The 141,103-nt window shown below is 31.9% G+C and overlaps 17 protein-coding genes, 1 long non-coding RNA gene and 1 other non-coding gene across 25 annotated transcripts; 10 read left to right on the top strand and 9 right to left on the bottom strand.

Moving 5' to 3' along the window:
* The first annotated feature begins 6,654 nt into the window (after positions 1-6,654).
* On the top strand, positions 6,655-15,233 carry LOC133778659 (uncharacterized). The gene is made up of 21 exons (XM_062218655.1): positions 6,655-7,034; positions 8,428-8,682; positions 8,771-8,895; positions 9,003-9,047; positions 9,384-9,465; positions 9,565-9,633; positions 9,818-9,988; positions 10,085-10,150; positions 11,211-11,279; positions 11,404-11,478; positions 11,640-11,980; positions 12,364-12,497; positions 12,613-12,707; positions 12,779-12,817; positions 12,905-12,964; positions 13,106-13,207; positions 13,324-13,375; positions 13,471-13,529; positions 14,197-14,261; positions 14,349-14,400; positions 14,577-15,233. Exons 1-21 carry the CDS (start codon positions 6,861-6,863, stop codon positions 14,646-14,648), a joined length of 2,202 nt encoding a protein of 733 aa, XP_062074639.1. The 5' UTR covers positions 6,655-6,860; the 3' UTR covers positions 14,649-15,233.
* A 1,239-nt stretch (positions 15,234-16,472) lies between these two features.
* LOC133778658 (uncharacterized) lies at positions 16,473-18,399 on the top strand. The gene is made up of 5 exons (XM_062218654.1): positions 16,473-16,981; positions 17,086-17,165; positions 17,532-17,607; positions 17,847-17,978; positions 18,072-18,399. Exons 1-5 carry the CDS (start codon positions 16,640-16,642, stop codon positions 18,204-18,206), a joined length of 765 nt encoding a protein of 254 aa, XP_062074638.1. The 5' UTR covers positions 16,473-16,639; the 3' UTR covers positions 18,207-18,399.
* An 88-nt stretch (positions 18,400-18,487) lies between these two features.
* Positions 18,488-20,623, bottom strand: LOC133778657 (uncharacterized). The gene is made up of 3 exons (XM_062218652.1): positions 20,108-20,623; positions 19,261-19,594; positions 18,488-18,756 (listed from the first exon to the last, which is right to left on the bottom strand). Exons 1-3 carry the CDS (start codon positions 20,519-20,521, stop codon positions 18,554-18,556), a joined length of 951 nt encoding a protein of 316 aa, XP_062074636.1. The 5' UTR covers positions 20,522-20,623; the 3' UTR covers positions 18,488-18,553.
* A 3,839-nt stretch (positions 20,624-24,462) lies between these two features.
* On the top strand, positions 24,463-27,414 carry LOC133778660 (uncharacterized). The gene is made up of 7 exons (XM_062218656.1): positions 24,463-24,814; positions 24,950-25,096; positions 25,561-25,659; positions 25,771-25,962; positions 26,077-26,196; positions 26,401-26,472; positions 26,980-27,414. Exons 1-7 carry the CDS (start codon positions 24,536-24,538, stop codon positions 27,202-27,204), a joined length of 1,134 nt encoding a protein of 377 aa, XP_062074640.1. The 5' UTR covers positions 24,463-24,535; the 3' UTR covers positions 27,205-27,414.
* A 476-nt stretch (positions 27,415-27,890) lies between these two features.
* On the top strand, positions 27,891-29,139 carry LOC133778661 (uncharacterized). The gene has a single exon (XM_062218657.1). It carries the CDS (start codon positions 27,966-27,968, stop codon positions 29,043-29,045), a length of 1,080 nt encoding a protein of 359 aa, XP_062074641.1. The 5' UTR covers positions 27,891-27,965; the 3' UTR covers positions 29,046-29,139.
* Positions 29,140-33,138: 3,999 nt separating this feature from the next.
* Positions 33,139-34,272, top strand: LOC133834121 (uncharacterized). Its single transcript, XR_009893310.1, has 3 exons — positions 33,139-33,504; positions 33,910-34,024; positions 34,109-34,272. It is a non-coding gene; the product is annotated as an uncharacterized LOC133834121 (long non-coding RNA).
* Positions 34,273-41,639: 7,367 nt separating this feature from the next.
* Positions 41,640-45,570, top strand: LOC133778662 (uncharacterized). Its single transcript, XM_062218658.1, has 8 exons — positions 41,640-42,050; positions 42,710-42,854; positions 42,937-43,105; positions 43,376-43,646; positions 43,786-44,051; positions 44,172-44,387; positions 44,577-44,685; positions 44,846-45,570. Exons 1-8 carry the CDS (start codon positions 41,900-41,902, stop codon positions 44,902-44,904), a joined length of 1,386 nt encoding a protein of 461 aa, XP_062074642.1. The 5' UTR covers positions 41,640-41,899; the 3' UTR covers positions 44,905-45,570.
* Positions 45,571-48,017: 2,447 nt separating this feature from the next.
* LOC133778663 (early nodulin-like protein 8) lies at positions 48,018-48,972 on the top strand. The gene is made up of 2 exons (XM_062218659.1): positions 48,018-48,278; positions 48,414-48,972. The coding sequence occupies exons 1-2, from the start codon at positions 48,074-48,076 to the stop codon at positions 48,806-48,808; spliced, it is 600 nt and encodes a 199-aa protein (XP_062074643.1). The 5' UTR covers positions 48,018-48,073; the 3' UTR covers positions 48,809-48,972.
* A 533-nt stretch (positions 48,973-49,505) lies between these two features.
* On the bottom strand, positions 49,506-53,932 carry LOC133778664 (N6-adenosine-methyltransferase MT-A70-like). The gene is made up of 7 exons (XM_062218660.1): positions 52,546-53,932; positions 51,891-51,989; positions 51,697-51,780; positions 51,233-51,588; positions 50,912-51,128; positions 50,532-50,611; positions 49,506-50,074 (listed from the first exon to the last, which is right to left on the bottom strand). Exons 1-7 carry the CDS (start codon positions 53,761-53,763, stop codon positions 49,786-49,788), a joined length of 2,343 nt encoding a protein of 780 aa, XP_062074644.1. The 5' UTR covers positions 53,764-53,932; the 3' UTR covers positions 49,506-49,785.
* Positions 53,933-60,939: 7,007 nt separating this feature from the next.
* On the bottom strand, positions 60,940-68,564 carry LOC133778666 (oligopeptide transporter 7). 2 transcript variants are annotated; one of them, XM_062218663.1, is made up of 7 exons: positions 68,313-68,564; positions 67,709-68,208; positions 66,980-67,077; positions 63,420-63,989; positions 62,381-62,636; positions 62,123-62,305; positions 60,940-61,645 (listed from the first exon to the last, which is right to left on the bottom strand). In XM_062218663.1, exons 1-7 carry the CDS (start codon positions 68,350-68,352, stop codon positions 61,040-61,042), a joined length of 2,253 nt encoding a protein of 750 aa, XP_062074647.1. In that variant the 5' UTR covers positions 68,353-68,564; the 3' UTR covers positions 60,940-61,039. The 2 variants fall into 2 exon arrangements, with proteins under 2 accessions (XP_062074647.1, XP_062074648.1); XM_062218664.1 differs by lacking the exon at positions 68,313-68,564 and having other exon boundaries at positions 66,980-67,070; positions 67,709-67,842.
* A 3,260-nt stretch (positions 68,565-71,824) lies between these two features.
* On the bottom strand, positions 71,825-76,222 carry LOC133778665 (G-type lectin S-receptor-like serine/threonine-protein kinase At4g27290). 2 transcript variants are annotated; one of them, XM_062218662.1, is made up of 7 exons: positions 74,690-76,222; positions 74,458-74,592; positions 73,970-74,091; positions 73,688-73,898; positions 73,371-73,608; positions 72,434-72,584; positions 71,825-72,355 (listed from the first exon to the last, which is right to left on the bottom strand). In XM_062218662.1, the coding sequence occupies exons 1-7, from the start codon at positions 75,972-75,974 to the stop codon at positions 72,044-72,046; spliced, it is 2,454 nt and encodes an 817-aa protein (XP_062074646.1). In that variant the 5' UTR covers positions 75,975-76,222; the 3' UTR covers positions 71,825-72,043. The 2 variants fall into 2 exon arrangements, with proteins under 2 accessions (XP_062074646.1, XP_062074645.1); XM_062218661.1 differs by having other exon boundaries at positions 74,449-74,592.
* A 1,485-nt stretch (positions 76,223-77,707) lies between these two features.
* LOC133780196 (uncharacterized) lies at positions 77,708-78,355 on the top strand. Its single transcript, XM_062220066.1, has one exon. The coding sequence runs from the start codon at positions 77,708-77,710 to the stop codon at positions 78,353-78,355; it is 648 nt and encodes a 215-aa protein (XP_062076050.1).
* Positions 78,356-83,781: 5,426 nt separating this feature from the next.
* Positions 83,782-85,366, top strand: LOC133778667 (protein yippee-like At4g27745). 4 transcript variants are annotated; one of them, XM_062218666.1, is made up of 4 exons: positions 83,782-83,934; positions 84,341-84,421; positions 84,498-84,666; positions 84,925-85,366. In XM_062218666.1, the coding sequence occupies exons 3-4, from the start codon at positions 84,574-84,576 to the stop codon at positions 85,150-85,152; spliced, it is 321 nt and encodes a 106-aa protein (XP_062074650.1). In that variant the 5' UTR covers positions 83,782-83,934; positions 84,341-84,421; positions 84,498-84,573; the 3' UTR covers positions 85,153-85,366. The 4 variants fall into 4 exon arrangements, with proteins under 4 accessions (XP_062074650.1, XP_062074649.1, XP_062074651.1 ...); XM_062218665.1 differs by having other exon boundaries at positions 84,514-84,666; XM_062218667.1 differs by lacking the exon at positions 84,341-84,421 and having other exon boundaries at positions 83,797-83,934.
* Positions 85,367-85,663: 297 nt separating this feature from the next.
* LOC133778668 (probable serine/threonine-protein kinase WNK10) lies at positions 85,664-89,188 on the bottom strand. The gene is made up of 7 exons (XM_062218669.1): positions 88,570-89,188; positions 88,107-88,144; positions 87,771-87,998; positions 87,468-87,688; positions 87,202-87,359; positions 86,663-87,101; positions 85,664-86,562 (listed from the first exon to the last, which is right to left on the bottom strand). The coding sequence occupies exons 1-7, from the start codon at positions 88,657-88,659 to the stop codon at positions 85,823-85,825; spliced, it is 1,914 nt and encodes a 637-aa protein (XP_062074653.1). The 5' UTR covers positions 88,660-89,188; the 3' UTR covers positions 85,664-85,822.
* Positions 89,189-90,335: 1,147 nt separating this feature from the next.
* On the top strand, positions 90,336-90,409 carry TRNAV-AAC (transfer RNA valine (anticodon AAC)). The gene has a single exon. It is a non-coding gene; the product is annotated as a tRNA-Val (tRNA).
* Positions 90,410-91,762: 1,353 nt separating this feature from the next.
* On the bottom strand, positions 91,763-96,081 carry LOC133778669 (plant UBX domain-containing protein 10). The gene is made up of 4 exons (XM_062218670.1): positions 95,135-96,081; positions 93,308-93,478; positions 92,929-93,132; positions 91,763-92,316 (listed from the first exon to the last, which is right to left on the bottom strand). Exons 1-4 carry the CDS (start codon positions 95,960-95,962, stop codon positions 92,086-92,088), a joined length of 1,434 nt encoding a protein of 477 aa, XP_062074654.1. The 5' UTR covers positions 95,963-96,081; the 3' UTR covers positions 91,763-92,085.
* A 2,703-nt stretch (positions 96,082-98,784) lies between these two features.
* Positions 98,785-102,250, bottom strand: LOC133778670 (uncharacterized). 2 transcript variants are annotated; one of them, XM_062218672.1, is made up of 6 exons: positions 101,894-102,250; positions 101,722-101,794; positions 100,804-100,957; positions 100,187-100,228; positions 99,125-100,007; positions 98,785-98,982 (listed from the first exon to the last, which is right to left on the bottom strand). In XM_062218672.1, exons 1-5 carry the CDS (start codon positions 101,968-101,970, stop codon positions 99,136-99,138), a joined length of 1,218 nt encoding a protein of 405 aa, XP_062074656.1. In that variant the 5' UTR covers positions 101,971-102,250; the 3' UTR covers positions 98,785-98,982; positions 99,125-99,135. The 2 variants fall into 2 exon arrangements, with proteins under 2 accessions (XP_062074656.1, XP_062074655.1); XM_062218671.1 differs by having other exon boundaries at positions 98,785-100,007.
* A 3,837-nt stretch (positions 102,251-106,087) lies between these two features.
* On the bottom strand, positions 106,088-108,305 carry LOC133834122 (aluminum-activated malate transporter 10). The gene is made up of 6 exons (XM_062263624.1): positions 107,882-108,305; positions 107,640-107,780; positions 107,268-107,540; positions 107,088-107,182; positions 106,839-106,982; positions 106,088-106,681 (listed from the first exon to the last, which is right to left on the bottom strand). The coding sequence occupies exons 1-6, from the start codon at positions 108,219-108,221 to the stop codon at positions 106,133-106,135; spliced, it is 1,542 nt and encodes a 513-aa protein (XP_062119608.1). The 5' UTR covers positions 108,222-108,305; the 3' UTR covers positions 106,088-106,132.
* A 20,950-nt stretch (positions 108,306-129,255) lies between these two features.
* Positions 129,256-134,173, bottom strand: LOC133778671 (transcription factor bHLH157). The gene is made up of 10 exons (XM_062218673.1): positions 133,630-134,173; positions 133,080-133,169; positions 132,825-132,933; positions 132,666-132,707; positions 132,459-132,518; positions 130,797-132,359; positions 130,601-130,702; positions 130,339-130,491; positions 130,129-130,254; positions 129,256-130,034 (listed from the first exon to the last, which is right to left on the bottom strand). The coding sequence occupies exons 1-10, from the start codon at positions 133,737-133,739 to the stop codon at positions 129,840-129,842; spliced, it is 2,550 nt and encodes an 849-aa protein (XP_062074657.1). The 5' UTR covers positions 133,740-134,173; the 3' UTR covers positions 129,256-129,839.
* Positions 134,174-141,103: the final 6,930 nt, after the last annotated feature.

Below are 141,103 nucleotides of genomic sequence, written 5' to 3' on the forward strand. Positions count from 1 at the left end.
TTAAATTCTCATACGGTAGACACATTAAATACTTGTATGGAGAAGATGTTTTAGATGCAAAATCCTTTTTGGTTTTGTCTCGTTACATATTGCAAGTAATATACAGTACATCATCATTATTAGTGTGATTTTATTTCTTGATTATTTTAATATTTTCGTATATTATTTTAGGGAAAATTTGTTGTAGAGACTTTAAAAAGAGTTTCATCGGTGGAATTTTTGTATATTCCCGACCTGTTAACAGTTTTCAGAGTGATTTTTTTGTGACCGTGTATATTGTAGTTATTTAGAGCATCTTGTAAATTTTTAGAAAATTTCAAATAACTTACAATGCCGAAAACTAGGTTCAAAACAGGTTGTTGCGCGCGTAACTAATTTTTTTATGCGTGTGGAAAACAATATGTTTGAACTTAGTTTTCGGCATTGTAAATTATTCAAAATTTTCTGAAAATTTTGCAGGATGCTCTAAATAACTACAATATACACGGTCATAAAAAAAATTGCGTCGAAAACTGTTAATGAGTCGGTAACACAAAAAAGCGGTGCTATTTTTGAAGCCCCTACAATAGATCCCCCATTATTTTAAATATGCAACTAAATAGATTTGGAATATTGTTTGTACCTATCGATAATTTTTTTTTTCTAACATGTGAATAAGTTGTAACTCTATTTTTTTTATATGACAGTGTACATTGTACTTATAGGACTTCCCAGAAATTTAAAAAATAAAATAAATAATTTAGGGTGTTGAAATTATGATTCAAATAGCTTGTTGCACGTGTGTCTGTTTTGTTTTTTTAAGCACATGTGAAAAAGATGGTTTATAAGAGTTTTCCTATAATTATAATATATGCTGTAACGTCCTACTACCTTAGAGTCGTTACTAAGTGAGTTAAAAATATGCGTTTAACTTGCTAACCAAGAATTTAGGTCAAAAGTCTAACTAAACTATATTAAAATCACATAATTTGAAAATGTAGCCATTCATTAAAAATTACAAAGCGTTTAACATTTGGGATCCCAAAATATTGTTTATAAACATTTACAACTCAAAATATGATTAAAGTCGACTACACGACAAAATAAAATTTAGTACAAAACATCTCCCAAAAATACCCCTGGCCATGGCAGCCAGGCAGACCAAACATGTACGCTTCGCCTCACGCTCTTCGTACTCATGGTTGGTTGACTTTCCCCTTGCCCTTATCTGCACCACAGAGCACACGTGAGCCGAAGCCCAGCAAGAAAACTCCACACAAATATATAACATATGCATATCAATCACTCAGCATATAACAAATCCGCCAACAGGCTAAACACATACGGCCATGCCGTCCTAGGCGCTTTACCAGACCCTGGGTTCGCGGTCTACACCGTAAGGATATCCCAGGTATCCTTTAGGGTCTCACCCTGGCAACTCACACTCCGCGTGCTAAACGCTGCTCCCGGCCCCTTGCCATTGCCGGCCCTTGCCGTTCTCGGCCTTCACCGTTCCCGGCTCTTGCCGTTCATTCACATATATGCACACATAGCATAATTAAACAAATACTTAAACATGTACTAACATAGTCAATGGGGCTGCGCCCTGCACACAATCATATAGGGTCGTGCCCTGCAACACAACTATGGGGCCTCGCCCTGCTCTACGGGTACAGTAGTTTTCTTACCTGTGTCCCGAGCTTATTGAGCACCGAAATCCTGAGCATAGTCCTCTAACCCGAGCCTCGCTGAAAATCTAGTCACACCACATACATAGCACTCTCGTTACTAAGCAATTCATAATCATTCCTCGGAACCAATCCCGTGCTCTCGGGACCTCCCATTTCCCCACACAAGGTAGTGAAAGCATCCACCGAGCCCCCTGAACCAAAACCCTAAAAACACAAAATCCAGTCTCCTGAAATTGGCCTAGCGCCACAACACAACCCTATAGGGGCCGCGGCACCCAGCAAGCCTCCCCTACCCTGATTCAACCTAGCGTCGCGGCACGGAAAAACAGGGCCGCGACGCTCATACACGAACCCAGAAAACTGGGGTTTTCCCAATATTTTTCCCGAGCCAAATTCTTCCAAATCAATACCAAGGTACACCCAAGTCCCAACGCGACCTAAAACCCCAAATAAATAGTATGACAACTCAGAAACAACAACAACAACAAGCTCAAACACTCAATCAAACCCATAAATTACCTAGTGGTTTAAAACTTTCTAAAACTTAAACCACAACAGCAATTAAACTCCAGAGATGCATGGAACCCTTATCACAAGTAGAAATTCATCCCTGTGCTTCCTTAAAATCCACTTCCAAGCTCAAATCCACTAATCCCAAGCTGAACCTAGCCAAACTTCATCCCAAGAATCCACCAAACAAAACATATATCAGCTCCCAACCTTAACATTTCTCAGCAGAATTCAATCAAGGAACTGAATTAGAACTTACCTTTGAACCTAGATCAGTCTCCCAAATCCTAGCTAAGCCCTTGAACTCCTGAGTTTCTGCCTTATGATCCTCCAAAAATCAACACCTTAGAGAGGGAGAGAGAACCAATTGGGAAAAAGAGAGAGAGAGAGAGAGCTGGGAGTTCCTTCTGTTTGTTCCCTTCTAATTCCTTCTAGATGACCCTAGAACCAGCTGCATTATTTGATCAAAATCCCCTCCTGTACAAAAGGTCCAAAATACCCTTGAGCCTATTTAAATCCTTAAGTGCCTCCAAGGACAATTCAGTCATTTACCATATCCCATTAAGTCCCTGATTATTCCTATAAATTCCTGTTTAATCCCGACACGTCTAAATCATTACTAAATTACTAACTGCTACTCAATAATTCTCGAACACATTATAATATTCCCAAAATACCCCTAGGCTCCTCCCGAGCCGAGTATTAGACCCCGTTGTGACTTTCTAGCTAAACAACTCCCTAGGACCGTCTCGGATCGTGCACCAAAATTATATCACCACTCACACGTGGTATCAATCACAATATATACCAATATTACATTTATGCCCTCAACAGACTAAAATTACAAATATGCCCCTAGCAACCAAATGAGGCCCACATGCATATTTAATTCACCTAAACATGCATTTCTAATCAAATAATCATCAAATTCATATATTAACATAATAAACCACTTATCGCCCTCTAGGCATGCTAATCAAGGCCCTAAGCCTTACTAGCAAATTTGGGACGCTACATATGCCCCATATAAAAAAATTGAGATTATAATGTACCAAAAAAAAAAATCTTTCTCCCAATGAGGGTATGGAAGCGTCTTCATTTGTGGAAGGGCAAGTTACTCTCTGTTGGGGGTAAGGAGATTTTGATAAAGGCGGTGACACTTTCTATACCTTCTTACTTTATGGGTGTCTTTCAGCTTCCAAAGGCTCTTTGCTATGACCTTGAAGCTATGGTTGTTTGATTTTGGTGGGGGTCGACTAAGGAATTACATAAAATGCATTGGAAGCGTTAGGAAGCTCTATGTCTCCCTAAGTTGGAGGGTGGATTGGGCTTTCGGGATTTGGAGGCTTACAATCAAGCATTGGTAGCAAAGCAAGGTTGGAGGATTATTACTCAACCCAATTGTCTCATGGCTCGTGTTCCCAAAGCCAAATACTTCAAAGATGGTGATTTTATGAAGACTCAAGGAAAGAATGGTATGTCTTATATGTGGCGAAGTATCTTGTGGGGAAGAGGCGCTAAAGTTTGGGGTTAGATGGCGGGTGGGAAATGGGGAGTCTATTCACCCATTTACTGATCCATGGTTGCCAAGGTTAACCACCTTTTGTCTTATCACTCCATTAGGAAGTTTGGGCTCGAATTGGAAAGTGGCTGACTTTATTCATGGGAAACAATGGAATGAAAACTTTGTTAAGCAATTGTTTTGGGAGGTGGATTGTGAACATATTCTTAATATACCATTAAGTTGCAGAGATATTAATGATCAGAGGTTGTGGTACTTTGACTCTAAAGGTACTTATACAGTAAGATCGGGATATAAAGCTATCAAGGAGTGTGGTCAAGAACCTTCTTCGTCTAACTCATGCATGGCAACATGGTGGAAGAGGCTATGGCGACTCCATTTACCCTCTAAGATTAAAATTTTATTGTGGAGGGTGTACCATGGGCTTTTTCCTACTGTTCAGGTGCTCCATAAAAAAGGAATCAATGTCAACCTGAGATGTTTTTGATGTGGGGTAGCTACTTAAACAATTAGACATGCCCTCTTTGAATGCCCTTTCTTAGCGGCATGTTGGTAACAATCTTCTTGGGGAGGTAAGTTGGCGGATTGGAATAGGTACATAATTGAAAAGATCATCTCAAAGTGTGTTTTTCAGCTTCCTAAGGAAGAGATTGAGGCATGTGCAAGTATTATTTGGATGATTTGGTTTGAAAGAAACAAGGCTAAGCATGGCGAGAAGGTTCGTGAGCCTAACAAAGTGTGTGAGACAGCTAGGTATTTTGTTTATGAGTTCCATGAGAGTAGAGATTGCATCTTAGTTGATTATCCCTCTGGTAGAGTGGTGCGTCCAGATAACATGAATAAAGATGGAAGTCTCAACACCACCAATGAGGTTAATGACAACAATGAAGTTGGTATAGGCACCTTGGTTGAGGACCGAGCTTATCGACTACCTATGGTGATAGAGGAGGGAGGACAATCTTCTGTTTAGAAACCACCAGACCATTTGCAATTCAAAATGAACGTCGATGCTACAATATGTAATAGTCAAGGGTTGCTTGGCTTTGGGGCGGTGATATGAAATGATAGAGGAGTGACTACACGATTGTTTACCAATCAAATGCGGTCTAACCAACCTCCTTTCATGGTTGAGCTACTAGCGTGCCTAGAAACATTGAAATGGTGCTATCGGGAGAAGCTCATTATCCATTCTTTCGAAAGTGATTGTCTTAATGTTATCCGAGCTTCTGTTGATGAAATTATTGTTGGGAATATCCAACATTTTATGTATCTTTGTCAAGATAGTTCTTGCAACTTTGTTCCTCGTGAGGCGAACAAAGTGACCCACTCATTAGCAAAAGGATGATTATTATCATTTATCTTATGAAGTGATTGAACTATGTATTGCTCATCTTATTGATAAGAATTATTAATCTTTATAGGTAAGATCTCCCTTACGTCTTATATATTATTATTTTCATTTTTCGTTGTAGTAAAACTATTTAGTAATCAAGATTTCCATCCCTCTAAAATAATGAAATAATTATAATTTTTTTTTCTATTACTAGCTACATCAAGTCTATAACTCTATATTAATAATAAAATGATTTGATTCATGATTAATTTACCGTTTTATAGAATATACAAAAGATCTCCTATTTAATTTGCATATCTTTTTCAAATCAAACAATTTTAGTAATAATAAACCAACCCTATTTTCCAATAAGTTTCTAATAGTGCAACAATAATAGTGTTAATTCATATGAATTTTTGTTATTATTTCTATATTCAAACTCCAAAATTGTTAAGAGTGATTCTATTTCAACAATATTATATTCTCGAGATTATATATTACTTGGCCTCATGCCTTTTTGTTTTAATATTCGTCTTAATTATCTCATATCATATACTTTTTACAAAATATATAGATTTATTATTTAATATATTACAAAACAAAATCTTAGTAAAAGAGAAAAAGTAGTATAATATTGGTTATTAAGGGCACCTTTGGAAAACTCTTTTGTATTTTGAACTGAGTGTAATTTATAATAATTATTTAATTTAGTATTTTTGTCCAATAATATAATTACACATTATTTGTGTAATTTGAGATAATTAATGGATCTCAATTATACTATCTAATTCTCATAGCCTAGTGAGAATTGGAGAATGTATTAATTACTATTAATTTTTAAATAATATTTATTACATAATACTATTTTTCTACGTAATTACTTAACTGTTTAGTCAAACATAACAATAGAAATTCATAAATAATTATCATTTGATATATAAATAAATCTTATATTTTAAAATATAATATAATTACTCATATATATTTATACATGACAATTTTTTTATAGAAGCTTCACTTTAAGCTCTACTGGTGGAACTCTCAGTGTTTTTAACCCATTAACAGTTCTCGACGCGATTTTTTTTATGACCGTGTATATTGTAGCTATTTAGAGCATTATGCAAATTTTTTTAAAAAATTCTGAATAATTTACAGTATTAAAAACTAAGTTCAAACATGTTGTTACACTATAAACTATTTAGAATTTTTTTAAAATTTACAAATATTCTAAATAACTATAATATACACGGTTATAAAGAAAAAATTACGCCCAAAACTATTCACACATGAAAGAAGAACCCTCCTTGTCTTCTATATATATATAATTACACATCCTACTAATTAATCAATTGTATATAAACACAAACCCAGCTAGATTAAAAAATTCAAACGGGTCCATTTGAAACCAGACTTGACTTGACGAAACCATATATTAAACTAGATCTTTTTATACCAAATCTACCCCTAAAATCCTAATTAGCAAAACAGATGTACTGAAACAGCGGGCCCCATATTCTTCCCGATTGCGATACCCCTCCACGTGTCAATATCCCGATACCAGAGCAGCACCGGGACACGTCAGCACACTTATTTTATTTTATTTTTAATTTTTTTTGGGTTCATCTCGACTCTACTCGAGCCAGAGCTCCCTTCCTCTCATGGCGGTCAACGATTTGATATAATATCATCATCGAAAACGCTCCGCCAAAAGAACAGTATCCTTACCAGACCACACGCCTTCTCCTGGTGTACGGACTGAGCTAGAGGAGTTCGAGTCCGCCGTCGACGGTGATTTTTTTATTTTTAATTTTTGGTTCCGACCAGTATGGGGAGAACCGGTGCAAATTCGAAGAATTTCTCGGCCAGAAGAGACGATTACCAGCTTCTCGAGGAGGTTGGTTATGGCGCCAGTGCCACTGTTTTTAGAGCGATCTATATTCCGCTCAATGAAGTGGTGGCTATTAAGTGTTTGGATCTCGATCGATGCAATAGCAATCTGGTTAGCTGTCTTCTCTGTTCTGCATCTGCTGTATTCATGTGTAATTATTATTCTTATTATCAATTTTTTTGGGGAAGGATTTTCGATGTGTTTGGTTCAGCTTGTTTTGAGTATGAGTGGATTTTTGTGCTGTGTTGTTTTGGTTTGGGATTGAATCTATGGTCTTCGATTTGGTTATGTGGCCGATCTGTGGTTGGTAGGAGTTTGTTGGTGGTTTTGTGTTGAATTTCTGGAGTGAGATTAGTGTGTGAAGTGAGATCATGGCGTTGGAGAAGCTTTCACTCTGTTTAGTTAATTAGCTCCAGTTTGTACTGGAGGCAGAGACAGATACTCATTGGTTTGGTATGTTTATGTTTTAGATCCCCAGTTGTCATTGCCGAGCTTCTAGGATTTACAGTAAAGCTAGCTAGTCGCTACTTGTATACTTCTAAAAAATTGCAATCTTTGCTCCTTCGCGTGAGTTTAGATTGTCGACTCCCACAATCTTAAATGGGCATCTCAGGAGTTTTGGGATTACTATGCTTTAGTAGGAGAAGGTACTTGGTCTTAAGTCTTGGGGTCTTAACACATCGTCAGGATTTAGAGGGGTTCATTCTGCTGTAGTTGTTCATCTAACATTAATAATACTCAATATCCCCCAAAATTTAATGGAATTATTCCTAGACTCCAATAAGGTGCTGCCTATCTTACTAGATATATGTATATTCTTTTTTTCAATTTGTATTTTTGTGTCAAATTCTCCAATTTGTATTTATGGAAAGTGACTTTAACATAAGTGAGTGTCATGGTTGAAGCTAATACTGTTTATACCTGGGCTATAAGGATTAGTTCTCTCCTTTCAGAGGAAACCCAAGAAACGCTGACAAACGAAGTTATAGATTTGTTTTCATACATACACATTTAATATTTGGCTGATGACTGTGTATTGATCTAAATTTCCAATTATATTTCAAGGGGCTTAATGATGTGTCAAATTCAAGACAATAAGAAATCTTGATGGTGTAGCTGACAGCTTATCATTGTCTCTGTATTCTTCAGCATGTAAAACTACATTTTCAAGAGTATCTTTACTTGTCATAACTTAATTTTCCATTTTGGGTGGTGGAGCAAAGAACTTGATATAGCAGCTTTAGGTGCTCTTGCTGTTGGTAATTTTTCCATCATAAAAATGGACTTTCCTTCATAAAAGACCACTTACACACTTTAGAGTTAGTGTTTTGCTGTATTGAACACTGATTATATTGTTATACTTTCATGTCTTTGATTCATAAACGACATTTGAATTTTTATAACAAAACAAACTATAAATGTAGAATTTGAATACTACTGGTCTGAATCTACATTAGAGCTTATTTTTTTTATTTTATTTTACCGATGTACTGTGTTTTGGCAGGATGACATACGCAGGGAGGCTCAAACAATGAGCTTGATAGATCATCCGAATGTTGTAACAGCTTATTGTTCTTTTGTTGTCGACCGAAACCTTTGGGTGGTCATGCCATTCATGGCAGAGGGTTCTTGTTTGCACCTTATGAAGATTGCATATCCAGATGGGTTTGAGGAGGCAGCTATTGGCTCTATTCTTAAAGAAACCCTTAAGGCTTTGGATTATCTTCATCGGCAAGGACATATCCATCGGGATGTAAAGGTCAGTAGAGACTGGGAGTTTCTCGTTTTTAACATTTTGAAAGATATATCGAGTGACCATTTTTTTTGTTTGAATTTGTTGGCTGCAGGCTGGAAACATACTCCTTGATACCAATGGGATTGTGAAGCTTGCTGACTTTGGTGTTTCAGCTTGCATGTTTGATGCAGGTGATAGACAACGTTCAAGAAATACGTTTGTTGGAACTCCCTGCTGGTATGTAATGTCATTGGGCATTATGTATTTATTTTGGGGATGCTGAACTCTTTTTCTTTTTCTAATTTCCAAATTTTTGAGATTGTTACTCACATTCCCCTTTGCAGGATGGCACCAGAGGTATTGCAACCAGGAAGTGGATATAATTTCAAGTAAGTTGGTTCTTCATTCATAAGCTTGAAAGCAAGTTAAAATGCTGTTGTCTTCTCTCAAAGTAGTTCATTGCAAGCAATTACTAATGAATTGCCGTTTTAGTGAAATGTGTTATAGTTTAGATTCAAGGACATTCTTTACCTATATTGTCTGCTCACTGAGGAGCTAACAAATTGGTCATGTATTTGATAACGTGTTTATGTGTGTGGTAACTGTTCAATATCTCGTTTCATTAAACCGAACTCCGTGCCTTAAACCATTACTTTTGATACTTACATTGAAGAAGGATCATAGAGCCTGATTACTTGATTTTATGGTGCATTATTCTTGTACAGAGCTGATATCTGGTCACTTGGTATTACGGCCCTGGAGTTGGCACATGGTCATGCACCTTTTTCAAAATATCCTCCAATGAAGGTACTTACATCTGCTACACAGGATTCAACAAGAATGAATTTGCAAATGTGGCTTGGCATCATAGAAAAATATAATATGCATCTAACTTTTCTTTCATAGGTTCTACTGATGACCATACAAAATGCCCCTCCTGGACTTGATTATGATCGTGACAAAAAGTTCTCTAAGGTATTGGAATTCTTTCTGAATAGATAACCCTCTTACTCACTCATATATATACGACCTAGGTTCTAAGCATTTGCCACTGTTTTACTTAAGCTGGGCAAAGGTGTCAAATGTGATTATTTCTTTCTTCCCGCATACTTTCTCTTGTAGAATGTATTCTAATTAGAGGATTTCCAGTTGTGACCAGTCTTTTAAAGAAATGGTGGCAATGTGTTTGGTGAAAGATCAAACAAAGAGACCAACGGCAGAGAAATTGTTGAAACACTCATTTTTCAAACAGGCAAAGCCTCCAGAGCTTTCTGTGAAGAAATTGTTTGCTGACTTGCCACCACTTTGGAATCGTGTGAAAGCTCTTCAGGTGGTAGTCCAACTATGGTCATGTATAAATTTAAAGGCCTTCTTGGTTTTACTTGTGCTCTTATGCTTAATTATGGATTTTGTGTAATGCTTGAAGATTAAAGATGCTGCACAACTAGCGCTTAAAAAGATGCCTTCAGCAGAACAAGAGGCATTATCACAGGTTCGTCGCTTCTCTTGACTGATAGCTATTTGTTGCTGAAATTTTTATGTCACCTTTTTAGCATTGTTTTGTGCAATAAATTTGTAGTACAGCGCAAAATGGTACCCTATTAATATAGTTGTTCTAAACTGTCAAATTTTCTTACTGTTTGATTTTGATACCATTATGATATATGTGGGCTTGGTTGGCCAAGCTTCCCACTTTGGGCTTTGACCTTTCCAAAACTTGTTAATGAGCTTATTAAATTCAAAAGCTCAAATATAGGTAAATCCAAACAAAGCATTAAACGAGCTTTTAATTTTTAAATGATCTAACAGTGCTTTTAGAAGCAATGCCAAGCAAGGCCATGATCTAATGCAGAGAAACATGCACTGTTAACTGTGCACCCTGTCACATAAGCTTTAGTATATCTGAGAGTTCTTTTGTTTTGGCTTGATTCAATATTTTTCTTTATTTCTAAATTATGCAAAAACATAAATAATTTAGATTCTAATGATCTGGCGAAGAGTGATTAATTTATTAGAGAATTTAGAAGCACATATAACCTAGAATACCAGAATCAGGAAAGTTGAAAAAGGGAATTTCCAGCTTTGCTCATATGAATCAGGAAAGAAGAAATGATAATCTAACCATACAGAATAAACTGGAAAAGGAAATAGTCTGCCAAATTATGAATTTTCACGTGTTCCATTTAGCACAATTGATCATATTCTTCAATTTCATAAATACGTGTTAATATTTGTGAAAATGATTTGTAATGGCACGATGCAATACTGTCACTGTCACTGTCAGAGTCTTGTTTCTTTTCATACGATGTAGCTAAAATAAGACTTTGTTGCTGAAAAATTAACTCATAGAAAGTTAGCCACCTAAAAGTTTATGATCAGAAAACATAAACTAAATAGCCTTTGCATCCAATTCATAATACAATGACAAGGAACTTGGGAGCATTAATCAGAGATCAGAAATCCATACACTGCTTGACTTTTTAATTAGTTATGTTCTTTTGAAGTTCCATAACTATTTTCTCATAGCTACTCTCATTGTGTTTCTTGGTCAGAGTGAGTATCAACGAGGGGTCAGCGCATGGAATTTTAATCTTGATGATCTAAAAGCTCAAGCATCGATGGTATGCCTACATTTGTTCTAATTTTGAATTGTCAGGATATTTCATTTCATATGGCAATGGTCGTGTTTTAGTTTAAATTCTAACTTGTTAACTTGAAAAATAAACTTTCATTTTAAATTTGTAGGTGCGAGATGATGATGAGGATTTGCAAGAGATGCGAGAAGAAGATGAAAAGTTAAAATCTGTGTATATTGACAAGGTTGTCCTTTTGCTTTTACCTCATGACAGTCTTGCAAATTGTCAAACTTGCTACAATTACACTTATTTTCTTCTCTTTATTTGCAACCACAGTGTTTGTTGTAATTATCCTTGCTATTTAATATCTTAATTGTAACACAGTTATTTTTATCTATTAATCAGGATGCTCCTTATTACCAATCCACACCAGGAAATTTGAGTTCACTCAAAGAACTACCTTACGAAGGACAAACAAGCAGTGGTAGATTAGAGCAGTCTGACAATTCAAACAAAAAAAGCCCGATTCTGGAATCTGATGTACAGGAGTCTAATAGCCTAGAGAAAATTGGATTGAACAAAAATGGATCAAGCATTGAGTTAGCAACATCTACATCAGAAAAAGAAACAGTTGTGAACAAAACTAGAACTCAAACAGTGAAACTTCGCCAAACACATAGTGGTCCACTAATGCCTGGTTCTGTGCTTACTCATTCAGCATCAGAGAGGATACGCAATTCTGAAAGGTTCATCACGAATTACTGTTTTGTGTTTGTTGTGATGTTATTCAATTTTTTTTGGTCTGTCAAAGTGCTTTGTTCCTTCATAGTTGTAATGCATGAACTTGCGATAGAGTTGTCAAAATTAATTAGAAGTACTTGCATTGCATAAACTTGTGATCTCGTCAAAGTTAGTTAGAACCGTGCATGTCTCCCCCACCCTTTCTGCCAAACAAAAAAGAAAAAGAAGAAAGAAAGATGAACTTGTATGATAATTACATTATAAAACCTATATATGATGAAATTATGATTATATGAAGGCAAATCCATGTGTTTGCTGTCTTGTATTCCTTAGGCTAACCTCACTCTCTGTCGATAAATGTCTAATGGTTTGCTAGTTAAATGTCTAGGTGTGAGAATGATAAAGCTCCAAATGAGAAATTTAATAATGAAGTACGGAGAACACCAAGCTTTAGTGGTCCATTGATGCTTCCAAATCGAGCTTCAGCCAATAGTTTATCAGCTCCCATAAAGTCTTCTGGAGGTAAGCAGGTTGTCAGCGTTCTTCAAAGTTCATTATCACTTGTGCTACGTAATGCCTACTGTCATTATCTACTTGGCTCAGAAAGCTTATTGCACCAAGTCTTCTCCTCTAATAGGTTTTAGGGATTCTTTGGATGATAAATCAAAAGCCAATCTGGTGCAGATTAAGGGGCGATTCTCTGTAACTTCAGAAAACTTAGATCTTGTGAAGGTGAGTCTTCCACTCTTAAGAATTGTTTTTTTCTTTTATTTCAGTTTCACTAACTTAAAACTTTGCCCTAGGATATTCCATTAAGTACAGTTCCACGTCGATCTTCACAGGTAGGCAGCCTGCTGTTATTAAATTTTCTGGAATAAATTATACTTAGATTTCTGCTCCTCACTAAATTTTCTGATCTGTCAATCCAGGGATCCCCACTGAGAAAGTCTGCTAGTGTTGGTGATTGGATATTTGATTCCAAACAAGTGGTTTGTGAGCTAATCTCTTGGCCACAATATTTGAATAAGATGATAGGAATAGACAGGCTCACACATTTATTATTAGATAGCGTTGCTAAAAGTAATTGATGACATTATATCTAATAATTTTTTTTCTTTCTTTTTTTTCAGCCTGTCAATCAGTCTCCCAAGGAGTTGAACAACAGCATAGTACCTGCATCACTTCTCATGCCTCACCTTCAGAATCTATTTCAGCAGACTTCAATACAACAGGTACAAGGGCAAAACTAGGAGAGACTTTTTTAGACTGTTGAATTTTTTTTCTCTGAAGTAGACAATTCTAACTTCTACAACTACCGAGTGATTTTTTCTTGATTTCACAATGCCAGGATCTTATCATGAATTTGTTAAACAGCTTGCAACCAACAGAAATGGTAGATGGTGAGTGGAATATCTGCCCTTTTATGATGATAGATGTAATTGTATTAAGCTTTTGGAAAAGTGTGATGTAACTCGTAAGCTGCTTCTGTTTGTAGCTCCTGCTCAAAATGGGAAGTTGCCTCCACTGCCTCGCAGTCCAGAAAACAATGGAATTGTAAGCATTTTTCTTTTATCTTCATACCATTCTTCCCTTTGTCTCGAATTGGACATTCTTTTTGTACTACCTTTTTGTTTGTGGTGATTTCTCTGAGCATCCAAACAAAATGCATATCATATATTTTCAACTTTTTCCCAAACTATTGGACAGGACAGATAAAAGGAGGGGGGGAAAGTATGGAAGCCTTGTTTTTTAGGTTAATTTAATTGAAATTACAGAATATATTCATGGGATGCCCATCGTAAATTTCCTCATCAAAAGCATCCAACGCTTCTCTTCAATATGAAATCTTACAGAATACCAGGCATAGATTCCGAGCACTTACAAAGTACATTGATACGTGCAACTCTATAATGCTAATTATGTTCCTTCAGCTACAGATTCCTTAGTCGGACTCTCTGACTCTGTATTTGGCCAAATTCCTACCACATTGCATATAGAATGTAATTCAAATATTTAGTATATTTTTTTGCCTTGTTGGTTCCAACACCTGTATTATTCTCTTTGGGATGTTTCGGATTCATTCTTAGGGCATCCTAATGTAAGAACAGATGTATATAGAAATACTCATTCCATTCACTTATGCAGTCATTCTTCCTGATAAATGACAAATGTTAGTTTTACACGCCTTCCTTTATTCTCTGTTTGATTATTTGCTCTACAGATTGAAACCGGTGCATCAGATAGAGAGCGTCTACTGCTCATGAAGATCTCAGAACTGCAAGCCCGGTTGGTCACATTTTCATTTGATGCTTAAAATCCCATTTTGTGCAATGGTATTCATCGCTTACGCTGTCTATCTCTCTCGTATTGCAGGATGAACAGCTTGACCGAAGAACTGACTACTGAAAAGTTTAAATTCGTCCAAGTAAGTTGGTTCAAAATCTACTTTCTTTCTTTACTTATTCACTTCAGAAGAGTTAGCTCAAAGATTTTTCATCACCCTACATAGCCGAGCAAACCAAGTCTGGGAATCTTAGAAAATCAAGGGAAAGAGACTATCGTTCGTACACCATTGATTATTTGTTGATTTTTCTTAAACAGTTGCAACAACAGCTAATAGCCGTGTCCAGCGAGGAAGAGAACGGGGACAGAAGAGGAGGGGTGGGCGCTTGAGAGCGGAAATATCTATTACTATTAAGCGAAATCAGCATGTACATCCGGACGAGATCTGCAAATCAAGCAGAAAAAAAAAGTATTTCACATTTTTTTCGCTTGTACGGGGACTGTTTCGGGCTGTTTATATGAGTAGACCCTATGCAAATTTAAACAAAAACAAAACCAAAAAAAAACACAGGATGGAGATGATAATTGGGTCTCTTCTTCAGCTACTTCGGATGGGAGATTAAGCGAAATTACAGGTATTGCCCCCACATGCAGTGTGGTAACTCTCAATCTGAAGGTGAAAAATTTGTTAGTATCTCTGGTAGTGGTAGCCATGAGAAGGGAAAAAGGTTAGAGCCATAAATCATAATATTGGTTTATATTTCCCATAGTTTCGTATATTTATTATGATGTTTCAAACATAGTGTCGATCTATTATTTTTGTCAAAAAGGGATTTATGAGTTTGTATATGATGGCGGTAGATCGTAATGGGACTTAATTCATTTCCTAAAATTTGTGTAAATTCTACTTGTTCTTCACAATATTCTGGTTCTGTATTTCTCTTTTCAATTACCACATGTTTTATTTTGCAAGAATTTTTTTACACTGGCCTATTTATTTTATTTTATGTTTTATTTTAATAGTGCCTTGCAAATGATTTCTTGAGCATCTAACTATATTGAGTTATGCAATTATCTCTAATTTTTGCTGACTGGATAATAGACCTGTATTCCTCTCAAATTGGAGACATATGCTCATTATTATTTTCTTTGGATAAAGTTATGCTATCATTTTTCCAGTGTGAAAAGCTAGCTTTGATCTTTTTTTCACCTTTTTTTAAAAAAAAATGTTCTCATTTGTCTTTTTTATTTGCATGAAAATTAAAATGTGAATTAATCAGAATAAAAAACCTCTAAGTGTTTATGTCACTTGCCATAATTAGAATATTGGTTTTGGTCAACTACAACTACTATGTTTCAAATATCAAACTTGTTTAATACACATAATACATTAGTCAAGTTGTGCTTTCATATGAATGGTTGATTTGATTAGGTGTCTTACCTTTTAAGTAAAAGAAAAGAAATGGAAAATACCAAAATTAAGTCTTCAATATGCAAGCAACAAAAATTATGTAAAAGTAAAGATAAAATAAATTGTTGTTAGCTTATAATTTTAGTGCATTTATGTACTGAGCACGCATTAATATTACAAGTGAATTTTGCAATATTAAATTATTATTATTATTTAGATTTTATATTTGTATTAATGTGGTGCCCAATATTATAAATTTTGACATTATCATAATTTTATGATATAGATCATAATTCGGTCCTCACTTCATTATATAATACACGAGAAATACATATTTTTTTTCACCAATACTATAAACATTTTATTTTATATTATTTTTTTACATTTTAAAATACATATATTTACAGGGTTTATATAATTTTAGATACTTCTATTTTAGCTTGATAATTTGATTCTTCCTCGTCACTATATTTTTCTCACACAACAAAATTGTACTATTTATTAGTTTAATATGAACAAAATTTTAGCAAAGTTATTATTGTTTTTTTTTTTTTTACTAATTTACAAAATTGAATATACGTACAAATTGACCCACTTTCAAAAAAGAAAAAAAATCTAAAAATTGATTCTCAAAAAAGAGAAAAAGAAAAAAATGATTCAATTTTTTATATTTTAATATTTTTTAAAATTATTAGTGAATACATATATCTAGAGTATAAAAGAGAGTGAATTATAAAGATTATTTAGTATTTTTCATATATTTATTATTTATTTATTTATATTAATTAAATTTAAGGAGTTTGTAGTAAAATTAAAATCCAATAATGTATTCTATTCTAGGCTAGGATATAGGAGGAAGTGAGTCTCTGTTCCCGAAAAATGTCGTAGCTGAGTTGAGTTCGGAAGCCATTAAAACCTACCTCAAATTCCTCTTCAATCTCAATATTCACATGTTAAACACACAACACCAATGACCTCCTTCCATCTCCAACCTCTTTCCCCAATCCAAATCCATTGCTCTTCTTCTCTCAAACCACTACTGCCACCGCCACCACCTTCTTCTTCCTTCTTCAGACTCCACCGCCACTACCATTCAGCCCTTCAGCAGAAGCTCAGAAGAGGCGTCTGTAGAGCTGACCTCTCTCACGATGCGCCTTTCGCCGTCGCTATTGGCGCCTCTGTAGTCTCTTCACTGTTTTTTCCGGTCGCCGGACCTCCTGACGGGGATGACGGCGATTCAGCTCTCGATTCCACCGATTCCAGGTTGGCTGTCATGAGCATCATCAGCTTCATTCCCTACTTCAATTGGCTGGTAAAGAATCGGAGAAGAAGAACTTTTCATTTTTGGTTTTATTAATTTGGAAAAGAGAAAGAGTAAAAATACTGAAGATTTGTTCGTTTTTTGATTGAATTTAGAGTTGGGTTTTTGCTTGGCTTGATACTGGTGAGAGACGTTATGCAGTTTACTCGCTAGTTTATTTGGTTCCCTACTTCAGGTACTTAATTTTTACTTAGTTTATGAAGAAATCTTAGTAGTTGTTTTTATATGTAATACCATCTAAATTTCAATAAATACTACTATATTAGTATCACATTCGTTATGGGAGTATTTCAAGTTCGTTATGCTCACAACTCAATTGTAAATTTGTTTCATTGTTCTCTGATTTATGAACATTGCAAACAAGATTCTCTTTTTTCATTTAAGCATCCACCCCATGATTTTTGTTATGGTTTATGTCACTGGAATATGAAGTATGAACTATGAGTTGTGATATTTAGTACATTTGTTTGGTTTTTGATGGTATACGAGTTCAGAGTGAATGAATCTAACTAAGACAAATGATTTTCCCTTGATGAATTAGGTCCAATTTGTCGTTGTCGCCGGAGGAGAGTTGGCTGCCTATTGCTAGCATTATTCTGGGCATTATTCATATCCAGGTACACACTCTTTCAGTTGTTCTCCCTACCTGGTTCAACTAAATGTCAATGGTGAATAGAAGACTATTATAGAATTGCTTGTTATAATCTAGAGCTATACAAAGATAACAAAGAACTTCATCATTGAATGGTTTTCGGTTTGTTATTTCCAGCAATCTTAACACCATAAATATTGTCCTGTTACATGTTAGTTCTTTCTGTTGGTGGTACATGAATCCTTTCTTTATTCTCATCTACAGCTGGAAATGAGTATGAGAAATGGGGATATCCAGGGCTTTCAATTGTTTGGTGAGGCTTCAAAGAGTGTTTCAAAATCATCCGAACAGAACGATTCATCAAATGTTTCTCAACGAACGGGAACTGCTGATGGGGTATGATTACTTGTGTTTCATCATAGGTAGAACTACTTTAAGGTTGTTTATTTCTACGAGTAAGGTCCTTGACTGACATAATTTCAAATTCAGGGCAGGAAAAATGAGCAACAGAATCTTCCATCTTCTAATGAACAATCCAGGAACAAGCTTCGAGGGTGGGAAGTTCCCAGAGACCCCTTACATAATGGTGAAGATAGGGATGAAGATGAAAGAAGGAAACTCTAAACAGTAAGGCTCACATGGTAGAAAGACAGAATATTGAACTTTGAACATTAGGCATATTGTGATTTCAATGATTGCTTTTTCTTGTTTATGTGATTTTGAATAAAATGCAACTTACATCTGCTATTGGATTGAATTTGGTAATGCTGGAAAGTCAGTATAGTAAAGAAAAAAGCTTAAGACTTCTTTTTTTGTTTCTTCTTTAGTCTGTCTTCAATAGACATTTAGCAATATGAAAATTGATTGATATTTTCTTAACAAAATGATATACTGCACCACCAGCAAACAAGGCAAAAACTGTGATTTATTAAACAATAGCCCTATGATGCTATGCATACCTAAGTGGTTCATCACCTATCTTTGGTCCTTGAAATTGATCTTTCGATAGGGAAAGGACTCAAAAGCCTTGCTTTAAAGCAATAGTCCAAACCAACAGCAGCAAAAGCAAAAACAAAAAGGTTCTGAGATACATAAGTTGCACCATCAAATGCATGAGACAAGAGGCTCTCTGTATTCAACTCCAAAGGCTGTCCTGCACTTAGGGCAGCAAGACCTGCATATTCAAACACAAATCAAAAGTGATACTAACACTGACAATTAGTTAAAATGGATCAAAAATCAAATACAAATCTCACAAAGAGATGACCAAACTTAGAAAAGTAAGCTAATCTAATCTAATCTAATCAACCACCTTTAGACAATCTGGATGTACACAAAAAGATCATATATACCAAAATGATGGCAAAAGCCAAAGTCCTCTAAAACAAAACACAGTTGTTCAAAGACACAAAACAAACCAAGAAAACCAAGCCGCACCAGACAATACCCTTGACAAGCATTGTGACTCTTAGCATTACACATACGCATAGGTACATAGGTGTCGTTTGGTTGGAGCGAATGAAAATAGATGAATAGGAATGAGAATATGAGAAGAAATAGAAATGGAATTGAATAAAAATTGAATAGCTATTACACCGAAATGGTAAAAAAATCATTCCATTAGTATGAAATGAACCCCCAAAAGGTTCATGATAACAAAAGGTTTTATGATATGTACCTTTGACAACACCAAAAGCTGCAACAGCCCCTGTCTTGAGATGAACATCATCCAAGTCTCTTCGAATTGTGTATCGAAAGGTAACCCCAAACAGTGCACAACTAGCAAAGGTTATTGCTAGAGGGAGAATCAGCTCTGAAGTAGTGGATACCTGAGTCAAGGAGATTGGTAAGCTTGCAAGAGTGCCAACAATGGCAGCTATAGAAGCTGCTTTCACAGACTCCAATCTCTCTTCATCCTTCCCAATCTCTCCATTCCCACTTTGAGTGAGGGAGCGTTCAGCTTCTTCAACCATGGCTCTTGCCTCTGAGATCTCCTTCTGACAGTCTTCAATCTACAGCGTCCACCATTTTATTGTTAACAAAACACAAATAATCATTTCCCAAACAACAGCAAAAAGGACTAAAATGAAGTAAAAATGCTAACTCACTTTATTACATAGCAAATATCAAAATTCCCAGATGGTAAAACCATATCAAGTTCATAATTCCAATAAAAGTATCAAAAGAAATGTTCACTTTGAACACTAAAAAATCATTTAAACAAACCTCTGAAGCTCTAGTTTCGAGCTGGTTGATGTCTACAGCGTCCACCATTTTATTGTCAGCAAAACACAAATAATCATTTCCCAAACAACACCAAAAAGGACTAAAATGAAGTAAAAAAAATCACTCTAACCAAGCAATGCTAACTCATTTTATTACACAGCAAATATCGAAATTCCCAGATGGTAAAACCATATCATGTTCCTAATCCCAATAAAAGTATCACTCAAAACCACTTATTTCACTTCAATAAAGTAAAAAAAAATGTTCACTTTGAACACTAAAAAATGAGTTAAACAAACCTCTGAAGCTCTAGTTTCGAGCTGGTTGATGTATTTTCTCATATTCTGGGCCTCGAGCTCTTGCTTTTCTAACTCAGCTATCTCCCTCTTAATCGTCTCAACCCTCATCGAAGCCTTCTCCAACCCTTCAAGCATAACCTTGTTCTCTTCTCTGTTCATAAGCTCTTCCACTTGTCCATCCACCACCCCAGCTAATGCATCCTTCAAATTAAAGCTCTTTTTTGGGCTGCCATTACTGCTTCTCACTGTAAAGATCCGATGCTTGGAGGTTGAAGAAGAAGAAAAAGAAGAAGAAGCTTTGTGGGAAAGATTAGCACTGAATGTTAGTGGTGTAGAAAGGTACTTGTCTTGGAGAAGAATAATGGGCTCTGGGCTGTGAAGCCAAGTGGGTTTGATGATGGAGCTGTTGGACATGGCTGTCCAGCTTCTATGGAGCTTTGAACTTTGCAGAGTCTTCTTATCCGGTTTTCTTCTTCTTCTTCTTCTTTCTTCTCTTACCAACCATACAATACAAGTTGTACGAAACCACTTCAAGTATATCTAACTACTGATTTTTCCTTAATCCCAATCCTAATCGTCTGCAATTGATCTCATGATATTCAATCTGCGCTTGCTCGTTTGATTTCCCAAGTCTTTTTGTATCTTTTATTTTATTTTATTTTTTTCATTAGTCAAGATCAGTACTTTTTATTATTATCTTTTTTATTAAAAAAAAAAAAGCAACAACATAAGGTGAACGTTTTTTTTTAAGGAAAAAATTCAGAAAACGACATTATTCCAAGAAAAACCAACCAAATCAAATCTGTAAAACGACATAATTCTTAAAAAACGATATCAATCTTTAAAAATGACATCTTTTAAAAAACGACATTAATCTGGAAAAACGATAACTTTCCAAAAAGAACGACATCAATCTAGAAACACGACATTATGCTTAAAACGACATATTTTCTTGAAAACGACACCAATATGACAAACGACAAATTTCCAAAGAAACGATATTATTATTGAAAAATGACATAGAACATATATATATTTTTTAAAATAACGAATTACTTTTTTTAACTTAATTAAAATATATTTTCTAAATATGTTATTGCTAATACCCGAAAAAAAAATCTTGAAATCTTAAAAATTAAATAAAAAAATATGAGTGCTAGTAACACTAATCTTATATTACATTGCATAAGACAAGTCTAGAAGAAAATTGAAAAAGATAATATTGTCAATTCAATAGTGCATACTACCAAAGTGGATCGATCATTAGTCAACAAAACTTATTGCCTTACAAAACAAAGCTGAGGCATAACTTCAAGGGAGTGTTTGGTATGTGAGTTTAGTTTGGTGGGAATGAGAATGTCAAATCTAATATATGTTTGGTAAATTTATTTTTAATGGCTTTGAGGTTTGTATTTCCAAGTAGGTTCCACGTTTCAGTTCGATTTGAGAAGGGTAATCTTAACATCTTTAAATACTTAAATTTCACATTCTCTTAATATAAACATTATCTAACTCTACTCTCACAAACTCAAACCTCATACCAAACATCCTCTAAAGTATCTCAAACAAGACACACCAAATGGTTCCTCGAGACATTGAAAGAAATTTAGCAAATCTCACAAGAAAAATAAAAAATGAGGCAGATATGAGTGGTTTTACTCTTGTTCTTTGTTATTTTTGGTCTTCTCCAATATATTTCCTTTGGCGCCAACCATTACTCTCATGAAAACTTAGGAGTTGTTTGTTATTAGGACTTCACAGTTTTTCATATTAATAGGAAAGTTGAAGAGGGTAATCTGATAGTCTAGAAATTTGCATCACTGTGTTTGGTTGTGCACAAGAATCTAATCTATGATTTATAAGAATATCATTTTCTGTGTTTGATTGTATATATTAATCTGTCAAGTTTTCATATTTTCATAAAATTAATATAATAATATATTTTATCAAAATAATAAATAATAATATAATTATAAATAACAAATGATATTTTACAAAAGGGTAGGTAACTATTCGGTACCCTGTGTTTTTGCAAAGTATCATTTTGGTACCATCTGTTTTCAATAATACTCATATGGTACCCTGTATTTTAAAATCGTACATATTTGGTACCATAAACTCAAATTTAATTAATAAAATTTTACCAATTTAATCAAATTGCTGTCAATTATGTAAATTACAAATTTAAATTTAATTACATAATTACATATAACTGATGACAGTTTGATCATATTGACAAAATTTTATCTATCAAATCTAAGTTTAGGGTACCAAATATGTATAATTTTAAAATACAGGGTACCATATGAGCATTATTGAAAACAGAGGGTACCAAAATAATACTTTGCAAAAACATAGGGTACCAAATGCATAAATTCCCTTTACAAATTACCAAATTTTCTCTTAAACTATAATTTATAATCAATTTTACTCATTAAATATTTTTTTTAACATAATTAAAAATATATAGTTATTAAATATTATAATCTAGTATAGTTTTTTAAAATACAAAAATACATATATTTATTTTTAATAATATTTAATTTATATTTTAACCTAAAATAATGATATAAATGTTTTACCTATCAATTTATTTAAATGAACAAACATCATTTGTCATTTTATATTTTGATATATATGTATGTATATCCATTTTTTATATTACGCTTCAAAAACAAAATAAGTCATTAATTAAAAAATTATTGGTTTAAGATTTTTTTTCTTTTTTTAAATGAAGTGTTTCACGTAACCACCTATCATGTGGGTTTGACTTATCTAGAATCAGGAAAAGTTAAAACTCTTGGAATACAGTTTCCAGGGTTAGAAAAATTCAAACCCAGTACCAAACATGATAAAGTATTCAAATTCATGTGGGTTTGACTTATCTAGAATCAGGAAAAGTTAAAACTCTTGGAGTACAGTTTCCAGGGTTAGAAAAATTCAAACCCAGTACTAAACATGATAAAGTATTCAAATTCTCATTCTCGTCTCTAGATTATTGTACACCAAACGATCTCTTAAGGCTATTGTACGTTTTTGTAGTTAAATTTAACTACATTTATCCAACATATTGTTAGTTTGTTTAAAGAGTAATTAGTGGCAAAGCCCCCTTATCTTTACATTCTTATACACTTAACCTCCAATTATTATTATTTTTTCACTAGTGAAACCTCAAAATCTATTTTCTGTTAGCAAATCTAAGGTGTCGTCCATTCTAGTCCATTAACTGCCATAGTGGACAATTCACGAGTACACAAGGGTACATGTGACACGTTTTTATTGGTCCACGTTATTTATTTATTTAAATATTATAAAAATGGTTTTTTCTTTCTTTTTTTATTTATTTTTTCTTTTTCTTCTTCTTTTGCTCGAATCTTCTCCCTCTCCCTCTCTCTTATTCTCCTAGATCTTCTTATTCTTTCCTTCCTATTCTTCGTCTTCTTCTTCTTCCCCTTCTTCTTGCAACTTCTCCATTTGCAGGGTTGGGTAGCGAAGGTGGTGGCTCGAAGGTCGCAGGTAGGTTGCGTGGGTGGATTTGCAAAAAAAAAAATAAAGAGGGGAGGAAGAAGAAGAAAACATAGAAAAAATAAATAAAGAGGGGAGGAAGAAGAAGAAAACATAGAAACAAAAAAAGAAGATAGGTATTGTGAGAAAGAGAGAGAGAGAAGTTTGATTTTTTTAATTATTTTTTATCTTAAAATAATTAATAAAGTATGATGTGGACAAATAAGAAATTGCTATATGTGTGTAGATAACATAAAAAATAAATCAAGACCTTATATTTGCTAACAAAACTGTAGATTGAGAGATTTTACTGACGAAAAAAAAAAGAATGGTGGTTAACTGTAAAAAATTATAAAGATAAGACTATTTTGCCGCTAATTACTCTTGTTTAAATAATAATGTTTGTTGTCACTATTCAATATTATTTTGGCTTATGTCTTATTTTGTATATGATCTTTTCCCTAGGAGTAATGTATTTGGATTTTACTTTTGTAGTGAGTTTGCTAACTCTATCAAAGTGTTTTACCTCTCACAAGGATACTCACAAGCCATAGTGGCTAACATTCTACTAAGATTTGTATTAATTCATAAGTATTGTTATTTTACGGGTGTCTAATACACATGAGTTAGGAGATATTTTTATGATTAATTATTAAATTAAATTGTGTAATCCCGATATTATATCACATACTTTCACTTAATATTGGACACTGATGACCCTTATTATTTCTCTTTATTATTAAATCACTTTAACAATTATGTTAGCCATATTAAAAATTCTTAAGAAAAAAACTTAAAATATTTTATTTAGTATTTTCGATAGTAAATTAAATCAAAGGACCTAACTAAATTTATTGGGGGTAGGGCAAAGGGCAAAGGGTTTTTGGGTTTTTGAGTATTTGAATCGAAGAGCAACGGCAAGGAATGCTTGCACTGCTAAGCACCAGTTGCAGAGCCATTAACCACAGACCTCTTCTTCTACCCATTTCCTTTCATACCCACCTCAACCTCAAAGCACCTTCCTTTCTTCCTCTCATGGCTTTCTCAACTGGGTCTCCTTCTCACTCTCCCTCTCCGCAGCTCACGAAGCGGGTTGGTACTCACAACGGGAGCTTTCACTGCGACGAAGCCCTCGGCTGCTTTATGATTCGCCTCACCGATAAGTTCTCCAATGCTGAAATCGTCCGCTCTCGTGATCCTCAGGTTCGTTTTCTTCTTATTTTTCTAGTCATTCTGCTTTCATTTTCTGTTTGGTTATTGGGAAATTTGAAGTGGGGGAAAAGAGTGAGTTTTTGGATTTGGGGAAAAGGGTTTTTCATTTTTGTTTGTGGGTTGCAGGTTTTGGAGAGTCTGGACGCTGTTCTTGATGTTGGGGGTGTTTATGATCCTAGTCAGGATCGTTATGATCATCATCAGAAAGGGTTTCAAGAGGTTTTTGGTCACGGATTTTCTACCAAGCTAAGTAGTGCCGGTCTTGTTTATAAGGTAATAAATCCTTTTGATGCAGTTTGCTAATTTTTAAAGAAGAGAGTTGTAATGGAAAATATTTCAAATTGAAATGAGATTTACTTGAGACAATAGATTAAAGATGATGAGTTTTTTAATTTGACATTATCAGAAATGGAAATTAGCAAAATGGTAATATTTCATTCTTTCACTTGCTCAACATAAGTCTTTTTACTAATTTAGCTTTGTTCTTTTGCAAATGAAATTTATATTTTTTGGTTAGTGACCTTGCATAATCTTACTAATTATGTGGAGGCAACCAATATATGAACAAAGTAGAACGATTTCAATCGTGGACAACGCTTCTCTTATCTATTTTCTCATGACAATCTACTGTTCGTAAAAAAGTGGTATTAGCGTTTGTTGGTATTCTATATGTTTTTAGTTTGTTAATTTGGAGCCATTGGAAGTATCTGAATTTTCTTGTTATTTGCCGTTTGTAGCATTTTGGAAAGGAGATTATAGCCAAGGAGCTTCAAGTTGATGAAGAACACCCAGATGTGTTCAGACTATTTTTGGCAATTTACAAAAGTTTCATGGAGGTACTAATACGATATTTCTAAACTTTTCATTTATGTCTTTCATTGGAGCTTGTTTTAATGTAAATTTTAAACAAGGAGTTGCTATGGAGACTAATACTTTTTTTGTAACAGGCAATTGATGCTGTTGATAATGGCATTAATAAGTACGATACAGATCAGCCTCCACGGTATGTCAATAATACACATCTGTCTTCAAGAGTGGGAAGATTAAATTTGGACTGGATTGATCCTGACCAATCATCCACAAAGGAGAATGAAGCCTTTCATAAAGCAATGGCTCTGGCGGGTGGCGAATTTTTAGATGTGAGGTTTTATGCAGTTCAAAGAGTAAACATCAAAGGGCTCCTGGTTGATTAAAGTATTTTGTTTGTTTATATCTGTTTCTTTTCTTCACATACTTACTTCTGGTTTATGCAGAGTCTTCGGTTTCATGCAAGATCATGGTTGCCGGCAAGATCTATTGTAATGGAGTGCCTTTCCGCAAGATGGGATATTGATCCTAGTGGAGAAATTATGGTTTTGGACCGATTTTGCCCTGTAAGTATACATATTCTTATCTTGCGATTTGGAAGTCTTGTTGAGCAGGATATATATTGTATTCCACAGCGGTAACTTAGTGGCTACTTGGCCTCTTATATCTAGTCTTGTTGAGCAGGATATATTGAACTCATAAACTATATTGCTTTGTACTATTAAAACTGAATTTGGACTTATTTGAGTTGTCCATATGATGAACTACAGTGGAAGCTTCACTTATTCGAGCTTGAGGAGGAGTTGAAGACTAGCCCTTCAATCAAATATGTTCTTTATCAGGTACTCAATTGTCTTCTCCCTTCAAATTCTTTGCCCCTTGAGCTTGCTGCATGCAAATCAATATATTGTCTATAAGTCGGGTTTATACTTTTTTGGACCAATTTGAATTCTTAGATTTGACAAATTACTGTTTGGACCTTATTTTTTGTAAAATAGTTAAAATAGAACTCTAAGCTCAATTTTAATGAATGAAAAATTGAATATAATAACACAGTTTTTAAGTAAAATGATTTTATTTTTGTTTTGAATTATTAGTAAGGTAAATTATTTGTAATTTTAGTTGATAAAACATTGATCAAAATCGGGTTTAAGGTTTTATTTTAAATATTTTTATAAAATATAGGGTCCAAAAAGTAATTTGTCAAAACATTACTGGGTCTAACGCTTCTTAAAATCAGGAGCTCACAGGTTCTTGATATTTGAGAAAATAGTGTTTGTAAAATGGAAAGGCATATGGCTTGAATGAGAGAAAATATGAAATTAATCAAGTACTTGAACAACTTGCAGGACGAGAGGGCCAAACAATGGCGAGTGCAAGCAGTGGCAGTATCTCCCGATAGATTCGAGAGCCGCAAGGCTCTGGCATCGCAATGGCGAGGTCTTAGAGACGAAGAGCTCTCAAAGGCAACAGAAATCCCTGGCTGCGTTTTTGTCCACATGAGTGGCTTCATTGGTGGAAACCAAACATACGATGGTGCTCTGGCCATGGCAAGAGCTAGTTTGAAGCTTTGAAAAGATGATTATGTACCCAAATTCTGTTCCTCATTATCAATTCAATTACTTTTATAGCAGAAACTGTTTACTATATTGTTGTATTGATTAGGTTTTGGGTATTCAAACACAAAGGAAATACCCCAAATCAGTTTTGCTTTTCCTCTTAATTGTATGAACAACATGCTGATCTTTTAGACCTAATCCAAGAATGGTTACAGTTTTCATTCATTCACTCTCAGTCCTTATGTACTTAATTACTGTAATTACTCTCATTTAACTAACAACTCAGATTTGTGGTCCCATCAAGTTCTAAATCAAACTCTTTTTTTCATTATTAGATGATTTTTTTTTTACTATTTTTCTTGTTTATTTCAGTGCCATTTTACATTCATATTTGATAAATCATATAAAAAAAACATTTTTGAAATAATCAAATTTATTTTCATTATTATCAAAATATTTTTATTTTTATAATTAATTAAAAGAGCTGAAATTTTAAAACTTCAATACTATTCTCCTACTTAAATTTTTAATTAATATTTTCTTCTAATATATTAAAAAATATATAAAAAGAATTATTTTTAGAAACTAGAGGGCATAAACTGATAAAGCAATCAAAGAAAGTAGTGAAGTTGTATAATTAATTTAAATTAAGAAATTATATTTGTGTTAGTATTTAAAGGAGGCCTATAAATTTCAGAGCTTTTTACAGTCTTCGCTTCTTCTCAATCCAAACTCAGTTCAGACAAAGATCCTTTCTTTTTCTTGGTCCTACAGCAATGGCGGTCTCATTCACTGCCATCTTTCCCCTCCAGCCTCGTTCGAAATCACCCATCTCTTTCACTCGATCCCCTCTTCCTATCCCTAAACCATTTTCATTCAAAACCCTAAACCCTACCAGTACCAGAACCCCCAAATTCTTGACCAAATCTAAATCTTCCAAACCCATCACCTCCGATCGTTTCCTCTCCGACAATGTCATCTCCGGCTCAGCCTCCACTCTCCCCATCGTCTCTACTCCAACACTCAAATCCCGCCTCCACGCCGGCGAAACTCTCTACGGCATTTTCCTCATGAGTTTCTCTCCTACTCTCGCCGAGATCGCCGGACTCTCCGGCTACGATTTCGTCGTTGTCGACATGGAGCACGGTCCCGGTGGCATCCCCGAAGCTCTGAGCTGCCTCCGTGCCGTCGCCGCCACGCAGACTCCGGCAATCATCCGACTTCCGGAGACCAGCCCCACTTGGGCGAAGAAAGCCCTCGATCTTGGCCCCCAAGGGATTATGTTCCCGATGATCGATTCCCCCAAAGAAGCCAAGAAAGCCGTCTCGTACTGTCGATTCCCGCCGGCCGGGATTCGTGGCACGGCCCACACCGTCGTCAGGGCTTCCGGCTACGGAATAGACGAAGGGTATGCGAGTAATTACGCAGACGAGCTTCTCATCATGTGCCAAGTTGAATCGGAAGACGGAGCGAAGAAGGCAGGAGAAATCGCCGCCGTCGATGGCGTCGATTGCATTCAAATGGGACCGTTGGATCTGAGCGCGAGCATGGGGTATTTGTGGGATCCAGGGCACAAGAAGGTGAGGGAAATGTTGAGAACGGCGGAGAAGGGCGTACTCGAGACCACCGCCACCGCCAAGGGCGGAGCTTTCTTGGCCGGATTTGCTATGCCGCATGATTCGCCGGAGCAGATGAAGTCACGTGGGTATCACATGGTGTCCGGTGCGGTGGACGTTGGGATGTTCCGAAGCGCCGCCGTTGAAGATGTGAGGAGGTTTAAGATGAGTTTGATCGACGACTCTGATGACGAGTTGGACCACGATAAGGATTCTGACGAGAAGTACTGGAGCGAATGAGATTTTCTTTTTTTAATTGTAAAAATTTTCGTCAGGTTTTTGTTTCGAGTATTTTGAGAAAGAAAATAATAATAATAATATCTGTCTGACTGTCTCCTCAGCAGTAAATAGGAAAACCTGAATTAGTTTTTTTTTTTCTCTTTAAAATAATATGAATATTGGCAATTAATGACAAGGTAATGTAAGAAAAAATGTATTTAATTGTTTTTTTTTTTGTTAAATGTATTTAATTGTATGTAAAAATGCTCAATTGAGTTTGGCATAAATCCATAGCATCACAAGTATTTGAGTATGGCAACTTGTTAGAAAACTGAGTTAGAGACCAAATATTCCTAACCATTTTACATAGCAAGACAACAAGTGGTATCAACATTACAGGCCTCTTCTTCTCAAATTCGAACTAACTCCCCAATTCTTGTCGATTTTCGAGCCAAAAAAGTTTCGTATTGGCTGATTCGGGTAGGGAGAAAGAGTTGTGTTTGAGACTTTTGTATTCACTTTTGACCGAATAGTTGTCATCCTTAGAATAGTCTTGAAACACCATAAATACGAAAACAACTGCTAATAAGATTTCCATTCCACTGACCATCTTCAACATTAGGTCGAATTTTAAAGGTGAATGAAGAGGGCGGGTTTTGAAGGTGAATGAACAGAACTTGGGGAGCCATTTGTCATTGAGAATCTTAACGTTGCTTCTCCATCTTGAGCTGGCTAGCACAACCTCGCCACCCCAAATGTGGGATATTACGCCATATAGTATAACTAAAGGAGTTGTTTTTTGGCTTCTAAGAAAGAACCATGTGTGAAGTAGCTTTCCTTGAGTACCCATTATAGTTTTCTAGCTAGGTTTAGCAAGAAGAGCTTGGTTAGATTCTCAAGGTTTCGAAACCGAAGCCATTGTTCATCTTGGCGTAATTTGTCCTAACTCCCCTAGTGAATTTTTCTTTTATTTGTAGAGGAGCCCCACCATAGACAAATAACATAGCATGGAAATCTTCAAGTTTGTTCCACACTTTGTCTTTGATGACTTGGAAATAATCTTTCTTTTATTTTTTTCCAATGAAAATGGGCAACCCTAGTTATTTTGCATGATAGTCCACAAGCTTGATAATAAGGTTGTTTGCTAAGGAAGAGCCAAAATCATAATTTATTGGCACAACTCAAATTAATTTGCTGGCATAAAAGTTTGGAACACTATTACTCCTTAGAATATGTTTGGTTTGGTGGAATTCCCGTGAAAATTACTATTCCTTTGTTTGTTTGGTTTGACTTTTTTATTTTAGTAATTCATTCCAATGAAATTCTTAATTCCTATTCTTGGTGGAGGAATAACAATCCATGTTTATCTCCTTAGAGCACTCGTAATGGTTATTCTACTTTATTTATCAAAATATCTCATTAAAATCTCACTTTTTTATTTTACCTCACATTTTTATAATACACCATACTTCAGATATTCTATATTTTCTTTTATATCATTTAAATATTATATTTATAAATATTATTTAATAGTTAAAGTAAAAAAAAACTCATATTAAAAAGAAAAATAATAATAAAAAATTTGCTAATGGGAGAAAGAAAGGAAAAAAAGGACAAAAAAAAAATATTAAAAAATGTTTACATAGCTAATTTAAGCTTAGCTACATTTAGAATATAATTTATTGGGTTTAGTGCTAAGCTATTATACATATATATTTAAAGAAGCTAATGGATTAGATATTAAGTCATTTAGCTAAAAAAATTTACATTTAGACTATTTTAAAGCAGTTATTGGGACTGCTCTTAATAATTCTTCATTACTATACTTGTTTGTCCATTTTCCCCTTACAAGAAGATAAGATTTTTTTAGCTCAACATATACAATACATATATATATATATATATGTGATAAGTATATATAAACATACATAGGGATATTGGCGGAATAAATATCTATGTTTATGCTTTTGTTATACTTAAATACCTAATTTATTTTTTTGACGTCATAAATAACTAATATCTATTTTTTGTTGCAACATTTACTATGCCAAACTTTATAATTAGGGATATTGGCAGCATAAATACATAAGTTTATGTAATTGTTGTACTTAAATACTTAACTTTTAATATTTGTAGCATAAATAATAAATATTTTCTTATCTAAAACTATATTTTTTTATTATTTATGCTACAAAAATTAAAAGTTAGGTATTTAAGTGCAACAGTCATATAAACTTAGGTATTTATGACGTCATGTTCATATTTAAAAAGTTTGGTATTTTCCACTTAACGGGAAAAAGTAACGGTTACAACAAAAAAATAAACGTTAGTTATTTATGCTGTCAAAAAAATAAGTTATGTATTTAAGTGCAACAAAAATATAAACTTAGGTATTTATGACCTCAATATCCCTATATATAAAGAAAGCCTTAAAAGTATATTAATTCACATACTATTATTAATACTGAATACATTTTGTTTTAAAAGGTGATTTTATTTATTTAAAAATATTTTTTGCTATACATTTAAATCATAAATATTTTTTAAATTTACTTTATATTTTGAATATTTTAAAAAATATAAACAAAAATGTGAAGTAGGGACATTTTTGTCAATTAATCATTGTTTCCAATGTTCATTCCTACAACAAATCAAACATCATAATCAATTTTCATTATCATCCATATTCTATTCCATTACTATTACTATTCTATTCTTCCAAACAAAACGTTATCTTAGTTACATGAAATGAAACATGCTATGTTTGGTAGGAAAGAGGGAGAAGGGGGAATGATAGATAGGTTAGGAAGGATAGAGAGTGTAAGAGCACTCCCAATAGATGTTCTACTTCATCCTTTAAAATATCTCATCAAAACACACATTTTTTTATTTTACCTCTAAGTTTTACATTATATCATACATCAGCTTCTCTATATCATTTAAATATTATATCTTTAAATATATTTTATCACTTAAAGTCAAATAAAATAATTGAAAAAGAAAAAAAGAAATAATAAATATATACTAAATAGAGAGAGAAAGCTTATTAAAAAAAAAATAATATTAAAATATTATATAAATGATATGTAAATATTACGTAAATATAGATGTGGATTAATTGGAGTTTGTGCATAGCTATTATAAATATATGTATAAATGAGCTGATAGAAGATGTTTTTATGAGTTTTCACTACTAGAAATATAGGCTTTTACTTCGTTTTTTACACATAGAATATAAAAAAACTGAAGTAAAAGCCTTTCAATGGGTTTTTACTTCGCTTTTGGGAATGGTAGTATATAAAAAAAAAGGCTATTACTTCGGTTTCTTAAAAAAACGAAGTTAAAATAGAAAATAGACAAGGGCCATGTTTGGTTTGCACACTAAATCGGGGCTTTTTACTTCGGTTTTTATGAAAAAACCGAAGTGAAAAGTGGAGCAACCAAACGCGGCCCTGAAGGCTTTTACTTCGGTTCTTATATAAAAACCGAAATATAAAAGGTACTTTCTACTTCGGTTCTTATACAAAAACCGAAGTAGAAAGTACCCTTTCTACTTCGGTTTTTGTATAAAAACCGAAGTAAAAGAGTTTTAATACCCTTAATATATAGCTCCCACGGCTCATTCGTCTCTCTGAAGCAAAAATCTCAAACGCCAAACCCAGAAAACCTCCATTGTTGTCGTACTCCCACGAGGGTTTCACAAAATATACCATTTTTTATGTTTTTTTTACCATTTGAAACCATTTTTCTTACTTAAAAACAGAAATATTAGTTCTATTTTTATTTTTGAGGAAGAAAATAAAGACTTTGGGTGTGGGTATTTTTAGGGTTCGAAAATGGGTATTATTATTGGACTTTGGCTGGTTTTCTTACATTAAAATAAGTTCTTGAGCTTCAAAAAAGGTATGAATCACTAAATCTTTGTTTGTATGATTTTTTTTTTTTTTTCTATAATATTTTCATATTTTTTTCTTATAAATATAATGTGTTTATTATATATAGTTTTTAGAGTTGCTAATATTGATTTAGAGGTTATTTTGAGCATCAAAAAAGGTTTGTTACCTTAAAACTTTGTTTGTGTTAATTTTTTTATATTACTCCGAATTTAATACTTGTTTTTTAGTATATTTGTGTTATATATTTTTTTTATTTTGTTATTTTATATAATGTTATTAATTATATATATATATATTAGTAAAATTTAAAAATTGTTGTGACTTGCTATTTAAATTTCTAAACATAGCTTCAATAAGTAATGTTGTTGCCAATGTTAGAACTTGAAATGTTTGGATTATTAGTGACATTTGTTTTTTGTTTTCTATAACTAGCTAGCTTGATATGTTGTTTGATGATTATGTAGCTAGTTTAATTAATTATGTAATTGATTTTTATTTATTTTTGTTTAAGCTTTTTAGTAGGGTTGTTGATTTAGTTGCCAATTCGGTATTGATTTTGGGTGACTTCAAGAGTAATATTGGAGGTGAGTAATCTTTAAATTTTATTTATTACTATTGCAATATTTATTTATAAAATTAGAGTTAAATCTTGCATGCTTTACTTTAGTGAAGTAGGTTCTGGGAAATTTGTTGTTGGCGGTGATATAAGGATGGAATTATGTATGTTGATTTTGTGTTTGTTTGTGTTGAATTTATATATAATTATAAAATTGGGATATGCTACAAAAACAAAGGAAACTCTACCAATTTTTATAGATTTTATTAATTGTTTTTCTTTTTCAATTTGCACACTATGTCGATATATTTTGTGTGTTATTTACAGATTTTAAAAATTTTGGAGATGTTAAAATGCAGTTGTTATGCTGCCGAAATTTTGTTAGACTTAGGAAAATTTAATAATTAAACTTCAATTATGTTTGATGTCCTAGAAAAAAGAACTAGGAGTGGAAGATGTAGATGGATATGAAATTTGGATAAGAGCGCGAGAAACGAAGAAGACTCTTGTCGAAGATAATTTGGACAAAAAAAATTGAAGAAAGAGATGTAAGTGTTTTAAAGCAAGGTAAGAAATTTTTTTAAGTGTTGTTACAAGTTACTAATTTAATCTATCGTTGGTTTGTTTCGTAGAATGAACTAAATGACAAAGTTACTAGTAGTCAAATTGTCGCCAAGGATCGGGAGGACATCTTGCCAATCCAACAAGAATAGTTAAGCCGATTGATGACTTAAATTTATTAGTAAGACTATTTTGTTTATACATACCTTTAGTTTTATGTGAATGTATATATAAATGTTTATGTTATTTTACTTAATTACAATTATGTGAATGTATATATGAATGATTAAGTTATTCTACTTAACAATTATGTGAATGTATAAATATTTAATTTTATAAGAATTTTAATTCTAAGTGTATAAATTTTGTGATTTTTATTTATGTTATAAATTAAATGAAAATAAACCAATTTCAATTGTAAAAATATATATAACTATAAATTCATATAATTAGACTATTTAAAATAATTAGGGCAAAAAAAAAGAAAAAAAAAAGAATTGGGTCATTTAAAAATAATTAGAAATAATTATTAAAAAAAATGGGGTGGGGGGTTTCTACTTCGGTTATTATGTAAAAACCGAAGTAGAAACCCCACTTTCTACTTCGCTTTTTACATAATAACCGAAGTAGAAAGTGCCCAACAAGGAAGCATACCCCACTTTCTACTTCGGTTATTATGTAAAAACCGAAGTAGAATCCCCACTTTCTACTTCGCTTTTTACATAATAACCGAAGTAGAAAGCCTATTTTTCACTTCGGTTTTTAACTACTTTTTACTTCGCTCCGAACTACTGCGGTTGCGAATTTTAGCGAAAACCGAAGTAAATCCAGCTTAAAAACCGAAGTAAAAGCCATTTTTTCTTGTTGTGTTTAGCTAAATATTATAGAGAGTGTATTGCAAAATATATCACCAAAACATACATTTTTATAATTTACCTTAAACTTTTACATTATACCATACATCTGCTTTTCTATTTTTTCTCTACATCATTTATATATTATATTTTTTAAAATATTTTATTCATTTTAAGAAATAAAATAATTAAATATAATAGTATCACACTCATATATATACAAAAGTTTATAAAAAAATAATAAAATATTTATAGCTTGATGAATAGTGTTTTACTAAATATAGAGAAATATTATTCATTTAGGTAAAAAAATATAACTTTACATCACCCATTGGAATACTACTTAACCATTTTTTCTTTATATTATAAAGAATAACATATTTTAGCTCATCTATTTGGAGTGCTCTAAGAGAGTGGAATGGATATGAGTACTCTTTTATGTTGTTTGGTAAATTAAGAAGGAAAAAATATTTTTTTTTATCCATTTGTTTGGTATTAGAATAAAAAATTGAAGGATAGAGAGTAATTTGTTTATAAAATTACTATTTTATTTTTAGTATATTATTAATTATATATATTTTTATTTTGCTTTCTAATTTGTTGTTTTACTTATAAAATACATATATTAAAAATTATATGAAAGAAATATACAATATAATTTTTTTTAAGGATGACATAAATTACTTCACAATTTATTAAACAAAACTATTAATTAAATATATTTATTTTAAATATAAAAAATATTAATTTAAATTATATATTGTTTACCGAATTTTTTGGAAACTAGAATTATCAAAGATAAGAATTTTTTTTTTTTTTTTAAAGAGAATCACACAAGATTTTTTACGTGGTTGGGGCGTTAAAGAGCCCTAGGCCACGAGTATATTGTATTAGAGCTTAGAGAGCTTTAGCAATGGAGTTCTCTGTAAGTTTGAGCAGAGTATGTGCTTACAAAAGAAAACTCGGATCCCCTCTACAGTGCATAACTGGCCCTATTTATAGGCAATTGGTTGCATTGGATTTGGGCCGGACTAATTCGGGCCCAATACGGATGTAATTAGGATTGGCTCACTAACGGAGGCTTAATGCAAAGGGTTCTATTAAATGAAATACACTAATCAGGGCCCATTGGGTTGGCTTGAGCATAACCACGTTGTATGACTGACAACAGTACGCAGCTTCAGTTTGGTCCGCGTGGGCTTCTAAGGAGATCCCGGGGACAAGATCCGTCAGAGTAATGACAGTACTGTTTTGAATAACAACAGACATTCCGTATGTAACCCCTTCTGCAGGTTAGTTGAGGAGACAAAACTCTGTGTTTCTCGGGGTGATGTCAGTGTCGAGGACAGTCTATCATACCCAACCCGGACGCCTAATCCAGGTTCATTTACTAACGTCCCGGTCCATTTACCAGGACCCTAGTTCATTTACTAGAGCTAAGGTTTATATGCTATCGTCCCGGTCTATTCTTAGACTTGGAAACACCCTCTTTATTCGCACCCCGGACGACACCTTATACTGGGTCCACAAAGACGAACTATGCCCAAGTCACGATCTCGGCTTCCTCGATGCGGGGATGTCTAGTGGATAATGTTGGACTTGCTGATATTTGGGCAACCAGGATTCATTCCTTCCTCGTTCCTTAGGCTCAGTCTGGGCCTCGGATCCCTTCAGGATAGCCCATGGACCTAGAGTATCGTGCCACATGTGCAGGGAGGAAACGAGTATAACATATATTTATATTCTTTATTTATTTTTTCTGGTTCTTTATGTCTAAAAAGCAAAGTATTCAAGTATTCAATTTATATTTATATATATATATATATATGTAAAGATAGATGTTTTTTTAATAAAAAAAAAGAGAAAGAATGATATTGTGGAGGGTATTTATGACATTTTCAATTTCTTTTTCTTTTTTTCATCTTCAATCCGTCCATTCATAGGGAAATTGTATGTGTTGGGCCATGAGTGATTTCTTATCCCTCCAAATCTCGTTTCTTTTCTCTCTGTTGTGTTGCCAAACAAGTGGAATGATACTCTCATTCTCCTCTGTACTTCCAAAACTGTCCATCCCTTCCCAAATCCTTCCTGCCAAACAGAGTGTTAATGAATATCATTCACTTCATTATTATGTTTGGACAATTTTATTATATGTTACATTATTACTTGTTATAGATTGTTTTACATTTACTTACATTACCTATTTTTATAAGTATAAGGCACCGACTTTGGGAATAATAATAATAATAATAATAATAATAATAATAATAATAATAATGCATTATTAGTGTCAAATCCAAATTCCGGCAATTACTAAAATTTTGTCATTTTTTGGAGAGTTTGTCAACACCAATTAATAAAGTTAGATTTAATTGATGTAACGCATAAGTATATATATATATTCAAGTTTTTTTCTCAATAAAACAAAATAATATAAATATATATGACAATTGGAATTACTCGAATAGGGGCTTGACTTTATGATTTCTTTAGGGTTATCGATTTGTGAACAGTTTTCATCATAATTTTTTTTTATGATTATGTATATTTTGTAAATTTTAAAAAAATTTCAAATAATTTACTATACCGAAAACTAAGTTCAAACATTGTGCTTTCCACACACATAAAAATAATTAGTCATGAGTGTAACATGTTTGAACCTAATTTTTGGTACTGTAAACTATTCAGAATTTTCTAAAAATCGTGTCGATGCTCTAAATAGTTACAATATACATGATCATAAAAAAAATCGCGTTGAAAACCGTTAAAAGATTAAGAACACTAAGAGCGCCACTGGTATAGCTTAAAGTGAAGCCCTTATATAAAAAATTCTATGAATATAAATTTATATATATAAATCTAGCTTTTTTTTTCGGCAATAAATGTTACTAATTCTTGTTGAATTTCTTTCATATTATTTTGTGATTATTTATGGGATTGAGAAATGAGAACAAGTAATAAGTATGATTACTATTGTTTACTTACCCAAGTTTATTTAAGAATAAGAATAAATTATGTTGGTCTCATGTCTTTTTAATTATGAATTGACAAATTTACTCTTCTTTAAAATTAAGTAAAATTGTGAACTTAAGAATATTTTTGTAACTTGAAATTTATGAATTATAATTCCAAGGTGAAGTAAACACATCATTATAAATGTTGTTAGATTTGATTATGATATTTGTAAATTTACTTAAATAACTTGTTTAAATTATAATTCATTAATTTAATTAGAGGTGATTTAATTTATTAATTATTCTGATTACCTACAAATAAATCTACCACATAATTAAAGAGAACATGTAAGTAAATGAACTATAATTTTTATTTTTAAAGTAAGAATATTATCCATTACCACCTTCTTTAATACAAAAATATTATTTATTATTGGAAAAATAATAAATTTAAAGATTATGCCCATCCTTATCTTTTTTATTTTCTCTTTCATATTCTAAAAAAAAGTACATATATATAATTAATATATTTTAAATTTTAATAAATACAAATTTTTATGTCGGTCAAAATAAATTGACTATAATGAATGATCTTTTCATTTCACTATTTGTTTGGTGGATAATCACTAGCAAAATTGCCACCAAACGAGCGATTAAAAAAAAAAAGCTTATTAATTATAATTTCAATTATTTATTAATTGAATTATATACAAGATAATGTGAAAATTATTATTACATTTTCTTTTGACAAAACAATTTATTATTAGATTTGACCATCATTAAATTTGCATAAATTGTCTTTAAAATACAGTAACGTATGGAATCATATCATTTATTGAATTGTAATAACCTTAATATTAAATATTTAGGTGGTGCTAGTTGCACCCAAAAATTAAAGTAGAAAAATATAAAATTAATTATTCTTTCAAATATTAAATTAATGCAAAATTGATTAGGTTGATTTCATTTTACTTTTCTTTAATTTTTTTTTAAAAAAAAAGAAGGAATGAAGAAGGCTTTTCTTTTTATTATCATTTTCCCTTTCTTTCTCCATCTTCTTTCAATTAATTGTTTTTTTAAACTCTTAGTTATGGTTATATGAAATAATATTAATGCATCTAAATAATAATAATAATAATAATTCTATTCACTTTTGGTAAACTCTCACGTTGCGTTTGGAAAGCCATCAGTAATTGGAATTAGGTGTAATTCAGAGTAATTACTTAATTTGGCGCGTTTGTTTGATCATGTAATTATACAATAATTATGTAATTGAGATAATTAACGAGTTCCAATTACACTCTCCAATTCTCATAGCCCCTATGAGAATTTGGTGTAATTACACTGTATAATTGCTAATTACTATTTGTCGACGCCGTTTTCCGTCAACTTTAATTTGAAGAGTACTAAACAATATTTAAAAAAAATAAAAAAACAGCATAACTTTTACGTAGTTCAGCAGTTAAAATCTGCATAGTCTACGAGTTAATATTATTACTTTGTGATACTCTTTCAAAGCTTTCTCAGAACAATTCGACAGATAATTCTTAGTACAATTTTTGTGCGTGTCTACAAATGAAAATTACCAGGCTATTTATAAGCCTGGTTAGGAGAATATCTTCTCGACTCAAGAAAGTTACAATAATTATTCAAATATGAAATAAACGTAAAATAAATACATTAAATACATAATATCCCATGATAATTGAGATTTAATGTAAGATAACAACATATTCTCAAGGAATAGGAATCTTCTAACAGCTGTTGTGTGCAAAACACGTTGATGACCTCGAATGCAAGATTAACACGTTTTCGAGATCGACATAATTTCGAGCTTGTTATTCCAATCAATCTCCTCCTCAGCTAGTGGTTTCATCGAACTCAGTCTTCGGAGACCAACGCCCTCGAGCCTGCAACTAAGGCTCGAATAATACCCATTTGCTTCGGAGAACATTCTTTCTTTCGAGCTTAGAACTTAAGCTCGAGCTTTTTAACTTGTGATAACAGCAGGTCAGGAATCATGCATATTTATGCAAGTGTTCAGCCAATGCTTGTTACTTTCGAGTTTACGTTTTACGAGCCTACATTTCGAGACTCATTTATTCATCCTCGAAATTTGGGTGTAACACTATCAATTTTAAATAATATTTATTACATAATATTATTTTATGTGTAATTACTAAATGTTTTGCCAAACATGACAATAAAAATTTACAAGTAATTACCAATTGACATCCAAACATTAATTATATTTTAAAATATAGTATAATTACTGACACATAATTGTCATTCCGTAAATGCTTATGTGGGGAATGTGGGAGATCTTATCCCAGCCTTCTCCTTTCCCTTTTTGGTATCGTTGTTCAAGTACACCACAATTCCGTATGACTAAGGATTGAAGACAACTGAGGCACTGCAATCCTTGTTCTGGAATATTATGAAGCTCATTGCAATGGCGAATTGTTAAACTCTCAAGGGATGTGCTTCTTAGGCTTGTTTTTTGTGCCGATTTGTAGGCTTGTTTGTGCCTGTTTGTAGGCTTGTTTTTTGTGCCTGTTTGTAGGTTTGTTGTGCCTGTTTGTAGGCTGGATGAATTGGTAGTCAAACACACAATATTGACTATTATAAAACTGTAATCAGGTTGCTAGTGACTTCCTTCAATTATCTTTGGGTCAAAAGGAGTTTTAGCTATCTTAATTGGTTATTTTTAATTATTGGATGTGGTTGTTTTGTTACTTTATTACTTTCAATCTCACTAGACAAAATTAATGGGGTTTAACCAAATAGTAGCCTTTGATTAGACCTTAAACTTAAAAATTAATTTTATTTTTAAAATTTGAATGGAGTGAAAACCAAATGATGGAACTTTGGCTTGATTTCCTATATTATAAAAGATTTTCTTTTATTTTACTTTTAAAAAGTTACTTATATTTGTTGGTTTGTGTTGCAGGTTTACTTATCAACTTTTCAAACATAAACTCTGGTGACACTAAAAAAGGCTTTTCTATGCTCAAGATTTGATATTCTTCTTGCGGCAGTTTCTTTGATTTTTCTTCAATTGTTTTTGGTTTAAAACAATAGTTCAACCTATTAAATTATTTGGGTATTAGTCATTTTGATATGAAAATTCTTTTGTCTAATTTCCAAGAGTATCTTTGCATACTTTTTAGCTAGACAATGAGTTTTGTTGGCTAGAGGAAATTCCTCCCCCAATTTGTACCCCTATATTATGCATTCTGAATAAAATAAATTTATTTCCCACAAAAAAAAATAGTATAATTACTTAGATATGTAATTATTATTAGAATAATAATTACACAGCACACAATAAGCACACAATAAGTTGTTTCCATACAGACCCTTAATGAATATTACTCATACCATGCTTATATAACATAGTTTTATTTTATTGGGACAATTGATAAATGTACATTTTTACATTGTAATAAATATTATTCGATTTAATATTTGAAATTAAAATACATGTTAAATACATATATTTTTTCACATATGAATGGTTATCTTATGATATCTTAACTGTGTTAAAGTCTGTTTTTATATTGTGTGTATTATTTATATCATAATTTATATTAAAGAAGAAAAGAGAGGACAAATAATTTAACCTTAATCCCTCCAAAAAAATAGAGATATTGAATTAACCTAAAATGGAAAATCCATCAAAACGAACCAATTAGAAATTTCATGAATTAAAATCTAATAAAAAATAAAATAAATTACCTTCCAAAATCTGAATATTTAAAAAATGGAATAGCGTAAAAAAGCTACATTGGTCTCGTCTCAGATTCATCATAATCATCAACCTGAACCAAAAACCAAAAACCCATTAGGGAACATCTCTCTTTTTCTCAATCTGACCTTCGAAACCCCAAATTCCACCATAGAAGACACCAACTACGAATACTACAGGGCTGGCTCTTCTTTATGACGCGTTTGTGACCAACACGACGTCGTTTGATTCCCTCTTTGTTGGTTCTTTGCTTCTTTCTCTTTCTCTGTCCGTCTCTGTTTCTCTTTCTCATTCAGATCGACGACAATGGAGATTTTCTACTTCCTACTCTTTGGGTTTCTGGCACTGGTGGTGATGACCTTGGAGCTCACCAAAAACAGCAAAGATCGACTCAGTACATCCCCTGCTTTTAATGCCTTCAAGAACAACTACATCCTCGTTTACTCTATCATGATGGGTAAGCTTTGATCTCCCATTTTGTTGTCTTAACTCATCTGGGTATGCGTTATTTTCTTATACATTTGCTTGGATTTTAGTTTCTGGTGCTTTTATTGATCTGGGTCGTTCTGCATTTCATGGGTTTGCTTTTCATTTTGTATTTCTATGGATCCAGTTTTAGCTTTGCATACATGGCTATTTTTTGTTCTTCCACCAGTCCGATGTTTAAACCAGCTAAACTTTACTGTTGTCTTGGCTACGAGGTTTTTGTTACGTCTCTGGCTTTTCCTCGAAAAATTGAAGTTGTCCAGAATGGGGTAGTTCAAGTTTAGGTTGATTTGGGTGGTTGGAAAGTGTTCATTTCAGATGTGTTATTTTGGCTGTTTTATTGCAAAGCCACCTTTTCAATCAAATATAGTGCTTCTTTGTTTTGGGACCTATTTAGAACGCTATAGGTAAATAATTAATGCATCATAAATATGTAGGTGTGTTTCACTGTATTGTGGTCTTGAGGATTTTGGTTTGAAGTACAATTAAATTGAGAGCATTATTTATTATCAACAACAGTTTCATCAGTATCAAAGATTTGCTAGGAAATTAGAGTTGATGCTGTTATTTTGAAATATGTTTTTATGCGTTCCATCTGTTTTGAGTCTGATTGAATGATTGCGGCTATAGCCGGGGATTGGTTGCAGGGTCCGTATGTTTACTATCTTTACAGCCAATATGGATTTGGAAAGGGAGAGATTGGTCAGCTCTTTATAGCTGGGTTTGGATCGTCTATGATTTTCGGGACAATTGTTGGATCTCTTGCTGACAAACAGTAAGTTCTTTTGCTGGGTTTCTGTAGTTTGTTTCCCTTGATCAACTAAACGTTTAATTTAAATTATTGTGCTAAAATTCAGGGGCCGGAAGAGGGCATGTATTACTTACTGCATTAGTTATATTTTAAGTTGCGCCACCAAACATTCTTCTGACTACAAAGTTTTAATGCTGGGACGTGTTTTGGGAGGCATTTCAACTTCTTTACTCTGCTCAGCTTTTGAATCTTGGCTTGTTGCAGAACACAACAAGGTATGTGCCTTACTGATTCTCTAGTGAAATCTAAATCTGGAAATCATATTCACAAACCTAATGTAAGCTGTAAATGTTGGAGATCATGATCACTGTGTATGTTGTACTTTGGTAAACTTGCCAAATCAACTACGAAGGACTGTCTCACAATCTATACGTGCTAGGAGCCAGAGATCTTTCTTATATAATACTTTTTCACTTGATTTTCTCTTTCAAAGTTCTCTTGAATGATGCATGTTTTAATCCTTTTGTTCGCCTTATTTACTGCAGAGGGGATTTGACCAGAAATGGCTTTCAATAACATTTTCCAAGGCAATATTTGTTGGTAATGGTTTGGTTGCCATTGTATCTGGGTTATTTGGGAATCTTCTAGTACATACACTGGAATTTGGCCCTGTAGCTCCATTTGACGCTGCTGGATGTTTTCTAGCAATTGGCATGGGCATTATAATGTTATCATGGACTGAAAATTATGGAGACCCATCAGAAAATAAGAGCCTGTATGCCCAATTTAAGGGTGCTGCTGTGGTTATTGCCTCTGGTAGTTCCTAGCCTTTTTCATTGTCCTCTTATTGTGGTGTTTGCTTCATGCATTTTATTAATTTCTCAGGATCAATACTCTGCATCTCTCTTTATATGTATACATAATGTGTAAATATCGTCTTTCCATGTTGGGGCAGATGAGAAAATTGCGTTGCTGGGTGCTATTCAGTCCCTATTTGAGGGTTCAATGTACATAGTTGTTTTCCTTTGGACTCCTGCTCTGAGTCCAAACAATGAGGAAATTCCGCATGGATTCATTTTTGCAACATTCATGCTGGCCTCGATGCTTGGAAGCTCTATTGCGTCTCGGTTGATGGCTCGTTCATCCTTCAAAGTTGAAAGCTACATGGAGATCGTGTTTGTAATCTCTGCAGCTTCCCTCTTGCTTCCAATTGTAACAAATGTATGTCTTGGGATATCATTTATTAATCTTCATCTTTTACATTAATTTTCATTCTGTTAGATTCTGGTTATTGTGGAACAATATTATTAAGTTTTATGAATATGTCTACAAATTTTTCAGTATGTGGTTGTGCCTTCCAGTGTGAAAGGTGGAAGTCTCCCACTTTCAGGGTGTATTCAACTCATTGGCTTTTGCACATTTGAGGCCTGTGTGGGAGTTTTTTGGCCTTCTATCATGAAAATGAGGTCCCAATACATTCCTGAAGAGGCTAGAAGCACGATCATGAACTTCTTCCGCATTCCTCTCAACATCTTTGTGTGCATTGTGCTGTATAATGTGAGTGCTTAGCTTTTTGTGTTTGCGTGCGTATATATATTTACAAACATATATTGATGATATTTATCTAATGAAGTAAGCTTGCTAATGGTGAATTAGGGAAATCACTTGTGAGTTTATGGAATATTTCATGGTTTCTTCTTCTTGTACATTCTCTAAAAGTTGATGTCTTCCATTTCCCTTATAAAGGTTGATGCTGTTCCCATCACTATAATGCTTGGCATGTGCTCAATTTTCCTTGCTATAGCAGCTGTGCTGCAAAGGCGGCTCATGATGATCGGAGAGAGTCAAAGATCAAGTAAGTTATCAAGTAATTTACCAGATATAAACAGATGAAGACAAGTCGTTTTTCTTCATGACTTGTATTGTGATTGAGGGCATATTTACAAAGCAAAAGACATTTATAAATGCATATTACATTGTTGTCTTTGATTATTCTCACATATGTTGCATCACAGAAACAGAAGACTGGACAGCAATAGACAAGAACAAAGAAGAAGAGCCATTAAATGCCTAAATACTGCGAGACCGACCTGGAATTTTTGAAGCCTAAACTCAGCCGCCCAAGTCTTACTTTCGAATTGTCCTGACTGCAATTTTTTGGCTATTTGACCTTCGTGGATTGGTGCTAGCTTCGTACGAGTTCAAAGAATTTTGTGGGGAGACGATTGTTGGCCATAACATTAACAAATTATATCAATAGCTACATCATTAGATAGTGTCTGTCTACTGCAATCACCGTAGACTACAGCTGGTGTCGGGTAAAACCTCTCATATATGTTGAGTCTTGACTGTCATTAGCATATTTGTTTAAGCTGTTATACAAATGGTGATCTTTTGGTCTTTGTCATTCATTGTTTAATTCTTTTTCTTTTCTAACAATACCAATATTTTTACCCTTTCAATACACAAAATTACATTACTGTATAAGCTGAACCAACCCCCTCCCCTGTCTCTAAATCTTTTAGCATAGTCATCATGCGTTTGAAGAAACTGAGCACAACTAAAGTTGCAGCAGCTCTCAGCTCATGTATATTGTCATGAACTTTTGCTATGCTGAAATGTGCAATTAGTTATTCTTTTTAGAGGAATGTTCAAGGCTACCAAATTTCATTTGTGGCACATGTATTTAGCTGAATATTAAGTGAAAATTTTATTATATTATTTGAATTGTGAGTTTCTACTTCCTGTTGCCAGTGTCTTGAGCAAAGTTGTCATGAAAGTCTCTGGATTATCTATGTAGTTGAAATTAGAGCAAAATTTGATAGTACTGATAAGGTCTTTGCATTTGATTAATGTCAGGCCTAGTGCCATATCCTGTTCTTTGGTATTTTTTTTGTTTGGTACTCATTATCTTGCATGAGAATGGGGATCTCTTTTGGTATGGGCACATTGGCCTTTCTCTTTTATTCATGTAATTTTTTTTTATGAGAATATACTATTTACTTTGCATTAATTTCCTACCCCGGTGTTAGAATTGGGGTAAGTAAATAATTGTAGTAATTTTGCCTCTTAGATGGTAATTTAGAGTAAATATTATGAGTGGTGGTGGAGTGTAAATTCACACTAAGAGCAAGAAATAATTATAATGTATCCATCATATTTATATAAAAGAAATATTAGTTTCCATTATTAATGTAAATAATTATGTGATTACCAATTTGTAAAATGATTTTTTTTTAAGTTATTTTGCACTCTGCTTAAGCTTGATAATTTTTTGCAAAATGACTCTTGACATTCTAGATAGTTGGTCGGGAATGAATTTACTGTTGTATGGCTGACTGGCGATTACTAGCGATTCTGGCTTCATGTAGGCGAGTTGCAGCCTACAATCCGAACTTTTGCATGTGTGTCGCCCAGGGTATTAGGGGCATGATGACTCGTCGAAAAATTCACTAATCTAATTTTTAAACAAATTTATTTTATTAAAATTTATCAAAACAGGTGTCAAATGACTTTAAAAAGTGGTCATAATTTGCCAACAAGGTGTCAATTTAGTGTTTTTATTATCATTATTTCATTTCTACATTAAATCAAGTATTTAAGGCCCAAATTATTTATTAACAGTAACACAGTCTATTTAATTTCTGGAATGCAAGTGGTTTCTGAAAAATAATAAGAATAATAGTGATAAAGGGCAATCTTGTAAGCTTATGAAAGAAACTTTGGAATCTCACTTATTGATGTGGCTATTTTCAAAAGTTATTGGAGATCAATGAATACAAGAAGACTAGCCATGTGAAGATAGCTAATTAGTATTACTACTCTGTTCTATCATGTGATGTGTCTTCTTCACATGAATTGTCAATACAATTGAAATTTTATTTGCAAAATATATATACATATATATATATATATCTATTTAAATAATATTGAAAACCCACTCTTCTTGTACCATTTTATTCCAAATATCCAACCTTGCATATAATCACACTCACACACACCACATTGGATGCCTATCAAAACTGGTGTCCCTGCCATTGATAATCAAATGATTGACTAATTTTCCAAATTTACCCTCTAAAGATAAGAGTCTCAAATATTAAAAAAATTTACTCTATATTTTATCATTATCAACCTATATCAAAACACAGATCTATACTACACCAATTTTTAAGGGATATTTACAGTGAAAATACCAAATTTATTATATTTGTAGCACTTACGTAGTCAAATTATTTTTTTAGCGGAAAAAGTACACTCCGTCTATGTTTTTGTGCAGTTTAGTACAATCATCAGCTCTCTTCGTTAAGTTTGATTGTGACACGTAGGTGAAATTACCCAATTAAATAGATATTTGCGGTAAAAATATCTAATTAAAAGAATATTTGTAGTAAAAGTACCAAATTTAAGAGATATTTGTGACGAAAATATCTAAATTATAAGTAAATTTCATGCGTGGCTAACATAATGACGAAACAAATAGTTATATTAAACTCCACAAAAATATAAACAGAAGATACACTGGAAAAAAAATACTTAAGAACTTAATTGCTATATTAAGAATAATTTAGTTTATTTCGACTCAAATATATATATATATTTTAAATACAAATTTTTGGATTGTCCTCTAATTTGGGTTTGACTTTTGACAGTTTAACTTCTTTAAAGATCTCTCACTCAGCAAAGATAAAATCCAGCATAACTTGTCCCTTAAGAGCACTCCCATCCGGTACTCTACTTCAACTTTTAAAATACCTCCAAAAAACACACATTTTTCTAATTTACCTCTAAGTTTTACATTTTACCATACATCAGATTCTCTATTTTTTTCTCTATATCATTTAAATATTATATTTTTAAACATTTTTTATTCATTTCAAATATTTTTTATAACTATCAATAATATCCTAATATATTTTAATATTATAATATTGGGTTAAAGGATGAATAGTATACATTAAATATAGCTTGATACTGTAGCTTTATGTAAAAATATTTGTAAAATACATCATCCAATGTATACACATTTTTGTTAGTTTTAGTTATTTTTTACATATTTTGGTAATATAACTCACCCAATGTGAGTGCTCTAAAAGAGGGGTATTCAAGTAAATTACCCTCTATGCCATCTGTCTCTAGAAATAAAAAGCCACTACTTTAAGATTGCTAGTGTCTCTTTGAATCATTTCAAAATTTCATTTTGAGAGAAAAAAGAGAAAAATTTGAGGCTGTGAGAAACAAATATGGCCAATCTTAGGACTTGTACTAGTCCTAAATTTCAGCTCTTGTTGGCTTCTCTATTCCTCATATTATTTCAAGCTAATAAAGTCTTCTGTTCTCAGTACAAAGTTGGAGATTTGGATTCTTGGGGAATACCCACTTCAGCAAATCCACAAGTCTATGCCAAATGGTCCAAATACCACTCTTTCAAGGCTGGAGATTCTCTCTGTAAGTTTCTCTTTTCATCATTTCCAGAAAAACCCATCTAAGAAATCACTCAACAAAACCTCTCCATTATGATTTTGCATTTTACCATTATGATATTTGATCACTCAACTTCATTTTTTGCTGTTTTGCTTTCAGTGTTCTTGTACCCACCAAGCCAAGATTCAGTGATTCAAGTCAGCAAACAATCCTACAACAGCTGCAGCCTCAAAGATCCAATCTTGTACATGGATAATGGAAATTCTCTGTTTAACATCACTTCAGAAGGAGAATATTTCTTCACAAGTGGAAAGCCTGGCCATTGTGAAAAGAAACAAAAGCTTTACATTCTGGTTGGGAATGGCACTGGCACAGCATTCTCTCCCTCTTCTGGTCCCTCTGCATCAGACACTGCTGCACCCTCATATCCCACAGTCTTTGGCACCATCCCAGCGCCACCTTCTTCTAATTCTTCACCGGCTTTGAGTTTTTCAGTTTTCATGGCTGCTGGTATTGGATTTTTGGCATGTGCACTACTTGGTAGAACCATATGAAAAGAACACTAAACACCCTTTTCTTTTTTTGTAATTTTGGACCCCCATTTTGATATTGGTTTATATGAAATTATTGGTTTTTAAATTCTTTATTTGATAAAAAAAAAAGATCTTGTATTTTGATGTTTGTAAGTATTGAGAAAGAATGAAGCTTTGATTGAACTGTTTTGAGTTTAAGAAAGTTGTAAAAAGTTTAGTTCTTTCTCCTTTTGCTCATTTCTAAAAAGATAACACAAACTTTTGTGTGTAAAGATTAAAATTTGACAAATATCAATGAAAGTGTGTATTTAAAGAGCAAATAGCCAATAATTTAGACAGAGAAGATTTTTATATGAAAATTGGGCTTGTGAAAAAACACAAAGACCGGCAATTAAGGTGATAAAGTGAGGGCTTTCCCATTAAATTATTAATTTGCCAGCTGGGTTTTGCATGTTTCTTCAGACAGTGTATCATGTTAGTGGGTCAGACATTATAGTAAATTTATATATCTCAGATCGAACTTCGAAGTTGAAATGTTTTGTGGCCAACTATGAGCTGAAAGGGATAGGATAGTAGGCTATAGAAGACAAAACAAGGCCATGCTTATGCATGTGTGTTTAAGTTTTTCAATGTATACACTTGAAAAATGGAAATTAGAACTTTCCCAACAACATAAAAAAAATATAATTTGGAAAGAAAAGAATAGACCCTTTATAGGTATGTGTGGGACAAGGAATTAACAGCGGCAATAAATCAAAATCTTTTACATGCTATACCAAAAATATGGTATTACATCAGGCCTCATCTAATAGCAACTCTTATACAATTTTTTTTCTTTTTTCTAATCTCTCCTTTTCTTCTTTCTCTCTTCATGAATAAATTAATAAAAGAAAGCTAGAAAGTAGAAACAAATATAATGATATTGAAGAGGTTCTCTTTCATGCTCAAGAAATTGACCATCAAAAACTGGACAATGTGGATTTTTCTAGTGGTTTACTTCAGCTAGCCATGTCAACATCTACACCCATTGGCTTATTATCTTCCGAAGCAGCAGAGTAGGGTGCTCCGGGAGCTGCAGGCTCTGTAAATTGAGTAGCGGTCGACTTTGGTTCTGTTGGGGAGAATGGACTCCTCATAGGAGCTGCACCAGAGTCTATATCCATAGTGGAAGCCCTTGGTGGAGAAGAAGGCTGAACTTCCACCTCCGGATAAGCGGCCTTAAACCTTGCTCGCAGGCCTTCATCGACCAGGCGAACTCCTTGCAACTGATTGCCGAGTGACATCCACCTGATGATAGATAGTTGAGAAAAAATCATTAAGCCAAAGAAATGCCAATGCACTACATCTTGTATAGCAATCACAGTTCAAAATTAAAATATGCCCCAACTTATGAATAGAAAGGCTCCATAAATAAAGCATAGGAGAATGAATGGTCCTCTTTTCAGTGGAAAGGAAAAAAATACTCGATGGGAATATATGCTCATCAGCAATGAATTTCAATTACTTATCATACGAAATCGTAACCTTTTTAATTGCCAAACTAACAAAACTCTCGGTTTTACAAAGCTACAAGGCTACACAGAATTTAGACTACCTAACAAGTATGTGCTATAAATTTATATACGTTCATCTCTTCAAGCTATGCTGGTGATCAAGAAAATCATTGCAAAGTTTTGCGGCAAAAGGGAAAAGGGACGTAAAGATATCTATGTAAGAAGCATTAAAGTGAGGCACAAAATATTACCCTGAATGAGTATTGTGCATGCGAGCAAATAACTCTAGCTTTCTCGTCCTTGGACTTATTCTCTCCAACAGAGGATACATCTGCAGGAATACACAAGAAATAACTCAGCTTACATCAACGTAAACCTAAACTTGCAGTCTTTGTTTGGTTGATTTGAAATGAATAAGAACAACAATAAGATAATAGATATTTATTAAGCATGATAATCTAAAAGGCAAGAGCTTTTACAAACCACCTTAAAAATAAAAAGCAAAAGCATAACGCTTAGGTAACAATATATTTATAAATATGGATAATGTATCCATCTACAAATACACATATATATAAATAGATATCTCTATAGATCAAAGCTTCTACAATACGATGTATGTTCTACTAACCTCATCTGGCTTACGGCTTGTCTCTCTAACCTCCGCAACAATAACATCAGTATCGATATTCCTGTTAACTATTGGATCTCCCTTAATTCCAACAAGGCAATGCTCCTTGCTATGATTCAGCCAATGGCCAGTTCTCCCTGTTCTAATGATTCGCTGAAGTTGATTAGTCTTCACCCAAATGATCTCCTCAACACGCTTGTATCCCCAGAGTTCCAAACTGCAAGAAGCATATAGATATTCTTCTGAGAGATAACAACACAAAGGATTTTCAATAGAGTTTATGAACTAGTAAATTAAAAGATAGAACAGAATAACTCGTACCATTCACGTCCAAGCTCCATTGCACGCCCGGTAACCCAAAGAAAAATCAGACCATCAGTTTGCAGTGCAGGAACATTAAGATTCCGCATTTCATCGTCAGCCATAGTCCCATATGGTAATTCCATATGAATATCCCATGGTGGATCTGCCATTATAACTCCAAATTGCCCTAAAATGTCCATTCTGAAGTTACGGATGTCACAATTGATCCATTGTGGTTCACCAAGCTCCACTTGTGAACAATATTCTGCACGCATAGGCTTTAAAGGTTTGGAAGGAGGAAGAGTTGAAGCACCCATTATCATGGGTGACACATCTGGTGTTGGATCTAGCTCATAATGAACATACTTGCACGTCTATAAATGGAAAAAAAAATCTCATTACTCCATGTAGAAATCATAAATTAAGATAACTGATACATAACTGGGTGAAATTGATCACAAAGGGAGTAAAAGATGATATACCTTCATGTGGCGGCAAGTATCCAGGAAAGAACAATCTCCTAAATTGATGTCAGTATGTGGAGCAATAATTCGCCGAAAATGAACCTAAAAGGAAGTAAAAAGTAGAAAATCATATTAAGAAAGGACATTGACTGAATATAAATAAATAACTTATTCTCGGAGGGTTGATAACGCAACAATAATGGCACACTGACCTTCTCACATGCCACGAAAGAACCAGATTGACGTCGGCAGTCTTCTTTTGTTAGGGATGAGCAGTATTCTTTCAGTTGGGAACCACCTTTAGTTTTGAACTGAAACCAAAAAAAAAAATATTACAATAAGAGCATTAGTGTATAATTGAATGCAAGCTTTAAACTGGAGAACCAAAAGAAACTAAAGAGTCGTATGAAAGCATAAGAAAAACACACAAGATATCAAACTTGGCTATTTTGGGATGCAACTGATGGCCATAAACCTTAGCAAAATCTCAATATCTTTAACTTCCAATCAAACGTTTGAAAGTCATCAATTCTTAAGTCCAATCATCATAACAAGGCATCAGTGATTTCTAAATGTTAAGGTAAGTTTGAAAATGCTAAACAAGACCAAACAACTAAAGACAACTCATCCAAGTTGCCTTTCTCATGGACTTAGATACTGTTCATCACTTATCTAAGTCTCTTGACTATCAAGAAGCAAACGCAATGATTCAAAATAATGTACAATTTACTTCAATCAGCCAGACTCTATACATAAATATATGCATGCTTCCAAATCCAACTAAAAGCTTTTTTTCACAATAAGTATTACATAAAATGAATCCATTCCCAGTAATTTAGCAATGCAAGAGGCCACAAATGAACAAACCTTAGCAGCAACCGCAGTTTCCTTTGCAGTAGGCCGATGAATGAGGTCCAAAAGCTCCTCACCAGTTTTTGATTTCTGCAATTCTTTGAAAGACTTCTTATTCAAAAGTGCCTCAAGATCCTTCAGATCATCATCTTCACTCCTGGACTTCTGTGGTATTGCATTCGAGCCAGCAGCATTGGGACCCAATGGAGGTCGATGAAACGGAGGAACACTCATTCTGGGCACTCCCATCATCCCCATAAGTCTAGGAGCACCCCTCGGACCCATCATCCCTCCCGGCGGTCCACCCCCCGGAAACATTGGGGGAAACCCGGACATATGGGGATCATTTGGCCCCATCCACAAGTCCGGCATTGGCCTCCCCGGCCCTGTCATTCCAAACACTCCACCATTAACGTCAACCCCACCAGTAACATGCTGCTGCTGGTTCTGACTCCCATTCCCATCTAGCGAATTCGATTCTGGTGGCTGGTACTGACAGCTCTCAGGCAATTCCTTAAGTAGCCGAGTCCTGTCAATGGCCAAAACCATTACCCGAGACTTTCCACTCACCACAAACTCCTCCAATTCAACCCCACCATTCTCCTCCGCCATCGATCTCAGCGCCATCTCCACAGCCAGTATTGCCCCCGACTCGCCGCCAAGCTCGCGCAGCGCCGCCTTCTCCGACGGCGTCGCAGACTGGTCATTCTCTAACTTCCTCAACACCGTCGACGAATCAATTGGCGAAAAGGGAACCCTCTCAATCAGACAAACCGCCACCATCGAACGAACCACTGACAAGGGGCTACCGCTCTCGTCAATGGGGCTAAACTTCTCGCTCTCCGAATTCCTAACTGGGTTCGAACCAGGAGGGGTTTTGGGGTTCTGGGTCTTGGAAACATTACCACTGGGCCGCGGTTCTTCAGCCGAAACAGGGCGATTCGAGCGAGTTTCAGGGGATAAAGGGCGAGTTGACTCAAGGGTTTTTCTGGGGTTGGGTTTAGGGTGAGGGAGTGGGGGAGTAGGAACAAAAGGACGATTTTCGAAAGAAGAAACGACCTTAAGAGAAAGATCAATGGAGGAGACGATATTGGGTTCGACATGGGCTTGGAGAGCAGAAAGAAGCTCCAGATGGGTGGCATGGTGGGAGTGTATGCGAGCTTCTAAGCTTTGACGCATTTCTTTAATGGTGGGAAGAGCGTTCTCGTCGTTACCATCAGATTGGGTTTCCATAACTCTCTGATCAAACTCACTCACTCACTCACACACACACTCTCTGTTTTTTCAGTGTCAAACTTCAAAGTTCGTAATTTTCTTTGTTTCGTAAAAGTGTGCTCTTGATATGATATGACTTCGATAAACTGAATCAGTAGCCAAACTCTGTACCATGAAAGCCTAACTCTTTCTATTTAAGTTTTTAATATCTATTTCACATTCTCCTAATAATTTGATTTTTTTAGGGATTTTTTAGGTTTTTAAATGTTTTAATATTATGATATCAAATGCTTCAATGTCTATATCTATATATTTATATACTTATACGAAGAGAGAATGTAGGAGATGACGTTACAGTTTAAAATTAAATTTTTTTTTATTTCCTAAATTTTTTATAATTTTTAATTCTTATTTTTAAAATTTATGATAATTAGTTAATAATTAAAATATTTTATAATATATAAACTATCTAAATATCTAAAATTAAAAACCCTTCACACTTAATTTTTTAAATATAATTACACTAATAAATTACTATACACATTCTAAATAAATATAATTTTTTTCTAAATTTTTCACATATTTTTTCTTTTTCAAATTTATAAAATTATAATATCTACACTATCTAGATATATATAAATATCTCAAAATTAAAAATTCTCCACACGTTATTTTTTAAATGTAATTACACTAATAAATTACCATACACATTATAATAATAATAAATGAAATTTTTTTCTAAAATTTTTACATTTTTCAATTCATCTTTTTCAAATTTAAAAAAACTATAATATCTAAATTACTAAATATCTAAAATTAAAAACTCTTCAAACACGGTATTCTTTTTAATAACTTAATAACATAGATGGATAAATAATAAAAAATTTAAAAGTAATTAATAGTTATATTCAAATTGGGATTATTATAATAATTTATTTTTGAAGAGATATATAATTTATTAATATCTTGAAAATGTCTAATCATTTTCATTTTAAAAAAAATATATATTTTGAATGAAATAAAATAAAACAACTTCATAACAAACTTTAAATTAATGGACAATTCATAACCACCAATACCAAAATTGTTGGAGAAAACATTGTCATAGAAAATAGTTTATTCATATTATTTATGTTTTTTATTTAAACGTAAATAATTTTATAAAAATATATGTTAACAACATATATAAATTATAATATTAAATATCATTTGTTTTATTTTTTATTTTATTTTTTTAATTTATAGCTATTAATTAATCAACAAAAAAATCTATTTATTTTCTCATTTTTATTTTAATAATAATTATAATATATATAGTCAATTAAAAATATCTATATATAATAATAATACTAAATTATCTATTTTTATTTTTAACATTTTGATAAAAACATATAATCCTAAAGTTAGTTTTTAATAATAAGTGGCCTAAACGGATAATCGACAAAAATACATATGTGTTTCAAGTAATCTATTTATTTATTTCTATTTTTAACATTTTGACAAACACATGAGGTCCGTAACTTAATTTTTAGAAATAAATGATCCAAACGGATAATCAACTAAAATACAAGGTTCATAATAGTAGAACCCTCTTACAGAAAATATAAATTATATAAATTTATATAATTTGTTTTTTATAAATAATTTTTAACTTTTTGAACAAATACATGGTCCAAAGGTGTTGTACCCAGTTTTCAAGCCATGTTAAGTGTGACCTCGAAAGTTAGATTCACGAACAATTGGACTCGTAAGGTTTAGAGTATGCTCCAGGACTAAATATCAAGCCTGCAAGACATAGACGACCTCGAATATGGTGACCTCGAAGTGTTCATGATCTCGAAAGGTAGCTTCGGAGACGCATCCATCCTCAGGGATGACCTCGGATCAGGGGTCCCGAGCTCGACGCACAGACGATCTCGAAAGCCATGTGACCTCGGGAGATGTCTCTAGCTCGAAAGCTGACGAGAAACCTAGGAAGCTAAAGCCTTGGAGATATATGATAAAAACCTTGAATATCTATAAGTGTTGTCCATACGAGATGTAATCCTCATTTATTGCTGTAAATCCCCTAGAATCGTGGGATATTATTTGGTCAGTTATACGTCCCCTGGTCTTCAGGGGACGTTTCCTTTTATATTTGATTATAGGCATTTAAAGCCATTTATTTTATTTACACAAAAAGAGTAACTACCCAAAATATGTGGGATAGTATTCCGCAGCCTTCTCTATAAATAGAGAGGTCATGCGCCATTGTAATGGAAAAAAAATTATGAACTTTGAGAGAAAACTCTGAAGAATTCATGCTTAAGAATTTTCAGAGATAATCTTGAGTTTAATAACAGAGACTCGTGGACTAGGCAGATTTAACTGCTGAACCACGTAAAAATCGTGTGTTTGTATTGTGATATTTTAATTGGTCATTATCTGTTATTGTTTACGTGCTCTCCTTTCACTGTTGACGAAAAACGGCGTCAACAAAAGGTTAATTTTTAAAAATAAAGTGCCAAAATATGTAATCGACCAATATATAATGTTTAAATAATCGATCTTTCTATTTCTATTTTTCACATTTGACAAAATACGAAATCTAAAAGTAAATTTTTAAAAATAAATGATCTAAATGGGTAATCGGCAAAAATAATCCTTATTCTTTAGAATATTTTTGAAAACCTACAAGAAATTTGCTATACAATGAACACCATCATTAAAATACCATGATCAAGACATCCTCACATGTCCATAAAAGAAGCATGTTGTACGCGTAGGATAAAAAAGAATCTTTACTACACAATCTAAAAAAAAAATTAATTAATTATTACAAAAGAATGCGCGAAGCGTGATTATGTTTTCTAATTTTAGGATAATACAAATAATTTTACAAATTTAAAAACATTAAACTTGTGAGGACCTACTATAATATTTAATTGATAATATGTGTGTGTGTTTTTTTAATAATTTGATTTTGCATTTTCAAAAATACTAAAAAAACTCCTTTTTTTTCTTTCAAAATGAAGTTGGATATATCCAAAGTAATATTTTGGAAGCTATGTTACTTAAGTTGAGACTAAATGTAGCATGGGTTAATTTGATAACGAAGTGTGTTACAAATGTGAAATATAGTTTTCTTGTCAATGGCACACCAATTGGTCATGTTATATGTCACAGGGTCACTCTACACTATGTATTTTTTTTTCCTGTGATGGCCTAAGTTCCCCAACTTAGTCAGCCAACCCAATACTAATGCACACACAAACAATACTCGGATCACAAACTCACACATTGTCGTGTATCAGGTAAATAAACATGCACGAACACAAGTAAAGGCACACACCACAATTACAGGAGCTCCCTCCCAACTTTGTATATTACTCACAAATAACAAAGAACACAAGTGTACATGTGCTGGACATTACATCCCGATGTCTCAGGCGCCCAAGCCATATAAATAACATGCCAACAGTGGCAATGGTTGACAACCCCAACCACCTAGGTGTTAGCTGGACCAACCAGCATGCAACACGTCCACCAGGCAAGCCACTTGCCCCTTCAGATAGACGCATGTTGCCTAGCCAAGCTCATGGGACATCTACTGTTGGATTCTCCTCCAAGGGTCACGACGTTCCACGTGGATCCCTCTCAGATACTCCCTAATAACCGTCATGTAACCGCTCAGTCACAACTGTTCGTAGGGACACCTTCATCAGTCAGCATGTGGACGCCCAGGAGCACGCCACCAGTCAGACGCGCGCGCGCACCAACCCTCTTGGCGCCATATGGCGCCAATAATCCAACTCATGATTTCCCACGATTTTCGAAGCTTAGCAACACCCAAATATAGCCTAGACACCGTCCCTAGGCATTGGCCGAAGACCCTCCCTGGGGGCACCAAGGTCACCCCCTATATAGATGATTATGGAGATTTAGCCCTCTGGTAGGAACTTATATGATTTTTGCTTGGGAGACATATTTCCATTTTTGGAAACCTTCCCAAGCTCAAATCATCAAGCCCTTTTAACCTCACATTCTAGACCCCTCTAGAATACTTTTCAACCATAAAACGCCCAAGAAATAATTGTTTGGCTCGGTGGTGTCCGTTCAACCCAAGCCCGCGCCTATGTGCGCGTGCGCTAACCTCCTGACGCACTCGCATCTGCCTGATGCGCACGCCTATGCGCGCACACCCCTGTCTGCGCGCACCTATGCGCGCCTGGCCTGATGAGGGGGTAACATTATACCACAATGAGGCCTTCGTCAAAAAGATCATTTATCTTTTTTTTAATCATTTCAGAGAGGTTGTCACGTCTATTGCAAAGTGCTGAGATGACCCATACTTTCAGAGGTTATTCTATTACTCGACATGTCCCTTCAATTTCACATTTATTATTTGCAGATGACTCTTTACTACTATGCGACGCTTTTAAACTTTCTAGTTCTACACTAAAACATATTATGCTTGTTTATGAGGTAGCTTCTAGGAAAAAAATAAATTTTGCTATGTCTTATCTTTCCTTTTCATTGACTGCTTCACGGGACATGCAAGAGGTTTTTTCTCAACACTTGGGAATGGTTATTGGGGAATGCCATGAACATTGTATTGGTCTTCCTAGTTTTAGCGGGTGGTCTAAAAAAGAGTTGTTCTCATTGGCAAGAGAAGCTCTTTTTTGTTGGCAGGAAATAAATTCTCTTAAAAATAGTTGTCCAATCTATTCTGACATACACACGATGAGTTGTTTTCAACTACCAAGCTCACTTTGTCATGAGTTAGAGTCAATGATGGCCAAATTTTGGTGGGGATTAACTTCGAAGAAAAAGAGAATATATTGGTTATCATGGCAGAAGATGTCCCTTTCAAGGGAATTAGGTGGAATGAGTTTTATGGATTTGGTTTGTTTTAACAAAACCTTCTTAGCAAAACAAGCATGACAATTATTGATGGAACCTGAGACTTTGTTTGCCAAGGTTCATAAAGCTCGAAATTATCCTCGAGGTAATATACTAGATGCTCCAACTGGATACCATCATTCTCATACTTGGAGATCAATTGTTTGGGGATGTGGTCTATTAAAGGAAGGTTTGCGCTGGTTCATTGACGATGGTAATTTGATGTGCATCAATATAGATCCATGGCTACCTCGACCACATACATTTTGTCCTATTATAACTAATTCTCCAAGTCCACTTAAGGTGCAAGATCTCATTCTTCATGATCGAACATGGAATGTTGATCTACTCCATACACTGTTTCTTCCAAATGATGTTCTTATGATTCAATCTATCGTCTTATGCCCCATTGCTTCTCATAATTGCTTGTGTTGGCATTTCATTGATAATGGTCAATATTTGGTTAAATTAGGCTATCATGTGGGTGCTTCATCAAATGGCATTCCTACTTCCTCTTTTAATTCCATTTTGTCTAATTGGTAGAAGAAGCTTTGGTCTCATATGTTGCCAAGGAAAGTTAAGTTGTTTATTTGGAGATCCTATCTAGATATTAGTCTCATTGCTATTGCTTTACAACATCATCATGTTCCTTGTCCCTCAAACTACTTCCATTGTGGCACTGCTTTTGATGATACTTTACATGCTTTGTTTCTATGTGCATTATCTACACAAGTTTGGAAGCTATGAGAATTTTGGGTCCTTCTCAAGTTTTGTTTTACTTGGAATATTTTGGATATGTTAACTACCCTAAATACTTATTTGTCTTCCTTGCAGCTTTGTCATCTTTGCATCATAGTTTGAAGCATTTGGGGGAACGTAATAAGTCAAGACATGGATATCCTACTCGCCCCCTCAAGTTCTTCTTGAGTGGGCTTATCTATATTACTTAGAGTGGTTTCAGGCACAACATCACCATTCTTATGCTTCCAAGAAGCAGCGCCTTGATGCACCATCTTCATGGACTCCTTCAAGACTTCACTCACTTAAACTGAATGTGGATGTCGCTTTGGACGACCACCAAGGTTTGTGTGGTATTAGAGTTATAGTTCGTGATTCAAATGGTTTTCTTTTGGTGTGCCTTGTTAAACCTGTGCCTGGTTTCTTTAGTGCTAAGGAAGCAGAGGTTCTGGCGCTTAGTGTGAGACTTTATTGGACAGCTCATCATGGTTTACATGTCTCTACTATATGCTAAATTGGTGATTAATTGTGTACTCTCCCCCAAGTCTTTCTCTTCACAGTGGGATTTTCTCTTTAGTGATATTAGAAACTCATTATCTTTCATTCCATGTGCAACTCTAGTGTATGTTTTGCGTTGTTGTAACAATGCTGCTTATGGACTAACTAAGTTTGCACTTGCGAGTGATAGTGAGTTTATTTGGCAGAATATTATTCCGCCTTGTATCTTAACTGATGTACTTAACGATTTTTATCAATGTGCATTGGTCTTTTTGTTAAAAAAGAAACTCATTTTTCAAAAATACAAACTTGGTTATATTTTATAAAAATTTGAGGATATTCTTTATTTATTTTATCAAAAAACAATTAATCAAATTAAACTTTTTAAAAAATACACATAAATTTAGGTTATTGTATTGTATTTTAATTAAATATTATATTTAATTTTTGTTTTAGAAAATCCTAATAATAATTCAATGTTTGGACTTTGATGGTTCTATATACCCCTGTACATTTTTAAAGTTTCTTTTTACACACTTTCCAAACAAAAATTAGTAAAAAGTTACTCCAAATAATAAATTAAAAATAATAACCACCTCTATAAATATTTATTATTTTTAACAGGTAACATATTTTCGATACTCTCAATTAAGATTATAATACAAAACATTTTTAATTCAAAATAAGAAGAAAAAAATATAAATAATATAAATAAAAAAAAATGATCTTATTAGAATCAAAACTATTTATAAAATTACAATATTAAATTTTTAAACTTGTAAAAATTATTAAAAAAATGCTAAAAATTAATTAACATGAGTAGTATATATTAATATACAAATGATAAATAATCATATTTCATCCTTATTTTAACCAATAAAGTAAAATTAATGGCACTGAAATACTTTTCTTTTGTTAATGTAATTTAACATTGTGGACCATTTGTATCAGCACATGGTGATGGCAAACTCTAACCTTTGACAGAAGAAACTCACAAACTTTTTCAAAAGCACACCCAACCCAACCCAACCCAACCCAACCCAAGTTAGTTTGAATTCAATATCAAGAATTTCAAAAGAACTCAAAATAAAAGGCTTTCCTTTATTTGAAAGAAATGTTAATTTACATTACAAATTGTTGCTATTTACAAATCTGTGAATCTTTTTGATCTAATTCTTCAATTGTAAACTGGGCAACCAGTAACAACAACACCTTTGGCTGTGGGACAAGAAGCCAAGGAACAACCATCAAGGTCATTCCCCCACCAGTTGAGGCTAACATCCTCCAATCCCAAGCTGAAATACAAGAGCACCCCCATGAAGGCCAAGCCGGCGTCAAGGGCGCCAGACAGGACATAGTTGTGGCGGCGCCACCACTCGGGTTTGTACCTATACACAACAAAGCCAGAGAGAAACCCTGCAAGGATCCAAGTGGTGTAGTTCACTGCAGTGGCCGGTGGCATCATGCCTGTGGCGCCTATCAGCACAGGCATGTTGATGAGCCTGATCCACTCCTGGTGTGGGAAAGCCTTGGCTGCAAACCAAACCAGTATTGGAGCAATGGCTCCCCCAAGAAAGAACCAATTCACAGCCTCATAAGTCCCCAAGTCACCAAAGATTCTGCGCGGACCAATCAAGCCCCAGATGACAGATGCATCATAGAACACAGTGTCTGATGGGCAAGTCCAGAGGGATGATGTGTCTAGACATATGTCAGGGATGGTCTCTAGCAGCCACCAGGCCGTGCCCAAGTAGACGAAAGCAGCTATGAGTGTTCCAACTACCTAGACAGACATGTCAAGATTTCAGATTTTGAAGTTGGAAAAGAAGAAGGGTTTATACTTTTTTAAACCTTGTGTTTTGCCTCATTACCTATTTGGACCCTGTGTTTTGACAAATTATTTTTTGGACCCTGTGTTATATAAAATGGTTCAAATACGCCCCTAAACCTGATTTTGATGAACAAAAAATTGAATATTACAATATAGTTCTTAGGTAGAATGACTGTATTTTTGTTCTGAGTTGTTAGTTTGATGAATTATTTGTGAATTTATTTCAAAAAACTTTGATCAAAGTCGAGTTTAGGGGTCTATTTGAACTATTTTAGAAAACACAGGATCCAAAAAGTAATTTTTTAAAACACAGGGTCCAAACAGGTAATGAGCCAAAACACAGGTTCTAAAAAGGCATAAACCCAAAAAAGAAAGAAAAGGAATGTGAGTAAGCTTGAAGTAGAAGTAGAAGTAGAAGTAGAAGTAGACCTGAGCCATGAACATTGTTCTTGGTGGGATTTTCATGTAGTGACCAAGCTTGAAGTCTTGTAGAAAACTTATGGCTTGTGTCATGCTTATGTATCCATACACCTTGAAGCACATGTTGGCAACTGGGTAACCAGGGTAGATATACCCTATTATGTACTCAGTTATGATGTTCAATCCTGGAGCCTGTTGAGAAGAAAACTTGTTTAGAAATATGAGTCTTTGAATCATTTTATATGATGGGTTCTTAATCATTTTTACCTGATTTGTAATGGCAGTGATGATACCAATTGGAAGAGTGAAAAAAAATGCAATAGCACAAGCTAATAGAACACCCCACCAAGGCAACTGGAGCTGGTCATTGTAGTACTCACAGGCAAAAACAGTGGCTGCAATATTTACTAAAAGAATGACTATGAACCACCACTCAGGCACTTGCTTATACTTTGCCATGAGTTTAGTATGTATGTCCATTTCTTTCTCTGCAAAACTTGATTTGCTTTGCTTCCATATATCCCTGCATTTTCACATCTAAATTTTAGTTATGGAGAAAGTGTTGAGTAGTCAAAAACATGCACTGGATCATAATTTGAGTCCACTAATTATTCAACAGTTTCATTCACCTTACTATTTATAATTTAATATTATGCAATCTATTTAAATAAGTAGACATTTGTTTAGTAATTTTTTACAAAATGGTTTCAAATAGTGTTGAGAAATTTGTGATAAAATATCGAGTGTGTCTGAAAAGTCATTTTGTAAAGAATTATCAAATCGATATTATTGTGCAAAGTGACTTACTTTTTTGTACATTGTATTTGGCATAGTGACATCCTTTTTATAGTCACTTGGCATAATACTTTCGTTTTGATAGTCCTTTGTTAAATGAACTTCTAGACACCTCTCACACGAGAAGGAAATTTACTACACATTGTTTATCGTTTAGGATGTCATTTTAAAAAAAAAGAAATTATCGAATGAAAATCGTTTTGTAAAGTGACATTGTAAAAGAGTCATTTTTCACCGATTACTCCAAAAACATTTATTTATGAGTAATGATACGCGCACCAAAATTATGCACTAAAACATTGCACCATCTGACGTGACAGTTTCATTTAACCAATCAAATTTATTTCGAGCAGAACCCACTATTTTAAAATACAGTGTCACGTCAGTTAGTGTTATATTTTGGTGCATAATTTTAACGCACATATTATTATTATTATTATTATTATTATTATTATTATATCATCATAGTGAGAATGAAACTATTAAAATGAGCCCTCAAAATTAGAGTTACCTTCCATGAAAGAGAGCAACATGAACAATTGTAGCAGTAAGAGCTGCAAAGCCCACACCATAAGTCATAGCAAAAAAAGTTGTAATGTAGAGTGGACCTTCTTTCTCATAAGCAGCCAAGTCAAGGTGAAAATTGGAGTCAATGATGGCTGTGATGTTGTATTTCTGACCGTCTGATCTGAATAAGCTGTCTGAATATATTGGAAATGTTTTGGCTTTGTAGACATTGAGCCAATAACACAAGGGAGTCAACACATACATGACAAAAAAAAACCCAGCAGCCACATTGGCTGTGGCGAACCATGGGCTTGCAAGTGGGCTTCCAAGGTAGGATGAGATAGTGGACCAGTCAAGCCCAAAAGCCCCAATCCCAAGCCCATATAGGCCCGAACCGAGCTGTTGGGCCAAGACAGAGTTTGGAAAAATCCAACATATCCAAGAGAGGGAAGTTAGCATTTCGAAGAGGTAGCCTGGGAAGACATAGTAAGCAAAGCTGCAGATGAAGGCAATCACAAAGAACTGCGTACGTGTCACCCCTCCATTGGTCCTTTTTTCCTTCTCGTGTAGGGCCCTGTAATTAAAGAGTGGAAAACAAAATTGTCACAATGAAGAAAATTTAAAGGGTCATTTGCCAAAATCACATATTTTTTTTAAGTTATTTAACATAGTTTTGATAATTTTTTATAAAATGACATCCGATACTCGAAACAGCTGGTGAAAATTTTTAAACAGCTAGTTGAAGTTTTAGACAGATGTTATTTTGCAAAAAATTATCAAAATTAGGCGAGGGTACAAAATAAGTTAAAAAAAATATTATTTTCACTAATTACTCAAATTTAAATAATTATATTTTATACACAAAATACATACAAAAAATAGTAAATAATAAATTAATTAAAAAAAATGATACAATTGAAAATCACTCAATTGAATTCACGCTAAATTTTGTAAAGTATTACTCTATATTGTAATAACTCACGTATATTAATAAAAAATTATAGTTTGAATTTAGACAAATTATAAATAAAAATAAGAGAAATTATGGGAAATGACCAAAAATAAAACTATCATGAAGCTAATGTCCTCATTTTTAAAATTGTAGATAAATGGCTATTTTACATTGTTGATTACCTAAATTGCCTTTTTTTATAATTTTATTTATTTATTTATTTAGGACTGTATGACTTTAATATAGTGGTATATGTCTATTAGTTTTGTTTAATTAGTTTTTATTTTAAAATTATATTGATTTTTTAAGTTTTTTATAGGTTGTTGGTATATTATTTTCTAATTAGTGTATATGTTTTTTGTTGTATGGTATATAATTTTTTTTTTGTGATATTTAATTTTTATTTTATTATACATAGTGGTAGTATATAATTTTGTATCATAGTATATACATTTTAATGGTAGTATATAACTTTGTTAGCATAGTATATACATTTTTTAGCAATAATTTTGTAAGTTTTGATGATATATTATTTTTCAACTCATGGTATGGTATATCATTCAACAACCCATAAAAAACGAAAAAAAATCAAAATAACTTTAAAATAAAAACTAATTAAACAAAACTAATATACATATACCATAATATTAAAATATTTAGAATAAAATAGTAATTTGTTCGAGGGTGTATTTGGTAATATGTGATATTAAATAGATGATTAGACTATTTTACTACAAAATTAAAAATATGGACATTTACTTATTTTTACATAACATTAATGGTCATTTTGCACCATGCCTCTAAAAATAAACTACACATTATAATAACTTATAATTTTTTAACACTTATGTTAAGTAATTTGCCTTATCTGAGTATTACAAAAAAGTATATGACATGTTACCTTAAAGTTTAAGATGAAATAAAAAAAAAATATTTACAATTATTCTAGACAATAATTTAGTATATTTATAGTTATTATTGAATCTTTGAATTTGTAGGTAGGTAATAACTCATTAGTATATATAGATAATTTTTATTTAAGTCAAAATATTTTTAATTATTTTTATTAAATTGTAACTTCTTCATAATAATAAAATTTGTATCCTCCCTACATTATAACTATATAGAAATTTTATTGTAAGAGGGTGGATTTAACTAAAAAAACACATTATTTTATTGAGCTTAGTATATGATGATCAATAATAGCCTTCACTTTTTTTTTTCTTTTTTCATTTTCACTATTCATTCTTGTGTGGAAAAGTAGTGTGCTTTGCCAATAATTTTGAAGGTCATTATATTAATACCCCACAATTTATTAAGACATCTATTTTTATTAAAAATTAATATATAATATATATTTTTTCAATTTATGCTCACATTTTTCTATTTTTTTTCTTTTTTATATTCTAAAGAATACATATGAATAATTTGTATTTTAAACATTTAGATAAAAAAATATATATAAAAACTTGCAAAAGAAAAGTTTTGTTTTAAAATGTATACATTATTTTTTAAACAAATTATAAAAACAAGATAAAAAATTATTGAAATTAACAAAAACAAAAAAATCAAAGTTTCAAAAAAATCTTGAAAAAGTTTTAAAAATATATTTTTTTAATTAATAGGTGCCTATATATATATATCTTTTGATGCAAATATAATACCTCAAATTTTTATTAATTATAATGAGTTATGATGTGGACTTTCTACGTGGTCAACCAAATTAACAGCTAAAACTGTAATGTTATATTTCTTTAAATTACTAGAAGGTAAAAGGAAAATAATATATTTTGTCACAAAAAAGAAAGAAAGTAAAATAATATAATATATATATATTTTTAAAAATATTTCTCTGACTTTCATGTGTGATATTTTTAATAATTTTAAGTTAGATATTTTCCATGCAAGTTGCAACATGGGATATATATTTTGATATTTAATGTGAATAAATAAACAAACAAACAAAAAAAATGTATATTATTTCTTGTACCAATTAAACAAGTCATTTCCTTAATTTGGACTTATTTTATAGTAACGTGTTTATTTCACCTACTTAATTAGATATCAACCAAGCATGTGCAAATCACAAAATGAAAATAATAATATCATTATTAAAATTAGAAAAAGCATAAAATAGATAAACAAACCATGTTGATTTTATATTATATAACTATAAAATCATGGGATCAAACTAATTTTATTATTATAAAAGGCAAAGGCTATAATAACTTGAAAAATATAAAAATATTTTGAGAATAATGTATCTATTTTTTTTAGCAGAGAAATTATAATAAATTTAAAATTTTGATAACAACTCTAAATAACAAATCATTATCTAAATTAATTAGATGAATTTAACAGAACATATATATATTTACAATTTTGAGAATAATTATTATTAGGTTATATAATTTTCTTTATGTAATACTTATTATTATTACTCCCAAATTTGACTAATTTTTTTTGATTGCCTATACGGAAGGTATTCTATTTTAAAATAATACTTTACAGAGATTTTAGTATGATTAAGACAATTTATTATTTATCGTTATTATTGTTAATTAGTAAGAAATTAATTAATTATAAATAATAATTAAAAACATAATAAATACCTGAAGAGTGATACTTGAACCAAATTAGATGGCCACCACATGGCCGCTGGCTCCACCAAATACCTTCTGTAAATCCCAGCCCAACCGAACCCTAACACCTACCATTCAAACCTCATCAACTTCTTCATTTTTTTTTTCTTTTTAAAAATATATTACTATTATATAGAAAATAATTATATCGGATTTTATATTTTGTTAAATGACAATTTTGCTTTTCTGTTTTATAAAGTAGATCAAAATAATACTCTAATATCAATTTTGGTCAAAATATTTTTAAATATAATATTTTTTTATCAGTTCATCGACCACTTTCTCTATTATTGTGAACTCATCTCATCTTCAACAATTCAATAAATGATCTTATAATTAAAAATATTGTAACAAAAATCGAGTTTAGAGTACTATTTTGATCATAAAATATAGAATCTGAATTGTTATTTAGCAAAACACATAGGGGGCGTTTGGTATAAGGTAAAGTAAAGTGGGAATGAGAATTTAAATCCCTTCCTATATTTAGTTCAAATTTTAAAGAAATAAATTTAATAATTTGTGTGAGCCACTAACAAAATAAATTATTTTATACACAAAAATTTAATATTAAATTCCTCCTAAATTCATTTACATTTTCCAAAAACAAGTGAAATACTCGGAACAAAAACTCAACAGTGCCCGGAGAAAACATAATGGAAAAAAAATGATATTTTTCAAAATTTTGAAATTATTATGTACCTGAGTTGTTAGGATGACAATTAACGAGACGAAGAAAGTTATGTGTTGCTTGAAGAAGATCTTCACCACCGTAACGATGTGGATGGCGTAGACGGTGCCGGCGCCGGAGTTGGCGAAGATGGTGATGAGGACGTGTTCCTTGACGTTGAAGGGTCCCGGGTTGAGGGTGAACTCCCACCGAGTTCCGGCGAGGAAGGAGCGGCGCGTGAGCCTAGCTGCCATGAGCTGGCCGAGAGGGACGACGGCGATCTGAGCGGAAATGGCGGTGATGGAAAGTGGCTCCTTACGGTACCAGAAGAACTGGTTGAGAAATGAGAGGAGAGCACACGAAAGTGTCCCCAAGAACCACATTCTGAAAGTCAACACTGGGATGGTGGGATCGTCTGTGGTCGGCACCGTCAGAGCTACTTGCTCCACCGGCGAGTTCTCCTCCGATGAAACGACGTCGTTTTTGGACGAGCTGGAGCTGGAGCCATCTTCTTCGTCCTTAGGCTTCGGAACTAATAAACCCAACAACAAAAAAAAAACAAGAAGAAGAAGAATTTGTGTTAGTTCAGAAAAAGAAAGAAGAAAATAAGATTTAATGGTGAAAATCATTACGTACTGAAAGGGGTTGTGATTTCAGGAGAGGAGTCGTCATCCATGGCTGATATTTGAGCTGTTCTTTCTTTTTTCTCTGATTTTTTTTTTGTTGGGTTGTGACAGAAAATTATGCTCAGTGTGATTAATAATATGTAATGAGAGAGACAGAGAGAGAGAGTTTGGTGTAAGATTTTCGTTGCTGTAAAAATATGGTTGGAAAATACAGTGGGATTTAATAATTTAATTTTTTTTTTGAAAAAATTATTATTTTTTAGATCATCTACTCAATTTTTTTAATTTTGTTTGGCTGGATCATTTGTTAGCTAGTAATAATATATACCCACATGTCTTAGTATTTACATAATATAAAAAATATAAGAAAAAGCTACAATCAATAAGTAACCTTTTTACCTTGTCTATACACCATGATTTTGTTTTAAACAAGTAAATTAATTATAACCCAAGGTTTTTTTTTTTGTTTTGTTTATGATGATGTCATTATAATTATAGAGAGTTTCTTAGGAAGGGGTGATTTTTCTTCGAAACATGGAATAATTATATACATATATATATTTTTTTTTATAGGAGAATATATATGATAATTATATAGTAGGTCACTAATTTTTGAATATTTTTTTGAATAATTTAGTGTGTTGTAATCAGGATTCAAACAATATATTTATCAAGTGTATGAAAAAAATCAGGCATTCATGCAACTGATTATTTGAACTATAATTTCAACATTATAAATTATTTTGAATTCCTCGAAAATTAATAAGATACATGCTATAACTACAACATATACCGTCATATAAAAAAATTTGGATTACAATTTCTTCTTGGGTCAGAATAAATATATGCCCTTATCGGTGGCAGGGGCAAAAATAATGCCCATACCAAAGAATTTTCCTATAGTTAATAGGGCTCCTGTAAATTTTCGAGAAATTTTAGATAATTTACGGAATTGAAATAAAGGTTCAAACAGTCTGTTGTATGAGTGTTTTTTTTTATTCATTGACAAACATATATTTTGAACTCTGGTTTTAATATCATATTTTATTTATAATTTTTTAAAAATTTATACTAAATTTGCTATAATTACAACAGATCATAAACAAAATATAATAATAATTGATTTATTCGTCTAAAAATAATTATGCACTACCAGTAAAGTAAAAAAGCTTACCTTACTTTACTCTCCAAAAAAATATCATTAATGTAATTTTTGTTATAGTATACACTAATTGTGTTCCTCTAAAAAAAATCTATTGTGAATCAGTAAAATATTAAAAAAAAAAAATTGTATTTTTCTACATCAATAATTCAAGAAGTCCAATCATTAGTTTTTTTAAGAACATTTATTGCTTTTTTTATTTATTTTTTAAATGTATGCCTTGAATTTATTTTTTTGAAAAATGTGGGGCGTGAACTTCGATACCTGCAAAATAATAAATAATTTTGTTGACAAAATAAATAATAAATAAATTTTAAAACTTAAAAATTATAAGAACGAAGAATGAGAATTGTGAAGAAATATTATTAGTGTTCAACAACAATATAAGAAAATATATCTGTAATTTAATATCGAATTATATATATTTAAATTTAATAAATATTATAAATATCATTAATAAATTATAAAATTATTTTATGTGTTATTAGATTTTAAGATATTAAATAACAATACTAAAAAAAGAAAAAGAATCTTAGATTCTAGAATTAATCTTAGCGTATTGGATGGAGCCACGTTTCACTACTGTTTGCCATACAATATAACCCAAAGTTATTTATTTTGCTAATAGGTCCTTTCAACATCATGTTTTTACAAATGATAGTCACATCACATCAATTCAAAACTTTTGTCCATATATTGTTTTCATCATTGTAAACAAAAACTCATGCATCAGGTAATTTCACATTTATTATCCCAATTAATTTGGAACCATTGACTTTCAAACTAAAAATTTACACGTGGCAATTATTTTTTGAAAATAATTTTTTTTTTGTGAAAATAATTATGGAAATGCTCCATCATGGTTGTTTGTAAAATAAATAAAAAACAAATAAGGCATAAAGTGTTTCATTCATGAATTACTATTCCATTTTTGTCCCTCCCCTTATAGCAAAATAATAAAATAAATAATGCATTAAAAATCTAAAATAAATAAGTTATAAATAGAAGACGTACAATGTGCAACTACAACATGCAAACAAATTAAAATATTGTTTTATATTTTTGGAACTAAGCAATAATTTAATATAAATACATAATTTCATTTTCATTATTAATGTTTAGAAAAAAACTAGATTTGTACAATTTTTTTTCGTCTTTGCCTCCACAGTTCTCGAACTACATTATTTTAATAAAGGGAAATCGTATTACTATGAATAGTATTTAGATAAAATTGTGTATAAGATAAAAATATATATATATTTTTAATATATATATTTTTAATGTATATTATATATAAATAATTTGCAATATTTATTTATAAATTTGATTAATTTGTTAAATTTGTATTATTGTCATATAAATTTTAAATAAATAAACAATATTACAGACAAAAAAATGATATAAATATATAAAATAAAAAATTAAACCGAAATATTATTTGTGATTTATATATATATATATAATATGCTAATTTTTTTAAATATTGATGATAATTTATTTTTGATAAAAAGTAAGATTATATTATAATGATATTTTATAATATTTAAATTTATACTAATATAAGTATTGAATAAATATTTAGTTATTGTATTAATATAAATTCAAATATTATAAAATGACATTATTATGATAATATTTAGCACAAAATATTTAATAATTATAATATTTTTAAATATTATAAAATATCATCATTATAATAATATATAATACATAATCTTAATTTTGATTAAAAAAATAATTTATATCTAAAAAAACATGTTATTTTTTTACTACTTAATCTAACTTATATAAATACTAGTAATCTTTGTGAATTAGAGAGAGAATGAGTTTTAGAGAGAGAGAGAGTGATAAATTCACCAAAATTTCAAATGATTCCTTTAAATAGTGTAGGAACATTCATTAGTGTTAACCAATGAGATTAGAGTATTTTAAAATAAGTTTTAGAGCCAAAACACGTAACTGTACGGGTCCATACAGACGACCCACGCGAAATGTCACCTGTTCGGGGTGTTGAAAAACGAGCAATGAAATGCCTATTACATTGACTTTTGACCTCGTACATCGACCCAAAACACCTCCAAATGTGACAAAACTTTTTGGGTACTCTTCCGTAGTATAAAAAAAAATACTTTGGACCCAAAAAAATAATTTTAAAATACCTACACCAAAAGTCAACCCACTTATGTTGACTTTCGTGAAATAGTAAACTATTTTGCACCTCTTTGTGCATGACTTATTTCACGGTGTATTTAACCAATCATAATATATAACATATTGCAGATGAGAAATGCTAAATACACTCTATATTACACTTCTTTTGTACTTTTTTAAATCAATGAATGACGCGTGGATTCCAATAATGATTTTAAAAAAATATTAAAATATAAAAAATTGAATAATATCCACATGTCACGAATGAAAGAGTGTATAAAAGAGAGTGCAATCGAGAGTTTCCTTGGCACACGTCGTTACGGATATGCTAATTAAAAATAGATTTAAAAAAATGTGAATCACATAAGTTATTTTACCTTTTGTCATAATGAAAAGCCCCATCGATCTAAGTTATCAATATTACATTTTCATCGACCCTCCAACAAAGTTGTGCTCGTTTCATTTGGGCTATACAACTCTTCCTCTCTTGATTTTGTATCTTCAACAATGGAACTTCTTTCCAAAAAGAAGGCAGGCTCTTTCGGCCAAGGCAACTCTGCTCTCTCATTTGACAGCATGACAACCACAGAAGCCATTGTTGGCCTATCAGCAGGGAATTTCTGAACACATAACAAACCTACTTGAATGCATCTCAGCACTTGAGATTCAATGCTCATAGATTCCTCCATGGATGAGTCCTTTATTTCCAAGGCTAACTCCTTATTCCATAGCAGCCATGCCTAAGATGAGTTTCAACTCTTTTGGTTAGCATTTTATAACACTAACAGTACATTGCTGCTATCAATATCTTTACTTACATGTCCTAAGAGGTTGTGGTGGTGATCCGAGTGAGAGAAACCTCTGTTTCTTTTACCACTTATTATCTCTAACAACACTACTCCAAAGCTGAACACATCTGATTTTATGGAAAAATTTCCATCTACTGCATACTCAGGGGATATATAGCCACTGCATCAAGAATTTCGTACATGAATTTCTGTAAATACTGAATTAATATAGAGTTTATACTATTTTGGATCCTGTGTTTAAAAAAAACCATTTTTGGATCCTATATTTTGTAAAATGGTTCAAATAGACTCCTAAACTCAATTTTGACGAAGAAAAAAATTGAATATAACAACACCCTTTTTTTAAGCAGAATCATTTTATTTTTGTTCTGAATTGTTAGTTTGGTGAATTATTTATGATTTCATTTAAGAAAACTTTGACCAAAATCAGGATTAGGATTCTATTTGAGCTATTTTACAAAATATAGGGTCCAAAAAATAATTTATCAAAACACAAGGTCCAAATAAATAATTATACAAAATACAGGGTCAAGAAAGTTATAAACCCATTAATATCAAGAATTTCATACATGAATTTATGTAAATAGTGAATTAATATAGGATTTATATTTTTTTGTACCTTGTATTTTTTCTGATTACCTGTATAAACCCTGTGTTTTAAAAAAATTATTTTTAGATATTATATATTGTAAAATGGTTCAAATAGACCCCTAAACTCAATTTTGATGAAGAAAAAATTGAATATAACAACACAGTTTTTAAGCAGAATCATTTTATTTTTGTTCTAAATTGTTAGTTTGGTGAATTATTTGTGATTTCAGTTGAGAAAACTTTGACCAAAATCGTGTTTAGGGTTCTGTTTGTACCATTTTACAAAACATAGGATCCAAAAAATAATTTGTCAAAACAAATAATGAGACAATATCATAAACTTTTATGAACTTACTAAGTTCCAACAATTCTCCTTGTTTTAGTTTCGATTTCACCCCCTCCAAATATTCTTGCTAAGCCGAAATCTGAAATTTTAGGATTCATGTTCATGTCCAGCAGAATATTACTTGCCTTTAGATCCCTGTGAATGATTTGAAGCTTTGAGTCTTGGTGCAAGTAGAGAAGTCCTCTAGCTATCCCCATAATGATATCGAAACGCTTCTTCCAATCTAGTGAGCCATTTTTGTTCTCACCTGAAAAGAAATCAAACCCTTTATAGTTGCAGATGAAAAGAACAAAACTTGAGATTTAAAAGGGTCAAGTATTACAAACCGAAGATGAAATGATTCAAGCTTTTATTGTACATGTATTCATAGATTAACATCCTTTCTTCACCCTCAATACAGCAGCCTAAAAGCCCAACAAGATTTCTATGTTGAAGTTTTGATATTAAAACTACTTCATTCTTGAACTCTTCTAGTCCTTGACCTGAGTCCTTTGATAGCCTCTTTACTGCTATTTCTTGTCCTGTTGAAAGATTTCCCTGAGTACAGAAATAGTGTATCAACAACTAAAGTTTTGTTTGGGAAACTCATGACTAAGATATTGGTATACCTTGTAAACAGGCCCAAAGCCACCTTCTCCTATTCTGCTTGTGTCAGAGAAATTGTTTGTTGCAGCAGCAATTGTAGCCATATCAAACATAGGTAGTTCTATATAATCATTCTTGCTTTGACCTATTTAATTCAAACAAATAAAGGGTGTTTTAGCAAAATGACCTATTTTTTAAAGTCATTTTACACTTTAGCCTAGTTTCAATAATTCTTTGCAAAATGACATTTCATAATTTAGACAATTAATCGAAAATTTAGACAGGTGGTCGAAAAATTCAAACAGCCGATCAAAAATATTAGACAGCTGGTCAAAAAATTTAGACAGCTAGTCGAATTTTAGACAAATGACATTTTGCAAAAGGTTATCAAAAGTATGTGAGATTGCAAAATCACTTAAAAAAACTCATTTTTCACCAATTTCTCATAAATAAAATGAATTAAAACTACATAAAACAATCTGAATTAGAAGAATTTGCTTACTACTACTACCTCTGACCCTTTTTCTTGATTTGCAGATTGTGCACCAGAATATGACACCCAATAATAAACACATGCCTGATGTAGTTGATATCACTATCACCATCTTCAGCATTTTCTTCTTCTTCTTTTTGTTATAGATCAATTCTATTTCCACATATCAAGAAGAAAAGATTCAATGATTAAAGTTCTGCAGAAGTTGGATCCCTTTAGAGTCTTTCATTGGAAATAAATTTGAACTTACTCATATCAGCAGCAGATAAACGTAAGTACATTTTCTGATCACTGCCTTTTACTCTTAGCTCTCGAATATCGATCAAATCGCCAAACCACATCAAGCAGCCACTGCCTCCTCCTCTGATATCTGAATCTGCATAAGCCGTACAAGAACAGTTGTTCAAGCACTGTTCTTTGCATTCCTTGATGTCCATACTTTTGTTCAACCAGAACTCCAACAGATCAGGCAATTTCACCCCATCAAGCTTCGCAAAACCCTCTCCTCTTTGGCATTTTAAAGGGTTCTTCCTCTTGCATCCATTGGACCAATCCAACACTTGCCACTCTTCTGGAGAAGTTGGAATAAAGCCCTCCAAACACTTGCATAATGGATCATTGTTAACCCCACAAACACCATTTGCCCCACAGAATCCATAGCTATCACACCGTTGGTATGGAACTGAGTACATGATATTCCATTCAGTACTTCCATTTTGCAAGATCAGACGTTGAGGTGAGCCTGAAGTGTTCATTGTTACTCGTGTATGTAGTGACTTGACAATCGTTGTAAACATATAATACGACTCATTCTTAGTAAACACCGAGCTGGATTTGAAAACTCTGTCTCCTGCTATACTGAGCCCACTGAATCGAACTCCATTCCATGGCCCTGACCGGAACTGCCTCGTCGATCCCATGGCAAGAATTGTCTGAGGTAGACCAGTGATGTTCATTTTGTACGTAAAGTCACCTGTGGAAGGGTCATCAATGCTTTTCCATGATGTTAAATATCGTTCCAGTCCAGTGGTTAAGTCCCAGCCAAGCTTCATGCCTGATAACAGTGTGTCTGAAGGGTAATCAAAGCTCTGCCATAAATAGAGCTCAGAGTTCACACTATCATTCTCTCTTAGGACAAGATTTCCTGTGTCCAAAAGCTGAGCCACTGGATTTTTGGCTACTCTTCCTGATGACATTGATGACCAAAGAATGGCTTTCGACTGGTTTCGGATTAGAAGTTGGCTTGAGTTGCTACTGATGGCCAACTCTCCAGGAAAATCAGTGAGTGGATTGTTTCTATTTGCAACCCAGACAACTACGTGAGGAGTAGTCTTGTACCATATTCCTAGGTATCTGTTCTTGGAGCTTCCGGGGGAGAAGAATCCCAGTTCAAAGATTTGGCCGGAGGAGACTAAAGTCATACGATCAGTAAGGGGTTGGGCAAGTGATATGGTATCATCAGCACCATTGACTGGTTTGAGGAAGATCGGTATGGATATCAGAAACAACAAGATTGCCAAGGCAACACACTTCATAATCAAGAATCAACAAGTTCGATGCTTGCTTAACTGACCTGTAGAACACTTCAAAATCAAGAATCAACAAGTTTGATGTTTCTTTATTAACTGACCTGTAGAACATTTCAAAATCAAGAACCAACAAGTTTGAAGTTTCTTTAACTGACCTGTAGAACACTTCAAAATCAAGAATCAACTAGTTTGATGTTTCTTTAACTGACCTATAGACTATCGTTACTTGTTTTCTTTCTTTATTATTGTTATTTTGAGGCGGCTGAGATGTTCACCTTCAAGAACAACAAGAATGGTCAAACTTGAAGCCAAAGGTCATGTTAGTATGACAAAAGTCAATGTTGGTTTTGTTTATGACTATTCCATTGGTACACTCAAAAGAATCGGTCCGCAAAATGCCAAAATGAACTATTATTGGTAAAAGTCAAGCAAGCAACTTTCCTATTTTTTATTTTTCCTTCAGTAGTGGGCATCCTTATTTGTCAAATAGAATGAAAAAAGGGAAAGAAAAAAAATCAATGGCTGTCGAACGAAGAAAAATGAAGAAAAAGGACTGTAATAACCATGTTGTTTTAATGGAGTGTTATTATTTGGCAAATCATGATGTCTGATTCATTTCGGTTGTGTATTGGTTGCATCTGGAGATCTTCGTGGTTTCAATTGCCACAAGGAATTAGTTTTTTTTGTTAGTGTTTAACTAATTCTGTTGGGAGGTTATTGGTGGTGTTGTTAGGCTTAGTTACTTTTGTGTACTATTAATCAAATTTATTTTCGAAAAAATAAATAAACAAACGTGCTTATATATTATTTGTGATCAATTAACCAAAATAGTGCCATTGATTTTTTTTAGAATGAACAAATATGTTAAATTTTCATAAAATAAAAATAATACATTTATATTATCTTTAAAAAAATATTTAAAATGTTAGTATTGTTGATTGAATTATATTTATTTTATATTCTATATAACTTAATAAACAATTTAGTTTATTTAAAATAAATATGTGTAACATCACAAACAATATTCTTTACACGAAAAAACAATAATTGGAATTTTTGTTTATGTGATATGCTATTCAAGTTTTTTTTTTTTTTTTTGTGAATAATCTAGTGGTGTTGTCATAATGGGTAGTTGATTGATTGGTATAAATGAATTTATATTTGATACAAAATCATATATGGAAAGTTGCTTTTTTTTAAAAAAAAAAAAACTAAATAGGAAAGTGCAGTAATTGGTAGACGGACTTAATTATAGTAGTTATGTTTCATATTTAGTTATATATTGTATATTGTATATTATATTGTAAATAATATATTTAGTATGATTATAGAAGTTTCTTGAATTTTGTTGTACATATATAAAAAAAAAGCCTTAAATTATTAGAGTAGGGAATTATAATAGACAATTCGTATCAATTTATATTTAAGTTTACATATATAGAAAAATTGAAAAAAGTAAATATAATATTTATATTAATTTAAAATAGTTAAAATTAAGAAATTAAACATACGATATTTTAAATTGGATAGATCTTTTAATTATATCATGTACCAGATTTTTTTTTTAAAACTGAAATTCAAATTTTTTTTGATGATATGGAATCTATACCACCGACTATTTCTCATCTTATATAAATATATATATATATATGTATAGACCAATTTGATGCATAATACTTCTCTAATTATCATCTCAATTAAGTTTTTTCTATAATCAATTTCTTTTAATCTTCATAGTTATGGCTCTTCCCCAAGTTATGGCTCCTCCTCAATATGAAATATTGCCATATAATATTCCTGTTAGAATAGAAAGTGACACTCCCATATTTTTAATTCACTTATTTGTGAAGTTTACACGTCCCTTTAGACCGGAAGATTCTGTCACTTTCACAAATGTTGGATTGCTTTCACACGAGAAATTGACGGAGAACGACAATACTAATGCCAAAGTTGCCATAGATAACTTGCTTGCAGAAGTTAACGCCCCTTCTTCTTTATTTTTTCTCACGAATGAAATTATTAATTATGGTCTGAAGATGTGGAACGACAAAGATCATAATTTGAGTATTAAAGTGGATGTTGATGTTTTTGTTGATGAACTACCTCCAACATCTAATGATGACAGCAACGACAATGACGAGGATCATGCATATGATATGGATGATGTTCCTATTAATTTCGTGGCAGCAAGTGAAAAGTCAATCGAGAAATTGGAGAAAGTGCAAATTAAAGATGATCAAGTTTCGTGCTCCATTTGTTTGGAGAATATGTCAGTTGGTTTGGAAGCTACTAGATTATTTTGTGGACATAGATATCATGAAGAATGTATTGTCGAGTGGCTACAAATTAGTAAATTTTGTCCATTGTGTCGAGATGAGTTAGCTTAGTAGTTGTATGGTTAGAAGAACATAAAAATATCTTTAAGTAGAGATGTAGAAGGGAACTAATGCATGTAAAGCCTATCATCTAAAAGCATATGTTTATAATTTTTCTATTTGGGGTGATTACTTCAAAATTAGATGGATAAAGATAATGAATAAAGTTTGTTTATCTCATATTGTATTTGCCTTGTTTTAATTATACGTTTTAAAAAATATTTTTGTTGATCCATATAAAATTAACCATTCTATAACATATATCAGCTTGAATAAATTAAATAATAAGTAAATCTACAAATTATACTCTTCCAATCTCTCATATATCTATCACGTGTAATGATATGTGCACCTAAATTACTGTGTGTAATATTTTGGTGTAGATTTTGAGTACATATCATTATTCTAGCTATCACATAGCCAATAGTAACTAATTGAATTCATACATCAAGCATGTCATATCCTAACAAGTGTATATATATTTAGATACATAATTCAATTAAAAAAAAACAATTACCTTAAATGATATTTTAAAACCTTTGTTTAAGCTTGGGTATCATTCTCCCATGGGAATAACTTTTTTTATTAGATCCTCAAACTAAGAAAAGCTAATGGAAAGAAAGAAGAGGCTAAAAACATGAAATGCAAAGTGAGATTTTGGTAGTAATACTCTTCAAAAATATGACACCATAATTAGGGTTGCAATTTTCCAAGGCAAAGGCTGCTATAATAATCACTTGCATGAAAAGCTCATCAAAGGCACTTTTGTCCCCAAAAAGTGCAACCAAGTTGGTCAATACATTTTGCTTTGTTCAACACCAATAACTTTGCTCTTCACATTGAAATTGAGTGAGGAAATGGCTAAGGATTTCAAAGAGAATTGAATCGAATCAAAGAGAAAACAAGAGAGACTACACCTTCTTTGAAATGTTCCTCCATCTATGATGAAGTCTAAGAGGTTTTGACCATAAGCACCCATGAAAAGGAATATGTAGAAAATAAACCATGGCTTGGAAACCTCCAAAATAATAGGGATATGTCATTAATTCAAAAAAAAAAAAAGAGAGAAAAAATCATTGTATAGGCCCCATTTGGTAATTTGTTTTTAAATAGTTTTCTTATTAAATAATTAAAATTTTGAAACCAAAACAGAAAAACTTGTTTGGTAAGTTAATTTCATTTTTTTATTTTTTAAAATTTATGAAATTTTGAAAACAAGATTTTCATACTTTTTAAAAAAAATTAAAACCTATTTTTATTTCTTCTTTCTCCTTCTCGTAGCCACACAAGAGCCCACTCTCAATGGTTTCTGAGCTTTCTCAAGCATCAATGGCTTCCCGTAGCTCTCTCCAAGCTTGGACAATTATCGTGAGATTGAGTAAAGATATTATTTGATTGTTATAACTGGTATAATATTTTTCTTTAAGTTTGAACAGTTATTAGTTCATATTTATTTTATTTTATTATGTAGACTTTATTGATTTTGTATTTTCTCATAGATAGATATTGAGTTTTGAGATTGTTGGGATATTATTAATATGACTTTTTTTACAATGATTTTCTTATTTTCTTAAAATAGTGGTCACAAAAAATATATTTATTTTTTAGTTTAGAAAATAAAAATATGTTTACCAAACCTGTTTTTTTATCCTTCAAACAAAAAATAAAAAGAAAAGTTATCAAATGCATTTTTAATTTATAAAAATAAAAAAAAAACATAAAACAAAAATATATTTTTATTTTTGAGTTTAAAAAATTTTAAAACAAAAATTTCAACATTGAATGTGAATGTGAAAAGAATAAAATTAGTAAAGCGTTTCTAATTTACATTGAATTAATGTAAATCAATTCCTTACTAGAAAAAGTGAATATCAAACACATCAATTTTATTGGAATATTTACCCTTACACACGATATAATATAAATAATTACTAATTTGAAATTGATATTTTAATATACCCATATTATAATATTTATTAACCTAAATAACACACATTCAAATTTTATTTATTTATTATACCTATTTATTTCCTTATTTAATTGATTTGCTTTATAAATCATTTTTCCTTTTTTTTTTTTGCCTTTAACGATTGATTTGGTATATTGAATGTTGAATCCCTAATTTTTTGGGGTTTGGTATGGTATCCAACAACACAAATAACAATCTTTGTAATCTATAATATTCATTATATATAATTAATTGTAGTCAATATCAAAATTGTGTAAAAGCCTATTATACTTGTATTAGATTGAGTTGAAACATTGAAAGAAAATTAGAATAAGCAATGATTAACTACAAAATGGTATCCAAAATATTTGGTCTCTACTTTTTATATTTTGAAATTTACGACAAGTGCCATATTTGATATGTGGCTGGTTTGAATGTTACACATTATTTTTTGCTAATAACTAAAAATAAGGGAAATTACTATAAATTAATAATTAGTTAATATAATATTCTAAAAAAGTGTGATTATGTTAGTGATTAATTTACGGGAAAGTGTAACAATAACTTATTCTTTTTGTTATGGATAATAATTTATGTTAGTGATAACAAAGCTGATTAGTATAGATATGCAAACTGCCCTTTTATTCTAGTTGTAACATAATAATAATAATAATAATAATAATAATAAATGAAAAGCAAATGATTATGATTGCATTCAATTAAAATTTATTATTATTATTATTTTTCAGATTTTTTTAATTTTGATATTTCAAAAATATCTTTTTAATCGCACCGCCTCACTTTCTTATCAAAGTCATTATTATTTTTTTCTATATATATTCACACAACACACAGATTCTTTCCCTAACATTAATCATAAAAAAACTCTCTTCTCAACTCTTTCTTCTCATTTAAATGGCTCCCCAAGTATTTGGTTATTTTTATTATGACATATTGCCAAATCCAAATCCAATTCCAATAGAAAGTGCCACTCCTGTATTTATAATTCACACTTCTACGGAGATTATACAACGGACTTCCAATGAAATCTTCACAAACGATTTATATCTTTCACACGAGACACTGATGAAGGAGGACAATACCGATGCTAAAAATGCTATAAGTTTCTCGCTTCAACAAGTTAAAATTCGTCCTCTATCTTTTCTAATCGATGAAATTTATGATTACGGTCTGAATATGTGGACCGACACAAATACTCATCTGAGTATAAAAGTGAAAATTAATATTTTGATTGGTGAACAACCTCCTCAATTGTCTAATGATTACGACGACAATTATGCTATGGATGATACTGCTATTAATTTTGTGGCGGCGAGTAAAAGTTCAATTGAAAGATTGGAGAAGGTGCATATCAAGGATAATCAAGCTTCATGTTCGATTTGTATGGAAGACATTTTGGTTGGTTTGGAAGCTATCGCATTACCCTGTGCACACAAATATCATCAAAAATGTATTGTTGAATGGCTACAAACTAGTAAATTTTGTCCATTATGTCGATTTGAGATATAGCTTTTAGATCACTTTTAGGAAGAATATTTGTTATTCTTAGGTAGCCTATGATCAGTTTTATTTATTTCAAAACTGGATTGATAATTCATGAATGAAGTTTGTATTTGTTTTCTTTACAAGTTTTAGAAAGAATTTTTGTTATTCTATAATGGTGTGTTTGTATTTAAATTTACAATATTATAATATATCTCTTAAAAATCAGCAAGAATAACGGACAGATAAAAATAAGTTTCTAAAAATATTTTTTAAAATGGGTAATTTTTTTATTTTTGAGAGAGTGAAAAGAATTTTTAACTTTTTAAAAAAAAAATCATGAAGATCTTGTCTACCACCCAAATATAAATATATTCTAATTATGGCCTTCATTTAAATTTTAAATAAGAAAAGTATACATGAATAATAATAATGATAATGATAAAAATAATAATTTTGATATTTATTCCATTATCATCCAATATTAATAGATAATAATCTTTAAAAAGTTATTATTTTTAATTAAGAAGTGCAAAGTGATTTAGTATTTTTAAATTATAAATTATACAGGTAAAAAAATCATAAAAAATAATGAAAATTATAGTGGCTAATTTTGTCTAACAAAATTTTATAATGCTCGTTAAAATAAATTTGGAAAATTTACCAAGGATTTATTTTAAAATGTCTAAAGAGAAACCATTTATAATATTATATTTTAATCGTAAAATAATTTAGAAAAGTTATGGAAAATCACTACAAAAAATCTTAGTTTTAGTCACAATAAATTTTGGGACTAAAAACAAAAAATTTGTGACTAAAAAAATCATCTTACTTATGTCATCACTAAAAAGTCCGTGGTTAAAAGTATTAGTCACAAAAATCACAATTTGTTGTCACTAAATGTATTTTTAGTCACAACAAACTTTATTACTAAAAATAATAGGTTGTGACTAAAACTACATTAGTGACAACTTGTGATTAAGTATGACTTTTTAGTTACAAGTAATTTTTTGTTGTTACTAAAAGTGACATTTAGTCACACAAAATATATGTTGTGACTAAAAATTTGTCACTAAAAGTTATCTTTTTTTGTAGTGAAAAATAATTTAATTAATATGTATAGTTAAGAATTATAAATTTTTATTAATTAAAAATTGTTAAAAAAATTAAAGACCCATAAATTTATTTTTACAAGAGAGACTAGAGAGAAAAAGAGCAAAAGAGTAGGGCTGATCATTGGGCAGGTTGATCGGGTTACAAGATATTTTTACCCGTCCAATGTCATAATCGGATTAGCAAAAGTGAACTCGTAACTTGCCCAATTAAGAAAAAAATAAATTTAATCCGTCCAATAATTTGGGCGGGTTGGTTGGGTCAACCCGCCCAAATCGAAGTGGTATTTTTTTTGGGCGGGTTGGTCGAGTCAACCCACCCAAACCGAAGTTGTATTTTTTTTTTCTTTTAAATACTAGTATTAATAGTGTGAAGTTTATCTTTTTAAGCTTAAAACAATATTTTTTTAAAATATAAATTTAATTAAGTATATATGTAAATTTAATATATTTATTTAAATGTATTAAAAATAATAAATTAATAATAAGTTCTTAATTGAGCGAGTTTGGTTATATTGGGCGGGTTGATACTTATTTTCAACCCGTCCAATGTAACATTTGGGTGGTTTAAATTTTGGTCGGTTTATTCGGGTTGCGTTTTTCGGCAATTTTTTCGGGTTGGTTTGAGCAGATTATTCAAGTTGTAAAAATTTATGCATCTACAAAAGAGCAAAAGAGTAGTCTAGAGAAAGGGAGGGGTGAATTGAAGATCATCACTGAGTCAGTGATTAACTGGACTGAGTTACTGACAGGCAACTCGGTTCCATTTTGGAACCTTTCCCAATTTCCACAAACGACAATGGTGAACTCCCTCATTTGAATTAAACGCAATGTCGTTTCACCGAACAAACTTCGTGTCCATCTTGTCTTCTTTTTCCATTAAAAAGAAAAAGAAAAAAAAGAAAGCAAAATTCAGAGAGACGATTCTAACCATTTCTGAATTTAGTGAGCTTAGAGAACCCTAACACTCTCTCTCTCTCTCTTCGAGTCTCATCAGCGAGAAACCAATATGAAAAATTCTCTACCAGGTAAGTAAAACAACATCAAACTCCTCTTCTTATGTTCATCAAGATTTGTTGTCGTATACTGATCCGAGCAAATTATAATTCAAGACTGATATTTCATAATCATAGAAAAAGATTGGTTTTTTCATATGGGGGTTTACTCATGTTTGTGAAACTGAAAATACCCAGATCATCAAGTTTTTAATGTCTAAAAACCATTTTCTATTTTTGATACTACACTTTTCTGGTGGTGCTGATGTTTTGTTTGGTTCTTAAAATGGGTTGCTTTTGCTATAAGTGTTATTACTATTTTAAAACTTCTGACAGTGTTGGTGTCCTTTTCAATTACCATTTATATCTCTTTCCATGTCATTAATGGCTTTAATCAGATGACATTATTATTCTAACAAACTCAATTGTGTTGCCACAGCCTCTACAGATTATTGGCCCCAATTTTAGTCGGTTGTGATAATCTTATTAGTACATTTGTTGTTGAAAAAAAAGAAAGAAGGTGAGGCTGTGGCTTATATTGATCTTTTCAATTTTGAATTATATGGTTTTTTTTCCTCAATATTGATTATACTTAGGTGTTGCTCTCAAAAGGGTCTTCATTTTGGGTGGTTTGCAAGCTGGTCTTTGTTTTGTTATAGTCTTCCAACACTGATGGCAGACTTGGTTGGGCCGAGGCTGTACAGTTGCTGCAATTGCCGGAATCATGTTGCTCTTCACGACGATGTCATTTCTAAAGCTTTTCAGGTGAACTACTTAGTGTTGATTTTACTTCAAGTTAAACCAAACCATACTCTATTAGGTGAAAATCCTTTAAATTTTCTGATGGAACACAAGCCAAATAACATTAGGTGAACTAAGCTATGTTAGTTGTAATGTGTTTAAGGGTGAGAGGTATTGTACCTTGTGTGATCGTTGGGTATGTGGGATCAGATCAGCTTGTTTTAGTTCTGTTATTAGTATTACTGCAAGCATTGAAAAAAACCTTGATATGATGATGTTTAGGGAAGGAATGGCCGAGCCTTTCTGTTCTCTCATGCGATGAACGTCATGGTGGGGGCTAAAGAGGACAGGCAACTAATGACTGGTCTCCATACGGTTGCTGATGTCTACTGCTCTGATTGCCGAGAAGTGCTTGGTTGGAAGTACGAAAGAGCCTACGAAGAAACGCAGAAATACAAGGAAGGAAAGTTCATACTCGAGAAATCGAAAATAGTAAAGGAAAACTGGTAGTTAACAATGGTGGATTCATGGTAGTTGACAATGGAGGATTTTGATTTTTCCATCAAGATATTGGTGAGTGTGTAAAGGTTACTCGTACGTACTTGTATTCTCATAAACTGAAAATATCTTTAGGTCATTGGTCATGGTTGTGCATTGTTCTTGTGTGGATATTTGTATTGGATTGGATGATTTGTTTTGTTAATAAAATGTGAATAACTCTCAATTAAGCTTGTTGTGTTGATCGAACAAGTGAATCTCTTCAGAGAAATTGATTGTGTTTGACTTCAAGGATAACCACTCAATCTTGAAATTTGATTATGGGAGCCTCAGAGGCAGAAAGCACACACATTTTCTAAAATTTTGCTTAATGAAGACTTTGAGTTCCTTCTACTTTTAGTATCCATAGATCTTTTCATTAAGCTCGTTTGGGTCTCAAATAACGATTCTGGCGTTTTAAAAAAAAACTTCAGTGCAAGGGAAAAAGGGGAAATTCATTTTTTAAAATGAAATAACAAATCAATGAATTATAATATTCAATAATAATTAAAGAAAACCAGTGAAATTCATCACATTTTAAAGAAACGAACAAATAATGAAAACAAATCATTCCCACAATGTAATCAGGGAAAATATTGAGTTAAAAGAAGAAGCAAGAATCAAACAAATCAAGCAAAAAAAATTAAGCAGCAGCTACTTTTTTCTTCATTATCCACTTCTTTTTCGAATTTTCTATAGCTTGTTCCCTCAGTTTCAAGAGTTCAAGACAATATTGCTGATACTGAGTGTCGATTGCATCAAGCTCCTGCTTTAGCTCATAATAATGATTGTTCTCTCCAAGAGACAAGGAGCGTATGCTTGACAAGCTAAAATTTTCCCATAAGTCAGAGCATGAATCATAATAGGAGAGCGCAGAGCTCTTTCCGGTCACATTGATCACCACAGATTCACCAAGTTTACCTTCACGACTACTCTCTTCCTGCTCATGATTGTACTCATCTCCTTCTGGTCCCTTGAGGAGTTCATCAAGTTTGTACGACTCCAAAGCTTTAAAATTATTTTCACCATACTCGGCTGATATATTTGAACCTTGGTTTTCTTGATTTTCCACTTGCCTCAGTTCGAGAATATGATGCCTGTCAATATCGTGGGAAAAACACGCGATCAATCCTGAATCCCAAGAACATCTTTCGTCATTTAGAAGTAAAGAACAATCCCCAGTTGAGCTATTTGTTCCAGTTGACAAGGTTCCAGAGGCAACTTTCCAGCTGGGCACGAGCTCCCCGATTAAGTTGTCAATCAACATAGCTATGACACTAATATCTTCATTCGAGAGATCAAGTTGCTCAACCATCTCTCCAGCAATTGAGACCGTGGTGTCAGAATCAAGATAGAATGCGAAATGGATATTCCTTACCCGGCCTGTTGTTAAAACAGAACAAAATTTACACTTGCACTTTAATGAAGAAATACAAGAAACAAACTAAAACACAAATAAAGCTTTTGAATCACAGATACCTACCACAAGCATCAGCAATGCGCAAAGTTAATGAAATTGTATTATCATCATCTTTCTTCCCCATTAACCTGAATTCATTATTCTGAGTGTACTTCCATAGTTCTGCACTCGAAATACTAGACATGCCACCGGCACTTCTCACAACTGAACCAATAGACTGCTTTTTGCTGATAGAGTCTACGTCCATTGGGCGACATTCAGAGCGTTGTGGTTCACAATTCATTGGAAAACATTGAGCACGTGGCGAGTTAACTAATTCAGGGGTGACAGTAGGTATCCCTTTAGGTTTCTGATTCAGATTCACAGGAGTTTCCGTAGCAAGAAATGGATCTTTCAAAAGCTCAATTGCAGGCAATCTCATAGATGCAGGAACCAGACACTTCTCTATGAACTGCTTGACTTCAGGATTATTAACTTTGCTAAGGGAAGCTGGCTTTATTCCCTGCAAAAAGAAAGAAAAAAAAGGGTCAAATGGACCATTATTATTTATTAATCAATTATGTAAAAACTGAGTTTTCAAATTTAGGCAATCAGCGACTTACATTGGTAACCTTCTTAAAAATCTGAGCTGGATTTCTGCATTCACTGTAAGGGTATTCACATGTAACCATTTCTAACATGCACAAGCCAAAAGAATATATGTCGACGAGTTCATTGTACTCCTCTTCGTAAAGCTCTGGAGCCATAAACTCAGGAGTGCCTGGACAAAAGAAAAGGATCACAGCTTTCAGATGAATAATTTATCCAATATCATACACGAATAGAATGAAAAATGTTACTAAATATCCAATTCATAGAGTCAAATTACCAATAACACTGCGGGCAGTGGGCTGCTGCATGACTATTGCCAATCCAAGATCTCCAATTTTAACTTCTCCAGTATTTCCATTAACAAATATGTTGTCACATTTTAAATCTCTATGGATAATACAAGGATTGTGAGAGTGCAAATAGTGTAATCCTCGTAGAATCTGTCTAGCCCAATTCTTGATAGCTTTCATATCAACATTTTTGTGCTTCTTACGGTACCTATATTCAAATGTAACAATAAATAAAACAAGATACCTGGTAAAGGCAAAGAACAACTGAACAAAAAGTTAACAAAACTCACATTCTTAAACTGCCAGATGTAAACAGCTCCGTTATCATATTGATAGTCTTGTTCGTATCATCCACCCATGAGTAACAAAACTTCATAATATTTTCATGTTTCAGTGACTTGAGCAGATGAACCTCTGAATACAATCTTTCCAACTGGTCCGGTGTCTGCATTAAATCCTCAATGCTCACTTGGTTCCAAGCTACCTCTACTCCATCAACTTCATCAAATGCCTTATATCTGATGCAGAAAAAAAAAATTTGCCACATGAAATCAGTTGACACTAGACAGAAATTTCTTGCCAAAAAATAATTGAAATTTCAATAATAAGTAAAGTAGGATCCATACACAGTCTTGAATGCTCCCCTCCCCAAGACTTCTCCATACTGTAATCATACACGAAAAATTATATCAAAATCCAATAAATTCATATACAAAACCAATAAACCATGAAAGCAAGTATGAAATTACAACACCAAATATTAACAATACATATTGTACCAAACAAAATTCTATCAGTCATGATACTCGGGTCAAATTAGTTCAATCAGTTAACATCCACTAGCTTCAAAATTCTAAATAGACAGCAATATTTCGACAATGATAAAAATACCGACATAGCATAGAATGATTAAAAAGACTAAAAAAAATGCACCAGGAAATTAGATTGGATAATAAAGCTACAAAAGTTTCAATCGTTATTGCTACTAATTGATATAAAAACTAGTTCTCTACCGTTTCAAAGTAAAATTAAAGTATAAAATTTAAATAAAAAATGAAAAAATTCAATACAGAATTCTCCATTCCATACCCGCAAATACCGTCCAGTTGGATCCTTCTCCACAATATCATCAAACCCAGAATCCAAAGTTCCACGTGTCACAGCTGCACGCATATCCATACCAAACCCCACGAAAAAAGAAGAAGAAGAAGAAGAAAAAGAAAAGGAAATCTTTTGGAGGGGCAAAGAGAAAAGGAAAAAAAATCAAACTAGAATCTCAATCGCTATTAGAGAACCTTTATCCTGGCAGAAGCAATAGAACGAAGGCACTTTTCAGAGAATGCTTCACTAGCGGCGGAGTAGGAATCGAATGCCGATCGGACGCGGAACCGGCAGCCGACAAAACAAACACGGAAAGACCCAAATCCCATACCGAAATTTCTAAAATCAACGAAGCTCGAAACTTTCAAGTCTAACCCAGGCTCAGCCGTAGCTTTATCAGCATATTTTGGACCATAAAATTCTTGAATAAAAACCTAAAATCAAAGCCTAATTGAACCAATATAAACAAAAACCAGAGCGAGAGAAAGAGAATTGGAACCCTCAAATTTCAGAGCGGAAACCAATTGAAGGGAAATTAGGGTTCGATTATGAGAATTGGGAAATTTTTTTCAAAAGAAAAAACTAACAAAGAAGGAAAAAGGTTTGGTGTTGAAAAAACAAAAGGCGATTCTTGTATTTATCTACGCGATTATATTCCACGCCTACTTCAGCGCGTTGACTTATAATTTTTTTTTTTTTTTTTAAATTTTTGGTATCTTTTTAACTGAAAAACAATATTGCGAAACTTACTCTTTATCAATCAAAGAAGATAAGTAATTAATTTCAATTTTAAATGAGTCATTTATTAAATTAAATTAGAGAATCTAGATCAAATAAATAAAGAATGCTAATTAATTAAAAATCTACAATTTATATTTAATGTTTAATTAGGTGGTATTTATCCTTAAAAAAAGGTGATTTTAATTTTTTCTTAACATTTAAAAATTTTAAAATATGATTTGTAAGTATATTAAATTAGAGATTGATCGATAAAATATATTCACTTAAGATTTTTTTCGGTCAAAATTAATTTTGATAAGATACTTTTTATTAATTTATTTAAAACTAGTTATTTATATTTTAAAATTAAAATAGATATTTAAACAAAATAAATAATAATATTATAAAAATGGTACATATAATATATGTAAAATTAAGTAGACCATTTAGTCTTTTGTCATTATTATTTTGGCTGAAATTTAAAGTATAATTATTTATAGTGTTTTTTTTTTCAAAATTGCTTATTTTTAAAAGTTATTTTGTACTTTAGTCTAGTTTTAATAATTATTTGTAAAATGGTCTCTCATAATTTAGATAATTAGTAAAAAATTTAAACAGGTGGTCAAAAATTCAAATAATCAATCGAAAATTTTAGACAACTGATCAAATTTTAAACAGATGCAATTTTTTGAAAAATTATCAAAAGTAAATTAGACAACAAAAAAACTTAAAATAAAAGATAATTTTTACAAATTTCTCACATATATATATGATAAATCTTACAAAGGAATAATGAAAATCAATAAAAAGAATATATGGTATGAATCCAAATGTCATATGGTTTATGGCATTAGACACCTTATTGAGTGGTCAGCAGCACACAACTCCATTGTAAACTTTCAAACTTCAAAGGTGTTTGTATATATTATTATTCTTCTTATCTTATAATTAAAGCATGTCAGCTCTCAACGGTGCCGTTTCACGTGTGTTGAGTCGTTTTGATTAAAATAACTATTGTTGGAATGGTCAAACATGGTGTCGTGGTGTAGTTGGTTATCACGTCAGTCTAACACACTGAAGGTCTCCGGTTCGAACCCGGGCGACGCCATCTTATATATAATTCTTTTATTATTAACTTTTATTTTTTTAACTAATCATATTGTTATTATTATACAAATAACAGCCTCCTATTTCAATATTTGTTTTCGAAAATTCGTGTCGGAATTTTTTTTTTCTAGTTTTTTTAAAGGTAATGTTTATTGTAATTATAATATATATTTTGCAAATTTTTAAATAGTTTACAGTATCAAAAACATGTATTTTTTTATCTCTACTTTAGACATTATAAATTATTCAAAATTTTTGAAAAATTTGCAAAAAAAATTGTTATAACTATAACGTACACCATGTAAAAATAATTGATAAAAAATATATTTCAGCATGTATTTTTAGAAGCGATGATTGACTAAAAGATCAAAGTAGAAAGTTGACTATAACATTCCTCTTATTATTAACATGTTAATAGTGACAATTAAATCATAATATTACGAATACAACCACAGGGCTTCTGTTTCCCCACCTTAATTTATTTTCATTTATGAAACTTTGGAGTGACTCAATAATGAAAAAAAAAGTCATTTACTCTAGAAATCAAAATGATCTCCTACTTTGGATTAGATTAAATGATTAACTAATAATATTTATTTTCTCCCCTTTGTTTATTTGTTCTTGAAAATTCTACTTATGTTTCTCAATTTAAACTATTAATTTTTTGTCGGAATAAATTTTATTACTATTTAGTTTTAAAATAAGTTACAAAACAAAAATCTATTCCCTCAAATTGAAAATAAGTTACAAGACAAAAATAGACAATGACATTGTACTAGCAAGAAATCAGACTAAACTAAGAAATTAAATTAAATTTTGTAACAAATATTTATTAGATCAAAATTTGTTAATTAATAATTAATATTTATAGTTTCTCCCCTTTAATGTAATTTGTTCTTTTTTTTTCATCAAATCCTAGTTTTTTGGTTAGATTTATTCCATATGATCGATTAAGTGGTCTTTTTTTTCTTTACAAATTAAAAGTAGTCTTTTTAAACTCTCACGTTTATATAATTAATTAATGTAAGAATTTTTTTTATCAAATATCTAGTAAAAAAAATAGAATAGACTAATAACTCTAATCAAATATTCTTTGTACTTCAGCTGGTTTAAATAATTTTTTTTTGTTAATAATTTTACGTTTGATTTTGACACGTGAATAAATGTAGTAAATATATCATAATAATAATAATAATAAAATTTTAATAAAACGCCGAAAGTGTTACTAAATTATGAATACGAATATGTCAAAACATCATTTTGACCCATTAATAGCAGACATTCCAAAACCTAATCTTTACTTAGAGTTTTATAAATATAAAATAAAAAACAATTATTTAGTAAAAACACCACGTTTCTAAGATCATTAAAAATCATTATTTCAATTGCCATCTTCCAATGATGACCCCACTCTACTAAAAGAATTTTCACAAGAAAAGATAAGGAGAGAGATGGGACTAAACATTGTGTGTAAAAACGATTAGAGAGAGAGAGAGAGAGAGAGAGAGAGAGTCTGACCCTTGTCTTCTTCCTCAGCTCATATAATATTTTCTTCTCCTGAACCAATCTGAAATGGTTAGATAGAAGAGGTAAATTCAAGTATATTTTACTAGGGAATTCTTCCTCAAACTAATGTTTTCATAACCAGTCACCCTAAATACCACCATTACAAACCCCTTATGAGTTCGGCTCCACAAAGAGGCTGGCTTGAGGATGCAATCCTGCTTCTTTCAAAGATAGCGCCAGCTTCTCGGGGCCATAAACCACGCGAGGGAAGTTCGAGACGAGGCTGTAATTCTCCACGTCTAAGCAGCCCAAAGAATCAACGTAATCGTACACGGCCTGGATGGTTGCGGTGCTGTGGAACCTCCTTTCCTTGCGTTCTCCGGCTGGGAACCGCACCAAAACCTGGTTTTCCACAAATGCAATTTAGAAACTTCGGCTCAGCTTTGCAAGAATAAAGTTGGATTTGGGTTGTTAATGCCACTGCATATTCTCACTTCAATTTAATAACTTTTTAGACCTGTATTTTGGCTCATTACTTATTTGGATCCTGTGTTTTGATAAATTACTTTTTAGACCCTATATTTTCTAAAATAGTTCAAATAGACTCCTAAACCCAATTTTGATCAAAGTTTTTTTTGAACTAAAATCACAAATAATTTATCAAACTAACAACTCAGAACCAAAGTACAGTCATTCTGCCTAAGAACTGTATTATTATATTCAACTTTTTGTTCATTAAAATCAAGTTTATGGGTCTATTTAAATAATTTTACAAAACACAAGGTTCAAAAAATAATTTGTCAAAACACAAAATACAAACAGGTAATAAGTCTAGATACAGGGTCTAAAAATGTATAAACCCTTTAATTTATGGTTTGCAGTGTAAACCGATGAGCTTAAGTTAAGACTATTCTAGAATGTAATCTTGGTAATTAAACCAGCCTGACTTTGGGGGGAGAAGAGCAGTATCGAAAGAGACAGTTAAAATACTTTCTAAGCCAAAAAGGAAATTACCTGTGTTACATTTGGTCCTTTATCTGGTTCAGCGCCAAGGGACAGAGCTTTTTCTTCTCGAATCCTAGCAAGAGCAGCTGCTTTCTCCTCAGCTTCACGTGCTGCTCTCTCACGAGCCTCTTCTTCCTCCTTGCGCTTTCTCTCAGCTTCAGCAGCTTCTCTTTCCAGGCGTTCTTGCTCCTCCTTCCTTTGGCGTTCCCTAGCCTGGTGGGAAACGATAAGAGGGAGAAAAATAATCAAGAAAAAGAATTATATATAAGCATTGATCTTAAGAAAACAACAAATTTTGGTGGGTGACTTTGCATGTAGCATCTAATCTGTCACCTGAACGTGAGATATGAACTAAACCTGGAAAAATAAAAAAGTGATGAAAGCATACTTGATCAGCTTCAAGTGCAGCTCTATAAGCAGCATCTTGCTCCTCCCTTAAACGAATGTTACTTCTTCTTTCCTCTGCATCAAGCCTTGCTGTAACAAGAACTGGAGCACTTTCTTCAAGAACTCTCTGCAGTACTGTAAGCAATTCTTCGGGAGTTTTTGGACCTTCAACCTGAAAGCAAGTGAAAGACACCTCAATTTAAGCAAAATAAACACGATCAAAAGGTTGTCAGTTAAATATTGTTTACAATATACTAGGAAGATAAGTCCTGCTGTTAACTACATGATGCTACAAAAACTGGTTAAATTTGACAAAATAAAAATAAATAAACTACCAGCTTTCAACTTTCAGAAAGTACATCAAACAATGCATCAGCAGAACTTCATCATGGAGGGGGAGTTCTCATGGTTCAAAGTTTAGCAGGAATCTAAATGAAAGGGTGACAGCCCAAACCTCATAATAGATTTTTGTGCCGGAATCAGTTTTGTTTTGTGATACACTAGAAGACCAAAGAATTTGGAAGCTAAACAGGTCAGACTTTTTCTCATGTAAATCTCTGTTTCGAAAGCTTACATCAATAAAAGAAAGCTTTTCTCCATTCCCTATCATTAGGAGTCCCTTTGAAGGTCAAGGTTTTCAGTTGGTCACTCATTTTTAATAAAACTCTACACTAGCAACTCTTCAAAAGGGACAACCATTCATATAGATCTCCCCAGATTAGTGTGTTCTCTGTAAACAGAGTAACGAATCCAAAGACCATCTCTTCATACATTCCCCTTTCTCTTCTAAGTTAAGTTAGGCTTTGTTTTTAAGAGAATTTGGTGTGGCAGGACCGTGGTTTCACCATTGCCATGACGTTATGTCTTGTAAGGAAGGAACAAGACCCACTTCAGGTAGAAGAAAGAAGGTCTACAAGGTTGCTATTTTAGCCCTATGCTGGCAACTCTAGCTTGAAAGAAGCAGCAGTATCTTTCAGGCGTCAAATTGGAGTTGTTGGCAATTGGGTAGTTTTATAGATCTACAAGAGCCAAGACTATGTAGGTTTTTCTTCATATGATTTATTATGAGATTGGAATCTGGCTGAAATTTAGTCATTTTTTCCATCCTTTCTTTAAACCAAAAATAATTTCTTATCATCCAGGGTAATATTCCTTCTACTATCAGTAATATCTATTATGAAACTAATGAGTGACTGATACGTGACATCTGCATGTTGGTTAATTGATTAAAGCATTGTATTAAACCTAATATCATAGCCAATGGATACAATACTGGGTCCACAATTAACTTGCAGACCCTTTAAATCAAGGTTATTACCTAAATATCAGAAGAAGATTATATAGAAGTGATCAGTAAAAGAATAGTTCAATTATAACGAACTCGCTGTCAGCTTTGCGCTTGAACAAAAACACTAAAATCTATACCATCTACTAATTTTAAACATGATGCCCAGAGCCAATACAATTGAACAGATTCACAAAACACTTCAACTACTCTGCTTAACATATTGAATGCAAAAAAGCCATAACAGTAGCAAAGGAATCTACTTGACCAGCTTCAATTAGAAGCCTTGACCTTCTATGCCCTACACTTAAATTACTAGTCCATTTTCCACAAAGTCATAGAAAGATACAATATTTTTCTAGTACATAGTAAAATAATATTCACGCGATATCCCATATTTGAGAATGAAAAAAAAAAACTCTCACTTCGCAATATGAAAGTTAGAAAAATCTAGAGCTCTAAAAAGGAAAACTACTCTGACAACAAGAGAAAATGCAAGAACTTCAAGAATTTAAGAAAATCCCGTTAGAGATAAATGCTTACCTGCTGAAGTAACGCAATCCTCTGATTCGTGGCGGCCATCACCACAGCACAGAAAGGAAATCTTGAAGCCTTCAAGCTATTACTCATCTTAAAGCCTTCACTGGACCGAATACTCCCTCCCCAAGACACGAAATTCTCATTCACAAAAGCCGCCAAGACCTCCGAACAAAGAGTTCTCTCGCAGAACGAAGGGGTGTCTTGATGATCCGGCGAGTGCAAATACACAAACAACAGCTTAAACTCATTCCTCGATCTCTGCAAAGCATCCATAAACCCTTCACTCACAAAATTCGGTCTCCTCGACCCATAATCCCTCTCAAAACCAGCCACGAACTCCATAGCTTCAGCCGCAGCGGCCGAAACCGAAACCAACGGCGTCGAAGAATCCCCGTTCCGCCCAGACCCATGGCCCAATCCAACAACTCCCAACGAATACGACAGAACACCACCGGCAGCCCATAAACCGAGCCCAATCGCGCCAGAGATCAACCCTAGACTGCCAGAAATAACAGAAATCGGCAAAGTAATCAACTTCCAAGCCAAACCAGGAGGCCCAGCGACGGCATTAGAAGAATTCGGCAAGGGTCTCACCGAAGCTTCACGTAATTCAGAACCGGATGACCTTACGGAGGCACCGCCGCCAACTCCAGTAGAGGAAGTTCCAACCAGTGGCTCCTCCTCCGGCGAGACGGCGTTGGTAGAGGTGTAATTGGAGATCGCGAGTTCGAGGTCCCAGCCATGGGCGGCGAGGATCTCGGTGCACAAATCGGAATCTTCTAAGCCCGTAATGGCTTGAAAATAAGCCACCTTATCGGCTACGTCAACCATATCTCTGTGCGGAATCAAAGCTAGGGTTTTTCCAGTTCGATTGATCGAAGAACAAACGAAACGATGCGAAACCAGACACGTTCGCTTTGAAGACGACACACTCCTCTTTCTCTCTGATTTCGGTTCCTAAATTAAGTAGTGTGAAAATACACAAATACCCTCGGCTGTTTTTAAAATTAACGATAGTGCCACCATTCAAAGCACTACGGCAAATCCAAGAGTTAGAAGAAAGCAATATCTAATGGAAGATATTTTTTAAATTATTAAAAATACGTATTTATTAATTATATTAATATAAATTTAAATGTTACAAATATTTAGTAATTATATTAATTTAAATTTAAATTTAAATGTTATAAAATATTATTATTATAATAAAAAATTATATTTCATTTAATATATAATAAAAAATTAAATATTTAATAATTGTATTAATATAAATTTAAATATTATAAAATGTTATTAGGATAATAATATATAATTTTAATTTTTTACTAATTATATTAATATGAATTTAAATATTATAACAAATCATTATAACAAACAATAATATAATACATAATCTTAATTTTTTTTTAAATTATCGTTTATATTTAAAAAGAATATATATATATATGCATTTTCAAAAATTATAAATAATGTTTTGGTTTAATTTTACTTTTAAAATATTTATGTCATTCTTTTATACTAATAATGTTTATTTATTTGAAATTTATATGACAAATAATACAAATTTAATAAAGATAATTAATAAATTCTATAAATAAAAGTGGTTTTTACAAAAATATATTTTTTTGGTTGTTTTTTACCTTTTGACTGTTCTTAATTTTTTTTTCAAAAATACTACCTTAAGTTTTTAAAAATAGGATTTTCAAAGTTTTTTATTTACAAAAATACAATGTAAAAAAAACAAACAATAATTAGACAACAACTGGGTATAAAGTATTATTTTGACAAAAATCGGGTCTAGGTACTATTTTGATCAATTTTGTAAAACATAAGGTCCGAATTATCATTTAACAAAACACAGAAGTCAGTCACATATTCGAGAAAAACACAGGAGCCAAAATGATATTTTCTCATAAAAAAATCATTCGAAATTTCAAAAATCTAGAAAACCCGACATTTTAACCAATTGCCAATATTTTAAATTTAAGAGTAGTAACCAGTTACTTATCTGACACCATATAAGACCAAATTAGAATTGATAAGATGAATTTGGCGTCATATTCACAATTCTTTGCGATTTCGATAGAAAATGGACCATGATTCTGCTAAGTTTCAAGATAAAAGTTAACTAATCTCTAATCGATATCTAGTAAAATCATGAATATGAATTTTTATAAATTCTAAAAAACATGACAAAAAAATGGCTTAAAACTTTTTTTTTTAGTTAAACATTGATAAATGGTTACTAGTTGACAACAAAACTAAACAAAGTGCATGTGTTTATTGCAACTCAACTTTTTTAGGCTTTGACTTCCATTCAACCCAATAGAGACCGTTGTACCCAACAAATCCACGTTGTCAAAACCATCACTTGATTCAACTGTTATAAAAAGAAAATATTTTCTTTTTAAAATTTTTTTTTTATTTAAATCTGAAAATTTTGAAAACAATACAAGTAACTTGTTACCATTTTTTCAATTTCAAAGTAGTTAATGATCTCTCATCTACGCCGCTAGAGGGTGTACTCTCTCTGTCTCTAGGTTTCATTTTTGGCCGTTGCCTAGCATGGTGGGCAACAAAAGAAGGAAATAAAATAGGGATAAGTTGAAAATTATCCAGTTTAATGAGTTTTTAACTAAAATTACCTTCTAAATATTTTTAGTTTAGTTGTACCCATTTTTATCACAGACAATTCCAAAAATACCCTTGACCACATGGTTTTCTTCTAAAAACAGTATCCACAGATTATAGGGGTCTAATAGGTATATTGATTGAAATAGTAGGTATTATACTAAAACTTAAAAATTGTAGATAAAAAAAGAAAGGGCTTACCTAAAAGTGGTTACTGGATCTAATTTCCACAATAAAATAATATAAAAATGAAATTATAATTTTATATAAATTATTTTAAATTTAAAATAAAGGTAACTAAATAATTTAGTTTAAATATATACTGTAAAACTTTCTATCCAAAATCAAGGAAATTTTTGCTAGTAGAACCCACTAATTTTTTTTCTTTCATTCTCATTTCTTCTCATCCAAACAAACAAATTTTCGTCTTTCATCCTCCCCAAACTTTCTTTCTCCTGTTTTATCTTCTACCAAACATAGGATAATTTTTTGTATTGTTTGGTAACACTTAAAAAAAAATAGTTTTATTTATTTATTTAATTAAAAATTTAACAATTAAACATAAAATGTATTTGTATTTGGTAACTCTATTTTTATTTATTATTTTTTGAAATATTAATTAAAATTCATTCAATTTTGAAAGTAGAATTTTTTCACTTTCAAATTATTTTTAAACCATTTTCGACTTTTTTTTTTCTTCTCTTCTTCAAAATCAACACCTCATTTTAGTAAACAAAAAATAAAAGTTACCAGATGTATTTATTATTTTTTATTTTTAAAAACAAAAAACAAAAATAGTTACTAACATATTTTTATTTTTTATTGACAAAAAAGCAAAAATAGAAGTATATTTTAATTTTTGTGTTTCAAAAAATTCAAAAACAAAAATTTTAACATAGGAAACCTTTATGTCATTAGTTTCCTTGTTAAATGCCATTATAGCAATTATTTTAAATTTTAACAATTAAACTTATGACATCTAACTAAATATTAAAAAATTATTTAAAGTTCTGACATCTAACTAAATAAGTAAGATTTTAATAATTGGGAGTTCCCATGAGATAAACACAGAGTATCTTGGGAAATGAACCTCGGTAGATGAAATGGCTGATGCCATTGATAAGTAAGAAGATGATGATATTGTTAGTGACACTTTTCACTCACTTCACCCTTTTTCAAGGTCTTCTCCATGTCCTCTTGTCTCTTTCTGGTTTGTCAATCTTGGAGATTTGAGAATTCAAAATAGCATGTTCAAAGAAATAGTTATAGAGTAAGACAATATTATGGTGATAATATTTTGGGTTCATAATATATTTTGAGTGCACGTATCATTAAACGTAAACATTTGTGAGTGAGACTCACCTATGTCATATTCACTCTATCTCTTCAATTAAAACTTTGCTATTTTGTTCTGATTTCTTGTCCAATTTCCTTGGCACACTAACATATTCCATAGCTGAAGCCTTCTCTGCCCTCACAATGGCTGCCAAGGAAGACCAAGCTTCACTAGGTTGCTCATGGACCCAACACATGATGAAATATATCTTCCTCTCAGCAAGCTTCAGCTTATTTCTGATATCTATGTTCTTTTTTTTTCGTGGTTTCTCCAACTTAAGCTCCTTTTCCCCGGCTTGAACAAGCCTTCGTAAGTCCGAAAGCAAGCACAATAGGGCATTGTTCCCTAAAGTAAGTAAGCTAGCTACATCATCAATAAGGCCTAATCCAAATTGCAAACCCCCCATCTGTCTGTAAGCCGGAGAGCAGGTTTGCTCTAAGCAATAAGACAAAGCCTCCAATACTGTCACTGGCTGTGCACATTGACCCAATACAGACGACACGCTTAACATCACCAAGGCAGATTCTGCAGCATCTGTTTTCCAATCACCATTGTAGAGGCGGAGCGTGAAACAATAGCTATATATGATGTCAACGAGATGTACAGCTAAAAGTGGCGACGGCTGTGTGGAACTTAGATTGCTGAGTGGAGGAAGTGGGGTTTCCGGGCCAGGAGGAATCTCAGTTTGGTTGCTTTCTAAACTGGATTCTGGTGATGCCAAGAGCTCCTCTTTGCCAACTGGCTGCACGAGTTGAGTACCTTCTCTGCTGAGTGATATCGTCCTTGCAGAAGGCCTCAGCCACCATGGATCCCAAGGCTCAATCAACTTGCTGAATTCTCCAGATGCAAGAGCTCTTTGGAATTGTTTCTTTTCTTCTGCAGATAGATCATCAAAACTGATTTGATCTCCTGGAGACATGAATACACAGCTTACATTAGCTTCAAGCAATGGAGCATGGAGAAATCCAAAATTTAGATTAGTGCAGAAGAAGTTCGTTCTTTAAGGACTTAAAACCAGAGAAGAACGTAGACAGACAATTCAAAGCCAGACATAGACGCATGAATGTAATGATAAGATTGGAACATACCAGACAAAATCTTGTTAATGGTCTCCTCGGATAGTGTTGAATCTGCCAAGGAAGAGAAGTATTATTTACCGAGGCAACATAATGCAGAATATGTCATGCGTTGATATTATAAGTTAACCAAAACACATAGGAAGATAGAATTTATGCAAAATTGGGACCCTCTATCCTTTTGATGATTCTTAAGCATCTACAGACTTCCACTCTTCTGATGATGCGAATCTATCAGTCACTTAACACGTTGAATACATTTTCGGAAGTAACCAATAAGTCCCACTAACTCTTCTAGGAGGTAGCTAACAGCTATTGTTTTTGTGTAACTTTCCTCTTAATGGCATATGAGAGAGGTCTAAACAGATTAAGCACGCACATAAAACAGAAAGTAAAATACCACAATAAGAAACTAACACCAATCAATCTTATGAGAAACTCCTCTTTGAGAAAGCACTAAACCATGTATGCCAGAAAAGCCCATTTCGGGAATCTATAAGCAGGGTATTTCTACAATCTGTAATAGAAAATCCAAGGATTCACCAAAATATTCAGAGAATGAAAAATGACCATTGCTTAAATCATATCTTGCAGCGTGAGGAGGGATGATTAAGATATAAATTACACACCTTGCTCATCCATGTCTTCTGTTTCTTCTTCTGAATGGAATCGTTTTAGTATATCAAGCATTTTTTGTTTAGTTTCATCATTAGGTTGCAGTTGTTGAAGCTCCTCGACAACATTTTCTCGCATAAAGGATTCAGTACAACGAAGACTATGCGACTGTCAACAGAAAAACAATAAAATATTTAGTAACAAGATGGTCTAGCAATTTTGACAGTCCTTGAGAGAGAGAGAGAGAGAGATCAGTGCATTATATAATAAATAATCAACCAAAAGATTAAAAAAGCATCATCATAGAAACCTTAACCTTTTCTAAATCAAATATGTGTTCACCATAAGTGAATGATCAAAATTAAGCAAGATGGTGCACCGCATTCGATTAGTATTGTATCTTTTTCGTTAACTCATTTTAAAACTGGTTAAAATTTTGGGTCTTAACTTAGAAAACCTAGTCTTGTACAATGAAAGTTATCACAACTGTGAAAACTGAACTGCAACAAAGACTAAAAAGAAACACTTTTTTTCTTAATTGGTCGCAACCAAAGCATTTGCCAGTGCCACACATTCCCATCCCATGATCCACTAACACAGCCCAAGTTAAGAAGGGACAACAAAATAAGAAACCTTTATGCTCTCTCCTAAGTCATAGCTTCATAAAACAATGCAAAAACCAAAAATGGGGGAGGTGGGTTCATGTAAAATTTTCACCTTGATTAGTTGTACATTGAATCTCATACAACTACAAAACCTTAGTAACCTAAAGAAATAAACTTTACAATATTGGTTAATTAACATCATCTAAGACTCATTAAACCTAAATTCAACAAACAATATCAGTTCATTCCAGGCTTAAAAGTCATAAAACCCTTCTTCTTTTTCCTCTGTAGCAACGCCAATAGATACCAATTTGAATACAAGCTCACCTTGTAGCAGTGCAGAGAACAGTATCGTGAATTGCAACGAGGACAAGTATACTGTGAAAATTGCTTCTGACATCTGAATTTTCAATCCAACCAAAAAAAAAAAACTCATCAGCTGGATTAAAATCTGAAAAAAACAAAAATGAAAATATAAAAAGTTTTCGGGAGAACATACACATGGCAGATTATCCGAGGAGTGTCAAGAGGGGACGACGTGGAGGGTTTATCAGAGCTAATAATAGACTCCGCCATAGCCAAAACCTCAACGAAGGGTTTTATGGACTCTCTCAAAAAATCAAATATCTTGGCAATGGTGGCAGCAGGGTGAGGGTGAGCTGTGTGCGTGAGGTTGAACTGGTGGTGAGGGAGCGTGGGCGAGGCGTTACTCCGTCAGCTGGCGGTGAGGACTGACCGTGAGTCGGTGAGAGAGGGGTGAGGAGGAGAAGCTGCCGATTACGGCGGCTGGGTGAGAACGAGAGAAACTGCTAATCTTCCAGAGAAGAGTAGAAAGGACTTCTTTTATTTTGCTTATTTTTTCAACACTATGTTTGTTTGCTAATAATTTTGTATTATTGAAAATTATTATTATTATTATTACAAAGTTGAAAACTAATCTAAAATGTAATTGCTAAAATATGTCATTTCTTGTTAGGGACAAAAATCTCTAATTTTTTTTTTACATAATAGCATTTAAGTGTATAATTTTTTTAAGGCAAAAATATTTGATCTTTTGATATAATGTAAATTATAAGAATAATTTGAGGCTAAACTAATTGTATTATAATTGAGAACTTATAACTAAATAGAAGTATTAGTTCCAAACAAATTTCCAAACACCTCAAAATATCAACTTTAACAACAATAACAATAAAAACTACTTAATAACTATTACATATTTAAAAGTGATTAAAATAATTAAAATGTGGAATAAATTTTTTTATTTTCTCCTTTGAGTGCAAATAAATGACACAATATATATTTATTTGATTCTACATATAATTATTATTATATAAATATATACTTTCTTAATACAAGATTTAAAAAATGTATAACTAATTACATTTTAGATGTTATTCTTATTTATAATTGACTCAAATTGAGACTAATTTTTTTTAATAATAAAATAGAAAATATTCTTATATAGAGTATTCTTATATAGATGCCTTATTGTAACAGTCTCTAATTTTTTTTAAGGCAAATGCCACTTACATTAATATTGATGCACTTGTTTATTAAAGACTCATTAATTATTTTAATTGATTTTAAATTGAAAAGTAAAATGAAATTATATTTAATTAATAAAATGTAAATTAATTTAAATAATGAATTAAAAAATATATATTACTTTTAAAAAATATATATATTACATAAAATTACTAAAATAAAATTTTATCCATTAACACATATTTACTAAAATATGTTTTTTTACCTATTAATTAATTAAAAAATGTATTATTATATTAGTTATTACTCACACCAATCAAATTATAAATATCATTTTTGCCCTTGTTTAATTAGAGGAAGGAAAAATGTTAAGATGTAAAAGAAAGTTTGTTTCCATCATAATTTTTTGGCAGGAAGGAAGGTTTAATTATTTTACAATTATATTTTTACCATTTTTTTATTATTTTAAAATTAAACGAGTTAAAGATATATTAGTAATTAAACTTCTTAATTATTTGAGAACAAATTTCCACTCATTTTTCCTTTCCATATTCTTTTCTCTTTTACAATATATTTTGTTTCTTCACTTTTTTCTCCAAAATTTTATATCCTCTCTCTTTTCCCCAAACCAAACATAGGATAAATGTTTATACGTTTTTCGACAACATGATTTATCTCATTGTCATTATATGTTTGTAATTTATATTTTGATAAATTATTTTTCAAATTGAATATTTTGTAAAATTATTCAAATACCTGATTTTAAACAAATTTTTTTGAACTAAAATTATAAATAATTCATCAAACTAAAAACTCAGAATAAAAACATAACCATTCTGCCTAATAATTTTGTTTTTATTTTCAAATTTTAATTCATCAAAATTAAGTTTATGAGTCTATTTAAACTATTTTATAAAACAAATGATCAAAAAAGTAATTTATCACAACACAAAGTCTAAACAAATAATGAAATAAAACATAAAGTATAAAAATGTATAATCCCTTTTAAAAAAGTAAGGTAAGCATCACTTATTTATTTTTTCTATTGTTAGGGTAATTGGTTGCAAATGTTTATTTTGTTGTAGTTAATTATATAGTGAAGGTCATCAAAACAATGATTCTATTATTGTGTTTTCTATTTTTTTAGTTAATTGCTAACTCAGCACACACGTGTTAACTTTTTATTATTATGTGACTCCTTAATAATTTTAAGGAGTTGACACGTATCTACTAAATCAACAATAAACAGAAAGATGAAGGACGTAGTAATGGAGTTACTATTTTGATAATATTGGGTATAATTATCGAAAAAAAATAAGGGATATAACTAGAGCAAAATACAAACATTGCATATTTATGCCACCAATTATTGTTATTATTATTCACTTACATTTTATTTTTTGTAAGTAATGAGTGATGCATGCAGAAACTCGAGCTCCTATAGTAGGCCTAAATTGGTTCAAATTAGCAATTACAAGCTAAAGTTATATATTCCAATTCACTCGAGCTAACAATTAACAATAGTTTTGCCTACTAAAATAAATTGGGTATTCTATTTTTAGATTGTAGAACTTTATTATTTAACTTTTCAGAACATCTTTAACTTATATTGATCACAATGAGAACAAAGCAGGCACTAAGAATGGTGCCCCAAGCCCATTGAGATAGAACAACCGCTATCTCGATAACCTTGACCAACCAAGAAAGCCCTACCTCGGTGGTTTTTGACCACCGACATTGGGTATATCAATAATCTTTATCACTTTTAAAAAAAAAAAAAAAATCTCTCTCAACATTTCTTTTTGGCAATAATTGTTGGAAAAGGTTTGAATAAAATTGTAAAAGTAGAGGTTACAAATATTGTGGTATGGTAACTTAGGAAGGTTACATATTTATTTTGTAACACCCTAAGAAAATGCAAGTAAACTCCATGATTAATGTAAGAAACTCCCAAAACATTTTTGAGTTTAATGAAGGGCTTCGAATGCTTTGTTCCCCTTGAAGTCTATAAAAGGAGAGCTCATCCTTTTCATTTCACACTCTATTTTTGAAAAAGCTCTCACCTCTTTTAAATGCTCTCTTCCTTCTTTGCTATGTAGTAGTTAGGTTCTAATAGTAGTTGGTTGAAGCTTCTTTAGAGTTTAACACTCTTGCTCGTCGAGTTCTCCTTACCCTAGTCTTGTTTGTGACCTCGATAGTAGTTTTTGGACAACTTTTAGTTTGTTGGAAGTTTTAGTGAAGGTGATTAAGACATACATTTTAGGCTTTGTTTAGACTTTGAATTTTAACGATGAAAATTTTTATGAGGGAAAATATAAGGAAAATATTTTTCACAAATTTAATAAGAGACTTTTTTAATATTTTCTGTTTTTGTATGTATTTATAATTGTTGTAAATTTTAAAAAATTACACTACATTTAAGTTTTAAAATGAGGAATTATTTTTATTATTGACAAATTTTATTATTGATATAATTCACCTTTCAATTTATTTTTATTAATTAACGACTTCATTTGTAGAATATTGTGTTAATATCCTATATCAGAGTATATATGCAATGAGTCGTTGCCAATAATTTTGTATATATTGAAAACTATTATTATTATTATTATTATTATTATTACAAAGTTGAAAACTAATTTAAAATGTAATTGTTAAAATATGTCAAATTTGATGAGAGGCAAAAGTTACTAATTTTTTGATATAGTAACATTTAAGTTCCTAATTTTTTTTAAAATAAAAGTATATTAGGTTAACATATTGTTGAACTTATTCTCTAAAAACTTGTTAATTATTTTAATTGATTTTCAAATTATAAAAGTTAAATAAAATATAAATTAACTTAAATAATGAATTAAAAAAAAATATAATACTTTTTTAAAGGAATAATTATATATTATTTAAAATTACTAGAATAAAATTTTATTCACTAACACATATTTACTAAAATATATTTTTTTACTTATTAATTAAATTAAAATTTTGTTATTGTGTTATTGACAATGTGCTGAATAATACTATGAGCAAGACTGTTAATATTCTTCATGAATACAAAAAGTTCAACTTTCGATTCTTTATTGGATTTCGTTCAAACGATCCACCTTATCATATATATCAACAAATCTTCTTGACTGACCAATAATATTACTATATACTTTTTCACAGTAAATATTTTTTGTTTCTAAAACTCAGAGAATTAGATCACATTAATGCAAATGAGATATACATAACAATCTAACAATAAAGTAATCTAAACCCTTTGAAGGGTTCTCAAGGTTTCATCTTCTTTATGTTGATCTTGCCCAACAATCTTGTTGTTATCAGGCTTATTATCTTTTTTTACCTTCTCATCAGTCACAGGTCGAAAATGAGCCAAGTCTGCAAGTTTTTCTACTGAATTAACAGTGCTTTTAATCCTTACAGTTATTTCAATCAACAAAGATGTTAAGGTAACCAAAGGAATTATCTCCATGAGAGGGACTGCAACTGGGGCTGAGGCTGCTGCAGCTCCATTGCTCGAATCATTCGCGGCCTCGGTTTTCTTATCATCTTGAGAAAAAGTAGGAGGAGGAGGAGGAGCATCCTCAGGCATTGGCACTGGAATGGACACACCAGGAAAAGATTTCAAGTCTTTTTGGAGCTCTTGAACTGCAGTGTTCATTTGCTCAACTAAGAAATCTATTCTAGATGATTTCTTCATTGTCTTCATCATGGTAGCTACCTCTTTTATAACACTTGTAGAGTTGGAGCTTACTTCTAAACAAATGTTGCTCAGTTGCTTCTTTAGTTGCTCTGGTGCCTGTTTTTTCAGTTGAAAATTTGCTTAAAAAACCAATATTCTAGATATGGTCATTATGATATATTACTGAATATTGTTTTTTTTTAAGAAAGAGTTAGCGAGAGCTTGGAAGATCGATAGACTAGCAGATAAAAAAGATTTCAGAACTCGGGTTTACCTTATTTTCAGATTTTAGGCAGCCATTAAAAGCTTCTATGCAATAAGCGCAGCCTCGCATTGCTGCTGCGATTTCCAGGTACTGGTACCATGGATGTCGAAAGTTGAAGCGGCCATGTGCAGGTTCCCACCTAGCAAAATTGGCCTGCAGTACAAGAAAAATGTTTCAACATTAAGTACCTAAGTTGAAAGATTTGATCAACTCATTGACAAAACAAAGAAAATAACAACATGTGCAACTATTTATTACCATAGTATCTTCTGCAGCTTTTGAACTCAGCACACATTTGTAGCTTTTCTCAGATTCTTTGCTGTTGTTGTCACTAAAGTAATCAGCCATACAACCTGAAATAGACACTGAGTTTTAATGAAATTTGACATAAATTTTTTTGCTGTCTGTTTGGTAAGTGAGAAAAGTGTGTTTTTTTACCATCAAGTGAGTCACCAAGCTTGTCCATGTTCCTGGTGATGAGTGTATGGAGCTCTTGGCCAGCCCAAATGGGACAAATAGTCATAATTATAAGAATGCACAATGAAGTTCCAATGATTATGGTGGATAATCTTTGATGAGCCAAATCGAACAACTTTTCTACTCGGTAACCAGAAATCGAAACGAAGCTGAAGGTGAGGATGAAGATCATAGTTCCATAATCAAACCGGGATTTTACTGATGGAATAAATCTAGAGAAAGTTGCTGCAGAAGCTGAGAGAAAAAACAAAGCTTAAAAACAATGAGTTTTCTTTCTCAAAAAAAGAAAAAAAACAAACTTTGCCAAAGGAAGAATCTATGTCCATTACTCACCTAAAAAAAATACAAAAACTCCCACAATGTAAGGCTCAAATTTATCTCCTGAATGCCTAGCAATCCAGTGGACTCCAATGGCAGCAAATCCAGCTAAAAGAGTTCCACAAATTCTGTTCACACACTTGTAAAGTGTTGCACCTGAAATACAATATAAAAAAATTTCAACCTCAGTAAAAAGTTTTCTTTAGAAAAATTCAAGCAGTGAATTTGACACAAGACTTGTTTTTTTTTTGACTTACCTACTGTGTTTTCGAAAACTACAACAACTGTCATAACTGCCCACATAGCAGTTCCTCCAACACCATCATAGAGAGGCCTCATATAGTAGAAGAAAGAGACAGCAGTGAGAGCTATCCCTACTTTCAAACAATGGATAACTTTTCTTGGATCATTGCAGCCTATTTTCCAAGCATTATGCAGGAATTTCGCCGGTTTCGAAAAGAGCCATATGATCAGACCTTTCAGACCATGAAAAAATTTGCTGGCAAGGCCTCTTTCTGGAGCTAAAACTTTGGTTGAGTCATCTGTGATTCTTATGCTCCACTGCACTTGACCACTTACTTCCTTCTCTGGAGCCATATCTTCAAATGATGAGAAAGAACTTTCACTGTTTGAGCTAAATAAGTTGAATGGATCACACTAAGCAGTGATAAAAGATTGTTTGTTTGTTTGTTTGTGCAGTGCAATGGTTAAGTTTCAAGGTGAGAAAATAATGTTCTGTTGTTGAAGTATATATACAAAGTGAATATGTGGTATTTCATAGTGGTCTCTAATAAAAAAAGTACAGAACAAATCATAGAAAAGTAAACTTGTCATGGTGAGACTAGACGCCAAAGGTATATTTTATTGTGCTTAACTTTTAATAAGGTAGGTAAGGTTCAGGGCATGAGTGGCTTAAAATAGTCATCACCTTCTATTAGATTTCATTGTTTAATTACATCAAAACTTTATTGTGTTGTGTCCATTCATAGGGCATATAACCCTGCAAAAATTCAATCTTTTATTTATTCTAGAAAATTCAATGTTAACTTCCTCTTTGTCATTTTGATTATCAATAAACATAAATCACACAAAATTGTCTGACGTTAGTTGATGCGACATAAGATGATTAGTGTAATTGATAACTCTTGAATACAAAGTTATTTTTCATACTTTTGAGCTTATAATTTTAGGATTAGGTTGAATGATGTTTGTGTGTTTTGTTATTTTTAGTTAATTTTTTTCCTTTTTGTATTCTTGGGTCATTTTTGGTGTTTTAGAGCTGAAGGTAGAAATTAATGAATTTAAGTATGAAATTGTCCAAAGAAAATAATGACGAAAAGTGAAAAAGCTCTTATTTGTTTATTGTGTGCTGATATATTAGGTTTGTTGGAGCAAAAGAAGTTTTGCTGGAGCATTTTCAATATGAATCAAAGAGGAAAAATCAGCATATAAGGGAAAGACAAGTGACATTTCATTAATTGACTTGTCAAAGGGTGGTGAGGTGACAACAAATCAGAATATTAGCTGCATTTTAGACGAAGATTATAGAGAAAAATGAGGAGACTCACATGGAGTGCTTGGAGGGCATTTTTGGCAAGAGAGAAAATAGGGTTTTGTACCCTAGCAAAAGAGGTTCATGGTCTAAAACCTCGCTCCCGGGACCTCGAATCCTACTAAAACGATTAGTAGATTCGATCCCGAGTCTTAAGAAATGAAACCCCGAGCCTAAAAACTCTTGAAAACCCATCCTGGTACAAAAAGGAGGGGCGGGCCGCGACTTGACCCAGTGGGTCGCGGCGCGCCCCCAAGACAGAGACTTGTTTGGTAATTAATTGTCACATTTAGTTTTAATTTGCAATCCATGTGAAGACGATCTTGTATACTTATCACTTTATTACTTGTTTTGTGATTATGTACGCTTGCACATATTTGATTGAACAACAGTAATTTAATATCGGGTCCTACATATCCAACGTTTGGTGATACGAGACCTGAAATTAAATTACACTAATTAATATATATCGAATATCGCATCCAATGATGTTGAGCGCCATTAGTGCACCGTAGCAATATTCTTTCGAATGAAAATTGTACATATTCTGGAAATTGAAATGCAACACTTTGGCAAGTCCAACCGTCCAAAACAATTAACTACCAAACCAAAGTTATCTTGATAACTAAACTTACTTAACAAATATACAAAAATAAAAGCTTTCATTTTGATTATTTTGTGGAATGACCACTTAGATTGCCTTGAGATACAGGAGCCACTGCCCTTGTAGATTTTGATTTACTACATTTGGATACCACATGTCACTGTATTCACAGCCACCAATTCTCCATTGATAGAGACTCATGTTTTCTTTTTAATGACCTAAAACCAAACTTTGGTAACACAATATTTTAAGGCTTAAAATATAAAAGCAGAAAACATCAGCAGCACTATGACCTAAGCCCTCTTAAAACACCTTATCTCATGTACCTGTAGGCTGTACTAAACTATATTTTAATCTTTTTTTTTCTTTTCTTTTAAGTGGGTCTTTGAGTAAGAATCCTCTCCAATATGTTTCCATAGATAAGATAATAGAAATTAGCTTAAATTAATATATAAATAATTACACATACACACAAGTTTATTTATATAAAAATTGGTATTTTTCCACTATGCCTTGTGATTCATAAACTTCCAATTATATAACTCAAGTTCACACATTGCCACCCATTCTACTATTAGTGATGTTTTTCTATTAAACAAAAGCTTTCTCTTTTTCCTGTTGTGATAAGTTAATCCCACTTATTTCAATCTTTTATGTTATCAAAAGTTGAGAAAAATCTGTCATAAAAAATCCCAAGTGTTAGTTTTTTAATAGTGTTGGAAAAAAAATGATACTAACAAACTATAGAGAAAATATCAAAACCAAATCTTGTACATATAGAGTTTTAAATTTAACCTAACCTCTAGTGGGTTTTCCAAAACTTTCACCAAAGGTGGAGAACCCAATAATATGCCACTTAAAAATATTCATTCTTATTAAATGAAAAATTGAATACAAGGCAAATTAGGTCATGAATAGGACAATCCAATCTATGGTCTAAATTTTAAACACAAATATAATATGGGGAACATAGTTAAGAATAATAATAAAAATAAAATATAAAAACCCTAGGAAGCAATAGCTAAAGCCCTTGTGCTCATTTCTTTTCAATGGAAATATCACTTATCAATATACTTAAAATCTCTAGACAGCTGCATGCATTAGTTAATGAAAGGCTAATTCAACTATCATAAAGTCTAGTGCACTAACTCTCAATTAGTCAAGAAAAATCCCTAATAATTTATTTTTATTTGTATTGAATTAGAAAATTTTGACCTTAAAAAAGAAACCGTACATTTCTATTTGAACCAACACACGCTCATATAATCCCCACCACTAAAATGGACAAAATCATATTATATTGCAATTGTATATATAACATACAATTAGTCCTAATTACAAAGTTTAGTCATCTCCAAACAAAAAGGATAGGCACAAGCCTTGGTTAATTATCAACTCCACATTAATTGTATGACATATACAAGACTATCGAACACCTTCTTCTAGATGTATCAATAAATAGAAAACACCTCTGGCAACTTCATTCTGGTTAGGTTAATTAACTTTAGGGATATTGGCGGTGATAATGTCTAAAAATTTCAAAAATTACATTTTAATACCAAATTATTTTTTTAGCAGTAATAATACATAAATCTTTAACTTTTATGTAACCGTTAGTACTCACCGTTAACTATCCATGTGATACATTTTTATACTCATAAATTTAGGTATTAAAGTGTAACTTTTGAAAAAAAATTGGGTATAATTGAAGCCGATATCCCTAAAATTTAAAATGATTTTTTTTCAAAAGTTACAATTTAATTCCCAAATCTTTTTTTTGGCGTTAATAATACATAAATCTACAATATTGGTACAACTGTTAGTACTCACCGTTAGATGTCTATTAAGTATCCACGTGACACATTTTTATACTCGTAAATTTAGGTATTAAAGTGTAACTTTTGAAACGATATCAGTATTATTACCGCCAATATCCATAAATCCTTTACATAATATAAAAAATATTTAAAAATCTAAAAAATTATCAAAAACTAATTAATAAAACTAAAATTTGCAAATTCGAAATAACCCAAATTAAAATGGAAACTCAAAATCATCCCAAAATTCATATAATTAATTAGTTTTTAATAATATTTTAGATTTTTTTAAAAATTTTAAATGATTTTTATAATATTTAAAGAATATAAACAATTTAGTCCAAAATCATCCATATGTGTCATGTGGATACCTAATGGTGATTACTAATGGTTGCAGCGAAAATTTAGATTTATGTATTACTGCAAAAAATATGTATTAAAGTGTAACTTTTGAAAATATTTGTGTAATATCGCCGCCAATTAGACTAATAAAAATGTGTCATGTGTATACTTAACGGACAGTTAATGGTGAGTACTAACAGTTGTACCAAAATTGTAGATTTAAGTATTATTACCGCAAAAAAAAAGATTTGAGTACTAAAGTGTAACTTTTTAAATTTTTTGAGATTTATCGCGGCCAATATCCCTAAATTTTAAAATATCTAAAAGGTTATTAAAACTAATTGGGATATTGGCGACGATAATACCAAAAAAAATTCAAAAGTTACACTTTAATACCCAAATATTGTTTTTTGCGATAATAATACCTAAATCTACAATTTTGGTGCAACCGTTAGTACTTACCTTTAACTGCCCGTTAAGTATCCGTGTGACATATTTTTATACTCATAAATATAGGTATTAAAGTGTAAATGAATTGGGTATTATCGCCGTTAATATCCCTAAATTATTTAGATACTATAAAAATCATTTTAAATTTTACAAAGTCTAAAATATTATTATAAACTAATTAATAAACTAAAATTTGCAAATTCAAAACAGCCCAAATTAAAATTAAAACTCAAAATCATCCTAAAATCCATATTATTATTTAGTTTTTATTTATCTTTAGATTTTTAAAATTTTAAAATGATTTTTATAATATTGAAATAATTTAATAATTTAGTCTAAAATCATCCCAAAATCCATATTTGTCACATAGACACTTAACGGGCAGTTAAGATTTAGGTATTACTGCAAAAAAGAAAATGACTATTAAAGTGTAACTTCTGAAAAGATTTGGGTATTATCGCCGCCAATTAGACTAATAAAAATGTGTCACATGGATACTTAATGGGTAGTTAACGGTGAGTATTAACGGTTGCATAAAATTATAGATTTATGTATTATTACCGCCAAAAAAGAGATTTGGGTATTAAAGTGTAGCTTTTGAAAATATTTGGGAATTATCACCACCAATATCCCAAACTAATTAATAAAACTAAATTTGCAAATTTGAAACAACCCAAATTAAAATTGAAACTTAAAATCATCCCCAAGTTTCAATTTTAATTTGGATTGTTTCGAATTTGCAAATTTTTGTTTTATTAATTAGTTTTTAATAATCTTTTAGATTTTTTAAAATTTAAAATGATTTTTCTAATATTTAAGGAATTTAAATAATTTAGTATAAAATCATCTCAAAATCCATATATGCAACGTGGATACTTAACAAACACTTAATGGTAAGTACTAAGAGTTGCACTGAAATTATAGATTTATATATTACCGCCAAAAAGAAATTGAGTATTAAAGTGTAATTTTTGAAAAGATTTTGGTATTATCGTTGCCAATAAGACTAATAAAAATGTGATACGTGGATACTTAACTGACAGTTAACGGTGAGTACTAACTGTTGCACCAAAATTATAGATTTATGTATTATTAACGCCAAAAGAAGATTTGATATTAATATATAACTTTTGAAAAAAAATTGGTATTATCACCACCAATTTTCCTTAACTTTAAGAATAATAAATACTATTAAATACGTAAAAAAACCACTTTAGTGTAACCAACAACTTATTACTCTTTCTATATTTTAACTTTGTTGTATTTTTATTCTTGCAAGAGCATAAATAATTAGCAAACATCCATGTTTTTGTATATAAAGCTTAAAGCAAGGTAACTAAAAACTTTCTAGATGTGTAATTATGTAACAACTTTCTCTCTATACCTTACCATAGAGAATTTATTCTTAACCTACCTTCATTTTTTTTAAAATTTTGTTAAATTTATAATGTAACTAGAGGTTCCTCTACCTAATAACTCTCTAGGTATGAAAGCATTGCTAGTGCATGATGACCAACATAACATAAATAATTCGGTTATGATTTGAGTCCTTGAGGCTTTGTTTCAATAATGTTTACTAGATATTTTTTAAATGATTGAATGTTATTAATGACATCAATTCCTAGATATAGATTCATGTATAACCTAAGAAAATCTGAAGGAAACAAGACAAAAGAAAGAAAAAAAAATGGTTAATGTTAAACAAATTGGATATTAGTGGTTAAACTATATAAGTTTTTTAGTTTGTTACACTTAAATATTCAAGTTTTGTTTTTTTTTCTTTTACGGAAAAAAAACTATCCAACACCTTAAAACAATATTTTCTTTACTACTCACATCTTAACAGGATTAATTCGTCTTATGCGGCAGTAAAAACAGACATGTGTCATCCTGGTGACATTTAACCGTTTTATGTTCACTACAACAAATTCTATTTCTAGGGTGTGTTTATTTTGAGTAGTTGAGTTTCTTTGGAAAGTGTAGAGGTATTTAGGATGGATGTAATATTAAACTCTTGTGTACAAAAAGTTTCACTTTACCTTTAAAATACATGTGGGACCTACACAAATTATGTGATAGTCAGAATCCCATGATCTGTAAGGGGAAAGACCGGGTAAGCTGTGCAATCCCACACCGCCTGGGGAAGGTCAAGTATGATGATTCTAAGACTGTGTAGGTATGAGACTACACAGTTGAAGAAGACTTAAATGGATTGATGGGTACTACCTATATCAACAAGATGCATCTTCTTTACGGTAGCCCATCACTTGAGAACTCCAAAGTTAAGCGTGCTTGATCTGGGGAAATCTAGGGATGGGTGACCTCTTGGGAAGTTTTCCTAGGAAGCATGTGAGTGAGGACAAAGCACGCTGAAAAGACTCGTGTTGGTTTGTAGGGCTAGTCGTCATTCCAGAAAGCAACCATAGTGACGTGGGGCGTCACAAATGGTATCAGAGCCTTGACCCAGCCGGAAGTGTGGCCGACGGGGACGTCGGGCCCGTAAGGGGGGGTGATTGTGACAGTCAGAATCCCGTGATCCGTAAGGGGAAAGACCGGGTAAGCTTTGCAATCCCACACCGCCTGGGGAAGGTAAAGTGTGATGATTCTAAGACTGTGTAGGTCTGGGACTACACAGTTGAAGATGGCTTAAATGGATTGATGGATACTACCTATATCAACAAGATGCATCTTCTTTTCGGTAGCCCATCACTTGAGAACTCCAAAGTTAAGCTGCTTGACCTGGGGTAATCTAGGGGTGGGTGACCTCCTGGGAAGTTTTTCCAGGAAGCATGTGAGTGAGGACAAAGCATGCTGAAAAGACTCGTGTTAGTTTGTAGGGCCAGTCGTCATTCCAGAAAGCAGCCATAGTGACGTGGGACATCACAAATTAATAACTTTACCCCCTTAAAATTTGAACCAAACATAAGAATGGTTTTAGATTCTCATTCCCACATTTACTTTACCCTATACCAAACACCCCCTTAATGACTCCCTATAATGTTGTACAAATTCCACGGAGTGTCTAGTAGTTTTAGAGATGTCATTTAATTTAGTCACTTTTAAAAAAAATTAATTTTATACCCAATATTTATTTGAATCTACCAATTATACCCTTTAGTCATACCTAAGTTATATGTGTATAAGCAATTGTACTATGAGAAATGTCATTATAATAATGAGTAAAATTTAACTGAATTTATTTAAACACTAATTTTAGTTAACTAATCCTAAAAATGGGTACTTATCAAGTAATCCCTATAATGTTTTACATTATTGGTGTAAGGCCCAAAGTATGGGATTGAGATCCTAATCAGCAAATTTAAGCTTTGTTATATTGTTTTAAATTAATCTTAGGATCAATATAAACATAATTAATTTAACTCATACTAATAATTGGTAAAAGTGACAACTTGTACGTTACATAGTGTAAGAAATTTATCACTTAATTAATGTAAAATAGGCTAAATTCGTGTCTATAGGTCCAAAGTATGGGATTAGAATCCTAATTGCCAAACTTAAGATTGTATTAGTATTAAAAGTTAATATTAGGATTAATTTCAACAAGAGTAGTATAACTCATGGTACTTATGGGTCAAAATGACAACTTTAGGAACTTAGTGTAAGAAACTTGTTATTGATTAAATTAAAGAGTGATTAGTGAAAATTGATTATTTTATAATGTTGATTTGCAAAATGGTCTCTATCTGGAATCCAGACAGGGCGTCAAAAATTTTTAACAGAATATCTAGAATTCTTTATAAGGTGTCGAGAATTTTCAAGAAGGTGTCTAGAATGTCATTTTACAAAAAAAAATTATCAAAACAAGAATAATGTGTAAAGTAATTATAAAAAGAAGACTATTTTTCAAACACCCATAAATTAAATTATACTAGATTTGCATAAATAGGCCTTAAGTATGAGATTAAATTCTGAATGTCAAACTTAAGCTTTTTATAATATATCAAATTACTTATAGCATTAATGCCTACAAAATTAGAATAGTTCGTGCTACTACTCATTGATCAAAATGATAACTTGGATACATAGTTTAAGACATTTTTTACTTAATTAAATTGTACTAAATTTGTGCAAATTGGCTCATTGTAATAAGATTCTAATGGTCAAACTTTAGCTTGTGATAGTGTTAAAAATGAAAGCTTATGAATAAAACCAACTAAATAAGTATAACACATACAACTCAATCATAATAACTATAATGTATATAGTTGTAAAAAAGATGTTAATTGGGTATACGTTGGGGGAAAAGAGCTTTATGAAGAAGCCTCGATTATGCTTATGAATTCTCTAAGACCCAAGTCAACCTCAAGCACGAAAAACACTTGTGTTAAACCAAGGTGGCCTTGAAGGATATATGACTAGCCATCATAATTAGTTAGTAGCTAGTCGCCTTCATGTGTTGGGAATGCAAACTTTGGACCTTCATCAAATAAAAGTGCGAATCACCTCCTAGAGGGCAAAAACACCCATTGAGAAGCTCAAGTCGGAGATTGCCTAAAGGAGGAGATTAACAAGATAGGTCAAAAGCAACCTCAATATCTCGCATTAGAAGGAGACACTCCGGCTAAGAGCGATCCATGGTAAGGACACTAGTCCTCTCATCCATTCCGCAAGAACCAACAAAGGTCGAACAAAGATCAAGTAGATCCTCACCTGCATCCTAGGACGGATACATCCTCAAAGGCATGAAACTTCCTAGGAGCACATCTTCGATTCACAACTCTTCCTAAGAAGCATGCCTTTGACTTGGCAGACTATTCGAGGCATTTATTATGCATTAGAAGTAGTTGACCGATTTTTTTTCCTTGTTAGCTGTAGGAAGTATGGGCATTTAATGTAATTGAAATCTCATTTTCCCTATAAATAGGGAAAGAAAAAATTGTCTCAAACTAGAACAAAAAATTATGCGGAAACAAAAGGCTTGTAACCCAAAAATCATTCTTCACTAATTAAACTGTAACAACCCAAAATTACTAACAAGGCTTAAGGGCCTTGATTATTGTGTCGGGAGGGCATTATTGGAATATATGTGATTTAATGATCAAAAGTATGCTATATGACTATTTGAATATATGAGATGCATGACTATGTGTATTAGTATGCATGTAGGCCCTGAGTAGGTTAGAAAGGGTATAATTGTAATTTGGCATGTTGAGGCCATAACTGTATATATATGTGATAATTGTTGAGACCACATTATTATGTGGATATATTTGTGATCTGTGATTCAAGACGATCCTAGTGAGCAGGTTAGCGAAAAAGTCACGGCGGGGATTTATACCCAGCTCGGGGTGAGCCTGGGGGTATAAGTGAGAATTTAGAGAATATTTGGGGTCAATTTTGACATTGAGGAATATAATTGGTGATTAGTTAGGTGTCGGGAAGTAAGTGATAAATATTAGAGACACTCGAGGAATTAGAGGGTATTGGGTGAAATGACCAAAATGCCCCTAGGTTGATTTAAAGGCTTAGGGATAAAAGGGAGGGTATCTTGGTCATTTGAGTTAAAAACTAGGATAAGGATAACTATTGCTTTATGCCTTAGTGGGAAAAGTCTAGAGTCTGAAAGAAAAGAAAAATAAGGAAAGAAAGGGAACTAGAAGCCTGTTTTTCTCTTTATCGGTTTAGGCTCTTCCCCATCAATTCTTGAGGTATTTTGGAGCAGAAACTCAGGGAAAGCCAGAGTAAAGCTTGAGGCTAGAGTCTTTGGTCTGGCTTGAATAATTGGCAAGGATTTAGCAAGAACAAACCATTCAGTTGAGGTAAGACTTTGAGATTTTCTTCAGTTTCTGGTTTCCATGTTGAACTATGATGTCTAAGCTGAATTTGATGGGAATTCTAGGGAATTCAAGCCAAGGGTTTGAGGAGGAGTCAGCCAAGGAGGTGTAGAGACTGACTTAAGGTCGAATCTCCATTGAAGGTATGAAATTCTAGCTCTAATTCTGAGGTTTTGGTTGTTTTGCTGAAGTTTCTGAGTTTGAGGTTCAACCATGGTGAATTTTGAGTTTAGGGGTGCATGTGTTTAAGTTTTGTATGGTTGGGATGCTTGGGATGAGTTAGACATGTTAGTAAGCTTGATTCTAGGTTTGGTGGAAGTTTGGAGAAGTTTTGGTAAGGTTTGGCTCGGGGAAAATCGAAGGAGGGTAAAACAGCATTTGTTGTTCTGTGACTAGCGCTACAGCGCTAGCGCTGTAGCGCTAGGACATTTACCCTGGGACAATTTTGGGCTCTGTTTGTAATGCTGTAGCGCCCTCCTTAGAGTGCTGTAGAGCTACCCTGTTTCCAGAAAGGGGTTTTTGAATTATTTTCAAGGGTTTTTTCCCGGGGGTTCATGGTTCGATTCCACCACTCCGTTTGGTGGAATTGGGGCTTCCCGAGGGCTCGGGATTGGTCCTGAGGTTAGGTTTTGGACTTGAGGTTTGGTGATGATTCTGACCTAAGGTTGTGACTAGGTGTGCGCTAGGGCTCAAGAGGGATCGTGCTCAAGGATCAAAGTGAACGAAGCTATCGAATCTAAAGGTAAGAAAACTGCACCCGGTTATGTGTTTGTGATGGGACTAAGTGCTCCTGATATCTGTATAATGTCAAGATGGTATCATGTCATGGGACATGTGATAAACGGCCTAAGGGTGTCGTATACAATATTTGCGCAAAGGGCGCGGCTTGTCCACTGGTAGCCGAGGACAGCTTAATATTCATTGAGCCCGGTTTAAGCGGGCCGGACTCAGTGGAATAAGCAGAGGGTGCGACCTAAGGGCGCTAACCCTAGTTATCATTTGTGATTAATTATTGATATGAAATGATATGCTTGGTATGCTGAATACTTGATTATTATGGATGTTTGGTTTAATGAGAACATGCTTATGTGATATGAGATATTTGATTGTTTGTTGATTGATTATGCTCTATTGTTGTGTTTTTCTTGCTGGGCCTTGGCTCACGGATGCTACGTGGTGCAGGTAAAGGCAAAGACAAGTTGGACCAATCCTAAGATGGAGAGCTGCAGGGCTGATTGTACATAGTCAGTTGTTCGGCCGCCTTGGCTGAGGAGTGGATCAGGACAAGGAATGCTTAACAGTATGTTTTGCCTTAGAGTGGCTAGCATCTAAATCTCGAGTCTTTGTAATGGTTTAATCTTATTATTTTTGGGATCCCGTGTAAACAGAAAATATTAGTTATAAGCAATGCGGCTTTTGAGACCAAAATCTTTTAACCCTAGTTCCACTATAGTTTCAGTAACACGTTTTCAACTACATGACCTGATTAGCAAGTCTAGCACCTTTATAAACACACAGTGTAACGGTCTTGACTATCCAGGGCGTTACATAAACACCCTATTTTCTCGATTTCTTTTTCTCCTTCTTTTTTTCTTATTTCTTCAACAACAAAAAAATTTATGGTAATTTATGGCCCTACGTGTGTTTCATGCATACAAAAGGTGACATGCCACTTAGCTTTTGGATAAATTGTTCAAAATTGATCTCAAACTTTTTGAGTACGCTTAGATATCTCATTGTACTACTTTAGACCAAAAAATGTAATTTTTAAATGCCTACAACTTAAACTCAAATTTCACATCATTATTAAATGAAATCGTTAAGGATTTGACACCACCTTGTATGATACCATTTAGACTTTGTATTTAACCAATTATAACAAAATTTTGCTGACTTAATTAAATTAAATTTTACTAAATTTGTGTCAATAGGACCAAAATATAAGCTTAGGATCTTAATTGTCAATCATTAGATTGTAACAATAATAAAAACAAATTTAGGATTAATTCTGTAAAATGACAACTCGAAGCATACAGTTTAATAAACTTGCCACTTAATTTTATTAATTTATATAAAATCCATGTGAATAGGCACAAAGTATAATATTACGATATTAATTGTCAAACTTAAACTTGTGATATTATTATAAATGAATCTTAGGATTAATGTCGAAATAATTAATATAATTCATTGTACTAATTGATCAAATTAAATGACAACTTTGGGTACAAATAATACTAAATTCTCGTAAGTATGCAAAAATTATGGGCTTAGGATCCTAATTGTCACTTAAGCTTTTAATATTATTTGAAATGACATTTACAAAATTAAAATAATTGATAGTCCTTCATTCATAAAAAATACAACTTGGGGTTTAGTTTAAGATTTTTTTACTTAATTAAATTAAATTATACTAAGTTCGTTTCAATATGCCGAAGGTATGGGAGTAGGATCCTAATTGTGAAACCTAAGATCACAGTATTGTTTATTAATGAATCTTATGATTAATTTGGACATAATGAATATAACTCTTAGGGTGTGTTTGATATGAGGTTTGAGCTTCTGGAAGTAGAGTTAGAAGGAGTTTAGATTAAGAGAATGTGAAACTAAAATCAAGCTAAAAAATGAGAACTACTTAGAAACACAAACTCCCGCCATTAAAAATAAATTTACCAAACATGAGTTAGATTTGACATTCTCATTCTCACTAAACCAAACCCCCATAGCAAACACCCCATTAGTGCTAATTAGTTAGTGACAACTTGGGTTACAAAGTGTGAGAAATTTGTGACTTAATTAAATTAAATTATACTAAATTTGTGTAAAGATGCCAAATGTAAGGAAGTATGATCATAATTGTCAAACTTAAGCATGTAATAGTATTAAACTTGACTATTATGATTAGGGGTGAACATCCAATTCAATCAAACATTTTTGTACTAATCTATTCCAATCCAATTAATGATTGGGTTTTAAAAATTATCATCTAATTCAATCTAATTAAGTATCAAAATCCAATTCAATTAGTAATTGGATTGATTCAGTTTTTTAATTAGATTTCGAGTTGGAACCTGATTCTTTTTTTCAAAATTGAGTTGGAACTTTAATATTAACTTAAAAATATACAAAAGATAAAATCACTTAAAAACTAAACAACACAATTCATTTAGGTTCAAACTACATAAAGTTATCAACCATACAAGTTTTATTCAACTAAAAGCTTGAAGTAGTAATTAAAAGAGATATTTGCGGCATAAGTACCCAATGTTTGGGTTTTGTACGCGGCATAGACCCAATGTTTATTTTTAGTAGCAAAAGTACCACAAGTCAGTAAAACTGTAATTCCGTCAGCCTCCTCCGTTAGGTTCCGTTTCATGATGACTGGACCAACACGTGTCACTTCGTGATTGGTCCAACTCAATAATATTTTAAAAATAATTATGATTTGGACCAATAAAAATGTGACACGTGTCTGCTTAACGGAGGAGACTGACAGAATTACAGTTTTACTGACTTTGGGTACTTTTGCCACTAAAAATAAACATTGGGTGTATGCTGCGTACAAAACCCAAACATTGGGTACTTATGCCGCAATTATCCCTAATTAAAATGAGAGAGGAGGAGAACATATGTGTATTTTTAGTATTTTCTCGTCTAATTAAGTGTGAAAGTGTCTAGGGGAAGTATTAGTTAGCCAATAATAATGTATTAAAAGAAATATAAATATATATATATTTTAATATATTTAAAGAAATATAAATAATTAAATATTTTTTAATATATATTATATGTAATTGGATTTGATCCGTTTTTAATTGAGTTTTGGCAGTATCATTCGCCATCCGATCTAATCAAATTAAAATCAAATTATTCAAATTCAATCCAATCTAATTGTAATTGATTTGATTGGATTGGTTTGGATGTTGTCAACTCCTAATTATGATTAATTTCTAAAAAATTAACTTAACTCGTAGAACTTATTGGCAAATTGTGGTACCCGTAGTGTAAGAAATTTGTGACCTAATTATTATAAATTAAACAAAATTCATGTCAATAACCCAAAGTGTTAGATTTAGGATCCTATTTGTTGTACTTAAGCTTGTAATATAGTTAAAAATGAACCTTAGGATTAATTAGAACAAGGTTAATATAACTTATAGTTCAAAATAACAACTTAGGGTACATAGTTTAATAAATTTATAAATTAAATTATACTAATTTTGTGTCAACAAGTCTAGAATATGGGATTGAGATCCTAATTGTCAAACTCATGCTTGCAATAGTATTTGTTGACAATAATTTTCCTCAATAATTATTTTATGAAAGAAAAATGATCGTGTTTATGGTTTAATCAATATGATAAGTTATTTATAATGGTTCAGCCTTAAAAGTTAAGAGACATATGGTCATCGTTATATGTTATCACTTTCTTTCTCAGGTGACTTATGGGTATCTTATTTTCCCCGTACCCACAATGGCCTTCTTATTTATATAGTGATCGGTGCACTAGGCACTTCCTTGATCAAGAAGAACAGTTACCCAATTTGTAACAATTTAAATTTTCAAATTCAAGCAACTGAATTAAATACATGAAAAATATCTTAAATTGTTTCATATTTTAGTGTAGTTTGACCAGTCAACATTCATTAACTATTAAGTGTGGGTTATGCTATGAATTTGATGTGAAATCAATGCTAGATTAATGTCAAGATTTAGCTAGTCTCTTGGCAGCTATATTTGCCCAGCTCAAATACACCTTCCAACCTGGGGAACTAGAAGCACCAGGTGAACGTTCTTCTCTACAAACTGAGCATTTCTACAAATTGGGTACTCCATCTACTCGAGGCCATCCTACACAAGTCGAGCTCGTATGTTAGGTCTTCTTACATCTGAGCACCTTCTTTTGACCTGACAGCATAGTGATCGTGACCAAGAATCTCCTTAGCCTCAACCTAGTCTTTCTTGCTAATTAGCTGAAAGTGCATGTCGTTTTCTACTTAGATTGTTGTACACAAATTTTGGGTCACCTAAATTAAACTTTTTGTGATTGGTTAAATACATTGTGAAATTGTTTAGGCACGAAAATGTGTAAAAACAATAACGATTTCACAAAAGTCAGCATGTGAAAGTTGACTTTCGGTATAAGTATTTATAAATCATCTTTTTTGGTCCTAAATAGTTATTTGGAGTATATAAGAGTACCCAAAAAGTTTGAGATCATTTTTGGATGTTTTGAGACAAAGTTTGGAGCGTTATTACAGAGGCATCGGCGATGCGTCGCCTTTGGGAGGCGACGCGTCACCTGGCCCTTGAAAAATGGACTAAAACGAACCAGGCGATGCATCGCTTGGTAGGCGATACATCGCCTGGTGCCAAGCGACACATCACCTGGGTTGTCCCTACATGTCCGTACATTTACATGTTTTAGGTCCAAAACTTAAATTTAAAGTCTCTAATCTCATTGGTTGAGTCTAATGAGGGTCCTATATTATTTAAAGGGTTGAAATAAGTTAATTAGTGATTTTATCGCTCATCTTTCTCTCTCTCTAAAAGAAAAACTCTCTCTCTCTCTCTCTTTAGCTTTCAAGATTACTAGTTTTCTCCAAGATCTTCATAAAGAAAACTTGGCTTGTTTGAAGACCCAAGATTTGTGTATCCCAATCTCATTCTATTGTAGTAGCTTCAAACATTTCCATGGAGAAGGCTATGAAAATATATTTTTGGACAACAAATCTACATTTGTGTCAAGTCTTGCAACTTTTATGTTTATCACATAAATTCATAGCTTTGTGATTTTAAGTTCTAAGGGTTGTTCTTCAAGAAAGGTCTACTCTATACCTTGATCTCTTTGTGTTTATGTAGTTTGTGTTTACTATCATTAAAGTTAGATAACTTGTATCTTTTGTTTTGAGTTGTAACACAAAACTAAGGTTGTTTATAGCCTAACCCAAAACAAAATTCACTCTTATAATTAATTCTTAGAAAATTTCTATAAATCATAGTACACTTATTAGTACAAAGGACAACTTGGAGTACGTATTATAAGAAATTTTTTACTTAATTAAATTAAAAGAATATTTGCAGAAAAATTATTTTTTCTTTTACCATTGTGATATATATGCCCCGAATAAAAATTTAGTCTATTAATATTTTGTTGCACCCGTTATGTTTGAGGTGTTAAATGCCAGCTAGGACCATGAGTTAGCACACTATTGGGCCACGTGTTACTGACATGTCCAAATTTTAATGACATGCATTATACCTAATTTCTTTTTCTACAAATTATATATAAACTCATGTAAACAAGCACAAAGTATTGGATTAAGATCCTAATTGTCAAACTTTAGCATGTAAAAGTATTAAAAAGGTAGCTAATGATTAGTAACTACAACATAAGTATAATTCATAGTACTCATTATTCAAAATGACTTTAAGATATAGTGCAAGAACTTGTTGGCTTAATTAAATTAAAGTTTAGTAAATTCATGTTAATAATATTAAAATTATAGGGAGAGACTACGGTAAGATTCCTAAAATCGACCTACTGGTAGGTTCATAGATAAGTTGTAACTTCAATTTTTTATATGATGGAATACATTATAATTATAGGGAATCTTTCACAAATTTTCAAAAATTATGAATATTTTATGTTGTCGAAATCAAGATTCAAACAACTTGCTGCATGTGTGTATAAAAATTGAAATAGGAGTATTAATAATTACTCTAAATATCAATATTACTCGTAGTATTCATTGGTCAAAATGACTACTTACTCTACACATACACAATGTAAGAAATTTGTAGCTTAAAAATATTAAATCATACTAAATTCGTGTCAATAGGTCTAGTATTAAAAATGACCTCTTATGATCAACTCTTAGAAAATTAATACAAGTCACAATACTCATTGGTCAAAATTACTACTTAGGGTACCTAATGTAATAAATTTTCAACTTATTTCATGTTAATTGGCCCGAATTATCGGTTTAGGATCCTAATTGTCAAAGTTAAGCTTGCAATGGTAGTAATAATAACTATTTGGATTAATTCCTTTAAAATTAATGTAACTTGTTGTGTACTCATTGATCAAAGTGTCTACTTAGGTTGCATAGTGTAAGAAATTTGGAACTTGATTAAATTAAATCATTATAAATTTGTGTTAATTGGTCCATAGTATGGGATTAGACCCTAATAGTCGAACCTTTTTTTTTATGACTAAGGGAGAGGAAAATTTAAATAAGAGACTTTCTTAAGGAGAAATAAAGTACTATTTGACTATATGTTTATGTCCACTTCCTAATTGTCATATTTTACTTGTAATAGCATTAAAAATGAATCTTAATATTGAAAAGTGAGGCTACTTGCATGTTGACAATTCTCCTCAGATGGGGGGTGTGTAGGGATGTAAATGGGGCGGGTCGGTCCTGCCCTGCTAAAAATCCGCCCCGACCCGCCCCGTCTCGTCAAGGCATGCGGGTCGGGTCAAACTCGCTCCGGATGTGATGGAGCGGGTCAGACTCCGGGTGTGCTGAAAGAAAAAAAAAAGATATCTTTATACATAAAATTGTATTTTCTAGTTATAAAATTGTATTTTTCTACTCAAACGCAACCATGTTCAAAAAAATTTAATTATTAAGATTAAACGAATAATCAAACTATTTCAATCGTTTAAACTAGTGGAAATAAGTGATATTTATTGAAACTGTGATTGGCATACACTAAAAGGTTTCATCTTCCATGTAAGGACTTGACCATAGTTATAATCTCGAACAGAAACAAGAGTATAGAAAATTAACGAATAAAAATAAGAAACTAAAGAACACAGGTTGTGTTTGATAAAAATTTTGTTTTTGAATCTTTTAAATACAAAAATGGAAATATTATTTTTATTTTTGTTTCTTTATTTAAAAAAAATTAAAAAAATATATTTGGTAACTATTTTTGTTTTTGGTTTTTAAATACAAAAAATAATAAATGTGTCTGATAACTTTTATTTTTATTTTTTTTAATAATATAAAATGAGTTATTGATTTGAAAAAGAGAATAAAAAAAACGAAAAGTCAAAAACAGTTTAAAAAAAAATTGAAAGTGAAAAAATTCTATTTTCAAAATTTAATGAATTTTAATTAAAAAAATTTAAAATAATAAATAAAAATAGAATTACCAAACACTATTTTATGTTTAATTATCAAATTTTTAATTAATTATATAAAAAACTATTTTTTAAGTGTTACCAAACAACATCATAGAGTTTACATTAAAACTCATTTTACAAAAAAATTCTCAATTCTCTATTTTATTTCATCATAAATATCACACCGTAAGTTTCTTGGGCCGGGTTTTTAGAATTCGGGTCAAAATAGAGTTACAAATATAAATCAATATCAACTTATGCTCTCAACTAAAGTCGAGAAAGTTTATTGCTCCCAATATTGATGTACACGCTAAAATTGGAATCCTCTTGCCTCTTTGGAAGGTTCATAAAGCATTGTTAGGGATGTAAATGGGGCGGGTCGGCCCCGCCCCGCTAAAGATCTGCCCCGACCTGACCCGCCCTATTAAGGCTTTTGATGCGGGTTGGGTCAGACCCGCCCCGGATGTGATGGAGCGGGTCAGACCCGACCCGGTAAGGTTTTTTTTTTTTTTTTCTTTAATAAAAGAAATATTTTTTTTTTTTATAAATGTTACAATATAAAAATAAATGGAAAATAAATCTGTCATACTAGACATAAATGAGTTGCCTAATTTTTTTTATAAATGGTCTTGCACACTAAAATAAAAATAAAAAATTAATATACTTCAAAGCAAAATATCAATTTTCTCATCTATCTCTCTTAAATATACTTTGTCTTATTTATATATATATATTTGGATCGTGGGTCACCCTAAATAATAGTTGTAGTAATTAGTTTTTAAAAAAATTTATTTATTACAAAAAACAAAAAAACAACAACAGCAACCGGCTCAGGTCGTGATCCGGCCTGCTTCAATTGCTAGCGGGTCGGGTCGAATCTCGACCCGCCCCGGTTTTGTCCCGCTTACATCTGGATCATAGGTCGCCTCGTCGGGTCAGGGGTCCGACCCCCCCAATCCATCGGGTTTTTTTTGCCATTCCTAAGCATTGTAGTACCTTACAATTAATGCAAATGTGTTGGCCCAACATAAGTGAAAGTTGATTAACTACTGCTACTCATTTACCCACTTAGATTAATAAACAAAAATCATATTTAGTATAAGTATAGGTGCAAAAAAAATAAAAATGACAATTATTTTTACATGGTTCAACCATGATTTCTCACAATCTACTCTACGGGACATTTGTTAAGACTGGTTTAACTACTTATAACTACTTGTACATTCTGTTATTATACAGCTCACTGTTTGTTAATTATAGTTAGTATTAGCTTTATATTTTGTTAGGTAGTTAGTTAGGCTTTCTCTTCATGTAATCTCTATTTATAATTGTGTATGTTCATTCATTCAATTCAATGAGAGATTATTCAATTCAGAGCTTCTTCTCACAATCCTAACATGGTATCAATGCCATAAGCGATTTTTTATTCTCGATCGATTTCTTGCTTCACTACTCTCTCATTCCTTTGTTGAAAGCTTCTCCTAGTGTTCATCCATGGCTTCCGTCGTTCCATCTTCCACGATTGCCTCTTCGTTTGCACCATTCATCTTCTCACATAGCTTTCTACTCTGGAGGCCACAGGTTCTTACCGCCATTAGAGGTCACAAGCTTGAAACTCCCTTTCAAATTGCTTTATAACACAAGCAAGACTCCCTATTTTTGCAAAAATCTTCAAGCAACCAACCTCTCGCGGGTTTTGTGATTTGCTGGACTCCCTCCAACTACTGTTCAAGCTCCCCTTGGGGCTTAGCTTGAACTCCCTTCAAGCTTTGCACTAGAAATTACATGAAGAATGGTAAGGAATCACCAAAACGCCATGGGCGAATGAATAATGAAGCAATGAATGCATCAGACCTTTGCAGATAATGTTTCTTGAAGAAATCACTGTTTAGCTGCTAATAAAGGTATGGTAAACACGAATAAAGAGAATATATATACTATGGCACAAAAGAGGAAAATCAGCTCATCAAAACACGTGTTGAATTAGAAATCACATGCAACAGAGCTTTCAGTGTTATAACATGAAAACAATATTTAAACATGAAGCTCAATGCATGACAAAAAATAATACTTACAAGAAGAATTGGGTTGCAAGTCTAATGAAGTTGATATAAGTTGAATTTGATCTTTATTAGAAAAAGAATTGTATTATAATAATAATCTAAGATAAGGATATAATTAATAATTTGGTTAAAAAATCATCTTAAACTCTTATAATATCTCTAAAAGATTAATCTTGTTGAAGAAAGAAAGTATCACGAGATCTTGTTGGCAAGACTTTTGAAATACTAATTTTAGCTTTCAACTTTTTAAAAGCTCTTTTAAGTGATGGGTGTGTTTTCAAATATTTTGGACATTTACTCTACAAAAGCTCTTTAAGGTGAAGCCACATGGCCTAACATTTCTACTTGAGTAATGACATGTGCACCTAAAATATGCATCTAAACATTACATACAGTGACGTATCACTGCTTTTTAAAATAGGAGGTCTTAATTTTAATAAATGTGATTGACTAGGCTAAACTGTCACATCACTGTGTGTAATGTTTGAGTGTATATTTTGGGTGCACGAATTATTACTCTTTCTACTTTTAGTTTTGGGTTTCCCAAAAGCTGGCTCAATTGTTTTGTAAATCCAACAAGGCTTTAAATAGTTATACCAACCAAGCCCATTAGCTTTGTAAAAAAGTGCTTCTAGAAAACTAAAAGCTCAAAGCCCAAAATTAGGCCAACTAGGCTCCAAGCTTTTGCCATACTTTTTTAATTCAATCTTTTTCCTTGAACCTTTCTTATCACATTATCAGACAAGTACAATGGTGTAGTATGCAAGTTCTTGAATATCATCAATTTCCTTAGATTTGTACTTTTCATTCAGCTTCTTCTGGTCACCAATGATCTAAGGCAGCTTCTAGTGCAGGCAAGTTTCTTAACATGGTCTTAAAAAAATGTTATAATTTCTTACTATAATTTTTTCATGGCTATATGAAAGTTATTCTAACATTGTATTTGGAGAGAGAGATTCCATGATTATTAGTTGGTGAAACAGCAACATAAACACCATGAAATAAATGAACTATATTGTTAGCCTATGACTAAGCAGTTTATCACCACCTTCTAAATATTAACAAGTTAGAACATGAGCACCCTAATGAGAAAGGGAACTCAAAACAAAATCTTCAAAAAAGAAACAAAACAAAAGAAACAAAAAAATATCAAGAGAAATAATTCACAACGCCTCGGTGATGTCTGATTCCACCCTAGATCAGCTTCTTCTTACTGCTTTTCTCAATGGGAACTAATTCAAAGGAGTGGCCATAATGATCATCATCTTCTCTTTGAATGTCTTTCCTAGTCTCTAATAACATAATGCCACACTTCAGTTCCGCTTGCAGGGTAGCGCCTTTTTTTAAAACTTCGTTCTCAAGGCACTTTCCATCCCAGAACGCCCATCATGGCAGGCATTCTCAGCTGAATGCTCAAGGTATCCCTCACTCGCTTAATCTATACACATGACTATTCGATCAGTGAAGTGTTTCGGTCAAGCAGATTGGAGGAGGTAAGCTTGGTTTCTGGTAATTGTCGAATAGAGGAATTCCACCATCCATAACAACATTACTTGGCAGAATTTTTGAATCAATCCCATCAGTAGTACTTGTTTGCTGAAGAAGCTGGACAAGCGACCAGAATACGTCGATTCTTGTTACATGACTACTTGCCTGCAACAAACGAAAATAAGGGATCAACTCAGGAAACCTTGATGAACAAAATGGTGAATGGTACATAAACTTCTCAACTGATCAAAAAGCTCACCTCAACAATAAAATGAGCCCATATCTTGTTCCCACGTACTTCCATTACTCCTTTCAATATACTTAAACCAAAGCCTCGAATAATGTCAGCTATCTCGAGAAAGAATCCATGTTCCTCACAAAGCATCTGCAGAACAGCAAAAAAACAATCAATAATTGAGAGAGTTTGAGCTAATTAAGATAAACAACAATCTAGGAGATTTGTTTTTACCTCAATAAGCATTTGGCCAGGTGGACTAAGGTCCTCAACGATAATGGGGCAAGCCATCGATTGACCCCCAACTTCGAAAGCCCATGTAACCCCACCAGCACTGCTACTGGTGTTGTTGTCTCTTGGAACCGCGCCATTGTCATTGTTGATTAACTGAAGTTCATTAAAGTTTGTTAGTTTCTTTCTTGTATTAGTTTTAACCATTAATTAAAGGAAAGCAGGTTTAAGGCTTTCTGAAAACAATCAAGACAAAGAAAATTACCTTAGGCTTGTTGGATTGCTTGAGCTTGTCAGCATATTTTGTCACGCCTTGCAAGAAAAGCATGTATTTGATTGTCCGGTCCAACAAAGAATCAATGCTACACTGTTACATCAAAGCAAACATAAAGATGTCAAAAAATGAAATAAATTACTATAAGTATCATCTGCTACATCTCATAAAATGAAAGCTATAGTACCTTTCCCCCACTAGGAATGATCCCTCTCAACTCTTTGATTCGGTCTTGGATTAGCTGACGATCCTTTGGTCTAGGCCGAGTACTCTCCCCTGGCCTTGCCCTCTTCCTGACAACCTTTTTAGGCTCCTCAGCCATCTGTGATTGTGATAGAACAGTGCTGCTGCTTGCACCAATGATGCTATAGCTATCATCAATCCATAAGCCAACCTGTGATTTTGGAAGCTCCTTCTGGTTTACAAGACTGTTTGTTGTCTTCTCCATGTTATATTGCAACAAACTCATGTTACCATTAGAGTCAGCAAACCTTGACAAGTGAGATTGATTACTGCTCACAGATGAGCTTTCTATTTTCCTCCTTTTCAGTGGGGATGATGATGATTCATCCTCCAAATTTGATTTAGTTAAACAGGTAGAATTATTTGATCCAGCCAAAAGTTCTTCAATTCCTAGCTCTGAGAACAACCCTTTTCGGGGACCAGATGTGGATGTTGGATTCAACCCCGAGATGCATTTTCCTGATGCAGAACTTGTAGACGGGTAATTACTGGCCACTAGTGGCATCATAATATCATTTTCATCACCCTGAATGATACCAGATTTCTCTTGTTCTTCAGCACTGAGTGTATGCTTAACATAGCTTTGAGTAGATTTGGCTTGGTGTTGTTGGATTGCCATATCACCTCCAGCAAGAGAAGCAGATGTTGAAGTAGTACTTTCAACCAATTGTGTCAGATCACCATTCAAGGCATTTATCATTTGATTAATGGTCTGATCCGGTGATGAGGCAAACCACTGGGAAAGATCATCCAATTGCCCGATATTAAAGAGATCTGTTCTGAAATCCGCTGGCTCAAACTCCTCGAATAACTTCTCAGGAAATCGGTTCAAGCAATTAGCTTTTTCAGAAAGACAACTTTGGGTTGCAAAATCTGAGGACAAGGGCTGCTGCTGTTGCTGATTGTCCATCACATTTCCAGCGCTGTACAAAGAAGCATCCTCCTGAATTTTGCAAGGCGCGAGAGAATTTCCTCGTAAAAGAATTGCATCTGAAGAATCTTGAATCCTTGATTCAGATACCAACTCTTGATTCAATGAAGCCAGAGTAGGATATTCGCTACTTCTAGTACTGATGCAAGATTTTGTAGCAGCAGAATCACTGTTAAAAGAAAACGCCTGCTCCAACAGTGATATGGATCTATCACAGAAGAAGTCATCCACTTCTCTTCCAGCAACTTGCAGCTGCTTATCAAGAAAAGCTGCACTTTTGTTTGAAAATGTCATCTTTTCACAATGAATATCAGATACAGAAGGCGAGCATTGATTAGAGTTCAATGCAGAGCAATTGTTTTCCCCAGACTGTTTGTAATTGTCATCACCAAAAACTGGAATGAACTCGTTACTCGAATTTTGGGATGAGATTAAGGAAGCAAACAATCCATTTATGTCATAGGTTTCTACTTTTTCATATGAATTAGCATTTTCCAATGTGCTAAACACATCAAGATTTTCGGTTTCCTGAAAGAGCCTCATTGTTTGATCCACAAAGTCCAATCTTTCAGATATCTGCAGCAACAACAATGGCAGAGCATTAATCAATTAACAGTTCAATCACAGAACACTAATCGAACGGTTAAGCATAAATAATTATAGAAGTGATCTAACCTTCTCAGTAGATCCAAACTGTACTAGTCCTCGTGGTTCAACCGGTACTACCACAATGGTCTGCAAAGTGAGTTTGATTGTTAATAATTCTGAGTTGTGAGCTAGAATTGAACAACTTTGACAACATATGAGAAGAAACCATAAGATTTATAACACAAGTTTCTACCATACTAATCTGAATTGAGGTACTCAAAAAGAAAAAGGTACCTTTATTCCAGAGGAAAACTGATAGCAAACCTCAGAATCATCCTGTAGAGTGAAAGAAAATTCACAAAATAAGCAAACATAACAAGAATTCTAACTTCAAAAAATTCAACATATGTATGTGATTTCAACTCTAAAATCTCAAAAAGAAAGAAGAAATACCTGAAATGTGTGTTTATTTTCAGTAGATCTGAAGGAATTCCATTCCCCACTTGGCCCATCAGCTTGAATCCATTGGTACTTCCCATTTAAAGCAGTTTGACCAATAATTCTACATTGACACATATACAAACAACTAACATTAGCCCTCTATTTTCCTCTAATCAACTTTATTACTTTTAGTGAAAAGAAACAAATATTTTGTCTAATGCATTTGACACATTTATAATAAAAAAAAACAATTGTTTAGGGGCATACCCTTCTCCAAGCATATGGACTTTTAATAGCATATTTTCAATGACAGCTCCAACTGGGTCCTCAAAGTAGGCATCTTCAAGAGACAACAGCCTGAGACCATTCCAAAGAGCATAATTCACAGTTAGCTAAATTAATATTGCGAAAATACATATTGCAAATCCATTATCTTCTTAATGATGCTAACTTAATGTAATGGTTAAATGAAATTTCACAAAGCTTAATCTCAGAGAGAAAAATGCAGATTAAGAAAAACAAAATATGGGTTTTGAGCAACATTAATTTTTTATTCTTCTCTCCAAATAATTTTAAAAAAAAAACCCATGTAAAGGATTTTCATTTTCTCATTTTAGCTTGAGTTATTCTTTTAAAAAGAAGATAAGAAAGAACTATGCTTGATTTGAGAAAACCATGGGTACACAAATCTCAAATGTGACTGGGAAAAATATTTTAAAATTTTAAAAAAAGTTATAGAATTGATTAAGAAAAGAACAAAAGAGTGTGGTGTAAAGAAGAAAAGACAAAACGAACAAAAAGAAAAAAAAAAACTTACATGGGATTTCTTTGGTCGAAACACCAGAAAACGCCATAAGACCAACCATTACTAACACAAAGACTCTTGAGTGTTCTTCTAAGCACTGAACTGTTCTCAGCTTCACCCATTTCACCAACTATGAATCTAACTCTTTCAAACTCAAGAAAACAAGGCAAAGCTCACTACTCCAAACCCATAAAACGACACCGGTTGAGCCAAAAAAAACCAAACCAGCTATATAGAAAGAGCTGACAAACTCTCTTACCCACCAACCAAAATGACACAAACTCAAAAACCCAACTCTCTCTTTCTTGTTTCTGTAATCTTGTGATTAAAAAAAAGCTCTTCTCGAAACCAAAAAAACCCAGAACAAGAAGAAGAAAAAAGCAGATGTTTTTGGCTTCTCTTCTTTGGGTTTAGTAAGCTTTATGGAGTTAAACAGAAGGTGACGGTTGAAAGAGTCTGAACAACAAAAGCTGGGTTTTTATAAAACTGAGTGTTTGTAAGAAATTTGATCAGAAAAAAGTGGTCGGTGAGAGAAAGTGATAACTACGGATTAAAACCATGTTTATATATATATATATAAGATATATATACAAAAGACAAAACAAAACCATGTTTAAGTGTATGTAGTATTATTTTTCATTTTTTTTTAATTTCTATTTTCAAAAAGAAAAAAATCCCATAAATGTAAATGATTGTCTTCCAAAAACCCAAAATCTAAAAAAAAAAATCTGATAAGACTCCGAAGTTGGAGGGGAACACTGAGATCTTAAGCATTTACTATGTTAATATCTTTGTCTTTGGACTTACCAGGCGAATGGTCCCCATTTTTATTGGTTGGAGGGGACAACTTTCGGTTTGTTTTACCGGCAATAGCCGGTAATTATAGTTAGGCTTTTTTTTTTTTTTATTGAGTTGAACTATTGGGAGATATATTATTATTGGTAGTGAGTGAAATTTGGGAAAGTAATTAAAGTAATGTATGGCTTTAAATTGAAAATTTAATTATTTATTGTAAAAATAGTTGCTGATTTGGAACTTTAATAGTGGGATATTTTGTGGATTTTATGTTAATTTGTGATAAAGATTTACTTGGATATCAAAGGTAGAGAAAATCTAGCAAGGGTTAATCTTTCTCCATAAAAAAATCTAGGGATTGATTTATAAATAAATATATTCTTATATTATGTATAAGAAGGATTGTTATTATATGAATAACATTAAGATGATAGAAATTACCATATATATATATGGATTAAACTGCTCATAATTATTAGATGGTTTTATATTTTTTTAGATCTTATATTTCGTCTTATTACTTGTTTAGACTCTGTATTTTGATAAATTATTTTCTAGACCCTGTATTTTTTAAAATAGTTCAAATAGACCACTAAACTCTATTTTGATCAAAGTTTTTTGAACTAAAATTACAAATAATTTATCAAACTAACAATTCAAAAAAAAAAATACAGTCATTCTGCCTAAGAACTGTGTTGTTATATTCAATTTTTTGTTCATCAAAATAAAGTTTAGGAGCATATTTGAATTATTTTACAAAATATAGGGTCTAAAAAGTAATTTTTCAAAACACATGGTCCAAACAAGTAATGAGTCAAAACAGATAGTCTAAAAATATATAAACCTTTATTAGATATTTTTAATCATTATTTAACAAATATATATCTTAGCATAGGACCTAGAGAGACAACTCTTGAATTTTATTGTATTTTTGTAAAACAAACAAATTGTTATTATGCTCTTACTTAAAATTTTATTTTATTTTTATAAATATATATTTTGTACATTTAATACAATTTTTTAATTTTCATTAATTGCATAAATTTTTTGGTTAACAAATGTGATACCCTAAACAGAATATATTTAATAAGAAGAAATATTTAGAGCTTATATATATGATACTCATTATGAATTACATAAATGATAGCATATGATTTTATTTATTGAATCTTTATTTATATATATATAAACATTATGATACATAATTAGTCAAACATAACACACAAATAGAACCAATTGGTAAATGATATCAACAAAGAATCGTAAACAAGAAGCCATGAAGAAATTCTCGATTGCTTTTAATTAACAACAAAAAAAAAGTGTAAAGAAGCTCTCATAAAGTGGTGAAAAAGAAGCAAAATTTGCATGTAAATATATATAAATATAAATCTCACGAAAAAAAGTCAGTAAGAAAAAGGAAAAAATATAGCAAAAAAAACCTCATGTCCCTTTCGAAACTCTAACCTAATAGTAAGTACAGCCTGCCAATACACTCGATGTAGTCCCAAAACTATATATATATAAATATAAATATAGTAATATTATTATAAATATATATTTATATAAAGCAATAATATCCCATTTCTCATTATTACTTGTATGAAAAGAATACATACGTATAGTGTAGTATACATATAGGATAATTTGATGGTGGATATTCGGTGCATATTTGTTGTGTTTCTCGGTTTGTGAATAGTTTTCAGTATAATTGGTTTTTATGACCATGTATATTGTAATTACTTATTAGAGTATCCTACAAGTTTTTAAATTTTTTTGAATAATTTACAATGTCAAAAACTAAACTCGAACATACTATTTTTCACGAACATAAAAAAACTGGTCACTTATTCAACAAACTAAACTGTGTGTATATATATACATGTGTGTATATATATACATGTTCATTGAAGGTTCATTATTATTATTATTATTATTATTATTATTATGCTAAGCAATTCAACCCTAGAGATCAAGGTAACTCTCCAATTATGGCTCATATATATATATTGGCTCCGGCCTAACTAAAATAGCTAGCACAAAGCTCGAGTCTTGAAAATGACAACACCTCTCTATATGTGCATAACACTAATTCACAACTATATTCAAATGTATATATATATATATAAATATAAGCAATAATAATTAAACTATGCCACCATATAGTACTATTAGTCTTTGTTGTTATTTGTTCACTTTTTAGGATACTATTTATCGAAACACTTTGTATACAGCTTGGTTTATATTACTTTGTATCGAAACACTGATATGAATATTGAAACCTTAGGTTTTTTTTTTAAAAAAAAAAAAACTACAACAAGTATATTTATGTATATGAACCAATTAGTTTTCACAATTCATGAATTTCTCTTAACAAAATTGAAGATATTCAATATATATATATTATTTTGTACAAAAAGAAGAGATGAATCCAATAGGACTTAAGCCCAGTAAAAATTAATTAATTCTCTATAATTTCTTAATTATTTATCTAATATCAACAAAACCTTAAATTCTTGGTAATTTACTAATTATTTAGTCAATATTAACAAAAAAAAATCCCATAAATATTTTTTAAAGCAATTAATTATTCATATATTATTTATTCTAACTCCCACTGTACAAAAATTCTGGATTTGCATGCATTATGCAAAATAAATATATACCAAATTAAATATCACTGTATACATTTAATCCTTTTAATTTTGTTTATCATATACATCGTAATATATATCATTAAATTTCATTATTCTAAATGTTCTTTTTCGTAGAATGAACCTACTGAATGGTCAATACTAATTGTATAGACTTCACATATATTATCATATTTTTATCTGTCAGTTTTTAGTGCCATGAATTAATTATAATTATCCCAAAAAAATATAAATAAAAATAAAAATAAAAAATAGTAAAACCTGGCCACCACTAGATATTACAATCATCACATGATGTCATTATGAGTATATAGAATAGAATATTGTTCTTATCGTTATAACATTATTAATACCACATAATAGCATAGACCCCTCAACCCTCAATTAGGTTATTACCACTTTTATATATAATTCATTATATATTTTCTCTCAAAATAATTTACATTCAAATTGTGAGAGAGCTACAACCATTTTTTATTTTTATATATAATATTAATTCGAATTACACATAATAAGATTCTCAACATATATATCATGTAATTCTTGTTATATATAACAATTGAAACCATGTGTTTAATATGTTGAGAAAAGCCATTATATATATAGACTGAAAACTAACAATAAAATATGACATTGAAACTTTGGATTTTAGGATGAAAATTTAATGGGAATTAAATTCTAATGTTAGTACTCCTTTTCACTAAAAAAAAAAAAAATTGATCTATTTTTTATTGGGTTTTGATTTATTTCGCAATTAATCGAGCTTGAACTCGCAATTTTTGCCTTGATAGGAGTTATTTATTTATTTAAGGAGGACTTGAATATGAGATCCGATTTGATATTGTGATTTAGATAAAATATTGCGTGTGCGGTGGAAATGAAAAAATAAACTTTATTTTTAACATTCTAAATTATTTAGAATTCTTTGATGAAAACATATGAGACGTCGGTTCTAACTACAATAAAAAAAAACATAAATTTTTTTGTAATAAAACTTAAAATTTAAACCCCTTGAGCAGAATATATATTTCGATGAGATATTGATCATCCTTGGGAAACTGCCAAACCCTAATTAATTAAAAAAAACAAAGCCTATGTTTTTGTGGCTATATATATATATATACATATTGGTGGGGTTTGTAGGGATCATTCTCTGGTTCCATCTCCTGCCATTTCTATCTTGTGCCCCACCCCATCTTCGTTTCTATCAACCTATTTATAATTATAATTATAATAATAAACATTTATTTATTTATTTTATTATTAGATAATAATCTCAATTAACAATACAAGACATAACATGTCTTTCTATGTTATATCATAGTCAATTATTAATTAACACCAAACATTATCTTATAATTATAACACACTCCTTAATAATCTAACGATTGGTGGTTATTGTGGCCCATGATGCTAGCCTTTTTTTTAATTATATATTTTTAACAATAACTTGTTAAAATATAATAAATTAAGAAAAAATATTTATTTTTCTTATATATATATATATATATATCAAGCTAGAATTTATTAATAATAAGTGAGTGGGACCCATTTTAGATTGTACATAAATAACTTTGTACTCATCGGTGAGAGGTTTGAAATTGATAGTTCGTCTTGAAAATATCAAAAGATTCAAATCTACAGCTATATCTATTATATATAAATATATATTATATATATAACATATATTTGCATAATAATAATAATAATAATAATGTATTCCAATGTCTCACGTACTTTTTCTATAATAATAAAGGTTTCACTGAGTTTCGTATGATTTTTTATTATCTTTCCCTTAAGGATATCTCTAGTACTATATACTCATATGATCATAGAATTTTGTCTTCAAACATTACAATAGTTAATTATTTGGTGTATAAATGTATAACTGTACGTTCATATATATATATATATATACTATGTAGTGATTAATTTTTAAATTGTAAACATGTATTTATTTTTATTATATATTTTTTAATTATCATATAAATTTTAAAAAAAATAAACAATATCATAAAATAAATAAAAAATATTTAATATAATGTATGACATAAATATATATTTAAAAAATTAGGACAACATATTATCAATAATTTTAATAAAAAATAGTTCATTTTATTTAAAATATATATATATAATAGAATGAATTATAGTTATATAGTATATATAAATTTTTTATATCAATAATATCTACATATATGATATCTAAATATAATATTGACATAGATATATATATTTACATAGCGGCATGACATATGTTTATATATTACAATAATATTTAAAAATAAATTCATAATATAAATAAAATAATAAAAGAAAAAGGCATAGTGTATAGTAGTATACATGCATCAACTATTTTAATTAATTTTTGTTTAAGTTTATGGTTCTAGTTTTTTAATTTGACAGTGATAACAAGATATTATATATTAAATGTTTAATGTTTAATATAATATTAATATTACAGGTGAAGTTTAAATTCAAGTTGCTAATTGATAACAAATTATATTATATTATATGTTTAATATGATATTATTCTAATACGTGAAGTTTAAGTTTAATTAAATTTTATTTAAGTTATAAAATGTATGAATTTATTATTTTAAAATAATTATCATTGTAAAATATCTCAAAAATTTTCTATCATAATTTTTTTAGTTATTTATTTATTTTATTTTATTTAAGTTTAAGTTATGTTTAGTTAAATATATGAATATTCTGTTAAATATAAGAATATTTCGTTAAAGTTAACGTAAAAAAAAATAAAAAACTATTAAAACCAACAATATTTCTTATCTACACATTTTTTATATAGAACAGATATGAATTAAGATGTATATTTATTTATGTAAATCGAACTAGTCTATGAAGACAAATATATGTATATATGTATAACAGTCACGTACGTCTCTATTATTGTTATAGACCACTATATAAATATCACATATGTAGTCTATATATACATCAATGCAGGGCCGTTTTAAATATTTTGGAGGCCCTGTTTTAAATTTAAAAATTAGGCCCCTAACAAAAAAAATTGTAATTTGTAAATAAAATTTTTAACACTAAAAGAAAAAAAAAACTAAAAAAGAGAGAAAAAAATCAAATTAGGCCCTATATTTTGGATTGTTTAACTGGGTTTATTAAAAAAAAAATCTGAAAAATATTAAAAAAAAATATTGGGCCCTTTCTTTTTTGGGGCCATGTGCAGTAGCCAAGCTTGCACACCATTAGAGCCGGCTCTGAATCAATGTATTTAAATCTCATAACAAAAATTAGTCACGACAATTTGTTATTAACATATAATTTTTGGTAGGGCAAATTATTTAAATTTTTTTGAAAATTTGTAAAATACTTTGAATAATTACAAATACACCGTTATAAAAAAAAATTGCACCGAAAACTATTATCGAGTCGGAAATAAACAAGAGGTGAGGCTCTTTTTGAAACCCTACTTTACAATCTCCCTACTTTACTTTTGGAGATCTGATATATATTGGACCTAACCAAGATGAATAATGTATATATATATAGGTGAACCATACCTAATATGGATGTTGCCAAATAGTACTGCTTCAATATATATGAATATATATATATATATATATGAATACATGCCAATCTCGTAGGGTTTCAGTCTCAGTTCCATAGTTGCAGCTACAGTTATATGTCGATATATATACACAGCTCAACCCACACACTCTTTCTCACATATATACATTCATTTCATATATATATATATATATATATATATGTAGGGTATCCAAAGTCTATAAGGCTCTAGAAAAGTAAACTTTTAAAACCAAAAAAAAAAAGTGTAGAAAACAAAGGAGAGACAGTCATAATTCTTCATAATAGAACGAAAGAGAAGAATGTTTGGTGCGCTCGATCGGTACTACTGCATGAGATAAGATTACTCCTCATATCTTTCTCTATATGGGTCCCCATCCATATATACACCATATATTTTTTCTAGTCTGACAATCTTGACTTATTTATAAATCTAATAATAATAATAATAATAATATATATATTAATTCATT

Source organism: Humulus lupulus, chromosome 5 (genome assembly GCF_963169125.1).
Source record: "Humulus lupulus chromosome 5, drHumLupu1.1, whole genome shotgun sequence".
Taxonomy (NCBI): Eukaryota; Viridiplantae; Streptophyta; class Magnoliopsida; order Rosales; family Cannabaceae; genus Humulus; species Humulus lupulus.

What these genes read in the sequence shown, in the direction of transcription:
- LOC133778664 (XM_062218660.1), bottom strand. Translation starts at nt 53,763, where the DNA reads ATGGAAACCCAATCTGATGGTAACGACGAGAACGCTCTTCCCACCATT. An exon ending in ATACTTGCCGCCACATGAAG is followed by an intron (nt 51,589 to 51,696) that starts GTATATCATCTT and finishes TTCCATTTATAG; the next exon opens with ACGTGCAAGTATGTTCATTA. An exon ending in ATGCACAATACTCATTCAGG is followed by an intron (nt 50,075 to 50,531) that starts GTAATATTTTGT and finishes ATCTATCATCAG; the next exon opens with GTGGATGTCACTCGGCAATC.
- LOC133778670 (XM_062218672.1), bottom strand. Translation starts at nt 101,970, where the DNA reads ATGGCGGAGTCTATTATTAGCTCTGATAAACCCTCCACGTCGTCCCCT. An exon ending in GTTCTCTGCACTGCTACAAG is followed by an intron (nt 100,958 to 101,721) that starts GTGAGCTTGTAT and finishes TTCTGTTGACAG; the next exon opens with TCGCATAGTCTTCGTTGTAC. An exon ending in AGAAGACATGGATGAGCAAG is followed by an intron (nt 100,229 to 100,803) that starts GTGTGTAATTTA and finishes CTTCCTTGGCAG; the next exon opens with ATTCAACACTATCCGAGGAG.
- LOC133778665 (XM_062218661.1), bottom strand. Translation starts at nt 75,974, where the DNA reads ATGAAGTGTGTTGCCTTGGCAATCTTGTTGTTTCTGATATCCATACCG. An exon ending in TTTATCTGCTGCTGATATGA is followed by an intron (nt 74,593 to 74,689) that starts GTAAGTTCAAAT and finishes ATGTGGAAATAG; the next exon opens with AATTGATCTATAACAAAAAG. An exon ending in GCTTTGGGCCTGTTTACAAG is followed by an intron (nt 73,899 to 73,969) that starts GTATACCAATAT and finishes TTCTGTACTCAG; the next exon opens with GGAAATCTTTCAACAGGACA.
- LOC133778669 (XM_062218670.1), bottom strand. Translation starts at nt 95,962, where the DNA reads ATGGTTGACGTAGCCGATAAGGTGGCTTATTTTCAAGCCATTACGGGC. An exon ending in GGATTGCGTTACTTCAGCAG is followed by an intron (nt 93,479 to 95,134) that starts GTAAGCATTTAT and finishes ACTTGCTTTCAG; the next exon opens with GTTGAAGGTCCAAAAACTCC. An exon ending in CTGCACTTGAAGCTGATCAA is followed by an intron (nt 93,133 to 93,307) that starts GTATGCTTTCAT and finishes GTTTCCCACCAG; the next exon opens with GCTAGGGAACGCCAAAGGAA.
- LOC133778657 (XM_062218652.1), bottom strand. Translation starts at nt 20,521, where the DNA reads ATGTCCAACAGCTCCATCATCAAACCCACTTGGCTTCACAGCCCAGAG. An exon ending in TCGAAACTAGAGCTTCAGAG is followed by an intron (nt 19,595 to 20,107) that starts GTTTGTTTAACT and finishes TGGACGCTGTAG; the next exon opens with ATTGAAGACTGTCAGAAGGA. An exon ending in AGCTTTTGGTGTTGTCAAAG is followed by an intron (nt 18,757 to 19,260) that starts GTACATATCATA and finishes TTGAATATGCAG; the next exon opens with GTCTTGCTGCCCTAAGTGCA.
- LOC133778663 (XM_062218659.1), top strand. Translation starts at nt 48,074, where the DNA reads ATGGCCAATCTTAGGACTTGTACTAGTCCTAAATTTCAGCTCTTGTTG. An exon ending in CAAGGCTGGAGATTCTCTCT is followed by an intron (nt 48,279 to 48,413) that starts GTAAGTTTCTCT and finishes TTTTGCTTTCAG; the next exon opens with TGTTCTTGTACCCACCAAGC.
- LOC133778662 (XM_062218658.1), top strand. Translation starts at nt 41,900, where the DNA reads ATGGAGATTTTCTACTTCCTACTCTTTGGGTTTCTGGCACTGGTGGTG. An exon ending in TTGTTGCAGAACACAACAAG is followed by an intron (nt 43,106 to 43,375) that starts GTATGTGCCTTA and finishes TATTTACTGCAG; the next exon opens with AGGGGATTTGACCAGAAATG. An exon ending in TGCTGTGGTTATTGCCTCTG is followed by an intron (nt 43,647 to 43,785) that starts GTAGTTCCTAGC and finishes ATGTTGGGGCAG; the next exon opens with ATGAGAAAATTGCGTTGCTG.
- LOC133778661 (XM_062218657.1), top strand. Translation starts at nt 27,966, where the DNA reads ATGGCGGTCTCATTCACTGCCATCTTTCCCCTCCAGCCTCGTTCGAAA.
- LOC133778671 (XM_062218673.1), bottom strand. Translation starts at nt 133,739, where the DNA reads ATGGGTGAAGCTGAGAACAGTTCAGTGCTTAGAAGAACACTCAAGAGT. An exon ending in AAAATAAACACACATTTCAG is followed by an intron (nt 132,708 to 132,824) that starts GTATTTCTTCTT and finishes TTCACTCTACAG; the next exon opens with GATGATTCTGAGGTTTGCTA. An exon ending in CTGGCCAAATGCTTATTGAG is followed by an intron (nt 130,255 to 130,338) that starts GTAAAAACAAAT and finishes GCTGTTCTGCAG; the next exon opens with ATGCTTTGTGAGGAACATGG.
- LOC133778666 (XM_062218663.1), bottom strand. Translation starts at nt 68,352, where the DNA reads ATGGATGACGACTCCTCTCCTGAAATCACAACCCCTTTCA. An exon ending in GTTCAAGTATCACTCTTCAG is followed by an intron (nt 63,990 to 66,979) that starts GTATTTATTATG and finishes CTTTAATTACAG; the next exon opens with GGCCCTACACGAGAAGGAAA. An exon ending in GAACAATGTTCATGGCTCAG is followed by an intron (nt 61,646 to 62,122) that starts GTCTACTTCTAC and finishes ATGTCTGTCTAG; the next exon opens with GTAGTTGGAACACTCATAGC.
- LOC133780196 (XM_062220066.1), top strand. Translation starts at nt 77,708, where the DNA reads ATGGCTCTTCCCCAAGTTATGGCTCCTCCTCAATATGAAATATTGCCA.
- LOC133778667 (XM_062218666.1), top strand. Translation starts at nt 84,574, where the DNA reads ATGGCAGACTTGGTTGGGCCGAGGCTGTACAGTTGCTGCAATTGCCGG. An exon ending in TCATTTCTAAAGCTTTTCAG is followed by an intron (nt 84,667 to 84,924) that starts GTGAACTACTTA and finishes GATGATGTTTAG; the next exon opens with GGAAGGAATGGCCGAGCCTT.
- LOC133778660 (XM_062218656.1), top strand. Translation starts at nt 24,536, where the DNA reads ATGCTTGCACTGCTAAGCACCAGTTGCAGAGCCATTAACCACAGACCT. An exon ending in TTTACAAAAGTTTCATGGAG is followed by an intron (nt 25,660 to 25,770) that starts GTACTAATACGA and finishes TTTTTGTAACAG; the next exon opens with GCAATTGATGCTGTTGATAA. An exon ending in CGGGTGGCGAATTTTTAGAT is followed by an intron (nt 25,963 to 26,076) that starts GTGAGGTTTTAT and finishes TGGTTTATGCAG; the next exon opens with AGTCTTCGGTTTCATGCAAG.
- LOC133778668 (XM_062218669.1), bottom strand. Translation starts at nt 88,659, where the DNA reads ATGGATATGCGTGCAGCTGTGACACGTGGAACTTTGGATTCTGGGTTT. An exon ending in TTTTTAAGAAGGTTACCAAT is followed by an intron (nt 87,102 to 87,201) that starts GTAAGTCGCTGA and finishes TTCTTTTTGCAG; the next exon opens with GGAATAAAGCCAGCTTCCCT. An exon ending in GCGCATTGCTGATGCTTGTG is followed by an intron (nt 86,563 to 86,662) that starts GTAGGTATCTGT and finishes TTTTAACAACAG; the next exon opens with GCCGGGTAAGGAATATCCAT.
- LOC133778659 (XM_062218655.1), top strand. Translation starts at nt 6,861, where the DNA reads ATGGGGAGAACCGGTGCAAATTCGAAGAATTTCTCGGCCAGAAGAGAC. An exon ending in AATCTGTGTATATTGACAAG is followed by an intron (nt 11,479 to 11,639) that starts GTTGTCCTTTTG and finishes TCTATTAATCAG; the next exon opens with GATGCTCCTTATTACCAATC. An exon ending in AGCAGACTTCAATACAACAG is followed by an intron (nt 13,208 to 13,323) that starts GTACAAGGGCAA and finishes TCACAATGCCAG; the next exon opens with GATCTTATCATGAATTTGTT.
- LOC133778658 (XM_062218654.1), top strand. Translation starts at nt 16,640, where the DNA reads ATGACCTCCTTCCATCTCCAACCTCTTTCCCCAATCCAAATCCATTGC. An exon ending in TATTTGGTTCCCTACTTCAG is followed by an intron (nt 17,166 to 17,531) that starts GTACTTAATTTT and finishes TTGATGAATTAG; the next exon opens with GTCCAATTTGTCGTTGTCGC. An exon ending in GAACGGGAACTGCTGATGGG is followed by an intron (nt 17,979 to 18,071) that starts GTATGATTACTT and finishes TTTCAAATTCAG; the next exon opens with GGCAGGAAAAATGAGCAACA.
- LOC133834122 (XM_062263624.1), bottom strand. Translation starts at nt 108,221, where the DNA reads ATGGCTCCAGAGAAGGAAGTAAGTGGTCAAGTGCAGTGGAGCATAAGA. An exon ending in AGTTTTTGTATTTTTTTTAG is followed by an intron (nt 107,541 to 107,639) that starts GTGAGTAATGGA and finishes TTTTTCTCTCAG; the next exon opens with CTTCTGCAGCAACTTTCTCT. An exon ending in GCTTGGTGACTCACTTGATG is followed by an intron (nt 107,183 to 107,267) that starts GTAAAAAAACAC and finishes TGTCTATTTCAG; the next exon opens with GTTGTATGGCTGATTACTTT.